This window comes from Schistocerca americana, chromosome 2, assembly GCF_021461395.2.
Source record: "Schistocerca americana isolate TAMUIC-IGC-003095 chromosome 2, iqSchAmer2.1, whole genome shotgun sequence".
Lineage (NCBI taxonomy): Eukaryota > Metazoa > Arthropoda > Insecta > Orthoptera > Acrididae > Schistocerca > Schistocerca americana.
The window spans coordinates 730368902-730513080 of record NC_060120.1 but is presented as its reverse complement, the minus strand read 5'-3'; the positions used below and the strand labels follow the sequence as shown (position 1 = coordinate 730513080).

General features: G+C 41.4%; 1 protein-coding gene across 1 annotated transcript; it reads right to left on the bottom strand.

Annotated features, from left to right (window-relative positions):
- Positions 1-49698: 49698 nt before the first annotated feature.
- LOC124596539 lies at positions 49699-123972 on the bottom strand. Its single transcript, XM_047135715.1, has 6 exons — positions 123862-123972; positions 108052-108144; positions 93066-93210; positions 72578-72711; positions 55312-55461; positions 49699-50002 (listed from the first exon to the last, which is right to left on the bottom strand). Exons 1-6 carry the CDS (start codon positions 123923-123925, stop codon positions 49857-49859), a joined length of 732 nt encoding a protein of 243 aa, XP_046991671.1. The 5' UTR covers positions 123926-123972; the 3' UTR covers positions 49699-49856.
- Between the last annotated feature and the right edge of the window lie 20207 nt (positions 123973-144179).

Here is a 144179-nt window from a genome sequence, read left to right as displayed (position 1 = left end):
TGCTGGTGACCTGGTACTCACTCCCCAACACTCCCTGCAACTACTGGCCCACACCTCTGCCGTGAGAACTACCTAGCAACAGAACCTTATTCTTTCTATTAGGCCTCCTAACTACAGGGGACTACTGAGAGCTGAAGCTACCCATTCTTAATCTACTGCATTTCTTTCCCCCTTTCTTGTCAATCGTTCTCTAATGAGCTTTTGAAAGTCTCTACAACCTTTGGTTCTTTCAGTTTATCCTAGTCCCATTTTCTAAAATTCCCACCTTTTTGCGGTTTCTTCAGTTTTAATCAACGTAACAAACAAATTGTGTTCAGAGTCTACATATTCACCTACTACTTTTCCTTCTCTTCCTTTTCCTACTATCGAATTCCAGTCCCCCATGACCATTAAATTTTCATCTCCCTTCACTATCTGCATAACTTATTTTATCGTATCATACATTCCTTCAATCTCTTCATCATCTGCGGAGCTAGTTGGCATATAAACTTATACTACAGTAGTAGGTGTGGGCTTCGTGTCTATCACGACTACAATAATGCATGCACTATACTGTTCATAGTAGCTTGTCCGCGTTCCTATCTTTGTATTTATTATTAAACCTACTCCAGCATTACCATTATTTGATTTTATATTTATAACCCTGTATTCACCTGTGCAGTAGTCCTGTTCCTCCTGCCACCGAACTTTACTAATTCCCACTATATCTAGTATTAAACTATTCATTTCGAATTTTTAAATTTTCTAACCTACCCGCTTAATTAAGGGATCTGACATTCCATGCTCCGATCTGTAGAACGCCAGTTTTCTTTCTTCTGATAACGACGTCCTCCTGAGTAGTCGCCGCCCGGAGATCCGATTGGCGGACTATTAATAATTAATTAATATTTTACCCAAGAGGACGCCATCATCATTTAACCATACAGTAGAGCTGCATGCCGTCGGGAAAAATTATGGCTGTAGTTTTCCCTAGCTTTCAGCCGTTCGCAGTACCAGCACAACAAGGCCGTTTTGGTTAATGTCACAAGGCCAGATCAGTCAATCATCCAGACTGCTGCCCTGGCAGCTATTGAAAATGCTGCTGCCCATCTTCAGGAACCACACGTTTGTCTCACCTCTCAACAGGTACCTCTCCAATGTAGTTGCACCTACGGTACGGCTATCTATATCGCTGATGCATGCAAGGATTCCCACCAGCGGCAAAGTCCATGGTTCATGGAAGGGAGGGGGGGGTTGTCGTCTAGGGTTTTATAGGATGAAATTTTCGCTCTGCAGCAGAATCTGTGTATGAAACTTCCTGGCAGGTTAAAATTATGTGTGGGAACAAGATCTGACTTCAGGAACTTAAGCTTTCACAGGCAAGTGCTCTACCAACTGAGCTACGAAAGCATGACCCACACCCGTTCTTCACAGTTTTAATTCCGTCAGTACCTCAACTCCCACCTTACTAGCTGCGCAGAAGCTGCCTGCAAGAAGGGATGTTGACAAGAGATGGCTTAGCCCCAGGTTGGGGGATGTTTCCAGAATGAAATTATCATTCCGCAGCGGAGTGTACACTGGTATGAAACTTCCTGGCAGATTAAAACTGCGTGCCAGCTCAGTCAGTAGAGCACTTGTCCACAAAATGCAAAGGTCTCGAGTTCGAGTCTTGGTCTGGCACACAGTTGTAATATGCAAGGAAGTTTCATATTAGCACACAATTCAATTTGCTGCAGAATGAAAATTACTTTTTCCAGGGTGTGGCTAAGTCATGTATCTGCAATATCCTTTGTTTCCAGGAGTGCTAGCACTGTAGGTAGGCAGGTGAGCTTCTGTGAAGTAAGGTAAGAAATGAAGTGGTAGCTGAATCATGAGTCATGCTTGGGGGAGCTTAGTCAGTAGAGCACTTGCCCACGACAGGCAAAGGTCGCAAGTTCGAGATTTGCTCCAACACACAATTTTAATCTGCAAGGAAGCAGGATTCTATACGTCACACAAGTGACCTACTTCCAGCAACACGAGGATAGGCCATCTTTGATCTCCACCCGATTTACACTTATAACAACAGCCATACTTCTATAATGACGTCATAGGAGTGGGGATAAACATGTACCACGACTGAGCTGTTTCTGAAGTTCTTCTGCCACTTTCTGAATCCTGCCATTTTATACAAGGGACAATGCAGCTGTGTCAGAGAAGGAGTAACGGGCATTCCTGGTAACAGTGCATGACGTCGTCGATGGCATAATTGGAAATCTGACTGTGTCAGAACTCTCACTGTTTTTCTACTGCGGTGTTGTTAGTGGTGTTGTCTACGCATATACTACCCTTGTGAAATTAACACATTTGTACCGCAAAGCTGCCCAGTGTGTCAGGTCCCTCAGGAGGATAACTAAACAGCAACAGCCCTTTTGAGAACTTGAACGTGGAGCACGATATGCAGGCCAGCTGATAGAGCCAACCTTCCCTGTGTTGCATCGTTTCTTTTGAATGTTTTCGTCCACACGGCAGGTCCTAAGAGTTCGAGCCATCCTGTCTTGTAGGATGAGATAACCACTAACATAAGAATGTCTTCAAATACAGGGTGTTACAAAAAGGTACGGCCAAACTTTCAGGAAACATTCCTCACACACAAAGAAAGAAAATATGTTACGTGGACATGTGTTCAGAAACGCTTACTTTCCATGTTAGAGCTCATTTTATTACTTCTCTTCAGATCACATTAATCATGGAATGGAAACACACAGCAACAGAACGTACCAGCGTGACTTCAAACACTTACAGTAAATGTTCAAAATGTCCTCCGTTAGCGAGGATACACACATCCACCCTCCCTCGCATGGAATCCCTGATGCGCTGATGCAGCCATGGAGAATGGCGTATTGTATCACAGCCTTCCACAATACGAGCACGAAGAGTCTCTACATTTGGTACCGGGGTTGCGTAGACAAGAGCTTTCAAATGCCCCCATAAATGAAAGTCAAGAGGGTTGCGGTCAGGAGAGCGTGGAGGCCATGGAATTGGTCCGCCTCTACCAATCCATCGGTCACCGAATCTGTTGTTAAGAAGCGTACGAACACTTCGACTGAAATGTGCAGGAGCTCCATTGTGCATGAACCACATGTGTCGTACTTGTAAAGGCACATGTTCTAGCAGCACAGGTAGAGTATCCCATATGAAATCATGATAACGTGCTCCATTGAACGTAGGTGGAAGAACATGGGGCCCAATCAAGACATCACCAACAATGCCTGCCCAAACATTCACAGAAAATCTGTGTTGATGACGTGATTTCACAATTTCGTGCGGATTCTCGTCAGCCCACACATGTTGATTGTGAAAATTTACAATTTGATCGCGTTGGAATGAAGCCTCATCCGTAAAGAGAACATTTGCACTGAAATGAGGATTGACGCATTGTTGGATGAACCGTTCGCAGAAGTGTAGCCGTGGAGGCCAATCAGCTGCTGATAGTGCCTGCACACGCTGTACATGGTACGGAAACAACTGGTTTTCCCGTAGCACTCTCCATACAGTGAAGTGGTCAAAGTTAACTTGTACAGCAGCAACTTCTCTGACGCTGGCATTAGGGTTATCGTCAATTGCACGAAGAATTGCCTCGTCCATTGCAGATGTCCTCGTCTTTCTAGGTCTTCCCCAGTCGCGAGTCATAGGCTGGAATGTTCCGTGCTCCCTAAGATTCCGATCAATTGCTTCGAACGTCTTCCTGTCGGGACACCTTCGGTCTACAAAGCTGTCTCGATACAAACGTACCGCGCCACGGATATTGCCCTGTGCTAATCCATACATCAAATGGGCATCTGCCAACTCCGCATTTGTAAACATTGCACTGACTGCAAAACCACGTTCGTGATAAACACTAACCTGTTGATGCTAGTAGTGTAGAGCAATGAATCGCATGTCAACACGAGCACCGAAGTCAACGTTACCTTCCTTCTATTGGGCCAACTGGCGGTGAATCGAGGAAGTACAGTACATACTGATGAAACTAAAATGAGCTCTAACATGGAAATTAGGCGTTTCCGGACACATGTCCACATAACATCTTTTCTTTATTTGTGTGTGAGGAATGTTTCCTGAAAGTCTGGCCGTACCTTTTTGTAACACCCTGTATACAGGGTGATCATAAATAAAGTTAAACTTTCAAACCGCAGTAGAAAAACCTACACTGGTGAGAATGACGTCAAATTGCAGTGGAATATTATTGGAGAAGGGGCAAAACGTATGGCAGAAGAAAAATAAATGGTTACAAAATGTAGCAATAGATGGCGCCGTAAGCATCATAATTTAATAGTGGTCGACTACAAATGCCAAATGCATCCTACAACAACACCTAAGTTGTATGTCTGACGTTAAACAAACTGTACTACTCAGTGTGCATGGATGTACAGCTGTGATACTGTTAGTTACGTAAGCCCATGCGCTACGGCAAGGTCATATCACATTGGATGGGAAAAATTGGTTTTTAATTGTCCTGAGGCCAAAAACGCATTAAAAGCATCAATAACATCGGTTTTTAATTGTCGTGAGGCCAAAAATCGCATAAAAAGCATCAATCAAAATAATATCGGATTATTAAATTCCGTGTGACCGGCGCAAAACACGTCAATATGCTGTCCACCGTTTTCTGCAACAAGTTGAAATCGGGAAACAGTATGTTCCACAAGTGGTCGAAGTGTTTCCGGAGTCACATTCAGAATGTGATGCAGAATGTGTGCCTTCAATGCAGCTAAGTTTGCAGTCGGAAGACTGAACATATCTTTCAGATAGCCCCACATAGAAGTCACATGGATAAGATCAAGTGATCGGGACGGCCGGACTGTAGCGAAATGGCGGCTCACAATTCTAGCATTTGCGAAATGGCACTTCAGCAGCTGCTTAGCTGGATTTTCAATGTGCGAATGTGCGCCATCTTGCATAAAAATGATCCATCCACACACCCACGCTGTTGGAGAGTTGTAATGACGTGGTTGCGCAAAAGACACTTATACCGCTTACGAGTGACGGTACAGGTAACATGACCGGAAGCACCTGTCTCTTCGAAAAAATATGGCCCTATGATAAATAATGCCGTAAGCCTGCACCACACGTGACCTTTTCAGAATGAAGTTGTACTGGTTGATTTGCGTGTTATTTTCCGTTGCCCATATTCGACAATTCTGTGTATTGACATATCCTGTGAGATGGAAGAGGGCTTCGTCTGCCCAGCAAAGGTCTCTCTTGCAGGCAGGTCAACAGGAAGCAACTCGCGCACATGGGTAATCTTGAATGGATAGCAAAGAAGGACGTTTGGTAGGATTTCACGCAGCGTGCTCACGCGTATGTCCAATGTTCGGACAATGCTCCGTGCGCTACACGTTTGCACACCACCAGTCGTCTCTTCCTGCGTTTCTGTGGCCCCCCCTTCCACTGACATCGACTCTGTCTGTTTCCTCCCTATACCAGGTTTCACACCAAAAGAACCCGTCTTTTCAAATTTCCAAATCATTTTCTCCAGACCCACGGCAGTCACCGGACCGACGTCCATTTTTAAACGCTTCAGAGCGACTTACGCATAGTCACCATTTTTTGTAATACAGCTTCACAAGCACAGCAGTATCCTGCGTTTTTAGTCATGGCGAACGTCGCAGAGGCGAAAGGAGGAAAAGCCGTGTACCCGGAGTGTTTATACCAACATGACAGGTGTTTTCATTTAAATATTCTGACACATACAGCGCCATCTATTGATCAAGTTTCACATTATTTTTTCTTCCAAACGTTTTCCACCTTCTCCGAAAATATTCCGATGTAATTTGGCGTCATTCTGACGTGGTTTTGTATCTACAGCGTTTTGAAAGTTCAGCTTTAATTATAATCACCCTGTATGTTACGAGGTTTTCTCGTAGCGCAATTTTTTCGACTCGCAGTAGTTGACCACTTTTCATTATAACGTATGTTTCATTCGCATACTCTCTCACTTTCATAGTGTTTCATTAAAATTGTGTTTTATAAATGTTTTACTTAGTGGTCAGTAAACTACGTTCTATAACTAAGTAGGATTGGCTCGCGTAGTGTTACGGAACTTGATGATTAAATAAAAAGAACAACGAAGCATAAAGATTCGATACAAATGCACTCTCAGTTCCGCAGGAAGGTCCCTACTTACTCGTAATGACATAGCACCCTTATATAGTCACTGCTTCGTCCGTATGCATTCCCGTTACCAATGTCCTCTTCTCCAGCCTTACGGAAACAGATAAAATATCTATCGTTGGTGAAGAGAATGATCGTCCATCGATTTTCAGTCCAGTACCCATGTTGACGTGCTGTCTGCAAACGCTAGGTCCCGTATGTGCGGTACGTAGAATATAAAATTGTGGAAAAAATTTCGGACCTGTATTTTGTGACATTATCCGTCTGAAACTAAGATATGGAAACAGATTAAAGATACATTTAATGTACCTCTTTTGCGGCACTTGATATCGAATATCATTCGAAGATTCATCAAATATTTTTCTAATTTGCTTTATTTCTCACTTCTAGAAAGGTTATTTTGTAAAGCAGCTAACTAATTTTTTTGGATTTTTGCTGTTGTCCTGTGCTCAGAAAGCATATACTTACTGTTACCTCATTTGGTTTCCTACCGTCTTCTGTCCTCGGAATTTCTCGAATTCAGTACTCGATTCGAAGGAAACTATTTTATTGTTAAATATCACAACAGTTTTAAGGGATAAACTTTGTGACTTAGCTAGCATCTCGTGAAATATTGTAATTTTCCCACAAATCACTAATTAAGTTTTTCTTACTAACCCCGAATGCACTAAAATTACACCTCTCGCTGATCTGTTTGGTACCCTGATTGTCCATTTCTCACTCTTCGTTTGGCTATGTAGAGTCTGACAAAAAGACGTTCTGTAATTTATACAGAACCTCGTTTTTGCTCCGCTGAAACGTTTGGCCCAAATCGAAGCCGAACGGCTCACATACTTCCATCTCAATGAAGCCTTACGTCCACTGTGTGTGATAACAGCACTCCTGAGAATCGGAAAAATGTCAATGAAACCAAGGGTGCTGGAATTTCAGACCATGTCCTGCACTTTCGTAAAACCAAGTACTGGTCACGAGCGTGTGGACTGCAGCGTCTCTTGTTTACGTATTGATGAGAGTGTTTCCTTGTGCTACGGCAGTAACAACACACATAACTGTAATATCAATTGCTTAATATATTATTGAATTATTGTTATCTCTTGGACTCTGCACTGATTTATGGAAAACAATGTACCACTAAGACAAGAGGCAGACATGAACCCGTTTATTTGCCTGGAATGAGTCCATTTAATAGGGCAGAAATGAAGTTTACATGTTACTTTTATGATCAAGTATGTCGTGTGATTGGACTTTCAATAGTATTGCATATACATCTATCATACGTAAATGAAAGTTGAAAGTAAAAGGTGAACTATTTAATTTTTTGCAGGGTCAATTTAAAGGACAACGAATTTCGTGGAGAAGTACATATTCCTTTTTTAGCGTTTGAGGGAGATTACAACGTGGACGCCACCGTCTTGAATCTCTCCTTGAAAGGAAACGGATCTCTAAAAGGAAATACAAGGAAGTATTGCACTCTTTGAGTATTGTTATTTTTTGAAAAACGTACTTATGCTATTACAGTTCTGCTGACTGGAAAGCAAATGTGCGAATTGGGAAATGGGCTCCACAGTGTAGATCTTTCTATTCAACATAAAGTGATGTACGCAGGGTCGATTGCATGAACAGGCCATTTGCTTGATAGCCTTCCAGAATAAGGAGCTATGTACCAGGAACCTGGAAAGTGTCTTCCGAGGCTACATCCTCACCAGTAGATGGCCGATTTTCGCATATGTGCATTTATTTCATATATTACATTTTAAATGGATATCATTTTTAAGTGGATATTCAGACGAATTTTTTTGTTATTTCAGTGACTGTAAAGAAGGGTGTCGTTTGCAGAAGGAAAGTAGGTGCTTAGTATACTTAATGTGGTCCATATTAACGTCCAACGGAGTGGTCGTCTTTTTAATGGAGGAGGCTTGCATCCCTTGTTTTGCATGGTACTATCACAGAACAGGCCTACATTGATGTTTTAAGCACCTTCTTGCTTACCACTGTTGAAGAGCAATTCGGGGATGGCGATTGCATCTTTCAAGACGATCGAGCACCTGTTCATAATGCACGGCCTGTGGCAAAGTGGTTTCACGACAATAACATCCCTGTAATTGACTGGCCTGCACGGAATCCTGAACTGAATCCTACAGGACAACTTTGGGATGTTTTGGAACGCCGACTTCGTGCCAGACCTCACCGACCGACGTCGGTACCTCTGCTCTGTGCAGCACTCGTGAAGAATGGGCTGCCACTCCCTAAGACTCCTTCCAGCACCTTATTGAACGTATGCCTGCGAGAGTGGAAACTGTCATCAAGGCTAAGGATGGGACATCATCATATAGAATCCCAGCACTACCGATGGAGGGCACCACGAACTTTCAAGTCATTTTCAGCCAAGTGTCCGGATACTTTTGATCACATAGTGTACGAAACTATCATCGTTACTGTTTCATGGTGCATATTATCTTTAGTTGCGAGTGCGATGCAGTGTGGCGCTAGCTGTTAAAGACTTTACTTCTCATCATTATAGATTGTCAAGTTTTCTGATGCTACGCCTACAGAAATGGCAAATAATTGATACTGGATTAACTGCGGGTAGATTCTCTTCTCGCTGGCAAGCCAGAAGCTGAGGATTAAGTACAAAAATTAAGCTATTTTTTTCTAATTTATTGGTTTTCAAAAAAGCTAGTATTTAATAACAAGTGTAGCACTTGGCAGTGAAACACGCAATATTTACGTGCTACACTTATGAACGCCTCCGTTTCAGTTATAGATACATTGTAAAAGCCGATACCAGATTAAATTTCATTATATACTAAAAAGATGAAAATCTCCATTTAAGATGTGTGTATTGAACTAAAAGTACTAAAGAAACACGCTTTGTGCAACATATTCAGAGCACTTTTGTCAGAAAGTAGAGCCGGGAAGTATCAGAACAATTTAGAACTTTGCACATTTCCACATTTCTTAAAATAAAATAAAATAAAAAAAGTCCACGGGAATGATAATTCCCAGAGATCTGACATGGTGGAAGAACTGTCTTGATACACTTTATTCGGAGGTCAGTACTAACATGTGACAGAAGTAAGTACAGAATGAGTTGAATAATTACCTGAGAGAGAGGTAACTGAATTAATTAGGCTGTTTATTATTTTTTCTAATTTTATGGTTGTGCAGAGCATCAGGGGCGGCATTGGCGATGGTGCAAATTTGCTTTCTGCAAATGATTCCACATACTCGTTCGAAAGGCATATTTGTAGAGTGGTCACGTTATTTTTGTAACGTACTACAGCATATTAATGTTGCTAGAACTATGTGTAATGCACTGCGTACGTACAAATTAGCTCTTTCTAATTGATGTACAACTTTCAGTAAAATTTCCTGTAGTAAGAGGAGGCGTATTTTCTTATGGTTTTATCTTTAAAAATATTTTGCAGTGCTATTAACAGATCCAGGGTTTTAGTTTTTAGAATCTATATAGCCGAATGAAGAAAATGAAAACTAGTTCCTCGCCATAGTGACAGACGAGGTCTCATACATGGAGAAAGGAGAAGTGCTTACGGTTTTCCATTTCAAGTTCCAGAGAAAAGAAGCAGTTAGTTGAAGACTACGTCTTTTCAAGGACTTTGTGACGTCAACATGCTACCAGCTGCCAAATCAGAAAAAACATTTGAGAGGTTGTTGTGATAGAGCCGTTGTTGCAGTGGATGGTTCAAATGGCTCTGAGCACTATAACAACGGCTCTGTTCACTATAACAGTGCATTCGTAATTAGTCTAAATATGTTCCCTAGATTCTTGCCTGGATAGTTTACTTCAAAACATTGTTGCATGTTAACAAATGGTTTGGATGGCTCTGAGCACAACGGGACTTAACATCTGAGGTGATCAGTCCCCTAGAACTTAGAATTACTTAACCTAACTAACCTAAGGACATGACACACATCCATCCCCGAGGCAGGATTCTAACCTGGGACCGTAGCGGTCGCGCGGTTCCAGACTGAAGCGCCTAGAAGCGCTCAGCCACACCTGCCGGCTGTTGCAGTGGAGTTCTGCCATCTAAGACAGGAGTTTACAACAGAGAATTTGAAAAAAAGTACTATATTGGTAGCAGAAATGGTTGCTGTTGACATTAGAAATTATTAAAAAAAATAAGGAGTTCCTATTTTGTATTGGTTCGTTTGTAACGCGTGTGGTTGATAGCAATGCCTGACATTTTCAGGAAAAGAGGAAGAGATCTAACGTAATTTTTTAAAATTAAAAAAATCTGTTTTTAATAATTTCCTAATTGCCTATGCCGCGTACATAGCGAAGTAGAAATCAAAATATGATGCCTGCCCTAGTTCCAGTTGTCAATGCGTCCAGCCAATATCTACGAACAAGCACAAAAATAGAAATTAGTGTTCAACAAAATAATCTTTCGGCTTAAAATGTGCGAAGGTAAACGGAAATAAAAAATTATTAACCTACCGTTCATGGTAAAAAAATCGACATAGAAGTTGCGGAACGAGCATCATATAAATATTATACGAACGTAAACTACATGCAACAATACAGTGTAACACCAACAAGAAAAATTTAAATATACTATGCTCATGTGAGACCCAAGTTTAACAAAAGTTGGGTGTATCTGTACTAACCATACCATGCAATGACCCGCACTTGTACGAGGGGCAATAATACAACACATTCTTTTTCCTCAACCAGTTTTGGTTGAAAAATGCAGAATTTGTTGTGGAGGTGGTGCAAACCTGTCCGATCTCCGCATTCCGGCCAGCCGCAAACAACTGTGACTCCTGCAGTGTTGGAACGTGCGGGCTCTGTCACTCGAGGTGATTGCAGGATCGCGTTCAGTCACCTCGCTGCATAATTGGACGTCTCTCTTGGTAGCTTTGACACACTTCTCCACCAGTGGGGATACTCAATCGTGTGTTCCGGCTGGGTTCGTCGCCTCCTAACAGAAGACCACAAAGAGCGATGAAGAACCATCTGTGCATAATTGCTTATGCACTACGAGGCTGGTAGGGACATCGCATCGAACCGTAAACGAAGCTGCAATCCCTGGAGTGGCGACACACGATTTCTTATCCGAAGGAAGAGTTCAAAGACGCAGCTTCACGTTATGGTGCCGGTCTCCTGCGACTCTAAAGGGGTTCTGTTTGCTAGCCTCCACCATAGTGCAAACATCAGCTAGGAGGTGTATTGTGCTGACCTCAAGAAACAGAGGAAACGACTAGTAGCGTGCACGTCGCCACAAAAATACAAACGAATCTCCCTCTCCCTGACCACATGATGGCTCATGCAATTCTGTGCACCCGAGAGGGGCTCACAAAAGTTCATTGGAGTGTCCTTCCTCGTCCACCTCACAGCCCAGATCTCGCACCTTTCGATTTACATGTCTGGCGCAATGAAGGGCGTCCGCAGCTCGTTGTCTGGTGGGTACCGCTGCTGCCTCTAGATCACGAGTTCCAGGTTCGATTCCCGATCGCGTTGGGGATTTTTCTCTGCCCAGGGACTGGGTGTTTGTGTTGTCCTCATCATTTCATCATCATCATCATCATCATCATCATTCGTGACAGTGGCTTAACTGGACTGTGAGAAAGAAACTGGACCGTGCAACAACTGGGATTTTGTATGGGCGCTGATGACCACGCAGTTGAGCGCCCCACAAATCAAACATCATTACTATCACCAATGAATGGTGCACTCCGCGGAAGCAGTGCATAGGTGATGCAGAGGTCGTTGACGTTGCAGTAACGCTAGCTCTGACGTCGACCAGTACAATGGTACCACGCGGGCTTATATGCCCTCCCAGTAAGGTGGTATAAGGCCGTCGAACTGAATGGAGATTATCTTGAAGCCAAGGAGTGGGGAATAATAAGGAGTATTGGAATCCTGAATAAAACTTAATTTCTCTCAGATAAAAATGTATTGCACTACTTATTGAACGCCCCTCGTATAATAGGCAAGTACAAAACCATCTGTGGGATCTAACAGCACAGTAGAAACGAGACTGGTTCTACACCTTAAAACCGGTGCCTCGTTTTTTATTTTACAGGTTACTATTCCTTGCTGCAAGGGCTGCGATTTTTATAAATATTTTTTGTCTAAACCAGCAAGGTAAAACAGAGGCCACTACTTCCACCACATCAAGTGGATTTAGTGCTCACGTACTCACACTGAGCCGTAAACACTTCCCAGTGTATCAATGGGTAACATGATTACTCCTGTTATAGGTGCCATGCGTGCAATGGTCGTGCCAGGCGCGCGATATTGAATCTTTATACTATCGTTAATAGTGCGAGACCTGCACGACCTTATAGCAACCGTTATAGTTCTGCATTATTCTGTTACACTAGGGGTGAGTTCACGTAATGAAAGAGAGAGAATGTAAGATTAACGGACTCATTTATTAAACAGTTGAGAATCGAACAATAATACAACCAAATGGTGGGGGGGGGGGGGGGGGGAGGGGGAAGAAAGATTCGAGTTCAGCAGCCTGCCCCAACGTACGTTCATAACAAGCCACGAGAGCAGGATGGAAGGAATTTTATTAACGATCGCCGTATTATCAAATAGAAGCCCATTAATAAAGGAAGGGGTTGCAGGCGTGCGACGACCACCACCAGGAATTAGCCAAAGAGGATGCTACTGCTACTGTGCGTGAATCGCTCGGTAGCCACCCGTACTAAAGCAATAAAACCCGCAAGACGCGAATCTATTCAGAATGACCTATCAGGTTCCCTCTGGGCCGCAGGGCGCTAATCTACAGGGCACGTCGGCGCTCATGCTTACCGAACTTCATCTCGTGGAAGCGGCACCCCCGGTCTCCGACACGGTCACACTAGAACTGAACTACTGCCCCTTTGTCCACCATTCATCCGCGGAGGGCGGTTGGCACCCGCCCGCGAAAAACGGGTGCGTACCTGAACTGGCCAATCATAGGGTCGGAATTTCACAGGGAGGCGACCTCGCGACGTTAAAATTGAGCAGAAATAGCGTCTACAAGGTTGATAAAGCAGGTTGTGGAACTGAGAAGAGGAGAAACTTTGGTCACTACTGAATATTCAAACGACACCACGTGCTACCCTGGCGATCGGAAAAGGGATGGGAAACGGGAAGCCATCATGGCCGCTAGGAAGACTGCTGCTCTCGCCCATAAATAAAGAAAATTTCTAGCGCCAAGCTCCTCTAACAGATCAGTGTGAGACAAGCTGTAAAAATCGTCAAATAAATCAGGCAACCAACAGAAATTATTAATATTACCTTCAGGTTATTACTTTACCGAGTACCAGAATGCTGGGATTAGAAATATGAAATACGAGCACTGAATGGTGAATGAAGTGCACGTCTTTCAACCTGTGGCAATAAACGAATCAAGCTAACACATAGCAAACAGTAAAACGACAAATCTAAAAGCTGTGACAATGATCAAAAGGAAGAACATCCCATAGATAACAAAATCATAGTTAAACATAAAACATAAAAAATTCTTCGTTACGCCACATAATTTGTCGATAGCGAAATGAAAAGTTTGTGCGTTCAGTAGCACTAACTTGACTAATACCCATTCACAGCCATAACATAATTGAACACTGCATGCACTCGCACAGGCCGAAGAAAATGTTGACGTAAGACCAAATAGGTGACGCGCAATGTATATAGAAACTCATAAAAAATAACAGGTAACACAGTAAAAATTCTGTGCAGAAAGAACAATGTAATAGTCAAAGTACTTGACAAAGAAATCTAGAGCGTGAAACGTTAAACAGCAATATGACCTATAACAAAAGATTTAAAAATCATTAGTCTCAGCTTATCGTACTACAGAGTCAAACCATAGTGCCAACATATCTTATTACAAAATCAAATTAGCAGTTATGGCGAGGAGACAGCTGATGCAGGTGGGAACGCCACCTCACGTGACGTGAAGGTAATCCGTCTTGCAGTCGCACGCGCAAGCGTAGCTGAATGGAGGGAAGAAACGGCAGAAGAAGCACAAAGTCATCGGGCCGAAATATTGAGGTCAATCATCATTATAGCTTACCAAAAAATTCCATTGAAGTTCGTCAAAAATACTAAAGAGAAATTCTGATTAAACTCTCTCCGCTCGGACGGGGGTCCATTTCATACAACTGTCGATCCCCTATTCTTCAAAATGGTTCAAATTGCTCTGAGCACTGTGGGACTTAACATCTATGGTCATCAGTCCCCTAGAACTTAGAACTACTTAAACCTAACTAACCTAAGGACAGCACACAACACCCAGCCATCACGAGGCACAGAAAATCCCTGACCCCGCCGGGAATCGAACCCGGGAACCCGGGCGTGGGAAGCGAGAACGCTACCGCACGACCACGAGATGCGGGCCCATATTCTTCGAGTAGCTTCCTTCCTTTAGCGGCATTATGCAACACTTTGAAGCTGTGCTCTGTATCTTCCACCCTGTGTCTCTCCATAGCGATGTGCGTACCAAGAGCTGCCATATTTCGCGAATAGGCATGTTCTGGAAAGCGCACCTAAAGGAGCGGTCCGCCTGGCCGATACAGTAGAGGTCACAATCATTACAGTTGATCTTGTAAACTTCTGACTTAATAAACCTGTTCGGTGTCGTAAGTGTGTAGTAAGCGAATTTATTGTTTGGAAACCAATTCTAACACTAGTATTATGAAACCACTGCTCGACTTCTTGTGAAACCTGACCATGATATGCCATAGCCGTAAATTTAGTTTTTGTTTCATGGCTGCTATTATTGTTAGCCGCGACCTTATTATTATTATTATTATTATTATATACAATTATCTGTTTTTTATTGTAACAGCAACTATGGATATTTTATATGTATTGGCCAATGCAATTTGTTTAAGGATACTAATTTCTTCATCAGTTTTATCCTGCTGTAATGTCAGACACAATAGTCGATGAATCATTTAACGGGAGAAAGCTCCTTTAACCCGTTGGTTACCATCAGTATTAAAAAAGACTGCAACATTACCTTTGTCTGCAGTGTAACTATAGCGTTTTCTGTTGCAAACTTTAAATTTATGACACCAGAGGTACTTTTTACAGACCGCGGATCTTAATTAATGTCAGAGCTTATGTAGAAATTGTTCTGACTCCTACATATTCAGAAGCTATGAACTAACGCACGCCATCCTAGAAATGGGAGATCTGAGCATGTGGATAGCCCAACAGGCATAATGTGAAGTCATTTTGAAAAGAGGCACTACATCAGTTTGGAAGACCTGCTGCATGCGTTCGAGTGTGGACCTGTCGCGGACTATATGTCCGGACCTATGTTTGGAGGCGGAGCCATCACATCTCACAACTGCGATAGGCTTCGCGGGTGGACCTAGCACGCGTTACGTCCGGAAACGTATTCTATGTTCGGAGTTCGGTCCACCAGCAGAGGGGACTGGGTCCTGGGAGCCGTTCAGTTGAGACGGCGATCTTAACATTTAATTCTAAGTATAATGATAAAAGATATATGTGACCGGTTTTCTAGAAGGATTCCATGTATGCATGGCCTGTTGTGGGAATGTTTCACGTTTCCCATTAACGGCAACATCCGTCCGAATGCAAAGGCTTGTTGGAGTGTAGGGATGTACCTGCGTTAACTTTGCCATACTCTAGACGACCGGATAGCAAACTAATACTTAGTATGTGTTGGATAGCTTTTGTGATCAAGTGGAAATTTGAGAATGAATATGGATGTGTGTGTGTGTTGGATCGTTATTCCCTCCCATGTAAATTGTTCGGTTGACTGCTTCTGCAGATTTCACGCCTTTATTTAGTTGAGAGAATATCGACTGTGGGGCATGCATCTAGCAGGTGAAAGAGACGCTCGCTTGTTCTCTAGACATGAGAATCACCTTAGTTGGCTTGTAAGTTATATGGATGATTTGGAATCCGTTACATAAGCGAGATCGGTATTCGTGGGTGGAAATATCATTTTTCATCTATATGTTTCTAGTTACTCAGTGGTCCAGAGCACACTCCACCTAGCTAAAGTTTCGGGTCTGCAGAGAAATAATTACCAGTCTATACCTTCGGAATTATGTTGCATGAGCGATCGGGAGGCTACTTTTGGGTGCTAGATATCGATAAGTACCGCGAAAATGATATAATATTATGGTAACCCATGCGAAAATACTTGTGTTCTTGTATTCAAGCTCCTGTCATCAGTGGAAGAGCAGTGTAATTGAGTATTTTCATATTTGACGATACGTATGACACTTTGCGAGGTTTAGTTGTCGTTGCAATTTGGCGATCAGTGTAATATACTTTATTGCCGCTGAAAGCCTCGTCTGTAGAAAGAAAGAAAAGGCAGACAGTGCTTCCCTAGGGCTGAGGAGCACCGTGACATATAGCCAATGTGAATGTAGGTATGCCATAATGTTTTCTTGCGCTCTACAGATACAAAAGATAACTGCACTGTTATGTGTACATTTTGCATTGTAAAGTTACTGCAGCTTATGTTGTGTAAAATGTGTATATATTGCATTGTAAAGTTATTGCGGTTGATGTTGTGGCATGACTAGAGAGGATGAGTGTGTGTCCTGTTGTGAGGTACGTATAGATTAAGCACATCGATAACTGCGAGAGACTTTTTGCGGGAAAGTACATCGATCGGTGTCAGACTGTAGCAGAAATAGTAATGTATAATTGTAGTTACACTGGTAAATATGTTCCTGGCTTCCAATATCATTGTGTGTCTTGTACGTAATTGATGATCTATAGACAACATTATGGGTTTAACTGTCAATGCACTTTTGTGATCTGTGCAAAATAATTTTACCACCGAACGTCTTATCTGCAGAGTAAGAAAAGGTGGATGGTGCTTCGATACCGGTGGCATCAGTAATTCGTCGCGTAAATTCGATAACAGCCAGTCATAATTCTCGATTCATTCACATCCTTTGTGCTGGGATACAGGAGCCTTTAGATAGAGGTAAGAACATATGTGTACGTTGAGAGCAGGAAGGGTAACACTTGATGGAGTGGGTACTACATTAGGAGCGCTGGGGAGAGTGCATTCGACGCTACTTTCGTAAACAGGTACTGTTAGGACAAGAATTTTTGTGCATACAAGCTGAGACATCAAGAAAGCGAGGAGTAACTATTTCTGGGACACTATACAATTTCCGCAAGTTCGACTGAGTTCTTGTTTTTTATATAGTCAGATAAGGTAAGGAATGAGGAGGTTCTACGCAGAATCGGAGAGGAAAGGAATATGTGGAAAACACTGATAAGGAGAAGGGACAGGATGATAGGACATCTGCTAAGACAAGAGGGAATGACTTCCATGGTACTAGAGGGAGCTGCAGAGGGCAAAAACTGTAGAGGAAGACAGAGATTGGAATATGTCAAGCTAATAATTGAGGACGTAGGTTGCAAGTGATACTCTGAGATGAAGAGGTTAGCACAGGAAAGGAATTCGTGGCGGGCCGCATCAAACCAGTCAGTAGACTGATGACAAAGAAAAAAAAAAAAGATATGGTCACATGACATGAGTATAAGATTGAGAACGTTTTAGATGGCGAGTCACACGCGGACTTTCTGCAGTGAGATGTCAGGCACGCTGGTCTGTTAAGCATGGTTAAACGGGTGTGTCATGTCATGCTAGGAGAAATGCGCCCTGTGCTACTCTGTCATCAACGGTAAAGACACATGCTGCCCAGAGGTGTCTCACATATCGGGACTGCGCCCATGAGTTCTGCGATATCAGTATAGCAGTGGCCGTATATCTGAAAATACATGCAACTTTCACATGTGTCTGGTGGTGCCTCGTGACTATGACAGCACGTGCATACCTGTCCGGTCACACCAGCACCTGTGTCTAGGTGACCATGTATTTTGGTAGGAATTTCTCTGGTGTCAAGTATGATAGGGGCGCCACCGCTTCATGTGTACAGGACCTTACCAGGATTCTGTGTGTCGTTTGACAGCTGATGGTGGCATCACTTGGTGGGGGTTGCTGCTAACCTCCTGTGAGGTCTAGTGGACAGGGGGTTGTGGACGGTGCATGTGCGTGTTGATTGCATTACTTTGTGGGCCAGTCTGTAGGCTGTGCTATGCGTTATTTGGACAGTTTACAAGTACTGAGCGTGTCTACACATCACTGTGCTTCATTATTTAGGGGGAGTCTGTATGTCTGTTCCGAATTTATTTCAGTAAATTAGGAGTTGTTGCATGTCTGCAGACGGTGTATTGTGACCCCAAGGGCATCAGGGCGAGTGTTTTGTGTCAGTGTGATAAATATATTACATCTCTAAATAAAATGTTCGAAAATAAATAGAGTGCACTGCTTTGTTACTCTCCCCAGCAGGTCAGTGCAGCCTGAGTCATTTTCCCGTCATTTTCCCCCTACAGACCACCATCTGGGATTAGGACACAGGAGGGATGACAGTACCCTCTGGTGGCAGTAATGTGTACTAGGTGAGTTGCAGTCTAGATCTCATGGTGGAGACATTGTTTGCAAACTAAAAACTTATGTCCATCATAGGCAGAGTCGTTTTCCCACTATTTCCCCCCATCATCTTGTATGATGTCATGCACTGTACACATTAGTACACGTTAGTGCACATTAGTGCATGTTAGTGCACGTTGGCCCGACAACATGTATTGGTAAGGGGACGGGGCAGTCGGCTGAGGATTGTGGTGGAGACTTTAACTATTTCAAGTCCAGGTGGGTGTGGCATTCGCAAAAATCCATTCCAAGTTCACAGTAGCGCTCTCTGGTGGTGTCAATGTGTAATAGGCCTCGTGGTGAGGATAATGTATACCGCCGTCTTGAATAACAGTAGTCACATCAACAGGTGACATCACGGATGACATTCTGGAGCCCTTGGTGAACACAATATACACCACCATTTTGGATTATGTCACAGATGAGAACACCCTCTGGTGCTGGTACCGTGTACTAAGTCAGTTGTAGTCTGGAGCTCTTGGTGATCATATTGTATGCTGCCGTATTGGATAACGGTACTTGCATCATCACCTAACATCACAGTAGTGCCTTCTGGTGCTGTTACTGTGTACTAAGTCAGTTGAGTACCGGCCTCATGGCGAAAACACTGGATAGTGGTGTTGTCTCTAATTTTTTAAATAAAGACTGGTGCATGATTTCGATAGTTGACTATTAACAAACATATTTGCAGAATGTTTTAGATGGATAATTGTTTGGGCACTTTCTGAGTTGTTTGGCTCTCTGGATGGAAATGTATTGTATTATGTATGTGTGGTTAGCATGTATGTAGGCTGTGCAATACGTTATTTTGACAGTTTAAAATTAGCAGGCATGTGTGTAGAGCATTATAGATGAGTTATTTAGGAGTAGTTTGCAGGTCTGTATGCTGTGTGGCATGGCAGAGCGTGTGTTTTGTATCACTGTGACAAATATACTCCATCCCTAAATAAATTGTTCCTCTCTCCACCAACCCAGTGCAGGCTGAGTCTTTTTCCCATCGGTCCCTAGGAAGAGGTGGTGGTCTGGTGACTTAGATTAGTGGAGGTGAGCTTTGTTGCCCACAATTTTCTTAAGTTGGTTGCAAAACGCCCAGTGACCTTTCTTTACCACCAGAATTCAAACTTGGTGCCAGTTTGTAGGAGCAAGTGGTGGTTGGATGACTTAGGTTAGTGGAGGTAGCCCAAGCGACCTATCTTCCCTCAATTTTCTTAGGTTGGTAGCGAAACCCCAGGTGACCTTTGTTTAACACCAAAATTCATACTTGGCGCCAGTTCATAGGAAGAAGCGGCAGTTGTGTGACTGAGGTTAGTGCAAGTGTCCTTTGTTTCGCGCCATATTCTTGGCTTAGTACAGATATTTGAATTGACTTTTGTTTACTGCTAAATTCAAACTTGGCCCCAGTTCATAGGAAGAAGTGGCGGTCGGGTGACTTAGGTTAGTGGTGGTAGGCCAATTGATCATCTTTCCGCAATTTTCTTAGGTTTGATGCATTATCCTGTTGGAATTTGAACTTCCCGCCGTTTTTCTGGGGAAGGGGGGCATGGCACTTTCCCACCAAAATTCAACTTCCCCCCAAAACCGCCATCTTGAATGACGTCATGGCCGCCATCATGGGTGACGTCATGCCCTGTTGCCAAGTTTACACGCCGCCATCTTGAATGACGTTATCGCCGCCATCTTGGATACATTTGGCAACAATGCCGAGAGAACCAGTACCTGCTTTGTTCCAACACTCTCTGTTTCCCACAATCCATGTTTGACTACCATACAATGCTGTACTCCAGACATAAATTCTCAGAAATATTTTCCTCAAATTAAACGTGATATTTGATATTAGTAGACTTTTCTTGGTCACAACTGCCCTTTTTGCCATTACTAGTCTGCTTTTGATGTCCTCCTTGCTCTGTCCATCGCTTGTTATTTGACTATCCAGGTAGCAGAATTCCTTAACTTCATCTACTTCGTGATCAACAATCCTGATATTAAGTTTCTCGCAGTTCTCGTTTTACTACTTCTCGTTTCCTTCGTCTTTCTTCAATTTACTCTCAATCTATACTCCGTTCTCATTAGACTGTTCATTCCATTCAGCAGATCATGTAGTTCTTCTTCACTTTCCCTCAGAATAGCAATGTCATCAGCAAATTGTATCATTGATATCCTTTCACCTGAACCTTTCCTCTATTTCCATTATTGCTTCCTCGATGTACAGATTGAACAGAGGGCGAAAGACTACATCCTTGTATTACTTCCTTGTTAATACGAACACTTCGTTCTTGGTCGTCCACCCTTATTATTCTCTCTTGGCTGTTTGACGTATTGTATATGAACCGTCTCTCCCTGTAGCTTAACCCTATTTTTCTCAGAATTTCGAACATATTGCACCAGTTTTCACTGTCGAACGCTTTTTCCAGGAAAGCATAACATAGTATACAGTTAATTATTGCTTACAAGATTTACTGTTAGGTGGTGTTACCTTACAGTATAATATCAGTGCGTTCGATCCCAATCCATTTATTCTTAATAATGGCTCTAGAGAGAGTAAGCTTTCACACAGCCAACAGCCATACATACGTCCGAATTCTGACATATGCCCGCACTATGTACTCTTGTTGCCAATGCATAAAACGAAAAATAATTTTGAATAATTTGCAACGGTGGTAGTTTGCGTACGTAACTGCGTTGGTCATCTAAGTTGATTTCGACTCGATACCGAACTATCAGATATGACACCTCTGTGTGCTGAATTTCGCACTCAGAGTACCGTCAAACCACCTAAAATTTAGTCATGTATTTTTTCTACTATACTGCAGAGGCACAATAAGTAAAATTTTATTATTCACTATCAGTCCCGGTCTCATTTTAATCGGTAGCAGCATAGCATAGAATGTGCTGTCACTCGAGTAGGTAAAAAAAAAAAAAAAAGAAAAAAATACCACGCATTTCTGAGTTTCTGATATTTATACAGCAGTCCTCTACTCCTTTACGAGGCGATTGTATACGTAGGCTGTTAATAGTTGAACATTTTAGAAACGGTCAATGGTGAACCATGTTCTTTTTCTGTTACAGCTGAGAACTGTGCAGAATTTGTACTCAAAGGGGACCCGGAGAAAAGAGATGGAGGGAGGTACTTCAATTTCAAACAACTGAAAATTAAGCTCATAGTGAAGCAGTTGAAAGCTTGTGTTAATGGGCTCATCAATGGTGAACTAGTAATTGGTAAGTTCAGGACGTGCTCATGTCTCTTAATTGACTGTGTGCTGGAAGCTCTAAATATAAACAATTTAGTGAGTCATGATAATATCATAATGACATAATGAAGTGTGGTATTAAAGGAGGTGCGGAAGACAGAATGGAATCTTAGAATAGCTTAGTGGTCTCTTTATCTACTTTGTGATAAATTCAAGCATCACCCTTATTGTCAATGGCATCAGCCATTTGACATCTGCTGCTGGATAAATGCCTCCTATTGGCTTTATTGTATTACGAATTTCAGCTATAAGCAGCCCTGATGCTCTTATTTACTTCCTAAAGCGCCTTCCACGAAGTTGCCATTTCGAGTCCATCAAAGAACTTTGTTGGCCCATTTTCATTGATTCACCTGACTAGAAGTTCCCGTCATCCCTATTCCAAAAATTGCTTCTTCCACTCTCGTCTTTTTCTATTCCCTTCCCTATCTCTGAATCCCAACGTGCATCTTACCATTGCTGTTTAAGTAACACTTTCTGTTTCAGCACTTATTTGATACTCACTGGCTGAAAACTTCCTATTTTAATGACACTACAAATATACCTTTGGAAAGTGTCGCTGCCATTTTTACTCTTATGTTTATTTCATATACTGTTAATCCATCCATTGTCTTCAGCTGTAGTAAATACGAAAATAATCAAATGGTTTTGTAGCTTCATTGATGATCTGTATTATGTTTCCGCGGTGCCTTTATTTTACATTAATATGATACGACTATAAGTGATTTTATCTCTCATACTTTAACTTTTTTTCCATTCTTAACATACACTAAAGGGTAGCATTAAGTTTAAGAGACTACTCAGCAAGAAGTAGGATATGAAAGTACAAAGGAATGAAGAGATACGCTTGATGTTCTCTGCGATAATGAATAGCTCAGTAGGCAGTACAACGGAAGAGGAATGGACATCTCTAGAAAAGGGCAGTCACAGAGGTTGGAAAGAAAAATATAGACCCAAAGAACGTAGTTGCAAAAAAATCATGGGTAACAGAAGACATACTTCAGTTAGTCGACGAGTTACAGAGAAGTTAAGGCGAAATGGGTGCATGAAAAACGCGAAGGAATCGAAAAAGCAATAATTATCAGAAGGACCCACTCAGCACACAGAAAACAAGCTTCGGTGAATTTAAAAGCAAGGGTGGTAACATTAAGAGCGCAATGGGAATTCCTGTCCGAGAGCGGAAAAATGGAAAGAGTACAATGAAGCCACCTGTGAAGAGGAAGAATTATCTGATGTTGCGATAGAAGAAGACACTGACGTCAACACAGAAGACATTGGGGATCCAGTATTAGAGTCAGAATTCAGAAGAGCTATGGTAGACTTGAGATCAAATAAGGCAGAAGGGATCGAAAATACTCCATCAAAATACCTAAAACCATTGGGCGACTGGCAACCAGACGATTATTCAAGTTGGTGTACAGAATATGAGACTGGCAACGTACGATCAGACTTTCGGAAAACCATCATCCACACAATACCGAAGATAACAAGTGCCGATAAGTGCGAGCACTGTCACACACTCAGCTTAATAGCTAATGCAGCCAAGCTGCTGACAAGAATAATACTCAGACCAATGGAAAAGAAAATTGAGGATCCGTTAGATGAGGGTCAGTTTCGCTTTAGGAAATATAAAGGCACCAGATAGGCGGATCTGATGTTGCTTTTGATAATGGTCGCAATAATGAAGAAAAATAAACACACACTCATCAGATTTGTCGGTATAGAAAAAGCGTTCGCAATGTAGATGCAAGAGGTTCGAAATGCTAAGACAAATATGAGTGACCCATAAGGAAAAAGGGGTTATATACAGTACATACTACAATCAAAGAAGAACAATGAGACTGGATGATTAGGAACGAAGTGCTCAGATTAATAAGAGTGTAAGGCGGCCTTCCGCCCGTACTGTACAATCTGCACGTCGAAGAAGCAATGGCGGAAGTAAAAGAAAGATTCAAGTGCGGGATTAAAATTCAAGGAGGAAGGATTTCAGTGGTAAGATTTGCTGATGACGATACTATCCTCAGTGAGAGTGAAGAAGAATAACAGCACCTGTTGAATGGAATAAACGTCTGATTGGTACAGAATATGACTTGAGATTAAATCGAAGAAAGACGAAAGTAATGAGAAGTAGCAGCAATGAGAACAGTGAGAAACTTCACATCGACAGCACTGTCTCGGCAGCAAAATAATCCGCGACGGACGGAGCAAGGAGGCCATAAAAATCTGACTAGCACTGGCGAGAAAGGCATTCCTGGTCAAGAGACGTGTACTAGTATCAAACATAGGCCTTAATTTGAAGAAGACATTTCTGAGAACGTACGTTTGATGCACAGCATTGTGTTGTAGTGAAACATGTACTATGGGAAAATCGGCAGGAAGAGAATCGAAGCATTTGAGACGTTATGCTAAAGAAGAACGTTGAAGATCAGGCGGACTATAAGGTAAGGAACGAGGAAGTTCTCTGCATAATCGGAGAGGAAATAAATACATAGAAAACACTGGCAAGAAGAAGGGACAGGATGAAAAGGGCTCTGATAAGATATCAGGTAATACCTTGCACAGCACCAGAGGGAGCAGTAGAGGCCAAAAACTCTAGAGGGAGATTGGAATACATTCTGCAAATAACTGAGATCACAGGGTGCTAGTGCTACACTGACATGAAAAGGTTGGCACGAGAGAGGAATTCGTGGCGGGCCGCATCAAACCATTCAGAAAACCAGCGTAAGTAATACGCAGTGTCCCTCCGGCACAGGCGCTGGCTTTCTGCTAGGGGTATTCATCTTTTTGCTGACCGCATGAAACGTTAAGGTAAACTCCATTGGTCGTTTCAGCTGCACATTGCTCAGCAAGCTGTGGCGTTCGCTGTGTTATTCAGTGGTTTGGTATTTAACTAATTTGTAAATTGAAAAGATAATCTTATTTAATTGCATTAAGTAATTACTAAATAAATTTTCTCCCGGCCAAAGATTTGATCAAGTTGCTTAAGAACTCCAAGTTAACGTCGTGTTAAAGTGTTGTCTGTAAGTTGTGTAAGTGTCACTAAATCACAGTTCATACAACAGATTCAATACAACTATTGATTAAGATGGAAGCAGTTATCTTCAGCAAAATGATCATTAAAACCACCGAATATCAGCCGCGCACAACACCGACGTGTTACCTGAAACAATATTCTTCGCAACTCGTGCGTAATTAAATTCGGCTCCATACATCAGCTAGAAAAGTTTGTTATAACGATCGTGCTATGAGCACTGTTTTTAAAGAACCAATCTGATTCGAATTATTTTCATTAAAATGAGTTCGGGACCACCGGTGCACATTTATTTTTACACATTTGTGTTACGTTCGGCATTTATGTCTGCAGAGTTGCGTAATTTGAATTTGCCGCTGAGATAATTATTAAGATGGCGGGAGACAATTGATAGAGACTTTCTATTGTTAGACCAAGTAAGTAAGTATTTGAAATGATTATTAAACATTATTTTCGTATTGTGCACTATTTAGACTTCATCAAGCAAACATTTGATTTTTTTCTAAGGAAAACACAGACAAAAACGCGATACAAATCGCTATCATCAATGGCTGCGCTCCTTGCAGCGGAAAGAAATAATTAACACAGACAATGCTTACTGAGAGAGGAATTAAAGTTACAAATAATTATTCACTCATGTTTATAATAATAATGAACTCTATTTTCAAGTAATAATTAACAAATAATTACAGTTTCTTAACAGACCTCAGTTTGATATGCATCCGCAACCTACAAAATCGAACCAACAAAAGGTAAAAACAAAGGAAGACAAACGCAGATCATAAAAGGAATTTACAATTATCATTGTCTTTGTATGATACACATCGATATGTCCAATTATATCATAGAATATTATATAAATAATTAATATTTATAAGTTTTCACTGTTTTTTCATACGTCGAATAGATAATGTTTATAACTGTTAGAGGCATAATTTCCGCTCGTCGCACTGTAGCCAAAAATTTATCACGTGGATGTTACAATGCCCCTTGGGCTGAGAAAAAAAAATTAGTTTATCTATTGTAAATTTTTTTATCACTCCACGTAGTCCACGTGGATTTGCTACTCTCAAGATGCAAATGTTTAGTTTCAATGTTGTTTTAGACATGACAAAATTATAGTTGAATCGAGTACTTTAAATGACTTCAGTGACTGTATTATCTCGGAAACATCTGCGGATACTTCCCTGATTAACTTACCCCCCCCTCCCCCCCCCCGCCCCATTTGGGTTCACTGGACTCGGAAAACCGGGAATAAAACCGTCCAAGGGGCTTCAAGAAAATACAGACACCTACTTTTAACAGACAGGCTTGACATGATTGTAATAAAATATGCTGGAAAATGCAAATTTATGACTCTTTTATAAGCATCTGAGATATTGTATGTTTTCTCATTGTGGTATATCATAAAATTTCCAAAGTCACTCATTTATCGAATGTCATAACAATTTGCTGCTGACGTCGTAAGACCGCCCTCGTGTCGAGCCGTTGGACCGCAGACAGGTAGGGGCTGCTGCTGGAGCGCCCCCGGCCGAGTCGGTGGGGCGTCGGCCGCCGTCGGCTGCATCGTGGTTTGGATCTGCTGCTGGCTAGAAGTCGCGCTGCAGCAGGCCTTGTTTCTCCTATCCCACGTCCCTCAGTTTAAGATGGGTACATGAAATGTCAAAATATAAGCATCAGTGACAAGATAATTACTATTCTCATCCTGTGGAAAAGTTTATTAGTGTCCATTTCACTTGCATTCACACGGATGGAATTAGACTGTTTTATGGAGTATGTTCTGCATTTTGACACTGTTCAACACAATGTAGTGATTCACATGTAAGTTTATCACAATATGCACATTTTGAACACTGCACCGTTAATCATACAAGTGTCCGTAGTGTGCTTTGTTCACTTAAGCGGAATGTAAATATTTTCGCGACGCGCAGTGTAGCCAACGTTGCATTATTGTTTTGCTGCGCGGCTGGCTGTACAGTCTGTCACATTAAATTTGGCACGCGGAGACGCTTCATATCAAACTACTAAAGGTCATCAGTTCAAATTAATTATTAATACAGTCAACAGTACTCAACGTTCATAGTGTTGCTGCTAACTTTGACACTCCAAGAGCGTTCACAAAGTTATGTGAGCACAGTTTTTATCATTGTTCATCATTATTCACTATGTGAATCACAGTTCTTCACGCGTCCACTAGTTCCTGCGAAACACGTTTCACTGTTCTGATTGCTGTCAGTAGTTTTCAACAGTACTTAACAGACAATCTATATGCAAATGACACTTTTCAAGTAATGAGGTCTGGTAGACTTGCACATAAGTTCATATTACCGTGACTGAATAACAAAATTTAAAATTTTACACTGTCACATAAACATGAGACAATATAAAACTTTCAGAATCTGCTACATTATCTTGACCATGAGCTCATTACTGAACTGTCCAGATAACAGTGCATTTCCATTTTTATTACAGATACATATATTTATATTTTTTATTTTTTTATTGTTTTTTGGGTTGTTATTTACCATGATTTTGGGACAGATGTCCATGTTCGGTTTATCTAACCGGAATGTTGCTCAAAAGAGAATTGTAAATGACTTTGCAATGAAACCGTGTACGTAAATCAGTACACATTCAGATTTCGCTTCGCTAGTGGTAAAAGCAGTTTATTTTATTGTTTATTTATTTTTTTTCAGTCACACAGCTCACACACCACCAACACTCGCTGCGTGTGTGGGACTACATGGCTTAATCTTATGAAAATATTTTTTTTATATCCATTCTTACACACGAAAAAATATATTATTTAAGCATTTTAATCATTTCTATGCTACGTATAGAAAGGTAAAATTCCTCACATTTAATGCAATAACACTCAAGTGTTTATCGAGTTATTGATCCCTTTTAGAGCAAAAATACATTTATCATGGGGATTCTCTACTTCTTGTTCAAATAATTCAAGAACATTACAGTGTAACACTTTGCATAAAAGCTTATAAACTAATACATACATAAGTTTATCACATTATTATTGCTAATATTTTACCATAAACATTATATTTACAGTTATGGGGTAGTGCACTTGTGATTGGTCCTTTGTATCACTTCGTTTTTCTTTGTCCAGGGGACCGAGTAAGATGTTCTGCAATAGGTCTTGTGCGGAAATACTTTCATATTATACTGGTAATCTTTTATGATTCCAGGGCGTTCAGTGAATCCTTCGAGGTATCCGGATAATAATTCTGTTAATTGTCTAGTTTCTGAAGCATTAATGCAAGTTGCCTCCTGTACTTTCTCTTCTATTGTTGTGACGATGTCACTCACGTTGCTGGGTGCATCGTTATTTCGATTTTTGTGACACATCTGTGGGTGCTTATGATCCAACACTAACAACTTCTGTTTGCTGACAGATAGATTCATTTTTCTCATCAGCGGAAGGTTCGCACCGAAATCCCGATTCAGCATTAATGTTATGGGTCGCTGTTGGGACTTAAGTGCACATGTCCCACGGGCGAGATCAATTACAGCTTCCCTTTCCCGAAGGAACTCAAGACCCAGAAGCACCGGTACTGATAAGTTATCCATTAGTAGGAACGTGCATAATAAGCGATCATTTCCCAGGGATACCTCCACCTATGTCTGGTATTTTATACTCTGTGCCTTTTTTCCCAATGCCCCTATAACCTTACAATTTGCAACCGGCAAAATCGGCAATCTTCTTATCTCCGATACCTTCTTGAAAAACTGCGTGTTCATAACTGATACATTCGCACCTGTGTCAAGCAGAATAGTAGTTGTTACACCATTTATAGCTCCGGTGACACTTGCTTGTATATTTTCCCTTTGTGGCTTATCAGAGACAGCAGGTTCCTGATATAGCTCATCTTCGATCCTGTTCCCATCCTGATACCGTATCATGTTTATTTTTTGTTCTGTCGACCTATTGCCTTCATTATTGGCCTCGGTCACCTGGCGAAGGCCTACAGGGACCGAAATTAGTTTGTTGGCTTCTGAGTGTTTTGTTTTGTTTCCGAAGGTACCTCCACTATTCTAACATTTTGTGAGTTTACAGTCGGAGGAGGCCTGCTTGGATCCCACCCCGGTGGATGTTGATTGCTTGGTATAGGTATAGCCTGTACATAATTTATTGGCTGACCTGAGTTGATAGAATTTTGCTGCGGCTGCCAATGACTTGGCCCTGGCTGTCGCCAATATTCACTGTCACCCCGCATATCTTTATGCTTGTCTTTATATGGACTGTCTGACCTGTTGTCATTTCGTCTCTTTCGGTTGCTATTGTTATTGTTTGGGTTTTCATTGTGGTACGGCCTCTGATTACCATTCGGTTGTTGGTGTTCTTCGGCCTTTTGATAATTACTGTTATTATTATTAGGATAACCAAAATTTTGGTTGTAGGGATTCCTCCTACTATTATTATTATTGTATTTTCCGTTACTATAAGCTTTACTTTTATTTTTCTTTGGACTACCTTCGCCCCTATTTCCATTATTTCCATTCCATGAATTTTTTCTATTAGGACTATTATTATTGCTGATGAAGTCAGAATTTTTTCTGGCGTCTTCTTGCACTAGATCCAGAGACTCAATTACAGACAGAAATTCTTTCAGATCGGTGTCTGTAACATTAAATAATTTTTCTCTAATATGTATGGGTAATCTAGCTTTTAACACTCGCAGTAAGTCTCTGGTGGTTACTGGCTCATCCCAGTACCGGGTCATGTTAATATATTTTTCAAAGTACTTTCTTAAGGAACCTGACTTCGGATTGTACATTTCCGCATTGTAAACAATTTTACGGAGTCGCTCTTGAGTAGACGCTAACCAGAATTGATCAAGGAACGCCTTCTCAAAGCCGTGTAGTCTTGCAAGTTTCTACTGCATTTAATGCCCAGAGCGACGCATCACCAGAAATATGTGAAACCACAAACTGTATTTTCTGTTCTTCCGACCATGATTTTGGAAGAACACTTTTGAAGTTTCGAATGAAAACTACTGGATGTATGTTTTTCTTGCTTTCTTCGTTAAATATTTGAAACTGTCTATGCTTAATCAGGCTCTCTTCATGCATCAAAGTAGTTAAGTGCATGCAATTGCTATCATTCGCAGGTGGTGTGGTTACTTTATTACAAGTACATTCAATTCCACTATTATTGTTCCTTGGTGTCACATATTGCTCTGGTAATATCGGTTGATTACCAAAATTTGGTCTTCCTTGTGGTGCATTAATATTCGCCGTCAGATTATCTGCGATCTTTTGCCTGTCAGTACCAGTGTTGTCATTACTGCATACAGTCAGATTTTCGAAGTTTTGATTTTCAGATCTTAGCACCCTGGCTACTTCTGTTCGGACTTGCTTTCGGATTTCCGAGGGAATGTCCTCCTACACTGTTTCCACAGCGGTGGCCAAGGCTTTGAATAGGTTCTCTAGTCTACCTTCTTCAGTTTGAAGACTATTGACCTGAACTGGAATGTTTGTTAACGGTTGAATAGTGGTTTTTACTGCGTCGATCTCCTGCTTAAAATGGGTAGTAATAGCATTACCACGATCGACCAACACTTGATTTATCCTACGGACAATTTCTTTATCTCTTTCCTGAAAAATACTGTTTATATTTTCCATAAATTTCTTTTCCTTTTCTTGGTCCCTGAGCTCCTGTTGCTGTTTATCTACAAGCTTTTCCTGTCTACGTTTTTCCTTTTCCTGCTGACGTCTTTCACGCTCCTGCTCTTTAAGCTCATGTTGTTTTTCACGCTCCTGCTCTTTAATAGTAAACTTTTCAAATAATGCTGTTAGCATATCCTGTATGGACATAGCTTGAGCGCTGCTAACTTCTGCCCCTTGCCCAGAAGAAATATTGTCATTAATTCCTAACTGATTGAATGCAGGAGTGTCAGTTTGTTTTGGCAACTCCTCGGTTTTATTATCCCTCGGGACATCAGTTACTAAATTATCATTCATAATTAAATTTTCTAATAATTCGACAGAAATATGGGTGGATTGTTCTACCTGAGAGTCTGATGTCATCTCTGCATCAGTATGCTCATTCGCTTTATTTTGTTTAACCATTCTATCACCAATATAGCACAACAAATATATAAATCACTGACAAACACCAATTGACACAAAATGATCTTATAACTAACACATATACACAAATAACACTCAAAACTATTATTCTAGCAGCCAGAATATTCAATTATTACTACTTATGGCTGCAGGTACTGATATTAATTTAAAATTGCACACGCAGCGAATGTTGTCAGTGTCCTGCTATGTAGTAACTGAACATGAATATCTGTTCCTTCCTGTGTGAGGGTGGTGCACTGCACTGCTTATATGAAGTTACTCGTGTGTCTGGCACCAGTGCAGATACAGATTCGTAATGGCTCAAATGGCTTTGAGCACTATGGGACTTAACATCTATGGTCATCAGTCCCCTCACAGATTCGTACAGCAGTTCGGTAGGAAGATGTCACTGCTCATGAAACAAATAAATAAGCAATGATTAATAGTTTGTTTTGGTACCCCGTACCTGTAATAGATCACAAATTCAATTATTAAAATGACTAAATGTGCATTGGTGGCCCCACGTTGGGCGCCAGTGTGGCGTTCGCTGTGTTATTCAATGGTTTGGTATTTAAATAATTTGTAAATGGAAATGATAATCTTATTTTATTACACTGAGTAATTACTAGATAATTTTTCTCCCGGCCAAAGATTTGATCAAGTTGCTAAAGAACTCCAAGTTAACGTCGTGTTAAAGTGTTGTCTGTAAGTTGTGTAAGTGTCACTAAATCACAGTTCATACAACAGATTCAATACAACTATTGATTAAGATGGAAGCAGTTATCTTCAGCAAAATGATCATTAAAACCACCGAATATCAGCCGCGCACAATACCGACGTGTTACCTGAAATATTCTTCGCAACTCGTGCGTAATTAATTTCGGCTCCATACATCAGCTAGAAAAGTTTGTTATAACGATCGTGCCATGAGCACTGTTTTTAAAGAACCAATCTGATTCGAATTATTTTCATTAAAATGAGTTCGGGACCACCGGTGCACATTTATTTTTACACATTTGTATTACGTTCGGCATTTATGTCTGCAGAGTTGCGTAATTTGAATTTGCCGCTGAGATAATTATTAAGATGGCGGGAGACAATTGATAGAGACTTTCTATTGTTAGACCAAATAAGTAAGTATTTGAAATGATTATTAAACATTATTTTCGTATTGTGCACTATTTAGACTTCATCAAGCAAACATTTGATTTTTTTCTAAGGAAAACACAGACAAAAACGCGATACAAATCGTTATCATCAATAGCTGCGCTCCTTGCAGCGGAAAGAAATAATTAACACAGATAATGCTTACTGAGAGAGGAATTAAAGTTACAAATAATTATTCACTCAAGTTTATAATAATAATGAACTCTATTTTCAAGTAATAATTAACAAATAATTACAGTTTCTTAACAGACCTCAGTTTGACATGCATCCGCAACCTACAAAAGCCAACCAATGAAAGGTAAAAACAAAGGAAGACAAACGCAGATCATAAAAGGAATTTACAATTATCATTGTCTTTGTATAATACACATCGATATGTCCAATTATATCATAGAATATTATATAAATAATTAATATTTATAAGTTTTCACTGTTTTTTTTATAAGTCGAATAGATAATGTTTATAACTGTTAGAGGCATAATTTCCTCTCGTCGCACTGTAGCCAAAAATTTATCACGTGGATGTTACAAAGCTAATCGCGCCTTCAGAAGTTTTGGCAGATCTTTATATGCATTGTTGCTATTATTTTGAGGTATACGACGTGCTTTGGTCCTGCTGCAGCAATAGATAATACAGTGAAAACCAAAAAAATTGCAGGATAGGATAAAGATGAAATAAACAAATTTTAATCTCATGTTCAGCGTTCAAGGTCATCGGAAGAAAATATGGATAGTAGGAGGGCAGTTGGTATTCTGGATGTGCAGTCATCGTCTAATGCTTCACATCCGCTGATGTCGGAAGGTGTTTATTACAGCTGAGGCAATTGTTGTTATTACTTTCAAGATCATCCCTGGCTGCATGGAGAGGGAAGACGAGGGGAGGGGGGGGGGGAGGGAAGGGGGAGGGGGGATGCAGGGCGACTTAATTGCATCATGCTGCTCTCAAGCAATAGTGATCAGCAGATTCCAACCACTACCTCAAAAAAACAGAAGAAATCAGTATTTATCCATAAATTAATAATAATAATAGTATATTCGTTTATCCGCACGTTTTATTATTTTTTGTCCGGCAGTGCAGACGGTCTTCCAGATTTATCGGATCTGCTGTCATTTGAATATTCTGTACCACCACCAGAGATGCAGATATCTCAGGAAAACCAGATGGCATATGTAAAGGGTGACTTCCCATTACTGTCAACATGTGCAGGACTTGTCTGATCTCTCACACCATACTTCGCTTATGAAGGTTATGTTATTTTGTATAACATACAATCTAAATGCATGTGGGTTGTAGCTTTGCTTGTAGGTTTATCCTCACATTGTGGTTTCTACACTCCTGGAAATGGAAAAAAGAACACATTGACACCGGTGTGTCAGACCCACCATACTTGCTCCGGACACTGCGAGAGGGCTGTACAAGCAATGATCACACGCACGGCACAGCGGACACACCAGGAACAGCGGTGTTGGCCGTCGAATGGCGCTAGCTGCGCAGCATTTGTGCACCGCCGCCGTCAGTGTCAGCCAGTTTGCCGTGGCATACGGAGCTCCATCGCAGTCTTTAACACTGGTAGCATGCCGCGACAGCGTGGACGTGAACCGTATGTGCAGTTGACGGACTTTGAGCGAGGGCGTATAGTGGGCATGCGGGAGGCCGGGTGGACGTACCGCCGAATTGCTCAACACGTGGGGCGTGAGGTCTCCACAGTACATCGATGTTGTCGCCAGTGGTCGGCGGAAGGTGCACGTGCCCGTCGACCTGGAACCGGACCGCAGCGACGCACGGATGCACGCCAAGACCGTAGGATCCTACGCAGTGCCGTAGGGGACCGCACCGCCACTTCCCAGCAAATTAGGGACACTGTTGCTCCTGGGGTATCGGCGAGGACCATTCGCAACCGTCTCCATGAAGCTGGGCTACGGTCCCGCACACCGTTAGGCCGTCTTTCGCTCACGCCCCAACATCGTGCAGCCCGCCTCCAGTGGTGTCGCGACAGGCGTGAATGGAGGGACGAATGGAGACGTGTCGTCTTCAGCGATGAGAGTCGCTTCTGCCTTGGTGCCAATGATGGTCGTATGCGTGTTTGGCGCCGTGCAGGTGAGCGCCACAATCAGGACTGCATACGACCGAGGCACACAGGGCCAACACCCGGCATCATGGTGTGGGGAGCGATCCCCTACACTGGCCGTACACCACTGGTGATCGTCGAGGGGACACTGAATAGTGCACGGTACATCCAAACCGTCATCGAACCCATCGTTCTACCATTCCTAGACCGGCAAGGGAACTTGCTGTTCCAACAGGACAATGCACGTCCGCATGTATCCCGTGCCACCCAACGTGCTCTAGAAGGTGTAAGTCAACTACCCTGGCCAGCAAGATCTCCGGATCTGTCCCCCATTGAGCATGTTTGGGACTGGATGAAGCGTCGTCTCACGCGGTCTGCATGTCCAGCACGAACGCTGGTCCAACTGAGGCGCCAGGTGGAAATGGCATGGCAAGCCGTTCCACAGGACTACATCCAGCATCTCTACGATCGTCTCCATGGGAGAATAGCAGCCTGCATTGCTGCGAAAGGTGGATATACACTGTACTAGTGCCGACATTGTGCATGCTCTGTTGCCTGTGTCTATGTGCCTGTGGTTCTGTCAGTGTGATCATGTGATGTATCTGACCCCAGGAATGTGTCAATAAAGTTTCCCCTTCCTGGGACAATGAATTCACGGTGTTCTTATTTCAATTTCCAGGAGTGTACATAGTAGTTAGTACTAAAAATCGACGGTATAGTGGCACAAAAAAATACTTAAACGCACTGAATGGAATGTATTATGTAAGAACTTCTCAGATGTATCTGTGTTGTTTCAGCTGTAAAATGGTTCCTGTGTTACTAGATTACTAGAGAGTGTGTTTTGGTGACTACCAAAGAAACAAAAAAAAAAAAAAATGGCTCTGAATACTATGGGACTTAACTGCTGAGGTCATCAGTCCCCTAGAACCTAAAGACACTACCAAAGAACAGTTAAAATACATAGCAGCTGGAATATTAAGGAGTGCACTGGATTTCAGAAAGAACCCTGAGAAACCTTGGTGTGCTAGGTCAGCCTCAGCGCTTCACTCTGGAACCGCGCGACCGAACGGTCTCAGGCTCGAATCCTACCTCGGGCATGGATGTGTGTGATATCCTTAGGTTAGTTAGGTTTAAGTAGTTCTAAGTTCTAGGGGACTGATGACCTCAGATGTTAAGTCCCATAGTGCTCAGAACCATTTGAACCATCAGCCTCAGAGTGCTGTGAATGAGCGTCTCAGGAGGCGTGAGTATGTGTATGAATTTTTGTAGGAAATGTATGGTGCAGGTACACTTATACAGAACTCAGACATCTGAACACCTCAGAGAGCTTTTTTGCAAAGAATACTGACAAAAGTTGCGCTTATGTACACAGTATGTATGGTGAATAATCGTTACCTACTGTAGCTATATATATTACAATGCTAGCCGAAATTACTAAAAAAAAAAAAAAAAAAGCTGACTGTATCTAATGCGCAGTCCATCAGTTAAAGAAATTGTTTCTGTACTCCACAGCACATGCCTGATTTGCTGTATGAGGAAATTTAGCGCATAATATGTGAGGTAAGATCATTTGACGGTTTTCTGTGTGTATAAATTAATTATGTCACAACATACTTTGTAGAATGTGATCATAGGTATTAATGGACATTATTGTGTGAGTTTGAGTTACTATTATTTTATGATGTTATAGCATATTCTACACAACAACTATTAATTCCTTCTTACAGTGTATCCCCATCTGAACTGAGCTCAAATGTATCAAAAACATACATCAAAGGATCAGAATTGTGCAAAGCGTATGCGTTACTGACTGCTGAAGATAAAAAAATAAATAAAAAAAACGTTTATAGACTGGCATATCAGTCACTTTGGTAAATTTCATTCAAACCTATTTATACCATCTAAATTAATGATGTCATGGCATATTCAGCATAATGGTAATAAATATTAATGTAAGAGCTGTTTACCAAGGAGTCGGTGCTCATGGCCCCATAACCGCTGCTATTGTCACTGTAGACTATTGTGTTGCGCCAAATTCAAATATACCCACCTACTGTGACCTCTCGAAGGGAATGCAGCTCTCACTGATTTGCAACGAAGCTGCCATGTGAGCATTATCACCAACGTATTAAGAATGTAGATGGAAAAATATATTTAACTAATAATTATGTTATTAACTTTTTTTTCTCTGGCTGTGAAGTGTGAAATTTGGGAGAATAGTAGTACTCGATCTACTGCTAGTGAGTACCCTAGCCAGTCTAGTCAATGATGTTGCTGGATACAGGAGGAGGGTAGCTGTCATTAATGGAGCACTAGGGAGTGCCCAAGCCACTCTGATCAATGACTGAAAGATGTGTGTAAGCCGGTCGCGGTGGCCGTGCGGTTCTAGGCGCTCCAGTCCGGAGCCGCGCTGCTGCTACGGTCGCAGGTTCGAATCCTGCCTCGGGCATGGGTGTGTGTGATGTCCTTAGGTTAGTTAGGTTTAAGTAGTTCTAAGTTCTACGGGACTAATGACCACAGCAGTTGAGTCCCATAGTGCTCAGAGCCCTTTTTGATGTGTGTAAGTTTAGCTGCCATTAAACTAGCAGGGAGTGCCCTGGCCCAGCTAACTGATCAGCCATTCGAGGTGTAAGCCCTCAATCAGCCAGAGTATCTACAAAGTACATTTCTTCCAAATGCCTACCCCATAACCACACATGGATGAATGACATTACATTATTTTTGTACACAAAGAGACTTGCATAATTATAGCTTAACCTCCAGCAACCTTGCCGCAATGTCACGCAGGATCTCACATGGAAGCCATGAGCACAAAGTGTGAACACGTTGCCTGCTGGTCTGCCTCAGAGAGGATTGTGGTGGCCTTGGCTGAGAGCCTACATGCGTCAGTGACATACAGTTTTGATCAGATGACACTCAGAAACTCTCTCTTTAGTTCTCACTGTTATGTGACAGTGTGAAAATAATTATTCTACATGAAAATCATATAAACTGACAACGTCAGGACTCTGTGCAGGTCAATCCATCACGAGAATGTTATTGTCGTGTAACCACTCCGCCACAGGCCGTGCATTATGAACAGGTGCTCGATCGACTTGAAAGATGCAATCCAACTTCTTTACTGTCTCTGACAGAGTTAAATATCATGGACAAACCTCATTTTTTTTATTTCTTCTCCCTGATCGTTAATCCCTACTGAACTTTAATCCCTATTCCAAATTTTTGTTTTGTTTCCTCTGCTGCTTGTTCAGTGTACACAGTGAATAAGATCGGTGATAGACTAGAATCTTGTCTCACTCCCTTCTCAACTACTGCATACCTTTCATGCCCCTCGGTTCTTATAGCTACCATCTGGTTTCTGTACAAGTTGTAAGTAGCCTTGAACTCCATGTATTTTACCTCAGCTACCTTCTGAATTTCAAAGAAAGTATTCCAGTCAGTATTGCCAAAAGCGTTCTCTAAGCCTATAAATGCTATAAACGTAGAGTCACCTTTCCTTAAACTAAGATAAGTCGTAGGCTCAGTATTGTCTCGGTATTCCTGTATTATCCGAAATCCAAACTGATCTTCCTCGAGGTCGGCTGCTACCAGTTTTACCATTTTCATGTAAAGAATTCGTATTTTGCAACCATCAATTATTAGACTGATAGTTCGGTAATTTTCATACCTATCGGCAACTGCTCAGTTATTTCGCCTGTCTAATACATCTTCCACACCAGATGGAGAGTTTCGTCGTGGCTGGCTCTGCCAAGGCTGTCAGTAGTTCTAACGAAATATCGTCCACTCCTGGGACCTCGTTTCGACTTAGATATTTCAGAGCTGTATGAGATTCTTCAGTATTCTATATCCCATCTCATCTTCATCAACGTCCACTTCTCGTTCTATAATTTACCTTCTAGTTTATCTCCTTTGTATACACTCTCTATATACACCTTCCACCTTTCCGCTTTCCCTTCTTTTGTTAGTATCGTTTTCCTTTTCGAGCTCTTTGTATTCAACGGCTGCTTCTCTTTTCCCCAAAGACTCCTTTAATTTTCCTGTAGGCGGTACCTACATTCCCCTTAGTGAAATATGCTTCTAAACCCCTAAATTTGGCCCCTAGACATTCCTGCTTAGCTATTTTGCACTTCCTGTCAATCTCCTTTTTTTTTTTTGGATGTTTGTATTGTCATTCACCTGCTTCATTTGGTGTATTTTTACATTTTCTCCTTTCATCCATTAAATTCAATATATCTTGTGTTATCCAAGGATTTTTACTAGATTTTGTCTTTTTACCTATTTGCTCCTCTTCCCCTTCACTATTTCCTTTCTTGAAGCTACTCATTTTTCTTCTAATGTATTTTTTGCCTCTGATCTAGTCAACCATTGTCTAATGCTTTCTCTAAAATTCTCAACAACCTGTGGTTCTTTCAACCTATCCAGGTCCTATCTCCTTAATTTCCTAACTTTTTACAGTTTGTCAAGTTTTAATCTACAGTTCAATCCAACAAATTGTGGTCAGAGTCCATATCTGCCCCCGGAAATATCTTACAATTTAAAACCCTGTTCCTAAATCTCTGTCTTACCATTATGTAGCTATCTGAAACTTTCTGGTATCTCCCAGTCTCTTTCACATATAAGGCCTTCTTTTATGATTCTTAAGCAAAGAGTTAGCGATGATTAAATTATGCTCTGTGAAAAATTCTTCCCTATGGCTTCCCCTCTCATTCCTTTCTCCGAGTCCATATTCTGAACAGTTTCTTTTATCTCATCATTTATTTATTCAATATCTTCGTCATCTGCGGAGCTAATTGGCATGTAAACTTGTGATACTGTTGAAGGCCTGGGCTTCATGTCTATCTTGGCTACAACAATGCGTTCACTGTGCTGTTTATAGCTGTTGTAGCTTATCTGCATTCCTATTTTATTATTCATTATTACAGTCACCTGACCAGAAGTTCTGCTCCTCCTGCAGCCGAACTTCACTAACTCACATTATATCTAACTTTAACTTATCCATTTCCCTTTTTAAATTTTCTAACGTGCCCACCTGATTAACGGATCTAACATTCCACACTCAGATCTATAGAACACCAGTTTTTTTTTCTCTTGATGATGAGATCTTCCTAAGTAGTCCCCGTCCAGAGATCCGAATGGGGGACTATTTTACCTCAGTATATTTTACTCAAGAGGATGCCATCATCATTTGATCATACAATAGAGCTGCATGCCATCGGGAAAAATTACGGCTGTGGTTTCCCCTTGATTTCAGCTGTTCGCAGCACCAACACAGCAAGGTCATTTTGGATGATGTTATATCCTTTTTTAGAAAGGGATCTCTTAGAGCTAAAATCATCACAGAAAAGAACATATTGGAACGAGTCCATATGTTCAATTACCTAAGCTGTGATATCTCTTATGCTTGCGTTATTGATCGTGGAAAGAAACTACAAGGCACTTACACATATGTACGATTAAGGGAACTCGCCTGGATAAAACCAGGAGATAGTACTAAAGTTTTATAATACTGTGTCTGTTCCTTTAATGTTCTATGGATCAGACATATGGACTAACAAAGAAACAATAACAGAGAACTGAGTCTTCAAAGGCGTTTAGCAGAATATAAATTAGAAGATCACAAGAACAGTGAGATGAGACAGGAGATCCATGTTGTAGGAATAGTATAAAAAATCCAAGAATACAGAAAACAATACAGAGACATCGGCATAACCATCTACTACACTGGAGCAAAGCCAGATCCCAAAGGAAACCCATGACTACAGACCCAATGGTAGAAGGAGAATAGGAACACTCTGATGAAGATGGCATGACCAGCTTTAAATTTCTTGATATCAGAACAGAGAAACATTTCTAACCCGAAAATGTACATGCTGCTGATGATGAAATTCTGAAATAATACACACCATTAATTGTATAAAAGCATTACATTCATGCCATTATATTGAGGAGTTTAAATCTTCACCATTGCCTTGAACTCATGATCTGAGGCTAAACCTACAAGCAAACGTTTACTGCCACATGCATTTACATTGTACATTATACTGAACAACTGTCTGGGAACAGATGCTGCATATCACATACACCAGTGCTGTGCTGTTGCTCCTGGTCCGCATATACCTGCTGCATTCCTATGGTTGTTGCTGTGGTGGTGGTACAGAATAGTCGAACAACAGTAGGCTCGACAAATCTGGAAGACCGTCTGTGGGTTGCAGTGTTTCAGCTGGGGCCCGTTGCACTGCTGCATAAAAAATTACAAAACTTAAACATAAACGAATATATTATTATTATTATTACTATGATTGTCTTTACTAATTGATGGATAAATACTTACTTCCAGTCTTCTTCTGCTTTATGGAGGTAGTACCTGGACACTGCTGCTGGCATGACCCTTTCACTACAGAGCACAGTCATCGAATGTGCCTATTGAATAAGAGTGACATAACGCAACTGGCTGACTTCATCCCCTCCCCCTCCTCTTCCTCTTCTCCACCTCCTTCGCACCTCCCCTGCTCTCCCCCTCCAACAGTGACCTTGAACATAACAAAGAAGAACAATGCCTCATCTATATATAATATGACACCTGCTGACATCAGTGAAAGTGATGTGTTGTGTGATGTCTGCATTTCCACAATGCACCCTGTCCGCTACTATGAAATTTAATCAAATCATCCCTCTTGCTTGGTTTAATGGGTCACCAACTCCTATTCCACACGAAAAGAGACACTGGTACTGATTTAATTGTTAACATGTTCCAAACTCCTAGTGACAAGTTAAAGCTCGATGTACACTCCAGTCACTGTCTGTGTTTCCCTTTCTTCCATATAATCACATAATTATTTTAAGAACTTTTCGGAGCCTTGCGCAATTTTCTAGGCATTGTTAATTACTGTATCACGTGCCATCTTTACTGACGACCTTTCATTTCAGCCCAAATGTCATTTTTGTCTCATTTCCTTCATACTCCTGTCGTTTAAAGCGTTTCGCTCAGAAAACTTTTTATTGTGTCTTCTCAAATTATCTCGAAGGCATTTTCAAATAGTTTCATTTAAATGAGCATGTTCTAGGTCGTTTCTATCACTGCTCGTTTAAAAACAATTGTCTTCTCTGTAATAACTGCTTTTCTGCATTTGACATTTTCTTTTCTTTTCTTTTCTTTATTTCAGTTACATATTTTGCTATATTTGTATTAAATACAGTAAGGCGATAAAAGTCATGGGACACCTCCTAATTTCGTGTCGAACCTTCTTTTGCCTGGCATAGTGCAGAAACTCGGCATGGCGATCGAAGTTCTCTGTTAAAATTTTGAACCATGCTGTCTCTATAGCGGTCCATAGCTGCGATGCAGGATTTGTTGCATGAGCTGACCTCTCCATTTTGTCCTATAAATGTTCGATAAGTGGCCAAATCATACGCCCAAAGTGACCTGAATGCTCTTCAAACCAGTCGCAAACAATTGTGGCCCAATGACATGATGTATTTTCATCCATAAAAATTCCATCGTTGTTTGGGAACTGGAAGTCCATGAATGGCTGCAAATGGTCTTCAAGTAGCCGAACATAACCATTTCAAGTCAATGATCGGTTCAGTTGAGCTAGAGGATCCAGTCCATTCCATGCAAACACATCCCACACCATTATGCAGCCATCACCAGGTTGCACAGTGCCTTGTTGACAAATTGGGTCCATGGTTTTGTAGTGTCTGCGCCATACTCGAACCTTACCAATAGCTCTTACCAGCCGAAATCGGGACTCATCTGACCAGACTACTGTTTTCCAGTCGTCTAGGTTCCAGCCGATATGGTTACGAACCCAGGAGAGGCGCTGCAGATGATGTGCTGTTAGCAAAGGAACTAGCTTCGGTCGTTTGCTGCCATAGCCATTAACGGCAAATGTCACGACACTGTCCTAACGCAAACGTTCTTCGCGCGCCCCGTACTGATTTCTGCGTCTATTTCCCACTGAGTTGCCTCTCTGTTAGCACTGACAGCTTTAGACAAACGCCGTTCCTCTAGTTCGTTAAGGGCGTTGGACTTGGTGAGAGGTAATGCCTGAAATTTGGTATTCTCAGCGTATAACACTCCTTTCTGCTACAGCTATACCATAACCTCGAAGCTGAAGGCAGGTTGTGAAATAAAAATATCTTATTAAAGCAATTATGGTATAACGCAACAGAACATTGTTACCCTCTGAGAGGAATTTTGCTAGGTTGGCCGTGTTGTACCTAACGGATGTGGCTTATCGGAAATGAAAGTCAGAATTACGTAAATATTTGAACAGTAAAAAACAGTACTTTTGCCTAGCTATACTGTTTAAAGAATAAGGAAAACGGTCGCCAGCCTAATTAGGCAAGAGAAAGATTAACGTTCTCGTTTAAGAAAGTAGGTATGAGTAACTTTAACGGACAAACATAACCTATACTTGGCCACACGTGAGTGCAATGAACTCTGACACATACATATGTTTACGGTAAGATTAAAGCTAACAGCTATAGCAGCACAAACTATTTGCAAAAATACACTCCTGGAAATTGAAATAAGATCACCGTGAATTCATTGTCCCAGGAAGGGGAAACTTTATTGACACATTCCTGGGGTCAGATACATCACATGATCACACTGACAGAACCACAGGCACATAGACACAGGCAACAGAGCATGTACAATGTCGGCACTAGTACAGTGTATATCCACCTTTCGCAGCAATGCAGGCAGCTATTCTCCCATGGAGACGATCGTAGAGATGCTGGATGTAGTCCTGTGGAACGGCTTGCCATGCCATTTCCACCTGGCGCCTCAGTTGGACCAGCGTTCGTGCTGGACGTGCAGACCGCGTGAGACGACGCTTCATCCAGTCCCAAACATGCTCAATGGGGGACAGATCCGGAGATCTTGCTGGCCAGGGTAGTTGACTTACACCTTCTAGAGCACGTTGGGTGGCACGGGATACATGCGGACGTGCATTGTCCTGTTGGAACAGCAAGTTCCCTTGCCGGTCTAGGAATGGTAGAACGATGGGTTCGATGACGGTTTGGATGTACCGTGCACTATTCAGTGTCCCCTCGACGATCACCAGTGGTGTACGGCCAGTGTAGGAGATCGCTCCCCACACCATGATGCCGGGTGTTGGCCCTGTGTGCCTCGGTCGTATGCAGTCCTGATTGTGGCGCTCACCTGCACGGCGCCAAACACGCATACGACCATCATTGGCACCAAGGCACTCTCATCGCTGAAGACGACACGTCTCCATTCGTCCCTCCATTCACGCCTGTCGTGACACCACTGGAGGCGGGCTGCACGATGTTGGGGCGTGAGCGGAAGACGGCCTAACGGTGTGCGGGACCGTAGCCCAGCATCATGGAGACGGTTGCGAATGGTCCTCGCCGATACCCCAGGAGCAATAGTGTCCCTAATTTGCTGGGAAGTGGCGGTGTGGTCCCCTACGGCACTGCGTAGGATCCTACGGTCTTGGCGTGCATCCGTGCGTCGCTGCGGTCCGGTCCCAGGTCGACGGGCACGTGCACCTTCCGCCGACCACTGGCGACAACATCGATGTACTGTGGAGACCTCACGCCCCACGTGTTGAGCAATTCGGCGGTACGTCCACCCGGCCTCCCGCATGCCCACTATACGCCCTCGCTCAAAGTCCGTCAACTGCACATACGGTTCACGTCCACGCTGTCGCGGCATGCTACCAGTGTTAAAGACTGCGATGGAGCTCCGTATGCCACGGCAAACTGGCTGACACTGACGGCGGCGGTGCACAAATGCTGCGCAGCTAGCGCCATTCGACGGCCAACACCGCGGTTCCTGGTGTGTCCGCTGTGCCGTGCGTGTGATCATTGCTTGTACAGCCCTCTCGCAGTGTCCAGAGCAAGTATGGTGGGTCTGACACACCGGTGTCAATGTGTTCTTTTTTCCATTTCCAGGAGTGTATAACAGATACCGAAACACGCTATTACTTTCAGGGCTTGTTCAAACTGAATGGTCTTTATAACAGTACTATTAACATTCACTGCAGAATCATTAATTGGACATAGGTTCAGTATTATTGTTCAAATATATTCCTAGCTGGCATGAAATTATTAATGTAGTTCACTGCAAAATTATGAACTGGTCACAGGTTAAGTATCTCTCAACTAAATACTATTCTGTTTAGAATGAAAGTTAAATGGAATTCACTAACAAGTTACTTCTCAATATCTTTTGAATAAAGAAATTATTGTTTTCATAAATAGTGGTAAAGGATAACCTGTGGATTTTATTACACTATTAATATGCACTTTCAATACCCAAAAGAAACAAGTGCTTAGCAAGCATAAGTGTATAACTTTCTCTAAATGCAGTTCACGAATTTTACTACAGTGAGACACAATGTTGACAAATTTACAAGAAACTGACTCACCTTTTAAAATTTGCTACAGGCAGCACTATGATCATTAACTAAGCAACACTTTATAAGCCTCAGTTTTAAGAGCTTTTAATCTTTAAAAGAAACTGCAAATTGTCTTTTTCACTAAATCCACAGTAAATCTGAACACTCCCTCTTACCAAAGATCACACAACATTATTTAATATTCTGGGGCTTTCATTTTTTACACAAACTAGGACACTCGGTAATCATACTTTAAATGGAGAGGAACCTGAAAGGTGTTGTGATAGGGAAAAAATCAAGGTAGGTACATAAATTCAGTTATAAGTTATCTTATATTTGAGCACACCAACACATCCAATAAGCTGATCCTTCACTGTACATCACTATAGTATTCCGTTACACTGATTGCGCAATGTGGTGGCAACTGCATGTTGGTAGGTGGATTTGCAGGCAGAATTGCTGGACTCTGTCCCTTCTTGGTGGCGATGATGGATACCAATCCCAGAATCGTTCCAGCTATTTATCCATACATCCGAGGCATTGGAAAGTGGCAGAAAAAGCCTCTTTCGGAACCAGCACAATATCCAACTTTTACATAGCAGTGCGCAGTTTAGTACCTCGTCCCCGACTGACTCTTGTTCCACCTTTTCTACCTAGGCCAACCACATTTTGCGCGCGCTACACAGTTCAGTTTCCGAGGGGAACCACACTACCTCTTATACATACAGAATAACTAAGAACCCTAAGTGAGGATCAGCAGTTTACATAACAGCAACCAAACGCATTAAATAAAACAGAACATTTGCACATATTAGTATTTCTACAATTATATATAGTAAGTTTTGTTCCCCCCAAATGGGACAAAGAATTTAAATGACAGATATACTACACTGCATAGAATCAAACCATGACATCAAAGTTTTACCAAAGAAAGGAGTATACAATTTTGTGTTATCTATTCAATCAAACAATATTTACAGAAGCTCAGCGATGTAACATTAAATAAAACAAAAGCAAAATAAATCCGTACAGCATATGAGCTATGCGCACTCTTGACATTGTGAATCTCGGAATACTGAATTTACTAACGATTTACGATATGGAATTTCCCATGTGTCTAACTCCAACTACCATTTCGCGTTCAAAATCTGTTAATTCCCATCGTTCGGCAATAATCATGTCGGAAACTGTTTCACATGAGTCACCTGATTACAAATGACGGCTCCACCAATGTACTGCACTTTTATACCTTGTGTACGCGCTACTACCGCAATCAGTATATGTGGATATCACTATCACATGACTTTTGTCAACTCTGTGTACTTGTGCATTTTGTTTGTTACTGTATGGTCTTCATTTTCTAAGATACTGAACTTGCTTCATTTAGGCGGCTATACCTACTTATTCTTAATGCACTCCATGTTTGTATTTATAGCTCCCTGCTTGATTTACTGATATCTTCCTGCTAGATAAGTTTATTTCTCTCTAGCTTTGTATACCTTTTTACACTGCATCCTTCAAGCTATGGTCGCTTGTTATCCTATAGATTTCTATATATTTAAGACTGGCACACAGTGTACGACCCTTTTTTTTATAAAATATATTGAGTTTGTTTTACTTACACTTCGTCCTCACCAAGCTCATTTTCTGTCCGCAGACTGTACCATTATTCAGTTATTGAACGTTCTGGGCTATACATTCGAATACTTTTAACTTTTGAGTATAATGTAATATGAGATTTATTTGTTCAGAGCTTCTTTGTCAATTACATTTCACATGGATGTTTTATTTATATAAAAGGTGAGGCAGCTAAGACAGGTTACCCCAAATACTTTCAGAATGAATAAATATATTGAGGTGCGGTTTTCTCTAATCTTACAGGCGACAATATGTCAAATTTCGTGTAGTTCGCAAGTCATTTTTATCGGTTATAGTAGGCTAACTACGACACCGACTTTCTTTATCTGTAATGGAACTATATGCATTTTTTGTGGCATTTGAAAGAAACCTCTAAGAGAACTTCAGCGACATGACATGTACGGGACTTGAGCAAATAGTATCAATACAAAAACGCTGCAAGCCACTCTCCCGTTTTTAGGAGAAGAGGTTCCTCAAACGTCTGCCCCGTTACACCAAATGTTAGCAAACCTGTAACTTGGGTGATATGGTTCGTGTATGTATTATCACGGATGTGATACCAAGTACTCAAAATGTTGGCCTTGTGCAGTGCTAAAAGCTATAAAGTGGCTCTGGAGAAACAATACTACACTCTGAACTTCATCTGGAGTTAACTGCAGGGACGATCCGTTTTACAAGGCATTTCGGGCCTTCAAGGATCGTCTTTGTTTGCTATTAGTCATCTTGTTTTAATTTTCGCCGTAATAAAAAGTATAGATGTGTTTTGTTTTGAGAGGCTACAGACCCATGTTCTCTCAAGACTGTCTGTCATTACAGGTGTGGAATGTGAGGGACATGCCTCATGTTGGTACCACACTTGTTGCCTTACGTCTAATCGAGTGTCTTCCAATAACTGCTGCATCAGCAGCTCCAGATATTGGAGTGTATTTAGATTCCCATCAATAAAGCAGGGACGAATTACGTGAATCCTGAAAAACACGCAACAAACGTTGATTGACAAAGAGCGTTGTTTTTATCCAATTCTCTGAGGCAGCGCGGATTTTCACTGACGATTAGTGCGTATTGTGTAGATTGGCTTGCCCATGATTTGTAACCGATGCTTGTTCCTTAAACAAAATTTACTTAAATATGTTTCATCAGTTTGCGCTTTTCGTAGATAGCATTCGCAAAACTGTAAACAGTTTTGGAAGTCATTGGCATGACTCAGTAAATGCAGCGAAATGTGAAGAGGATGAAAGTGATGGTATGTAGTGTTAGCAGAACTCTCGTTTGGTTGATCCTTCTCGTATTTCCGAGATGCCTCTTAGTGATATGGCCTAAATCATCGGGTGCAGGAGTATATCGAAAAATGATTTTCAAGCGAGGTGTGTTACCACTGTAGCGCAAATAATCCCAGTTGACAATTTTGGTGCTCACTTACACAGATGACCACACTGCAACGTGCCAGTATGTAACACATAAAATTTTGTTTAATAAAATATAGTTACATGAAATGTATTCTTCATACTCTCGAAAATGCAAGCACAATTGTATGTGAATGATGTATTATTTCCAGTGTTTCAAAAATACGACACAATGCGCTAACTAGTATGGTACTAGGTCCCCATTATCGTTGTGCTTTTATCGCGTGCCACTTCCGTTATGTTGATGAATCGCCTCTAATCCCTACCGCAAATCATTTTCCTGACGATGACATGCAGAAATTCTAAAACAAGATACAAAAAACACAGGAGAATCTGGAAAATCTAAGCAGTCACTTAACCTTTCTGAACATCTGAAAGCATGGCTATGAACCATCAAATACGAAACAACCTAGGAGACTCATTAGAGAGAACATATTCAAGAAAAATCTGCTGACGTTGCAGAATAAATATGTAATAAGCCTTTTGTAATGAGTAATACATAACTATGACGTTAGCCGCTGAAGAAATAACCAACTGAGGTACTGTAAAGAACCATAACTATAGCCACCATACTCTCCACCCACTCTGAGCCTCTCCCTTCCCCCAATAAGACACACACACACACAGCACAAACAACCGCATGCAGCCACCACACCACAGGCAAAAGACAACAGGTAAATGCACTGCATTAGTTAATAGTACAACACATATTGAACACACGCTTATAATAACGCAACCACGAAAAAGCGACTTGTACGAAGTGAAATGCGCGGGTCAATATCCAGAAAAGGACCGCGTGGTTTGTACAGGACAAACAAATACATTTCCGTTCTGGCACATATGTGAAGTTCGAAGTGCGCCAACGAGAAATTGTTAAAACCCAGACTAAATTTTGCATCAAAAAATTGTTTTTCATTTAAAAATAAGAGGTTGACACCAAAACAGTAGTATGGAAAAAGGTTCACTTCTGGTGTGCAGCCACCTGAATTTGACATCTGTTTCTAATTTTTCGACCGCATACCGAACAGCCATCATAAAAGGGAGCCGAAATATTGACGTTCCAGCTCTCGCTCCGTCCTTTTAAACTTGCAGACTGCACCAGTGTGCATGAGTCCACAGATACACAGGCATCCGAGATGTTCATTGGTGGCAAATAAATACGCATATTCATGAATTAGATTCGTTGTTGCGTGTTCGATACACACTAGGATGTCGATGTATTCTCTGTGAGATGCACTGTGGTGATTTCTTTGCAAGTTTATTACAGAATGTGCCGAATTCCTTGACCTTGAGATACTGAAGCCGCTATTCATATTAATTAAATTGGCAACATTTCATCCAGTGATGGTTTGGAAAGGTCAACATGATCGGAAAGAGTCATCGAGTCTCAAATCAGCATTCCAAAACTACGTACTTGCACTGTTAGAATATGACGGACGACCGTTGAAAGTCTCCAGAAACGCTGACCCATTGGAAAATCTGCCATGTTACTTACACTACAACATGGTTTCAATTCTCGTAGTGCAATCCGATGAATAGTTTTATTTACGAGTAGAAATAAAGGTTAAAGTTACTTGTTTGTCTGTAGTGCAATATGCAGAGGTTCTTCTTGGCGAAGCGCTTGTGGTATGTAGTTCAAGGTCCATGTAATTAATTATTGAGGACACATAATTAAAATAAAACTAAAAGCATTTAAAACCAACACGGGTTTTTAATTTGCAGCATGTTAACGGAGAAATTAAAAAACGGTATGGAAGCAGATTGCTTAATTGTACATAGGAGTTTCAGTATTATTGGCTCCGGCTATTGCGGCAGCAATCGAAACAAAAAGTACGAACACGTTTTTTACAATAGTAAGCGTTGGAAAATAATTCATTTTAATCAGGTTTCTTGCGATCTACCTACAGGTGTATAAACCACGTAGAAACAAATTAACTGTTTGCTCTTTTGAAGGAACTGAACGATCTCAAACGCATGAAATTAGAACCACACGTAAAGTTAACAGAAAGAAAAAAGAAAGGAATGGCTACTAATTTATATTTAAAAGACCCGTTTGGTGTGGGAACGGAAATATGTAAAAAAAGAAAAAACAATTTAGTTAACACATTTGCTCAGAAAGTTTTATTTCAGCGGTCATGCGGATGCCAGACGCAAGAAGCGATTTCAAGTTGTACAGTTTGCCGAAATAATGAACTGGACTACTAACTTTAGAGATATTTTAAATATCACAACCCAGAAAAAGAGTTCGTTAGTTCACTAAGGGAACAGTTCATCGACGTTGATTTGTTTGGCTACGCTGTTGATCACTTCTAGTGCAACTTCTGATAGCGTTTGTTCGATGGTTTCCTTGATGAACTTCCATAAGTCCAGCTGATGCCCAGTGGTGTCACGAACAGCGTCACCTAAAACGAAACAGTGATAAACTCGTTACATCGTCGTTATCTACATTAAAGATATTGGAATGTAAGAGTTTTCTTATGGCCTGTATTCTCAAGAAATCAGTAGGGTCAGATCAATCCCTCGTTCGTCTGATACTTGAAGTAAACCGTTCATTAACTACTATTGTCTCGAAACCATCCTGTGCAGATAAAAATTTTCAGCTAGTGGCCGAGAATGGGTGACTTACGTAAGAAGGGACTATCCACTACGTTCATAACTTCTAATATTCACAGATGTTCTCTCGTCGATACTCAACTAATATATTCATTTTAAAAACTTTAAATATGTAGTATCGGTGTTCCGGTAATTTCCAAGAATGATTGCATCTCGAAGCCGCGGGGTCCAAACGATACGTATCGAACGTGCGATCCTAAATCGATCACGCGACTCTGGTGGCGGGCGTTATGATAAATTATTTTTGATCGTCATTTTTGTCGGTTTTCCGTCGTTCCCTTAGTTGCTCTAAGTTACACACCTCCGCGAATTAATGGCGTAATTACAAGTATTTTTGTAACGCTGTTCTTTTGTCGCTGCTGTAATGACCACCGTAAACATACTCATAACGCCCGCCGCCAGAGTCGCGCGATCGATTTAGGATCGCACGTTCGACATGTATCGTTTGGACCCGGCGACTTGGAGAGGCAATAATTCTTGGGAAATTACCGGTGTTACAAAATAATATTTATTGAAGAGGTCGTAGTGAACCGACTTTCGGCTTTCTAGGCCATCGACAGATAACTTAATATCAAGCAGACAGTACACACAACTTCAGCGAGAGTTCATAGCTGTAAAAAGACTGTCACAAGTATGTGACATTTTACGACTACACATCGCGAGGAAGCTAAGATAGACTACATCAGATATATCCAAAACGAATAGATATAGGGAGATGCAGCTTTTGGCAAGGTATAGCGGATATATGGCGTATTTCTTGACGTTCGCAAGTCTTTTTCTATCTTTTATAGTCCCCGAATTACACCAACGACTTTGTTTCTTGCTGACGGAACTTGTGCTTTTCTCTGTGGCATTTGGAAAAGCTCTTAAGAGAACTTCAACAACATTATGCGACTTGATCATACAGTGTCAAGATAACAACGCCGCCGACCACTGTACCGCCGTCACGACAAGATGTTCCAGAAGCGTCTGCCCTGTTATACCAAACGTAAGCGAACGCCTAACTCAGGTGTAGTTTTTGTGTTTGTCTCTGCGGTTGAAGCTCATTCGGCTTTGTCCTGCTATTGTAGCACTGAAGTGACTTCCTCGCAAAGCTACTGAGCCATTGACAAAGTACAGGAGAGTCAAAAAACCGAATATTGTTCATGGCGAATGTCGCCAAACTAGTAGGGCAGTGGTGCGGTTGTATACTGAAGAGTATCCACGTCGTGCCAAGAACTCACGATCTGCCTGTGTAAACATTCTTTTCAAAAAGCAGTAGAAATGGAAGGGTGCAGAACAAAATATATCAACTAAAAAGAAGAGCAAATAATGAAAGGAATAAAACTAACATTTTAGCAGTAGTAACGCACAATACACATGTCACTAAGAGGCATCTCGGAAACAGGAGACGGATCAACCAAACGAGAGTTCTGCTTACACACCATCACTTCCATCCTCTTCACATTTCGCTGCATTTACTGAGTCATGCCAACGGCTTCCAAAACTGTTTACAGGTTTGCGAATGTTATCTACGAAATGCGCAAACTGATGCGGCATATTTACGTACATTTTTTTTAAGGAACAAGCATCGGGTACAAATCACGGGCAAGTCAGTCTTCACAATACGCACTAATCGACAGTGTAAATCCACGCTACCGCAGAGAATTGGATAAAAACAACGCTCTTTGTCTATCAACATTTGTTGCGTGTTTTTCAGGATTCACGTAATTCGTCCCTGCTTTATTGATGGGAATCTAAATACGCTCCAATATCTGGAGCTGCTGCTGCAGCAGTTATTGGAAGACATTCGATTAGACGTAAGGCAACAAGTGTGGTACCAACATGAGGCATGTCCCTCACATTCCACACCTGTAATGACAGACAGTCTTGAGAGAACATGGGTCTGTAGACTCTCAAAACGAAACACATCTATACTTTTTATTACGGCGAAAATTAAAACAAGATGACTAATAGCAAACAAAGACGATCCTTGAAGGCCCGAAATGCCTTGTAAAACGGATCGTCCCTGCAGTTAACTCCAGATGAAGTTCAGAGTGTAGTATTGTTTCTCCAGAGCCACTTTATAGCTTTTAGCACTGCACAAGGCCAACATTTTGAGTACTTGGTATCACATCCGTGATAATACATACACGAACCATATCACCCAAGTTACAGGTTTGCTAACATTTGGTGTAACGGGGCAGACGTTTGAAGAACCTCTTCTCCTAAAAACGGGAGAGTGGCTTGCAGCGTTTTTGTATTGATACTATTTGTTCAAGTCCCGTACATGTCATGTCGCTGAAGTTCTCTTAGAGGTTTCTTTCAAATGCCACAAAAAATGTTTATAGTTCCATTATAGAGAAACAAAGTCGGTGTCGTGATTCGCCTACTATAACCGATAAAAAATGACTTGCGAACTACACGAAATTTGGCATATTGTCCCCTGCAACATTAGCGAAAACCGGAGCTCAATATATTTATTCATTCTGAAAGTATTTGGGGTAACCTTAACGTTTCATGCGGTCAGCAAAAAGATGAATATCCCTAGCAGAAAGCCAGCGCCAGTGCCAGAGGGACACTGCGTATTTCTTACGCTGGTTTTCTGAATGGTTTGATGCGGCACGCCACGAATTCCTCTCTCTTGCCAACCTTTTCATGTCAGTGTAGCACTAGCAACCTGTGTTGGCAGTTATTTGCAGAATGCATACCAATCTCCGTCTTTCTCTAGAGTTTTTGCCCTCTACTACTCCCTCTGGTACCATGCAAGGTATTCCCTGATATCTTATCAGAGCCCTTTTTATCGTGTCCCTGCTTCTTGTCAGTGCTTTCTATGTATTTCTTTCCTCTCCGATTCTGCAGAGAACTTCCTCGTTCCTTACCTTATAGTCCGCCTGATCTTCAACGTTCTTCTCATATGCTTCGATTCTCTTCTTTCCGGTATTCCCATAGTCGATATTTCACTACTACACAATGCTGTGCTCCAAACGTACGTTCTCAGAAATTTCTTCCTCAAATTAAGACCTATGTTTGGTAGTAGTACACTTCTCTTGGTCATGAATGCCTTCCTCGCTAGTGCTACTCTGATTTTTATGCCCTCCATGCTCCGTCCGTCGTGTATTACTTTGCTGCCGATGTGAAGTTTCTCACTGTTCTCATTGCTGCTACTTCTCATTACTTTCGTCTATCTTCGATTTAATCTCAAGCCATATTCTGTACCAATCAGACGTTTATTCCATTCAACAGGTGCTGTTATTCTTCTTCACTCTCACTGAGGATAGTATCGTCATCAGCAAATCTTACCACTGAAATCCTTCATCCTTGAATTTTAATCCCGCACTTGATTCTTTCTCTTACTTCCGCCATTGCTTCTTCGATTTGTAGATTGTACAGTACGGGCGGAAGGCCGCCTTACACTCTTATTAATCTGAGCACTTCATTCCTGATCATCCAGTCTCATTGTTCTTCTTTGATTGTAGTATGTACTGTATATAACCCCTTTTTCCTTATGGATCAATCATATTTGTCTTAGCATTTCGAACCTCTTGCATCTACATTGCGAACGCTTTTTCTAGACCGACAAATCTTATGAGCGTGTGTTTATTTTTCTTCATTCTTGCGACCTTTATCAAAAGCAACATCAGATCCGCTTAACTGGTGCCTTTATATTTCCTAAAGCGAAACTGATCCTCGTCTAACGGATCCTCAATTTTCTTTTCCATTGGTCTGAGTATTATTCTTGTCGGCAGCTTGGCTGCATTAGCTATTAAGCTGAGAGTGTGACAGTGCTCGCACTTATCGGCGTTTGTTATCTTCGGTATTGTGTGGATGATAGTTTTCCGAAAGTCTGATCGTACGTTGCCAGTCTCATATATTCTGTACACCAACTTGAATAATCGTCTGGTTGCCACTCACCCAATGGTTTTAGGTATTTTGATGGAGTATTTTCGATCCCTTCTGCCTTATTTGATCTCAAGTCTACCATAGCTCTTCTGAATTCTGACTCTAATACTGGATCCCCAATGTCTTCTGTGTTGACGTCAGTGTCTTCTTCTATCGCAACATCAGATAATTCTTCCTCTTCACAGGTGGCTTCATTGTACTCTTTCCATTTTTCCGCTCTCGGGTAGGAATTCCCATTGCGCTCTTAATGTTACCACCCTAGCTTTTAAATTCACCGAAGCTTGTTTTCTGTGTGCTGAGTCGGTCCTTCTGATAATTATTTCTTTTTCGATTCCTTCGCGTTTTTCATGCACCCATTTCGCCTTAACTTCTCTGTAACTCGTCGACTAACTGAAGTACTTCTTCTGTTACCCATGATTTCTTCGCAACTACCTTCCTTGTGTCTATGTTTTTCTTTCCAACCTCTGTGACTGCCCTTTTTAGAGATGTCCATTCCTCTTCCGTTGTACTGCCTACTGAGCTATTCATTGTATCAGAGAACATCAAGCGTATCTCTTCATTCCTTAGTACTTTCATATCCCACTTCCTGCTGAGTAGTCTCTTAAACTTCATGCTACCCGTTAGTGTATTTTAAGAGTGGAAAAAAAAGTTAAACTATGAGAGGTAAAATCACTTATAGTCGTATCATATTAATGTAAAATAAAAGCACAGCGGAAACATAATACAGATCATCAATGATTTTCTTATTTACTGCAACTGAAGACAATGGATGGATTGACAGTAAAAGAAATAAACTAAGATGCAATTTTTGGGATAGAGATGAGAGGAACTTCTAGTCAGATGAATCAATGGTAAATGGGCCAAAGAAGTTCTTTGACGGACTCGAAATGGCAACTTCGTGGAAGGCGTTTTAGGAAGTAAATAAGAGCATCAGGGCTGCTTATAACTGAAATTCGTAACACAATGAAAGCCCAGAGGAGGCATTTATTCAGCAGCAGATGTCAAATGGCTGATGCTGTTGACAATTAGGGTGATGCTTGAATTTATCACAAAGTAGATAAAAAAACACTAAGCTATCCTAAGATTCCATTCTGTTTACGGCACCACCTTTAATACACACACTTCATTATGATATTACCATGACTCACTAAGTTGTTTATATTTAGAGCTTCCAGCACACGGGCAATTAAGAGACGTGAGCACGTCCTGAACTTACCAATTACTAGTTCACCATTGATGAGCCCATTAACACAAGCTTTCAACTGCTTCACTATGAGCTTAATCTTCAGTTGTTTGAAATTGAAGTACCTCCCTCCATCTCTTTTCTCCAGATCCCCTTTGAGTACAAATTCTGAACAGTTCTCAGCTGTAACAGAAAAAGAACATGGTTCACCATTGGTCGTTTCTAAAACGTTTCTAAAATGTTTAACTATTAACAGCCTACGTATACAATCGCCTCGTAAAGGATTGCTGTATAAATATCAGAAATTCGGGTTTTGACATCTTGGGCTGTCGGGTGTTCTGCCGGATATCAGCGTCGTACTTGCACGATATTTCGGTCACGTAGCTCGAGACCTTCATCAGGTGCGACCTGAGACTGCTCCTCGAGTGGACCTGGTCCAGTATTTATGCCTATGGACTTCCCCCTCCACCAACGGCTGCAGGCGCTTCCTCTGTGGTCCGCGCCCATTCCCTGTGACCTGCTGGAGCGTTGCTGCTCCGTTTTCCGTCCGCTGCGGTTCTAGGTGTTCCCTCTGCGGTCCGCGCCCACCAAACGCGCTCCTGGGGGATTCATCTACGGTCTGGGGTACCAGGCGTTCCCCCTGCGGTCCGCGCCCGCTCACCACGACCTGTTGGAGCGTTGCCGCTCCGTTTTTCATCTGCTGCGGCTCTGGATGTTCCCTCTGCGGTCCGCGCCCACCAGTCCCAATTCTGGGTGTTCCATCTTCGGTCTGGTGCTCCTGGCAGTCCGTCAGGGGCTCGTTTACCATCTCCATGTCTCTGGTTCTTCTGTTTGTGTAGTGTTGCATCTGGCCCCGTTGCTCCTTTAACAATTCCAGAGCCGGATCCCAGGCTCTGCTTAGCTGGTACCCTGTGTCACGATTCATAAGATCGTCAGCCATTTTAATCTCAATCGATTCTCTTATGACACTGTCCCAAAATCTGGGTGTTTGTGCTAGAATCTTGGTATCCTCATACTTCATGGCATGATCTAGCTCTAGACAGTGTTCAGCAATGGCTGACTTAGTCACCTGTCTTAATCTAGTGTGCCTCTGATGTTCTTTGCACCTGATCTCCACAGTTCTTGTCGTCTGGCCAATGTAGGACATGCCACATTGACAAGGTATATTGTAAATCCCTGGTTTTCGTAACCCCAGGTCGTCTTTGACACTCCCCAGCAGTCCCCCGATCTTGTTGGATGGACAGAAAACACACTTGATATTGTGTTTACGCAGGATCCTACTGATTCTGGCAGAAATAGAGCCAGCATAGGGCAGATATGCCACCTTCCTTGCTTCATCTTGGTCTTCTTCAGGAACCTGTGGTATAGTGGCTGGTCGGAGTGCCCTCTCAATTTGTCTGTCCATGTATCCATTCTTGGAGAAAACTGTTTTGAGACGTTCTATCTCTATGGGTAGATTCTCTTGGTCTGATAGGGCACGTGCTCTGTGGACCAAAGTCTTCAGAACCCCATTCTTCTGTGCAGGGTGGTGACAACTGCTGGCCTGCAGATATAAATCAGTGTGTGTAGGTTTTCGGTACACACTGTGGCCAATTGATCCATCTGCTTTCCTCTGGACTAGTACATCCAGAAATGACAGCTGGCCATTTTTCTCCAGTTCCATGGTGAACTTGATATTAGGGTGGCATGAGTTAAGATGTTCAAGAAACTCATTGAGCCTGTCCATCCCATGTGGCCAGATCACGAAGGTGTCATCCACATACCTAAAGAAGCATGTGGGTTTAAATGTGGCTGTCTCCAATGCCCTCTCCTCAAAACTCTCCATAAACATGTTGGCAACCACAGGGGACAGTGGGCTGCCCATAGCTACACCTTCAGTTTGCTCGTAATATTGGTTTCTGTACAGGAAATACGTGGATGTCAGTGTATGACTGAACAGGTCCAACAGAGCACCATCAAATTTCTCTGCAATCAGTTCTAGTGAGTCCTTCAGTGGGACCCTGGTGAACAGCGATACCACATCAAAACTAACCATGATGTCCGAATCTGTGATGTGCAGTTGCTTGAGGCGTTGCAGGAAATCTTCTGAGTTGCGGATGTGGTGAATACATTTCCCCACATATGGAGCCAGGAGACCTTTCAGGTACTTGGCTGTTGTGTACGTAGGTGCCCCAATATTACTGACAATAGGACGTAGGGGCACACCCTTCTTGTGTATTTTAGGCAGACCATACAGTCTGGGTGGCACTGGCGCTTTTTCCCGTAGTTGTCTGATGATCTTATCGGGCATCCCTGTTTCCTTCAAGAGAGCACTAGTCTTCTTGGCCACCTTGTCCGTGGGGTCACACTCCAGAATTCTGTATGCAGGGTCCTCCAGAAGTTGGCGTACTTTCTCATCATAATCCACTCGCTGCAAGATGACAGTGGAGTTCCCTTTGTCTGCTGGCAGTACCACAATGCTGTTGTCTTCCACCTAATGTGGCAGAGGAAGTCCGCCGAGAGACCTGCAGGGCCCTCACCAAGGCCAGGCCGCCGAAATCGAACATCACAACCGAGGAGAGGCTTGCACTCAAGAAACTACGGGAAGACAACAGCATTGTGGTACTGCCAGCAGACAAAGGGAACTCCACTGTCATCTTGCAGCGAGTGGATTATGATGAGAAAGTACGCCAACTTCTGGAGGACCCTGCATACAGAATTCTGGAGTGTGACCCCACGGACAAGGTGGCCAAGAAGACTAGTGCTCTCTTGAAGGAAACAGGGATGCCCGATAAGATCATCAGACAACTACGGGAAAAAGCGCCAGTGCCACCCAGACTGTATGGTCTGCCTAAAATACACAAGAAGGGTGTGCCCCTACGTCCTATTGTCAGTAATATTGGGGCACCTACGTACACAACAGCCAAGTACCTGAAAGGTCTCCTGGCTCCATATGTGGGGAAATGTATTCACCACATCCGCAACTCAGAAGATTTCCTGCAACGCCTCAAGCAACTGCACATCACAGATTCGGACATCATGGTTAGTTTTGATGTGGTATCGCTGTTCACCAGGGTCCCACTGAAGGACTCACTAGAACTGATTGCAGAGAAATTTGATGGTGCTCTGTTGGACCTGTTCAGTCATACACTGACATCCACGTATTTCCTGTACAGAAACCAATATTACGAGCAAACTGAAGGTGTAGCTATGGGCAGCCCACTGTCCCCTGTGGTTGCCAACATGTTTATGGAGAGTTTTGAGGAGAGGGCATTGGAGACAGCCACATTTAAACCCACATGCTTCTTTAGGTATGTGGATGACACCTTCGTGATCTGGCCACATGGGATGGACAGGCTCAATGAGTTTCTTGAACATCTTAACTCATGCCACCCTAATATCAAGTTCACCATGGAACTGGAGAAAAATGGCCAGCTGTCATTTCTGGATGTACTAGTCCAGAGGAAAGCAGATGGATCAATTGGCCACAGTGTGTACCGAAAACCTACACACACTGATTTATATCTGCAGGCCAGCAGTTGTCACCACCCTGCACAGAAGAATGGGGTTCTGAAGACTTTGGTCCACAGAGCACGTGCCCTATCAGACCAAGAGAATCTACCCATAGAGATAGAACGTCTCAAAACAGTTTTCTCCAAGAATGGATACATGGACAGACAAATTGAGAGGGCACTCCGACCAGCCACTATACCACAGGTTCCTGAAGAAGACCAAGATGAAGCAAGGAAGGTGGCATATCTGCCCTATGCTGGCTCTATTTCTGCCAGAATCAGTAGGATCCTGCGTAAACACAATATCAAGTGTGTTTTCTGTCCATCCAACAAGATCGGGGGACTGCTGTGGAGTGTCAAAGACGACCTGGGGTTACGAAAACCAGGGATTTACAATATACCTTGTCAATGTGGCATGTCCTACATTGGCCAGACGACAAGAACTGTGGAGATCAGGTGCAAAGAACATCAGAGGCACACTAGATTAAGACAGGTGACTAAGTCAGCCATTGCTGAACACTGTCTAGAGCTAGATCATGCCATGAAGTATGAGGATACCAAGATTCTAGCACAAACACCCAGATTTTGGGACAGTGTCATAAGAGAATCGATTGAGATTAAAATGGCTGACGATCTTATGAATCGTGACACAGGGTACCAGCTAAGCAGAGCCTGGGATCCGGCTCTGGAATTGTTAAAGGAGCAACGGGGCCAGATGCAACACTACACAAACAGAAGAACCAGAGACATGGAGATGGTAAACGAGCCCCTGACGGACTGCCAGGAGCACCAGACCGAAGATGGAACACCCAGAATTGGGACTGGTGGGCGCGGACCGCAGAGGGAACATCCAGAGCCGCAGCAGATGAAAAACGGAGCGGCAACGCTCCAACAGGTCGTGGTGAGCGGGCGCGGACCGCAGGGGGAACGCCTGGTACCCCAGACCGTAGATGAATCCCCCAGGAGCGCGTTTGGTGGGCGCGGACCGCAGAGGGAACACCTAGAACCGCAGCGGACGGAAAACGGAGCAGCAACGCTCCAGCAGGTCACAGGGAATGGGCGCGGACCACAGAGGAAGCGCCTGCAGCCGTTGGTGGAGGGGGAAGTCCATAGGCATAAATACTGGACCAGGTCCACTCGAGGAGCAGTCTCAGGTCGCACCTGATGAAGGTCTCGAGCTACGTGACCGAAATATCGTGCAAGTACGACGCTGATATCCGGCAGAACACCCGACAACCCAAGATGTCATTAGATCGCCGGGAAAGCCTGAAGAGTTACAATTCGGGTTTTGTTTTGTTTGTTTTTCTGACCTGCTCGATTAACAGCACATTCTATGCTGCTACCGATTAAAATTAGACAAGGACCGATATGAATAATAAAATTTTTCTTATTCTGGATCTACAGTATAGTAGCAAAAATACATGGCTAAATTTTAGGTGGTTTGACGGTACTCTGAGTGCGAAATTTAGCACACAGAGGTGTCATATCTGACAGTTCGGTATCGAGTCGAAATCAACTTAGATGACCAACGCAGATACGTACGCAAACTACCACCGTTGCAAATGTTTCAAAATCATTTTTCGTTTTATGCATTGGCAACAAGAGTACGTAGTGCGGGCATATGTCAGAATTCGGACGTATGTATGGCTGTTGGCTGTGTGAAAGCTTACTATCTCTAGAGCCATTATTAAGAATAAATGGATTGTAATCGCACGCACTGATATTATACTGTAAGGTACCACCACCTAACAGTAAAGCTTGTAAGCAATTAACTGCATACTCTGTTGTGTTTTCCATAATATCTTTTAATGACAAAGACGTTTAGTACCTAAATTATATAGTACGTAAGACTAGCAATTAAATGGTATTGTCAAAACGTGCAGTTAATGAGAGATTAATGGCTGTACGGAAATAGATATTACAACAGTTACACGGTTTACCACAGGACAAAGAACGCAATACTATCCCACCTTTTCGTTAGCCTATATTTGTGATTTTTCGACATGGAAAAAGCGTTCGACAATGAAAAATGGTGCAATATGTTCGAAATTCTGAGAAAATAGGGGTAAGCTACAGGGAGAGACGGCTCATATACAATATGTCAAACAGCCAAGAGAGAATAATAAGAGTGGACGACCAAGAACGAAGTGCTCATATTAACAAGGAAGTAATACAAGGATGTAGTCTTTCGCCCTCTGTTCAATCTGTACATCGAGGAAGCAATAATGGAAAAAAGGAAAGGTTCAGGTGAAAGAATATCAATGATATAATTTGCTGATAACATTGCTATTCTGAGTGAAAGTGAAGAAGAACTACATGATCTGCTGAATGGAATGAACAGTCTAATGAGAACAGAGCATAGATTGAGAGTAAATCGAAGAAATACGAAGGTAATGAAAAGTTGTAAAATGAGAAAAGCGAGAAACTTAATATCAGGATTGTTGATCACGAAGTAGATGAAGTTAAGGAATTCTGCTACCTAGGTAGTCAAATAACAAGCGATGGACAGAGCAAGGAGGACATCTAAAGCAGACTAGTAATGGCAAAAAGGGCATTTGTGGCCATGAAAAGTCTACTAATATCAAATATCAGGTTTAATTTGAGGAAAATATTTCTGAGAATGTATGTCTGGAGTACAGCATTGTATGGTAGTCAAACATGGACTGTGGGAAACACAGAGTGTTGGAACAAAGCAGGTACTGGTCCAATCAGCATTGTTGCCATATGTATCCAAGATGGCGGAGATGACGTCATTCTACGTGGCGGCTTGTAAACTTGGCAACAGGGCATGACGTCACCCATGATGGCGGCCATGACGTCATTCAAGATGGCGGATTTTGCCGAGAAGTTGAATTTTGGTGGGAATGTGCCATGCCCCCTTCCCAAGAAATACGGCGGGAAGTTCAAATTCCAACAGGTTAATGCATCAAACCTAAGAAAATTGAGGAAAGATGATCAATTGGCCTACCACCACTAACCTAAGTCACCCTACCACCACATCTTTCTAGGGACCGATGGGAAAAAGACTCAGCCTGCACTGAGTTGGTGAAGAAAGAAACAATTTATTTAGGGATGGAGTATATTTGTCACAGTGATACAAAACACATGCTCTGACATGCCACACAGCATACAGACCTGCAAACTACTCCTAAATAACTCATCTATAATGACACCACCAGAGAGCGCCACTGTGAACTTGGAATGGATTTTGCGAATGCCACGCCCACCTGGACTTGAAATAGTTAAAGTCTCCCCCATGATCCTCAGCTGACTCCCACGTTCCCTTACCAATCCATGATGTCGGGCCAATGTACACTAACATGCACTAACGTGTGCTAACGTGCACTAACGTGTACTAATGTGTACAGTGCATGACATCATGCAAGATGATGGGGGGAAATAGCAGGAAAACGACTCTGCCTATGATTGACATAAGTTTTTATTTTGCAAGCAATGTCTCCACCATGAGATCTAGACTACAACTGACCTAGTACACATTACTGCCACCAGAGGGTCCTGTCATCCCTCCTGTGTCCTAATCCCAGATGGTGGTCTGTAGGGGGAAAATGACGTGAAAATGACTCAGGCTGCACTGACCTGCTTGGGAGAGTAACAAAGGAGTGCACTCTATTTATTTTCGAACATTTTATTTAGAGATGGAGTATATTTATCACACTGACACAAAACACTCGCCCTGATGTCCTTGGGGGTCACAATAGACAGTCTGCAGACATGCAAACAACTCCTAATTTACTGAAATAAATTCGGAACAGACATACAGACTGCCCCTAAATAATGAAGCACAGTGATGTGTAGACACGCTCAGTACTTGTAAACTGTCCAAATAACGCATAGCACAGCCTACAGACTGGCCCACAAAGTAATGCAATCAACACGCACATGCACCGTCCACAACCCCCTGTCCACTAGACCACACAGGAGGTTAGCAGCAACCCCCACCAAGTGATGCCACCATCAGCTGTCAAACGACACACAGAATCCTGTTAAGGTCCTGTACACATGAAGCGGTGGCGCCCCTATCATACTTGACACCAGAGAAATTCCTACCAAAATACATGGTCACCTAGACACAGGTGCTGGTGTGACCGGACAGGTATGCACGTGCTGTCATAGTCACGAGGCACCACCAGACACATGTGAAAGTTGCATGTATTTTCAGATATACGGCCACTGCTATACTGATATCGCAGAACTCATGGGCGCAGCCCCGATATGTGAGACACCTCTGGGCAGCACGTGTCTTTACCGTTGATGACAGAGTAGCACAGGGCGCGTTTCTCCTAGCATGACTTGACACACCTGTTTAACCATGCTTAACAGCCCCGCAGAAAGTCCGCATGGTGACTCGCCATCTAAAAGGTTCTCAATCTTATATTCATGTCACGTGACTATATAAAAAACAAGAACTCAGTCGAACTTGTGGAAATTGTATACTGTCCCAGAAATAGTTACTCCTCGCTTTCTTGATGTTTCAGCTTGTATTCACGAAAATTCTTGTCCTAACAGAAACCTGTTTACGAAAATAGCGTCGAATGCACTCTCCCCAGCGCTCCTCATGAGGTACCCACTGCATAACGTGTTACCCTTCCTGCTCTCAACGTACACATATGTTCTCACCGCTACGTAAAGGCTCCTATATCCCAGCACAAAGGATGTGAATGAATCGAGCATTATGACTGGCTGTTATCGAATTTACCCGACGAATTGCTGATGCCACCGGTATCTTTCTGCAGATGAGACTTTCAGTGGTACAATTATTTTGCACAGTTCGCTAAAGGGCATTGACAGTTAAACACATGTTATCCATAGATCATCAATTACGTACAAGATACACAATGATATTGGAAGCCAGGAACATATTTATTAGTGTAACTACAATTATACATTACTATTTCTGCTACAGTCTGACACCGATCGATGTACTTTCCCGTAAAAAGTCTCTCGCAGTTATCGATGTGCTTAATCTATACGTACCTCACAACAGGACACACACTCATCCTCTCTAGTCATGCCACAACATCAACCACAATAACTTTACAATGCAATATATACACATTTTACACAACATAAGCTGCAGTAACTTTACAATGCAAAATATACACATAACAGTGCAGTTATCTTTTATATCTGTAGAGCACAAGAAAACATTATGGCATACCTACACTCACATTGGCTATATGTCACGGTGCTCCTCAGCCCTACGGAAGCACCGTCTGCCTTTTCTTTCTTTCTACAGACGAGGCTTTCAGCGGCAATCAACAATCTTACACTTATCGCCAAATTGCTACGACAACTAAACCTCGCAAAGTGCCATACGTATCGTCAAATATGAAAATACTCAATTACACTGCTCTTCCACTGATGACAGGAGCTTGAATACAAGAACACAAGTATTTTCGCATGGTTTGCCATAATATTATATCATTTTCGCGGTACTTATCGACATCTAGGACCCAAAAATAGCCTCCCGATCGCTCATGCAACATAATTCCGAAGGTATAGACTGGTAATTATTTCTCTGCAGACCCGAAACTTTAGCTAGGTGGAGTGTGCTCTAGACCACTGAGTAACTAGAGACATATGGATGAAAAATGATATTTCCACCCACGAATACCGATCTCGCTTATGTAACGGATTCCAAATCATCCATATAATTTACAAGCCAACTAAAGTGATTCTCATGTCTAGAGAACAAGCGAACGTCTCTTTCACCTGCTAGGTGCATGCCCCACAGTCGATATTCTCTCAACTAAATAAAGGCGTGAAATCTGCAGAAGCAGTCAACCGAACAATTTACATGGGAGGGAATAACGATCCAACACACACACACATCCATATTCATTCTCAAATTTCCACTTGATCACAAAAGCTATCCAACACATACTAAGTATTAGTTTGCTATTCGGTCGTCTAGAGTATGGCAAAGTTAACGCAGGTACATCCCTACACTCCAACAAGCCTTTGCATTCGGACGGATGTTGCCGTTAAGGGGAAACGTGAAACATTCCCACAACAGGCCATGCATACATGGAATCCTTCTAGAAAACCGGTCACATATATCTTTTATTATTATACTTAGAATTAAATGTTAAGATCGCCGTCTCAACTGAACGGCTCCCAGGACCCAGTCCCCTCTGCTGGTGGACCGAACTCCGAACATAGAATACGTTTCCGGACGTAACGCGTGCTAGGTCCACCCTCAAAGCCTATCGCAGTTGTGAGATGTGATGGCTCCGCCTCCAATCATAGGTCCGGACATATAGTCCGCGACAGGTCCACACTCGAACGCATGCAGCAGGTCTTCCAAACTGATGTAGTGCCTCTTTTCAAAATGACTTCACATTATGCCTGTTGTGCTATCCACATGCTCAGATCTCCCATTTCTAGGATGGCGTGCGTTAGTTCATAGCTTCTGAATATGTAGGAGTCAGAACAACTTCTACATAAGCTCTGACATTAATTAAGATCCGCGGTCTGTAAAAAGTACCTCTGGTGTCATAAATTTAAAGTTTGCAACAGAAAACGCTATAGTTACACTGCAGACATAGGTAATGTTGCAGTCTTTTTTAATACTGATGGTAAGCAACGGGTTAAAGGAGCTTTCTCCCGTTAAATGATTCATCGACTATTGTGTCTGACATTACAGCAGGATAAAACTGATGCAGAAATTAGTATCCTTAAACAAATTGCATTGGCCAATACATATAAAATATCCATAGTTGCTGTTACAATAAAAAACAGATAATTGTATATAATAATAATAATAATAATAATAATAATAAGGTCGCGGCTAACAATAATAGCAGCCATGAAACAAAAACTAAATTTACGGCTATGGCATATCATGGTCAGGTTTCACAAAAAGTCGAGCAGTGGTTTCATAAGACTGGTGTTAGAAATGCTTTCCGAACAATAAATTCGCTTACTACACACTTACGACACCGAACAGGCCCAAAATGTAGTAAGTTTAATAAGTCAGAAGTGTAAAAGATCAACTGTAATGATTGTGACCTCTACTGCATCGGCCAGGCGGGCCGCTCCTTTAGGTGCGCTTTCCAGAACATACCTATTCGCGAAATATGGTAGGTCTTGGTACGCACATCGCTATGGAGAGACACAGGGTGGAGGATGCAGAGCACAGCTTCAAAGTGTTGCATAATGCCCCTAAAGGAAGGAAGCTACTCGAAGAATAGGGGATCGAAAGTTGTATGAAATGGACCCCCGTCCGAGCGGAGAGAGTTTAATCAGAATTTCTCTTTAGTATTTTTGACGAACTTCAAAGGAATTTTTTGGTAAGCTATAATGTTGATAGACCTCAATATTTCGGCCCGATGACTGTGTGCTTCTTCTGCCGTTTCTGCCCTCCATTCAGCTACGCTTGCGCGTACGACTGCAAGACGGATTACCTTCACGTCACGTGAGGTGGCGTTCCCACCTGCATCAGCTGTCTCCTCGCCGTAACTACTAATTTGATTTTGTAATAAGATATGTTGGCACTGTGGTTTGACTCTGTAATACGATAATGATGTAATACTAATGATTTTTAAATCTTCCGTTATAGGTCATATTGCTGTTTAACGTTCCAAGCTCTGGATTTCTTTGTCGAGTACTTTGACTATTACATTGTTCTTTCTGCACAGAATTTTTACTATGTTACTTGTTATTTTTTAGCTGGCCGTAGTGGCCGCGCGGTTCTGGCGCCGCAGCCTGGAACCGCGAGACCGCTACGGTCGCCGGTTCGAATCCTTCCTCGGGCATAAATGTGTGTGATGTCCTTAGGTTAGTTAGGTTTAACTAGTTCTAAGTTCTAGGGGACTAATGACCTCAGCAGTTGAGTCCCATAGTGCTCAGAGCCATTTTGTTATTTTTTATGAGTTACTATATACATTGCGCGTCACCTATTTGGTCTTATGTCAACATTTTCTTCGGCCTGTGCGAGTGCATGCAGTGTTCAGTTAAGTTACGGCTGTGAATGGGTATTAGTCAAGTTAGTGCTACTGAACGCACAAACTTTTCGTTTCGCTATCGGCAAATTATGTGGCGTAACGAAGAATTTTTTAAGTTTTATGTTTAACTCTGATTTTGTTATTTATGGGATGTTCTTCCGTTTGAACGTTGTCACAGCTTTTAGATTCGTTGTTTTACTGTTTGCTATGTATTAGTTTGGTTCGTTTATTGCCACAGGTTGAAAGAAGTGCACTTCATTCACGATTCAGTGCTCGTATTTCATATTTCTAATCCCAGCATTCTGGTACTCGGTAAAGTAATAACCTGAAGGTAATATTAATAATTTCTGTGGGTTGCCTGATTTATTTGACAATTTTTACAGCTTGTCTCACACTGATCGGTGAGAGGAGCTTGGCGCTAGAAATTTTCTTTATTTATGGGCGAGAGCAGCAGTCTTCCTAGCAGCCATGGTGGCTTCCCGTTTCCCATCCCTTTTCCGATCGCCAGTGTAGCACGTGGTGTCGTTTGAACATTCAGTAGTGACCAAAGTTTCTCCTCTTCTCAGTTCCCCAACCTGCCTTATCAATCTTGTAGACGCTATTTCTGCTCAATTTTAACGTCGCGAGGTCGCCTCCCTGTGAAATTCCGACCCTATGATTGGCCAGTTCAGGTACGCACCCGTTTTTCGCGGGCGGGTGCCAACCGCCCTCCGCGGATGGGTGGTGGACAAATGGGCAGTAGTTCAGTTCTAGTGTGACCGTGTCGGAGACCGGAGGTGCCGCTTCCACGAGATGAAGTTCCGTAAGCATGAGCGCCGACGTGCCCTGTAGATTAGCGCCCTGCGGCCCAGAGGGAACCTGATAGGTCATTCTGAATAGATTCGCGTCTTGCGGGTTTTATTGCTTTAGTACGGGAGGCTACCGAGCGATTCACGCACAGTAGCAGTAGCATCCTCTTTGGCTAATTGCTGGTGGTGGTCGTCGCACGCCTGCAACACCTTCCTTTATTAATGGGCTTCTATTTGATAATACGGCGATCGTTACTAAAATTCCTTCCCTCCTGCTATCGTGGCTTGTTATGAACGTACGTTGGGGCAGGCTGCTGAACTCGAATCTTTCTCCCCCCCCCCCCCCCCTCCCTACGATTTGGTTGTATTATTGTTCGATTCTCAACTGTTTAATAAATGAGTCCGTTAATCTTACATTTTCTCTCTTTCATTACGTGAACTCACCCCTAGTGTAACAGAATAATGCAGAACTATAACGGTTGCTATAAGGTCGTGCAGATCTCGAGCCATTAACGATAGTATAAAGATTCAATATCACGCACCTGGCACGAGCATTGCACGCATGGCATTTATAACAAAAAAATGGTTCAAATGGCTCTGAGCACTATGGGACTTAACATCTGAGGTCATCAGTCCCCTAGAACTTAGAACTACTTAAACCTAACTAACCTAAGGACATCATACACATCGATGCCCGAGGCAGGATCGAACCTGCGGCCGTAGCGGTCGCGCGGTTCCAGACTGAAGCGCCTAGCACCGCTCGGCCACACCGGCCGACGCATCTATAACAGTAGTAATCATGTTTCCCATTGATAAACTGGGAAGTGTTAACGGCTCAGTGTGAGTACGTGAGCACTAAATTCACTTGATGTGGTGGAAGTAGTGGCCTCTGTTTTACCCTGCTGGTTTAGACAAAAAATATCAAAAAATATCACAGCCCTTACAGCAAGGCATAGTAACCTGTAAAATAAAAAAAACGAGCCACCGGTTTTAAGGTGTAGAACCAGTCTCGTTTCTACTGTGCTGTTAGATCCCACATTTGGTTTTGTACTTGCCTATTATACGAGGGGCGTTCAATAAGTAGTGCAATACATTTTTATCTGAGAGAAATTAAGTTTTATTCAGGATTCCAATACTCCTTATTATTACCCACTCTTTCGGCTTCAAGATAATCTCCGTTCAGTTCGACGGCCTTATATCACCTTACTGGGAGGGCATATAAGCCCGCGTGGTACCATTGTACTGGTCGACGTCAGAGCTAGCGTTACTTCAACGTCAGCGACCTCTGCAACACCCATGCACCGCTTCCGCGTAGTGCACCTTTCATTGGTGATGGTAATGATGTTTGATTTGTGGGGCGCTCAACTGCGTGGTCATCAGCGCCCGTACAAAATTCCAGTTGTTACACGGTCCAATTTTTTTTTCACAGTCCAGTTTAGCCACTGTCACGAATGATGATGATGATGATGATGAAATTATGAGGACAACACAAACACCCAGTCCCTGGGCAGAGAAAAATGCCCAACGCGGTCGGGAATCGAACTGGGACCCCGTGATCTAGAGGCAGCAACGCTACCCACCAGACCACGAGCTGGGGACGCCCTTCATTGGGCCAGACATGTAAATCGGAAGGTGCGAGGTCTGGGCTGTAAGGTGGACGAGGAAGGACACTCCAATGAACTTTTGTGAGCCCCTCTCGGGTGCACAGAATTGCATGAGCCATCATGTTGTCAGGGAGAAGAGATTCGTTTGTATTTTTGTGGCGACGTGCACGCTACTAGTCGTTTCCTCTGTTTCTTGAGGTCAGCACAATACACTTCCTAGCTGATGTTTGCACTGTGGTGGAGGCTAGCAAACAGAACCCCTTTAGAGTCGCAGGAGACCGGCACCATAACGTGAAGGTGCGTCTTTGAACTCTTCCTTCGGATAAGAAATGGTGTGTCGCCACTCCAGGGATTGCAGCTTCGTTTACGGTTCGAAGCGATGTCCCTACCAGCCTCGTAGTGCATAAGCAATTATGCACAGATGGTTCTTCATGGCTCTTTGTGGTCTTCTGTTAGGAGGCGACGAACCCAGCCGGAACACGCCACTGAGTATCCCAATTGGTGGAGAAGTGTGTCAAAGCTACCAAGAGAGACGTCCAATTATGCAGCGAGGTGACTGAACGCGATCCTGCAATCACCTCGAGTGACAGAGCCCGCACGTTCCAACACTGCAGGAGTCACAGCTGTTTGCGGCTGGCCGGAATGCGGAGATCGGACAGGTTTGCACCACCTCCACAACAAATTCTGCATTTTTCAACCAAAACTGGTTGAGGAAAAAGAATGTGTTGCATTATTGCCCTCGTACAAGTGCGGGTCATTGCATGGTATGGTTAGTACAGATACACCCAACTTTTGTTCAACTTGGGTCTCATATGAGCATAGTATATTTAAATTTTTCTTGTTGGTGTTACACTGTATTGTTGCATGTAGTTTACGTTCGTATAATATTTATATGATGCTCGTTCCGCAACTTCTATGTCGATTTTTTTACCATGAACGGTAGGTTATTATTTTTGTATTTCCGTTTACCTTCGCACATTTTAAGCCGAAAGATTATCTTGTTGAAAACAAATTTCTGTTTTTGTGCTTGTTCGTAGATATCGGCTGGACGCATTGACAACTCGAACTAGGGCAGGCATCATATTTTGATTTCTACTTCGCTATGTACGCGGCATAGGCAATTAAGAAATTATTAAAAACAGACTTTTTTTTAATTTTAAGAAATTACGTAAGATCTCTTCCTCTTTTCCTGAAAATGTCAGGCATTGTTATCAACCACACGTGTTAGAAACGAGCCAATACAAAATAGGAACTCCTTATTTTTTTAAATAATTTCTAATGTCAACAGCAACCATTTCTGCTATCAATATAGTACTTTTTTCCAATTCTCTGTTGTAAGCTCCTGTCTTAGATGGCAGAACTCCACTGCAACAGGATGCAGGTGTGGCCGAGCGCTTCTAGGCGCTTCAGTCTGGAATCGCGAGACCGCTACGGTCCCAGGTTCGACTCCTGCCTCGGGCATGGATGTGTGTCATGTCCTTAGGTTAGTTAGGTTAAGTAGTTCTAAGTTCTAGGGGACTGATCACCTCAGATGTTAAGTCCCGTAGTGCTCAGAGCCATCTGAACCATTTGTTAACATGCAACAATGTTGTGAAGTCAACTATCCAGGCAAGAATCTAGGGAACATATTTAGACTAATTACGAATGCATTGTTATAGTGAACAGAGCCATTGTTATAGTGCTCAGAGCCATTTGAACCATCCACTGCAACAACGGCTCTATCACAACAACCTCTCAAATGTTTTTCTGATTTGGCAGCTGGTAGCATGTTGACGTCACAAAGTCCTTGAAAAGACGTAGTCTTCAACTAACTGCTTCTTTTCTCTGGAACTTGAAATGGAAAACCGTAAGCACTTCTCCTTTCTCCATGTATGAGACCTCGTCTGTCACTATGGCGAGGAACTAGTTTTCATTTTCTTCATTCGGCTATATAGATTCTAAAAACTAAAACCCTGGATCTGTTAATAGCACTGCAAAATATTTTTAAAGATAAAACCATAAGAAAATACGCCTCCTCTTACTACAGGAAATTTTACTGAAAGTTGTACATCAATTAGAAAGAGCTAATTTGTACGTACGCAGTGCATTACACATAGTTCTAGCAACATTAATATGCTGTAGTACGTTACAAAAATAACGTGACCACTCTACAAATATGCCTTTCGAACGAGTATGTGGAATCATTTGCAGAAAGCAAATTTGCACCATCGCCAATGCCGCCCCTGATGCTCTGCACAACCATAAAATTAGAAAAAATAATAAACAGCCTAATTAATTCAGTTACCTCTCTCTCAGGTAATTATTCAACACATTCTGTACTTACTTCTGTCACATGTTAGTACTGACCTCCGAATAAAGTGTATCAAGACAGTTCTTCCACCATGTCAGATCTCTGGGAATTATCATTCCCGTGGACTTTTTTTATTTTATTTTATTTTAAGAAATGTGGAAATGTGCAAAGTTCTAAATTGTTCTGATACTTCCCGGCTCTACTTTCTGACAAAAGTGCTCTGAATATGTTGCACAAAGCGTGTTTCTTTAGTACTTTTAGTTCAATACACACATCTTAAATGGAGATTTTCATCTTTTTAGTATATAATGAAATTTAATCTGGTATCGGCTTTTACAATGTATCTATAACTGAAACGGAGGCGTTCATAAGTGTAGCACGTAAATATTGCGTGTTTCACTGCCAAGTGCTACACTTGTTATTAAATACTAGCTTTTTTGAAAACCAATAAATTAGAAAAAAATAGCTTAATTTTTGTACTTAATCCTCAGCTTCTGGCTTGCCAGCGAGAAGAGAATCTACCCGCAGTTAATCCAGTATCAATTATTTGCCATTTCTGTAGGCGTAGCATCAGAAAACTTGACAATCTATAATGATGAGAAGTAAAGTCTTTAACAGCTAGCGCCACACTGCATCGCACTCGCAACTAAAGATAATATGCACCATGAAACAGTAACGATGATAGTTTCGTACACTATGTGATCAAAAGTATCCGGACACTTGGCTGAAAATGACTTGAAAGTTCGTGGTGCCCTCCATCGGTAGTGCTGGGATTCTATATGATGATGTCCCATCCTTAGCCTTTAAAATCTAATATATGAAATAAATGCACATATCCGAAATTCGGCCATCTACTGGTGAGGTTGTGGCCTCAGAAAGGGAATGAAAACTGATAGTTGATTCCCTCCTTGCATTCATACTAGTTGTGTCCGAAGACACTTTCCAGGTTTCTGGTTCATAGCTCCTTATTCTGGAAGGCTATCAAGCAGATGGGCTGTTCATGGAATCGACCCTGCGTACATCACCTGCTGTTGAATAGAAAGATCTACACTGTGAAGCCCATTTCCTAATTCGCACATTTGCTTTCGAATCAGCAGAACTGTAATTGGATAAGTACGTTTTTCAAAAAATAACAATACTCAAAGAGCGCAATACTTACTTGTATTTCCTTTTACAGATCCGTTTCCTTTCAAGGAGAGATTCAAGACGGTGGCGTCCACGTTGTAATCTCCCTCAAACGCTAAAAAAGGAATATGTACTTCTCCACGAAATTCGTTGTCCTTTAAATTGACCCTGCAAAAAATTAAATAGTTCACCTTTTACTCTCAACTTTCATTTACGTATGATAGATGTATATGCAATACCGTGAAAAGTCCAATCACACGACGTACTTGATTATAAAAGTAACATGTAAACTTCATTTCTGCCCTATTAAATGGACGCATTCCAGGCAAATAAACGGAATCATGTTTGCCTCTTGTCTTAGTGGTACATTGATTTCCATAAATCAGTGCAGAGTACAAGAGATAACAATAATTCAATAATATATTAAGCAATTGATATTACATTTTTGTGTGTTGTTATCGCCGTAGCACCAGGAAACACTCCCATCAATACGTAAAAAAGGGACGCTGCAGTCCGCATGGTCGTGACCAGTACTTGGTTTTACGAAAGTGCGGGGCATGGTCTGAAATTCCAGCACCCCTGGTTTCATTGACATTTTTCCGATTCTCAGGAGTGCTGTTATCACACACAGTGGACATAAGACTTCATTGAGATGGAAGTATGTGAGCCGTTCGGCCACGATTTCGGCCAAACGTTTGAGCGGAGCAAAAACGAGATTCCGTATAAATCACAGAACAGATCAGCGAGAGGTGTAATTTTAGTGTATTCGGGGTTAGAAAGAAAAACTTAATTAATGATTTGAGGGAAAATTACAATATTTCACGAGATGATAGCTCAGTAAATGGAGTGTCACAAAGTTTATCCCTTCAGGATGTAGTCCTCTGCACATTGTAATTAAAACTGGTGTGATAGTTAACAATAAAATAGTTTCCTCCGAATCGAGTACTAAATTCGAGAAATTCCGAGGACAGAAGACGGTAGGAAACCAAATGAGGTAACAATAAGTACATGCTTTCTGAGCACAGGACAACAGCAACAATTCAAAAAAATTAGTTAGCTGTTCTATAACATAACTTTTCTAGAAGTGAGAAATAAAGTAAATTAGAAAAATATTTGATGTATCTTCGAATGATATTCGATATCAAGTGCTGCAAAAGAGGTACATTAAATGTATCTTTAACCTGTTTCCATGTCTTACTTTTAGACAGATAATGTCACAAAATACTGGACAGAAATTTTTTCCACAATTTTATATTCTACTTATATTCTACTTACCGTACCTTGGTGACAGCAGGTCAACATGTGTACTGGATTGAAAATCGATGGACGATCATTCTATTCACCAACGATAGATATTTTATCTGTTTCCGTAAGGCTGGAGAAGAGGACATTAGTAACAGGAATGCATACGGACGAAGCAGTGACTATATAAGGGTGCTATGTCATTACGAGTAAGTAGGGACCTTCCTGTGGAACTGAGAGTGCATTTGTATCGAATCTTTATGCTTCGTTGTTCTTTTTATTTAATCATCAAGTTCCGTAACACTACGCGAGCCAAAGCTACTTAGTTATAGGAGGTAGTTTACTGACCACTAAGTAAAACATTTATAAAACACAATTTTAATGAAACACGATGAAAGTGAGAGAGTATGCGAATGAAAAATACGTTATAATGAAAAGTGCTCAACTACTGCGAGTCGATAAAATTGCGCTACGAGAAAACCTCGTAACATACAGGGTGATTATAATTAAAGCTGAACTTTCAAAACGCTGTAGATACAAAACCACGTCAGAATGACGCCAAATTACATCGGAATATTTTCGGAGAAGGTGGAAAACGTTTGGAAGAAAAAATAGTGTGAAACTTGATCAATAGATGGCGCTGTATGTGTCAGAATATTTAAATGAAAACACCTGTCATGCACACGACGCATTGAAGTTGGTATAAACACTCCGGGTACACGGCTTTTCCTCCTTTCGCGTCTGCGACGTTCGTCATGACTCTAAACGCAGGATAGCGCTGTGCTCGTGAAGCTGTATTACAAAAAATGGTGGCTGTGCGTAAGTCGCTCTGAAGCGTTTGAAAAAAGTCGTTGGTCCGGTGACTGCCGTGGATCTGGAGAAAATGATTTGGAAATTCGAAAAGACGGGTTCTTTTGGTGTGCAACCTGGTATAGGGAGGAAAGAGACAGAGTCGATGTCAGTGGAAGGGGGGGCCACAGAAACGCAGGAAGAGAGGAGTGGTGGTGTGCAAACGTGTAGTGCACGGAGAATTGCCCGAACATTGGACATACGCTTGAGCACGCTGGGTGAAATCCTACCAAACGTCCTTCTTTGCTATCCATTCAAGATTACCCATGTGCGCGAGTTGCTTCCTGTTGACCTGCCTGCAAGAGAGACCTTTGCTGGGCAGTCGAAGCCCACTTCCATCTCACAGGATATGTCAGTACACAGAATTGTTGAATATGGGCAACGGAAAATAACACGCAAATCAACCAGCACAACTTCATTCTGAAAAGGTCACGTGTGGTGCAGGCTTACGGCATTATTTATTATAGGGCCATATTTTTTCGAAGAGACAGGTGCTTCCGGTCATGTTACCTGTACCGTCACTCGTAAGCGGTATAAGTGTCTTTTGCGCAACCACGTCATTACAACTCTCCAACAGCGTGGGTGTGTGTATGGATCATTTTTATGCAAGATGGCGCACATTCGCACATTGAAAATCCAGCTAAGCAGCTGCTGAAGTGCCATTTCGCAAATGCTAGAATTGTCAGCCGCCATTTCGCTACAGTCCGGCCGTCCCGATCACTTGATCTTAATCCATGTGACTTCTATGTGGGGCTATCTGAAAGATATGTTCAGTCTTCCGACTGCAGACTTAGCTGCATTGAAGGCACACATTCTGCATCACATTCTGAATGTGACTCCGGAAACACTTCGACCACTTGTGGAACATACTGTTTCCCGATTTCAACTTGTTGCAGAAAACGGTGGACAGCATATTGACATGTTTTGCGCCGGTCACACGGAAATTAATAATCCGATATTATTTTGATTGATGCTTTTTATGCGATTTTTGGCCTCACGACAATTAAAAACCGATGTTATTGATGCTTTTTATGCGTTTTTGGCCTCAGGACAATTAAAAACCAATTTTTCCCATCCAATGTGATATGACCTTGCCGTAGTGCATGGGCTTACGTAACTAACAGTATCACAGCTGTACATCCATGCACACTGAGTAGTACAGTTTGTTTAACGTCAGACATACAATTTAGGTGTTGTTGTAGGATGCATTTGGCATTTGTAGTCGACCACTATTAATATATGATGCTTACGGCGCCATCTATTGCTACATTTTGTAACCATTTATTTTTCTTCTGCCATACGTTTAGCCCCTTCTCCAATAATATTCCACTGCAATTTGACGTCATTCTCACCAGTGTAGGTTTTTCTACTGCGGTTTGAAAGTTTAACTTTATTTATGATCACCCTGTATACAGGGTGTTACAAAAAGGTACGGCCAGACTTTCAGGAAACATTCCTCACACACAAATAAAGAAAAGATGTTATGTGGACATGTGTCCGGTAACGCCTAATTTCCATGTTAGAGCTCATTTTAGTTTCATCAGTATGTACTGTACTTCCTCGATTCACCGCCAGTTGGCCCAATAGAAGGAAGGTAACGTTGACTTCGGTGCTCGTGTTGACATGCGATTCATTGCTCTACACTACTAGCATCAACAGGTTAGTGTTTATCACGAACGTGGTTTTGCAGTCAGTGCAATGTTTACAAATGCGGAATTGGCAGATGCCCATTTGATGTATGGATTAGCACGGGGCAATATCCGCGGCGCGGTACGTTTGTATCGAGACGGATTTGCAGAACGAAGGTGTCCCGACAGGAAGACGTTCGAAGCAATTGATCGGAATCTTAGGGAGCACGGAACATTCCAGCCTATGACTCGCGACTGGGGAAGACCTTGAACGACGAGGACATCTGCAATGGACGAGGCAATTCTTCGTGCAATTGACGATAACCCTAATGCCAGCGTCAGAGAAGTTGCTGCTGTACAAGTTAACTTTGACCACTTCACTGTATGGAGAGTGCTACGGGAGAACCAGTTGTTTCCGTACCATGTACAGCGTGTGCAGGCACTATCAGCAGCTGATTGGCCTCCACGGCTACACTTCTGCGAACGGTTCATCCAACAATGCGTCAATCCTCATTTCAGTGCAAATGTTCTCTTTACGGATGAGGCTTCATTCCAACGTGATCAAATTGTAAATTTTCACAATCAACATGTGTGGGCTGACGAGAATCCGCACGAAATTGTGAAATCACGTCATCAACACAGATTTTCTGTGAATGTTTGGGCAGGCATTGTTGGTGATGTCTTGATTGGGCCCCATGTTCTTCCACCTACGTTCAATGGAGCACGTTATCATGATTTCATACGGGATACTCTACCTGTGCTGCTAGAACATGTGCCTTTACAAGTACGACACATGTGGTTCATGTACGATGGAGCTCCTGCACATTTCAGTCGACGTGTTCGTACACTTCTTAACAACAGATTCGGTGACCGATGGATTGGTAGAGGCGGACCAATTCCATGGCCTCCACGCTCTCCTGACCGCAACCCTCTTGACTTTCATTTATGGGGGCATTTGAAAGCTCTTGTCTACGCAACCCCGGTACCAAATGTAGAGACTCTTCGTGTTCGTATTGTGGAAGGCTGTGATACAATACGCCATTCTCCATGGCTGCATCAGCGCATAAGGGATTCCATGCGAGGTAGGGTGGATGTATGTATCCTCGCTAACGGAGGACATTTTGAACATTTACTGTAAGTGTTTGAAGTCACGCTGGTACGTTCTGTTGCTGTGTGTTTCCATTCCATGATTAATGTGATCTGAAGAGAAGTAATAAAATGAGCTCTAACATGGAAAGTAAGCGTTTCCGAACACATGTCCACGTAACATATTTTCTTTCTTTGTGTGTGAGGAATGTTTCCTGAAAGTTTGGCCGTACCTTTTTGTAACACCCTGTATTTTAAGACATTCTTATGTTAGTGGTTATCTCATCCTACAAGACAGGATGGCTCGAACTCTTAGGACCTGCCGTGTGGACGAAAACATTCAAAAGAAACGATGCAACACAGGGAAGGCTGGCTCTATCAGCTGGCCTGCATATCGTGCTCCACGTTCAAGTTCTCAAAAGGGCTGTTGCTGTTTACAGTTATCCTCCTGAGGGACCTGACACACTGGGCAGCTTTGCGGTACAAATGTGTTCATTTCACAAGGATAGTATATGCGCAGACAACACCACTAACAACACCGCAGTAGAAAAACACTGAGAGTTCTGACACAGTCAGATTTCCAATTATGTCATCGACGACGTCATGCACTGTTACCAGGAATGCCCGTTACTCCTTCTCTCACACAGCTGCATTGTCCTTTGTATAAAATGGCAGGATTCAGAAAGAGGCAGAAGAACTTCAGAAACAGCTCAGTCGTGCTACATGTTTATCCCCACTCCTATGACGTCATTTTAGAAGTATGGCTATTGTTATAAGTGTAAATCGGGTGGAGATCAAAGATGGGCTATCCTCGTGTTGCTGGAAGTAGGTCACTTGTGTGACGTATAGAATCCTGCTTCCTTGCAGATTAAAATTGTGTGTTGGAGCAAACCTCGAACTTGCGATCTTTGCCTCTCGTGGGCAAGTGCTCTACTGACAGCCTGGAAAAAGTAATTTTCATTCTGCAGCAAATTGAATTGTGTGCTAATATGAAAGTTCCTTGCATATTACAACTGTGTGCCAGATCAAGACTCGAACTCGAGACCTTTGCATTTTGTGGACAAGTGCTCTACTGACTGAGCTTTCTCAAGCATGACGGGTGACCCATTCTTATAGCTTTACTTCCACCAGTATCACATGTTCTACCTCCCAAACATCACAGTTGTTCTCCTGCAAAGAGTCTCGGTCTCGTTCTGGCACGCAGTTTTAATCTGCCAGGAAGTTTCATACCAGTGTACACTCCGCTGCGGAATGATAATTTCATTCTGGAAACATCCCCCAACCTGGGACTAAGCCACCACTTGTCATCATCCCTTCTTGCAGGCAGCTTCTGCGCAGTTAGTAAGGTGGGAGATGAGGTACTGACGGAATTAAAACTGTGAAGAACGGGTGTGGTTCATGCTTTCGTAGATCAGTTGGTAGAGCACTTGCCTGTGAAAGCTTAAGTTCCTGAAGTCAGATCTTGTTCCCACACATAAGTGTGTAGGAAAGCTAATCCAATGCCAATACAGACTCTCTTTAACCTCGTTAAGGAACAAGATTGGCAGGATGTTTATAGTTCCAATAACATAGATGACAAATATAATGCTCTCCCTAACATATTTCATGTGCTCTTTGCGAGTTGGTTTCCATTAAAACTTTCTAAATAGGTTACTAGCAGTAAAAGGCAGCCTGGGTGGCTGGATAAGGATATCATGTAGAACAAAGTGGCAATTATATCAAAATGTTAGAAGTAGTCACAATCAAGCTACAGTAACCCATTACAAACAGTACTGCAAGGTGCTTAGAAATGTTATTAGGAAGGCAAACACTACGTGATACGCAAATAGAATAGCTAATTCACGATAAAAAAAAACCATATATTCAGTTGTGAAGGACGTATCTGGTCAACAGCACAAGGTCCGTGATATAAAGTCAGTTCACAGTAAAAATATTTCTGTTACTGGGGTTGGGTTGTTTTTGGGAGAGGAGACCAGACAGCGAGTTCATCGGTCTCATCGGATTAGGGAAGGATTGGGAAGGAAGTCGGCCGTGCCCTTTCAGAGGAACCATCCCGGAATTTGCCTGGATTGAATTTAGGGAAATCACGGAAAATCTAAATCAAGATGGCAGGACGCGGGATTGAACCGTCGTCCTCCCGAATGCCAGTCCAGTGTCTAACCACTGCGCCACCTCGCTCGGTTTCTCTTACTGATGAGTCAGATATATGTACAATATTTAATAATCACTTTCTGAGCATTGTTGGTGAAGCATACAACTATCTTGGAAAATCCCTTCCCGAGACTGGTGTCTGAAATACTCCTCTGTGATACCGACAAGGGGAGATTGAGTCAATAATTAAATCACTAAAGACTAAGGACCCTCATGGATATGATAGACTGCCTCGAAGGGTATTAAAGTACTGTGCTGTACATGTTAGCCCTGTACTTTGCTATATTTGTAATTTTTCCTTTAAGAATGTTCAGTTTCCTGAACGATTAAAGTACTCAGCAGTAAAGCCGCTTTATAAAAAGGGAGACAGGGATAATGTAGTCAATTATAGACGTATTTGTATGCCATCAGTGTTTGCTGCAGTTATTGAAAGGGCTATGTATGTAAGTATGATTGATCAATGTATACCACATACTTTACTATCAGATGTACAGTTCGGCTTTAGAAGCGTTTAATAACTGAAAGTGCTATATTCTTTTTTCTCTGTGGGGTTTTGAATGGATTAAATTAAAGGTTTCGAACGCTAGGTCCAGAAGTTGGACCATTACGGAAAATTTGCAAATTTGTGGTAAGGTCTTATGGCACCAAACTGCTGAGGTCATCGGTCCCCAAGCTTACACACTACTTAATCTAACTTTAACTAATTTATGCTAAGGACAACACACACACCCATGCCCGAGGCAGGACTTCAACCTCCGACGAGCGGAGCCGCGCGGACCGTGACAAGGTGCCCAAGACCGCTCGGCTACACAGCGCGGCCAACCATTACGGGATACGGGGAGTAGCTCACAATTGATTCACTTCTTACTTCAACAACAGACAGCAAACTGTCATTATTCACAGTGTTGAGAATGGTTGTAATGTGGGGTTTGAGGGGGGTATGGTCAAATAGAGGGTGCCCCAGGGATCAGGGTTCCTTATTTATGTAAATGATATGTCCTCTAATATTATAGGTAATTCTAAAATATTTCTGTTTGCTGATGATACTACCTCGGTAGTAAAGGATGTTGCGAGCAACACTGGCTCTGTTTCAAATAGTGCAGTTCATGACGTAAGTTCATGGCTTGTCAAAAATAAACTAAAGCTAAATCGCAGTAAGACTCAGTTTTTACATTTTCTAACATACAATTCAACAAAACCAACGTTTTAATTTCACAGAATGGGCATATGATCAGTGAAACTGAACAGTTCAAATTTCTGGTTGTTCAGGATCTCGTTCAGACACTTAATGCTGCCAGTTTTACTATTCGAACGGTATCTGAAATAAGTGATCGTTCGACACGAAAATTAACCTACTTTGCTTATTTCCATTCGCTTATGTCATATATTTTTTTTTTTTTTTGGGTAACTCTTCCCATTCTAAAAGGATATTTTTTGCTCAGAAACGGGCAGTTCGGGCAATAAGTGGTGTAAGTTAGCAAACCTCTTGTCTACCCCTGTTCACTAGTCTGGGTGTTTTGACATTGGCCTCTCAATATATATAATCTTTATTGTCGGTTTTTGTTAACAATATCGGCTTCTTTCCAGGAATTAGCAGCTTTCACTCAGTTAATACTCGGCAGAAATCCAATTTGCATTTGGATCACACTTCCGTAACACTTGTGCAGAAAGGTGTGCAGTATACTGCTGCATGTATTTTCAGTAAGCTACAACTAGAATTCAAAAATCTTAGCAGTAATCCACGCTCTTACAAATCGAAACTGAAGGGTTTCCTCATGGGTCACACTTTCTATTACTGTTGAGGAATTCCTTGAAAAATTAAGCTGATTTCTGTGTTACATTGTTGATTGCGTTTACTTAAACTTACGGTTTGACTTTTTTTGGGTTCATAAATATTTTATTTCATCTGCTATTACTTTTATGTTGTACTGTAATTTTATGTACTGTCACGCTCCATGACCTTGGGGATCTGCTCCTCAATTTGGTCCTGTGGAACCAGACGTGTAAATAAATAAAAATAAATACAGGACAATTAGAGAGACCTTTGTAGAAAAGAGATCCACATGTACGGATATCGAAGGCTCAGATGGAAAACCAGTTCTAAGCAAAGAAGGGAAGGAATTTATAAGGGGTCTTTACAACGGCGATGTACTTGAGGGCAATATTATCGAAATGGAAGAGGACATAGATGTAGATGTTGATGTAGATGTAGATGTAGATTTAGATGTAGATGAAATGGGTGATATCATACTGCGTTAAAACTTTGACAGTGCACTGAAAGACCTAAGTCGAAACGAGGTCCCAGGAGCAGAAAACATTCCTTTAGAACTACTGACAGCCTTGGGAGAGCCAGCCATGACAAAACTCTACCATCTGGTGAGCGAGATGTATAAGACACTCAGACTTCAAGAAGAATACAATAATTCCAATCCCAAATAAATCAGGTGTTGACAGGTGTGAAAATTGCCATCAGTTTCATAAGTCACGGCTGCAAAATACTAATACGAATTCATTACGGACGAATGGAAACACTAATAGAAGCCTACATCCCTCAGGGAAGATCAGGTTGTATTCCGTAGAAATGTTGGAACACACGAGGAAATACTGACCCTACGACTTATCTTAGAAGATGGATTAAGGAAAGGCAAACGTACGTTTCGAACATCAGTAGACTTAGAAAAAGCCTTTGACAATGTTGACTGGAATACTCTCTTTCAAATTCTGAAGGTTGCAGGGGTAAAATATAGGGAGCGAAAGGCTTTTTACAATTTGTACAGAAACCACATGGCAGTTATAAGAGTCGAGGGGCACGAAAGGGAAGCAGTGGTTAAGAAGGGAGTTAGAAAGGGTTGTAGCCTATGCCCGACGTTATTCCATCTGCATATTGAGCAAGCAGTAAAGGAAACAAAAAAAAAATTTGAAGTAGGAATTAAAAACCATGGAGAAAAAATAAAAACTTTGAGGTTTGTCGATGACATTGTAATTCTGTCAGAGACAGCAAACGACCTGGAAGAGCAGTTGAGCGGAATTGACAGTATGTTGCAAGGAGGATATAAGATGAACATCAACAAAATCGAAACGAGGATAATAGAATGTAGCCGAATTAAATCAAGTGATGCTGAGAGATTTAGATTAGAAAATGCGACCTTTAAAGAAGTTGATGGGTTTTGCTATTTGGATGCAACATAACAGATGATGGTCGAAGTAGGGAGGATATAAAATGTAGACGGCTACGACAAGGAAAGCGTTTCTGAAGAAGAGAAATTTGTTAACATCGACTATAGATTTAAGTGTCAGGGAGTCTTCTCTGAAAGTATTTGCATGAGGTGTAGCCCTTTATGGGAGTTAAACTTGGACAATAAACAGTTTAGACAAGTGGAGAATAGAAACTCTCGAAATGTGGTGCTACAGAAGAATGCTGATGATTAAATGGGTAGCTCACGTAACTAATGAGGAGATAATGAATGGAACTGAAGAGAAGAGGAATTTGTGGCACACCTTGACTAGAAGAAGGGATCGGTTGGTCAGACACATTCTCAAGCATCAAGGAATCATCATTATAGTACTGGAAGGAAGCGTGAAGGGTAAAAATAGTAGGGACAGACCAAGAGATGAATACAGCAAGCAGAAGGTTGTAGACTGCAGTAGTTACTCGGAGATGGAGAGACTTGCACAGGATAGAGTAGCATGGAGAGCTGCATCAAACCAGTCACTGGAGTGAAGACCACAACAACAGAATCCCAGATCCTAACAGGATTTTCCCTGATGTTATTCATCTGAGATAAGAATTGCAGACTGATGACCTCAGAAGTTAAGGCCCATAGTGCTCAGAGCCATTTGAGCCAACGAAGAATAATAGTCTCCCCTGCCTGCTAGACCAAAGACATTTTTCTCCAGTCAGTCTGAGTCTGTTGGCTGTTCCCAAAATACATAAAACATACTTTTACCCTACAAGTACTAAATATTCTGAACTTGTCTTATAACCTACACTCAGCGACATGAAAATCCACTTAATGTATTCACCACAAGCCACTATTCACTTAAACACGCAGGGAACTGTAGATCTTTTTATAGCAGTTACGGTTGTCAGATCACTTGTTCTAAGTGCGGAATTCAGGATGGCCACTAGACCCATTTTAACTTATCCTAAGTTAAAGTCAATGTTTATAAATTCCCCTCTGACATGACAGTTTAAAGAGTTGTCAACCTCGTTGTCATCAAACTTTTCCCAAGGCAGTGTTGTTGTTGTTTTGGTCTTCAGTCCTGAGACTGGTTTGATGCAGCTCTCTATGCTATTCTATCCAGTGCAAGCTTCTTCATCTCCCAGTAACTACTGCAAGCCACATCCTTCTGAATCGGCGTAGTGTATTCATCTCTTGGTCTCCCCCTACGATTTTAACCTTTCACGCTGCCCCTCCAATACTAAATTGGTGATCCCTTGATGCCTCAGAACATGTCCTACCAACCGGTCCCTTCTTCTAATCAAGTTGTGCCACAAATTTCTCTTCTCTCCAATTCTATTCAATACCTCCTCATCGGTTATGTGATCAACCCATCTAATCTTCAGCATTCTTCTGTAGCACCACTTTTCGGAAGCTTCTATTCTCTTCTTGTCTAAACTATTTATCGTCCACGTTTCACTTCCCTACATGGCTACATTCCATACAAATACTTTCAGAGACGACTTCCTGACACTTAAATCTATAGTCGACGCTAAAAAATTTCTCTTCCTCAGAAACGCTTTCCTTGCCATTGCCAGTCTACATTTTATATCCTCTCTACTTTGACCATCATCAGTTATTTTGCTCCAGAAATAGAAAAACCCCTTCACTATTTTAAGTGTCTCATTTCCTAATCTAAATCCCTCAGCATCACCCGACTTAATTCGACTACATTCCATTATCCTCCTTTTGCTTTTGTTGACGTTCCTCTTATATCCTTCTTTCAAGACACTATCCATTCCGTTCAACTGCTCTTTCAAGTCCTTTGCTGTCTCTCACAGAATTACAATGTCATCGGCGAACCTCAAAGTTTTTATTTCTTCTCTATGGATTTTAATACCTACTCCAAATTTTTTTTTTGTTTCCTTCACTGCTTGTCCAATATACAGATTAAATAACATCGGGGAGAGGCCACAACCCTGTCTCGCTCCCTTCCCAACAACTGCTTTCCTTTCGTTTCCCTCGACTCTTGTAACTGCCATCTGGTTTATGTACAAATTGCAAATATTCTTTCGCTCCCTGTATTTTACCCCTGCCACCTTCAGAATTTGAAAGAGAGTATGCCAGTCAACGTTGTCCAAAGCTTTCTCTAAGTCTACAAATGCTAGAAAAGTAGGTTTGCCTTTCCTTAATCTAGCTTCTAAGATAAGTCGTAGGGTCAGTATTGCCTCACGTGTTCCAATATTTCTACGGAATCCAAACTGATCTTCCCCGAGGTCGGCTTCTACCAGTTCTTCCATGCGTCTGTAAAGAATTCGCATTAGTATTTTGCAGCTGTGACTTATTAAACTGATAGTTCGGTAATTTTCACATCTGTCAAAAAATGGTTCAAATGGCAATGAGCACTATGGGACTTAACTACTGTGGCCATCAGTCCCCTAGAACTTAGAACTACTTAAACCTAACTAACCTAAGGACATCACACACATCCATGCCCGAGGCAGGATTCGAACCTGCGACCGTACCGGTCACTCGGTTCCAGACTGTAGCGCCTATAACCGCACGGCCACTCCGGCCGGCCTTCACATCTGTGACCACCTGCTTTCATTGGTATTGGAATTATTATATTCTTCTTGAAGTCTGAGGGTATTTCGCCTGTCTCATACATTTTGCTCACCAGATGGCAGAGTTTTGTCAGGACTGGCTCTCTAAAGGCTGTCAGTAGTTCTAATGGAATGTTGTCTACTCCTGGGGCCTTGTTTCGACTCAACTCTTTCAGTGTTCTGTCAAACTCTTCACGCAGTATCAAATCTCCCCTTTCATCTTCATCTACATCCTCTTCCATTTACATAATATTGCCCTCAAGTACATCGCCCTTGTATAGACCCTCTATATACTCCTTCCACCTTTCTGCTTTCCCTTCTTTGCTTAGAACTGTGTTTCCATCTGAGCTCTTTATATTCCCATCCCTGCTTAGCAATTTTGCACCTTCTGTCGATCTCATTTTGAGACATTTGCATTCCTTTTTGACTGCTTCATTTACTGCATTTTTATTATTTCTCCTTTCATCAATTAAGTTCAATATTTCTCCCGTTACCCAAGGATTTCTAGTAGCCCTCGTCTTTTTACCTACTATGTCCTCTGCCGCCTTCATTACTTCATCCTTCAAAGCTATCCATTCTTCTTCTACTGTATTTCTTTCCCCCATTCCTGTCCATTGTTCCCTTATGGTCTCCCTGAAACTCTGTACAACCTCTGGTTTTGTCAGTTTATCCAGGTCCCATCTCCTTAAATTGCCAATTTTTTGCAGTTTCTTCAGTTTTAATCTACAGTTCATAACCAATAGATTGTGGTCAGAGTCCACATCTGCCCCTGGAAATATCTTACAATTTAAAATCTGATTCCTAAATCTCTGTCTTACCATTATATAATCTGTCTGAAACCTATCAGTATCTCCAGGCTTCTTCCATGTATACAACCTTCTTTTATGATTCTTGAACCAAGTGTTAGCTATGATTAACTTGTGCTCTGTGCAAAATCCTACCAGGCGGCTTCCTCTTTCATTTCTTCCCCCCAATCCATATTCACCTACTAGCTTTCCTTCTCTCCCTTTTCCTACTACCGAATTCCAGTCACCCATGACTATTAAATTTTCGTCTCCGTTCACTATCTGAATAATTTCTTTTTCTCATCATACATTTCTTCAATTTTTTCGTCATCTGCGGAGCTAGTTGGCACATACTGTAGTAGGCATGGGTCAGTGTATGACATCCTCAAACAACTGCTGGGAATGTTTAAACAATCGTCCTACCTCTCAGACACTAAAGGTTAACAATTTCCCGCATTGCTCCAACAAAACTCTTTAAACAGCTCATCCTGATCTTGGAGATCAAAATGGTAGGAAAATTCAAAATTCAATTGTCCTAAGTTTAGAATGGTGAGGAATTCACTTACTATAACTTTAAAATAAGGGGAAGCTCTCTGGTTTTCAGAACTATACCAGTTGTCCATCACTTGTCACTAGGATAGGAGTGGGTAGATATGCACTTGCGTCTTTATTTAATCAACAAGGTTCCAATACCGCACTACACGTCGCCAACTTTACTGCACCCCCATCTAGCCAGCGCCGCAATATGCCCCATGCTGCTGAGAGATGGAGTCCGTTGGCCTAAACCTCAGGCAGTTTCACTGCGCATGCTGTATTTGCAACTGACCGCTACATGCTCCAGCGGGTTGTTTGGTCCTGTGTACCCAACCGCTTTCACCCTCGCAGTACATGCCTGAACAGCCCAGCGCCACGTCATCAATTGGGAATGAAGGTAAACACCTTCTGTTTGCTGCGAACAGAGCGTCCCAGCACAGTTGGCTACATGGTTTCGAAATTAATTCTAAATTCAAATTTTAAAACAAGAGAACAGCTGCGTCGTACAATCTGTGACCACCAACACTTCGTGAAAGCATCTACCAATCCCTGCAGTGAAGACTGTCCCATATCAGTGTTAATGAAATGGAACTCTTCAGGAAGCTGGTAACATTGAAATGCTCGAAAGATACATCTCTATAGTGCCTGTGAAATGTAGCTAGTAATCTTAGGCGTCGAGAATGTGACGCTATTAACATTCCAATGTAGGAAATCTATTTGTAGCATCTAACATAATTTCACCTAACATTGTTTCTTCTGTATAGAGTTCTACATAATTCGACGATAAACTTTAAGGGGGTGAAATTCCAATGTTGCAGCTCAAAAGAACCCACAGTGTTCAAGTGAATCACGTGTCACAGCTCTGTAACGATACACTGCCGCGCGGGATTAGCCGAGTGGTCTGAGGCGCTGCAGTCATGGACTGTGTGGCTGGTCTCAGCGGTGGTTCGAGTCCTCCCTCGGGCATGGGTGTGTGTGTTTGTCCTTAGGATAATTTAGGTTAAGTAGTGTCTAAGCTTAGGGACTAATGACCTTAGCAGTTAAGTCCCATAAGATTTCACACACATTTCAACACTTAACGATACACTATTTAGTCGAGGCATTTGTCCAAGTACACACTCCAAGCTGAGGAAAGCACATACAGTGTCTGTAGATGATCACAAGTTGTGCTGTTGCTACCTACGTGGTTGCCAGCACTCCTTAAGGTCGTATAGTAGCTACGACCCTGTGAAACTCTATTGCAGTTCTGTAACGAACTGTTAATGGTGTTAAAATGGATGTTCTCGGAAACTGTTAAACTGTAACGTTTATGGCACCAGTTTCTACATCTGATGATTTATAGAGCAGTCATCCGCTGGTCTGGTGTCATTATCAAGTAGACATGACAGCATTTAGAGGCGGACAACTCAGATCACAACAGGTCAATGCACCGAAATGAGAGTCCAATGGAGATCCTCTGCGAACTGAGATAAGGAAGGTGAACTGTGTGTAGCGCTGTGAAGCTGGTAGTAGAACACATAGCTGTAGGCCTATATACAGAGGTGATTTCATTGGAAATTTATGGTGGTGTCAGGAAAAAGCATACCAGGTTGGAACATTTTAAGATGACTAAGTGAGTCACGGAAATTTTGCCCTCTTTTACACATTATAAAATTTGACATGGATTGAACAAGCCCATGATAGGTTGAAAATGAATGAGACGTCTGTTGTTTTGAACCGTTAGACCTTTCTAAACCTGAATGAAATATATCCAGATGTAAAGGTTTCCTATTGAATACTATATATGCACACAAGCCGAGAATGCAGAACTCACAATGCGCATGAGTTGAAAATTTAACACCATCTAGCCGTACTATGGTCTATATTTTAGTAAAAACAGGTGGACATTACAAGAAAAGTCTGTTTGAGACGTACGTATAAGCACTATATAGATGCCTGATGTTTTACTTGCAGTATAGATGAAGTTACTTGACAGAAAACTTAACATAAAGTCATTAACATGGAATAATGCGATAATTTTACGTGCTTAGACTTACGTTAAACTCCAGTCATTCCTCCTATAAGCAGATGGTTCAAATGGCTCTAAGCACTATGGGACTTAACATGTGAGGTCATCAATCCCCTAGAGTTCGAACTACGTAAACCTAACTAACCTAAGGACATCACACACATCTATGCCCGATGCAGAATTCGAACCTGCGACCGTAGCAGCGGCGCGGTTCCGGACTGAAGTGCCTAGAACCGCTCGGCCACATCGGTCGGCCTCCTATAAGCAAGAAGAGATCTAATACTCAGAATAGCATCGTAATTTTTAAACGATTCCTCGCATAAATTATAAGCTTTTTAAACATAGGATATCCGGCACCGTAAGCTTCCATGTGGAGTATCGTCAAAATCTTAACAGCAGAACACACTATCATGACCACCTGCATCTTTGACAAGCAATAGATTTCCAAAACAAGTGTACTGTTGAAGGAATCTCACCAGCATTTCGTGAAATGATTTAGAAATCCTATGGAAACGTAATGTATATATCCGACATTTCTGCGACGCTTTCGAGTGGATGTACTGTGCTATCATCTATCTTTGATAGTAACCCACTTTCCGTCGTCCATCTTGTTTTCTGTGTTTCCAGGAAAAGTATAGAAGCCTACTGTCTACACAGCACATGTCTGCCGATGTCCAACAGGTCCGAGTAGTACTGTGCAGCTGATTTTACCGTGCATTTGGACAGGCGGCTCAACTAGCTGGTGTTTCATTATGGAGCTCTGACTTGTGATTCATTGATGGTTCTCTTCAGTTGCACCATTAGGGTTTCACCCCTACCACGAAATTGTGTAGACCTCTACACAAAAAAAACTTGTTAGATGAAACTACTTCGGGTGCTGGAAATGGATTCGCAACGAGTAAGAGGCCTCAGATGTCTCCCAAAATCGTTGCAGAGGCGCATTCCTACGTTATCACATTCCTGACGAACGAAAAGAGCTTCATACAAGAAAGATTGGTATGGGACAGTCTTCACTGCTGGGATTGGCGGACGCTTTCTCAAAGTGTTGGTGGATGCAGGATGTATGACATAGCTGTTGTCCTGTTCTAAAATTCGAGTTAAGGGTTAACTGCGAAACCATGTAACCAACTGTGTTGTGATGTATTTTTCATAGCAAAATGAAGGTGTCTACCGTCATTCCTAACCGATGATGTGACACTGTATAGTTCAGACATGTATTGTGAAGGTGAAAGAGGCTGGGTACACGGAGAAAGTGGCCTGCTGGAGCTTCTAGCAGTCAGTTGTGAGTACATCACATGCAGTCTAATTGCCTGAGGCTTATGGCAATGGACTCAATCTTTCGACAGTGTGGGGCATGTTAGGACACTGGCAAGGTGGCGGCGGCAGTTGAATTGGCATAGCCAGTTCCCTTAATCCTCTGGCATGACATGGCGACCATCGTGTGTAAATAAAGATGCAAATGCGTGTATGTCACAGTTCTATCCCACTCTATGCATGACAGTGGTAAGTATTTGTCATGTTGTACCAGTGAACAACAAAACTTTAAAGTTAGGGTATAGTTCTGACAATCAGAGGGCTTCACATCTTTTTAAACTTAAGAGTGTAAGTGAATTTCTCACCATTCAGACTTAGGACGATTTAAATTGAATTTCACTGCCTTTTTAAACTTGGGAAAAGTAATCTATAAATTTAGACTGTGGTAAATTGTTTACACTGTGAAGGAAAAGGGGTGGGGAAATTGTTAAGCTGTAATGTCAGAGGGGTAGGGTGATCGCTTATCCATTTGCAGCAGTTGGTTAAGGGCATCCTAAGCTGGCTAAGGGTGAGCCAAATCCAAATTCACGGTGACAATTGTTTAAACTGTGATATCAGAGTGGAATTTCTTAAACATGGTGTTTAACTAAGGATAGGCGGTAAGTGTGGTGTTGGGGGTGGGGAACAAGTGTCCATCTTCTGTTCTCTAAACAAGTCATCTGGCTACCATAACTGCAATAAATAGCTCTACAGATCCCTGTATGTCAGAGTGAATAACAGCTGGAGAAAAACATCTAACCGGTTTTTCATGTCACTGGAAGTACGTTAGCACGCAAGTTCAGACCTGTTACTACATGCAGGGTGAAGACATGGTAACGTATTCTGGAAACAGCCAACAGGCTCAGATAACATCTCTACCTAACAGGCAGGCTTCGACCTGCAGGGAAAACAGTAACCTTTGTCTAAGGTGGATGACACCAGGGAAAACATAGTGGGCCTCTTTGATTCTGTACTTTATATATGAGTGACATGACAATGCATCATCATGGATTTCCCATCAATGTATATGTTGCATAACAGCCCTACTCTCGTAGTGATGCCTTATGAGTGGGAGAAACACTGTAGCACAACTGGGCTGTATCTGGATTTCATGCCAAATTTTGAATTTCCCATCACTATTTTAATTTCTTGTCATTGTATACATTAGGAATCTGGCACATGTCAGAAAAGAGGGGCGAAGGGGAGGGGTAAATGTCGCAAAAGTGTATGATGTCATCACTGACGTCATCATAAATCTGACAATAATCCAGACTGTGTCAGAACTCTCACTGTTGTATTACACCATCTACTGCCTATTGCTACTCGCAGAAATCATCCTCCCTGAATGAGATTTTCACTCTGCAGCGGAAGGCAAAGGTCCCGAGTTCGAGTCTCGGTCGGGCACACAGTTTTAATCTGCCAGGAAGTTTCATCATCCTCCCTATTGACACTATCTGTGTTCTACCAAACCGATCTTCTCGCCTTGTAGCAATCGAAACGTTATGCTTGCTTAAGACGTAGTGAAGCAGAAAGCAAGGCCGTCTTTGAAGAAGATTGTGGTCACGTCTGTCTATTCGCCAGCAACAAAATTTCCTCTGTGAAATAAGTTGATGCGCAGGCATCTATAAATTTCACTGTTAGTGAGGAAAACGCAAAACCGAATAAACATTGCACACAGTAGAAGAACTATCAATGCGTATGCAAGCTTTAAAACCCCAAAGCAGCTATGCAAATGTCGATTTTCTGTGGTTTACTTAAAGGGATGAATGCGAACACCAGAATATTTCCTTTGGAAAGGATGCAGCCGATTTCCTAGCCCACTATTATTTGCTCTTTCTATAATGATCCAGTCATTGATGTGGCGTTAAACACCTGATGATTACTTCGGTAACCAACGAAAGAATGGAACACTGTTATCTCCATTTTCATCAGCGCGGAAATAGAGCGTTCCACAACAACGGAAACATATGACAGGCAGTAATCAAAATCACGAGTTTTAAACAATACTGTGCAACTGGACTTGTTGCCACTAAGCTGACTGTATGTTGAAGCATGTTCAGATTACTGAACTAGAAGGTGAAAGCAGTTTGCATTGTAACTACACTGCCAGCTTATCCACATCTGGCACATTTTTACAATTATTTTGTGAAATGCCTTATTATTTGCGATTTTTATTGATTATATATGGTTTTTGTTAATTCATTTCTTTATTGTTTTTCTATATGATTTTTACCAGCCCAAAAGTATAGTAATTACATCAAATAAATTGTATTAGAAACAGTGTATAATTTGAACCTATCTAAGCAGAGAATTTTTTAAATCTTTGGTACTATCGCACAAAATAAACTGGGGAATACTCTCTGAAGTTGAGGCATGCTGCAGATTGATGCGTGTACAGAAAACTCTGTACATAACAGAGTGTACTGATGAGTGCGCTTGCAAAAACATAGGTGTACTGTTTGCTTACAAGACAAGGAGAAATCATAGCGAAAACAAATTATAGCTGCAGTCTGCTCAAAATAACAAGTGTTAACCTCAGACGGATGTCTTGTAGTAATTTCAACTGCTATAATTATAATTTCACATAAGAAAGCATGCAAGAAAGAAGAATGTACAAGTGGTACATAATGTGTACCACATGAAGCAACATGTCAGAGCGCCAATAAACCGAGCCTAAATCTCACTATAATTGACCACCAAATGGGAGAACCAATATTCGTTTAAATTTATTTTTGATAATTAGTGTTTGTCCAAAGTTTGACAGAACAATGTTCACACACAGTATGATATAGATGGTACGCTGTATAATAAGATAGTTTGCCATCAGTTGAACTTGTTACGTGATACACTGCATTACCGAACTTTAGATGAACACTAAGCACGGAAGAAAAAGGAACTTAGAAATTGTATGTAATCTATACAATGTGAAGCAACATGTCAGAACACCAACGAACTGAGCGTGAGTGTAAATCTCTCTCTCATCGGCCACAAAATGCTAGAGCTAAGCCAATAAAATTTACTTTTGATAATAAACACTCTTCTAAAATTTAACAGTATAGTATATAACATAATATGTTCAACGTGTTTAATTGAATGCAAACTACCTTATTATCCATCATCAGTGCAGTCATATCCACCGTAAAATATGTTTCATGGGTGGTTCTTGTGCATATTCGACTTACTTCAAATTGGCGGTTCTGAACTTCCCAGCGCCATCAGCCTTGATGTTTTTTAGTAGTATTTTAATCCAATCGCCGAAAAGTGGATCGACTTTCACCTCAGCCAGTTTCAATGGGTCAATTGCTGGCACCCCCAGGTCAGGAATCCCTAAAACAAAAGTTCCAAGCATTTTACTCTAACTGAATAAAAGTACAGCTCCCTTGATAAACCGTTAACCGACTTGTGTCATAGTTTTTTGCATCAGCAAGTTCCACGTACAATTATTTATCTGTCGCTTCATTTCTTTTTGATTTATAATGGTTATCGACGAATACCTGGGAAATGAGGCTTAGTCCATACCATGACTGTGATACTAAGCTTTGATGCTTCTTTTCTCTGACGTGGTATCGCAGAGTAGTCATTACTACGATTTCATTCTGGTCTTGGTAGTAGAGTTCCACAAGTAGTAAATGTCTCTGCCACTTACATAGGCTAAACTTCTTATTCCAAGAGTGCACCATGATCTGACTGGTGAAATTGGAGGGGGAGTTTCATTGGTTTCGAAGAATAGGGTGGAGAGGAAATAACACAACACAGTTTATTGCAAAATAAAACTGATAAAATTCAGAACTATTGCAAGATTAAGTTAATTAACCATAAAATATACTAACGTAGTGCATGCAGTCAGCATTCAGATATGTCTGAGTACTTTCTGTGTTCTCATTTTTTTTTAGTTTCTGACGTTGGCTGGTAACATGAGAATAAACATTGCAATCAGAAAATCTGATGATGCCGGACGCTTTCAGAATCCTGAACAATCTGGTTTTTTGCAATTTCAAGGAGAATAGTAGTGAACAGTGAAATTATTTTGAAATGTCACAAGAAATGTCGCCAGACACACTTGCTATTAATTAATATACTTTACATCATCTGTCCTGAATGTGGTGCCGAGCAGGTACATCTGTAAGGCGGGGAAGAATGTGAGTATGGTTGGCTGATATAACAACCTTTTTTTGTTTGGAGAGAGAGCCAGCTGCCCTTCCCTGTCCTATTGATGGGTATCCCATTGACATCTGTGTAACATTTCCTGCTGTCGTCTCTACTCTCTACGTGCCGAGAATCTGTTTGCACATCTGTCTATCTAATACTACGTACTGTAAAACTGAAACGTCACTGCACAGTTTCCTTCCCAACAATTTGCATATGCATGGCTCAGGTTGTTTCTCGATCCTACAGGTACATTTGGCAGTGTGCAGTCTGCAGCAGTGCCACTGAGGCTCCCTGCGTCAGCCCAACAATGCAGAAGGTCAGTTGGCTCTACAGAGGGGTACCAACAGCATCATCTGTTAGCTCAGCAGCATGGTCACTGCCAGAGTGTCTGTCAGTCCAGCGGGATCATCGTGATGGATGGGGTTTTCTATTGCCAGGCTGGCCCTGAATATGCCAGTCAGCGTTACGGAGCAAATGTGGCAGCAACAATTTCATCCAATGCCGGAGGCTTTGGTATCAGTATCAGAAAAAATATGGGCTGGCGCTGGGCTCTGTTAGGGTACTGACTACAATCGTTTTGTGTCCAATGTTGTTGGCCCAAACAGTTTCTGTGAGGCACTATTTGAAGCAGAGTGAGTTTATTGATGGCCAACTAGTGAGATGGAAAGAGGAAGAAAGTGGAAAATAGTATCTGGTGGAACCTGGCTGCTTTTAGAGGGTTTAACGATAATCATGAGACATCAGCTACTTGGTGTGGATGGTGTCTTTTTCCAGGGTCGAGAAGAAGACGGTAGTCCACAGCTAGAGACAAGGAATTATGAAGAGTTTAGCTATTGCAGAAGTGTATTGTCGGGTGGCTGACAAGTGCCATCGGACTGAAGTTAATGTGCAGCAGGTGCCAAATGAAGTGAAGTCATCAAGTGTTTGTTGCGGTGTTTTCAAACATAGTGTGGTCTTTATAGTGAGTAAAGTTTACATTGTGCAGCATGGCCAAGATGCGTAAGAGGGTGTTTTTACTGCAATTTGGTTTTTAGTATTCACACAGACGGCATAACTCAGTCATTGTAAGTCTTTCTGTGTTATGTAGTTCTCCCTTGCTAATACATTAGTTAGCCCTGTGAGGTTGTATTGCCTTTAGTCCCAGTTGGGTAAATGGCTAAGATTGATGCTAGTACAGTGTATCTCTTGTTGTGACAGTTCTCAATTTTTAGTGTACATTGTTATTCTTTCTGTCCACTTGCAAAGCTACTCAGGCTGGCATTGTTCTTCTTGGTTAGACTGGGGTCCAATAAGATACTGTTTAAGGAGATTGCATCTGTATAAAATAACCTTTTTCATTTTCATTATTGTGTGCTATGCTGAATTTAAAGGTATAATATTGCTCATTATTTTATGTTACCCATCAAGGATTTTTATTGATATCGTTCAGTCTTTTATGTTATATGTGGTTGTCAATAAAGGTTATTTCAAAGAAGCCCACGCTAGCACAACCGCCAGTCCAAGTTCCATGCTGCCTAAATCCTGTGCTAAAACAGGTAGAAGAGAGCAGTTGTGTACTGTGCTGCTGCGGTGTGCATAGCTGTAGCATTAGCTTCTTGGGAAGTTCTGTCTTGCTTTCCTTCGTCATGTTGCGGCTATGGCTGCTACGGATGTGGCAGGTGCTGTGCAGCTAGGGAAAGAACTATGGTTTATGAGGTGTCTTTTCAAGGGCAGACCGAGTTGTTCCAAGAACTTTGGTGGGGCGGGGGGGGGGGGGGCAAATGGGATCTCAGCAAGGACACAACAGCATCCATTTATCTCTCGTTGGCATCGATCCTTTAGTCGATCAATACAGTATTTAAAAATCTTCTGTTATATACACATGTCATCAGTGTATCTGAGCCTCTAATTGTACATAACATAAATATCAACAGACCATGGTTCTTGTACACTGTTTACATGCTAACTAATGTAAAGTTGTAGAGTTTGACATGTGTTAAAGCACAGTTTTTTGAGGTACATCATTCGATAAATCTACAATAGTGCACACAAATGATTTATACAGCCAATGGCAACTATCTCTTTTAAAAAGTATTACATGGCCAAGAACCTCCAATCATGAGTAATCACCGAAGTATGTTATAAGTGAGCCATCTTCGCTTGCGCAGTTGCGTAGATTACAGACTAGTGCTACACGTTACATAAACTGAGTATCAATATGTATTGTATATTGGCAACAGGTTGCATAAGTGTAATATCAAAATCTTGAGCAGGTTTCGGTAACACTAAGGGTATTTCTTCAGAAGGAAGTCACCTTTAATGTTTTAAACATATTGCAGAATAAAAGTCGAAAGTACGTAAAACTTGACCACATTGAAAAAGATAATATGGAATAAAACGGATACTTACATAAATTACATGACGTTAAAATTGTAAACGTACATAATGAGCTAAGGAACTCAAATCAAATAACAGGAAATATGGAATAAAATCCTCCGTGGAAACATTAAAAATTGTTCCTTTTGTGTCTTACATAAATCCTGTTTTTTTATACCACATACCAGTTGCCTTGTTTAAAAAATCTAAATATGTATCAAACTGATGTAATACTGTTATGGTTCCGTATTTCATTCAGTTGAGCGTTTATCACGTTACAAGAGCCCTGAAAGTGCCACGCTCTACATCACACTTACCTGGCATCGTAATTAGCTGCCATACTTTTAAAAAGTTGTATGTGTTGTAACAATTTTTGATGTCTCCACGAAAGATTTTATTCTGTGTTTTCTGCTGTTGACTTGAGCTCCTTAACTCATCATGTATGTTTACAATTTCAGCGTCATGTAATTTATGTAAGTGCCTGCTTTATTCCATGTTCTCCTTTTCAGTGTGATCAGGTATTGAGTATTTTAAATGTTTATTTTGTAATATGTTTAAAAAAATATAGGCGCCTTCTTTCTGAAGCAGATACCTTCACTGGTATCAAAACCGCTCAAGTCTTTTATATTACAATTATGCGACGGGTTGACTGTATATTTCATATATTGGATTTTTTTATGGTTGCTGCTGTCAGCTATGTTTCACATTGTGATAAATTAGGTAACAGTTAAGTTGTTTTAGTTAAAGAGGGAGGGGATAGGAAAACATTAAAGTAATTGTTAAAAAGGGTAGCATGAGGAGACATTGGTTTTAGTGAATTATTGTCTGTCTTATCATCTCAGGATAAGAGGAGGTTAATTTAGTACAGCAGGTTGATGTTACAATTCTGGCAAAGTGACTGTGGGGACCTCAGTTGTTAGGTTTGTACCCTCTTCTCCCCTCTCCTCCCCACCATTTACCACAGGGTGCCATAGTATTATATCCCATTTGGGCAGTTGTCATGGGTTCTGTTTGTTGCGTTACGTGGACATAGTGTGGATATTTTGGCCCATAGCTGCCCTAAATGATAGAAGAGTGTAAGACACGAGGTTTTTACGTCAGATGTATGTTACCTATACTTATTTTTATTGGTGCCTCTTTAACAGGCTCAGGTTTACTTCTTTTCGAGTTTGTAATCTGTTTTTTTATATTGCAGTGTATCTCCAGGGTGATAAGTCACTCTTGGCAGGCGATGGTGGTGACCAGTTTTTCATGGAAGAGTATGCAGCACCATGGTACTGGAATTATGCGGCACTCTTCCAGCTGACCCAGCCAGACCCAACCCCCTCCCCCCCCCCCTTTCAGGTGAGGCTCTGTTCTCGATCCAGAGGGAACGTTTGGTGGCATACAGGCTGAAGCAGCACCACTCTGAGGCTTCCTGTGCCAGCACAGCAATGTACCACAGTATTTGGCAGTAGAGAGAAGTGCCATCACCATCAAATGGTTTGTTGACAATTCTGTGGCCTGTCGTTAGGGGCAAGGCATTGGTATGATGGCTGAGGTTCTCTGTTGACAAGCTGGCTCTGGATATGGATCGGCATCATGGAGCAGACGTGACGACAACCTGTTGAGCCATTGCCAGAGGCCACTGTGTCCAAGCTGAGGATCGATGCCTGACTGTGTTAGGGTGCTGGACGCAATTGTTTTTGGGTTCGTCGTTGCTGGCCCAAGTAATCGTCATGGGCTACTGTTCGAAGGAGGCCAAGTTCGTTGATGACGAGTAAGCAAAACGGAAAAAGGAAAAGGCCCGAACATGTTATTCCGTCCAGATGGACAGCGTGTGAGAGTCAACAACGAGAGTGCCCAAGTTGAACGTGGACATCGCCTAATAGGAGAGCGGATGCTGTCTTTTCCCAGTATCCAGAAGAAGACAGCAACCTACAGCCGTAGATGAGATACTGTGTAAGGTTTCTGTCAATCTTTACGTTTACATGTGAAGAATGTAGTTACTTCAGAAGTGATTAGATCACCAACAGTTGTGCTTTTATTGCCCACACCTATTGTAGAGCGGCTGACGGGCTTTGTCAACATGAAGTTAGTTTGCGCCAGGTAACAAACGTAGTTAAGCGTTACTGAACCAACAAGAGACTACAACACGGTTACACAGCATTACAATAGGCTTACGACGAGAGGCAGCAGCAAGGTTCCACATTTGAGAATGCAACACCTCTCCCGCCAACACTAGCAGGTCACTGACAACAGCACACTTCCCGGTCATTCGTTAACAACTACAAGTAAGTACTCATAAACTTTATAAACACAATCACGTGCAAGTTATTTTGTCTACTTACGTAAGGGAATGTTGGGGTGTTATAGTCTGCCTGAAAACTGAAAAGTGAGCAGCTCACTTTTCAGTTTACAGAGAGGCTATACCACCCCAGCATTTCGTGTCCCATTCACTTATGTAAGTAGACAAAATAACTTGCATGAGCTTTTGTTTATATAGTGGTGGGGGAAGTTGCCTTTCCCGAAAGAATGCTGCAGCCTGTACCGTCTCATGGAAAGCATTCTAAAAACCATAGTAAAATATTACGATAATCACAGGTGAATTGTGTCAATAAAGAACAAAACTATGCGTGTTTATGTATGTAAATGTGCTATCAATGATGGAATATTATTTTAGAACGATAAAAACACTCCAACTTTATTTGTTTTGAACATGAAAATACTAATAATAAATATATTCTGTGTAACAAATACTAAGAACAACAAAGAATAAAATGATCACTCTGGTGTCACCTCTCGAACCTACTATACACTGCCGTACGAAGGTGCCTCTGAACGCACTACCCAGTATACCCGACCTCAGTTGTTTATACAAACAGTAATTTACGCATTCAGTGATACTGTAGCAGTGAGATAATTGTCACTAGAGAACTCATTCAACAAAAGGTTGTCGAATCAGATGGTTAGATATGCAGCAGCAGACACAATTAATGGGTTTACTAAGCAATTGTACTGAAATCTTTTCCGAGAAGCCAGGAACTATAAAGGGTTATGTTTATAACTTTGAGGTGTATCTACATGAAACATATTGCTGCGCAACTTACTCTGTTCCTTGGACGAAAAAGGAAGTGGCAACTAGAAAAATCAGAAAGACGTTAGAGTGGAATATTATAGAGCCTTCCTAGTCTTCGTATGGCGACCCACTACTGGCTATAGCAAAGGCGGCTGGAAGCGTAAGGCTTGTGTTGGATGCGAGGTGTATTAACAGAATAATTGTACTGGTACGTACCAGGCCGAAAAATTTGGAGGAACAGGATTTCTAACTGGTATTAATATTTAGATTTCATCCGGAAAGTAGCCCGATTGAATGCGAGTTCAAAGAGTTTAACAGATTTATATGAACCTACAGTCCTAGACAACATATGTGATGGGTGGGCTATGTGGGTGAATATCAGCAAATATACAATAATTTGCTCCATTCTTCCACTGGGAGTACCCCAGTAGAGATTAAGTTAGCTGCTAAGAGACAGAATTTTTAATGAATCATCTCGAGATCGAGTGGGGCAGTTACAGGCTGGCACCACCTGACAGTATCACTGTCAAGGCCTGTATCCATATAAGGACTTGGAAACTACAGTTGGAACCGCGCTTCCGCTATGGTCGCAGGTTCGAATCCTGCCTCGGGCATAGATGTGTGTGATGTCCTTATGTTAGATAGGTTTCAGTAGTTCTAGGGGACTGATGACCTTAGAAGTTAAGTCCCATGGTGCTCAGAGCCATTTGAACCATTTTTGAACTTGAAAAAATTTATGGAGTAACTTGCAATAAGAAGTGTAAGACATCTCTAGGTTATATTTGTCTTCTTTGGATGTGTGTTGTTGTTCGTCATGTAAGTATTTCTAGTATGTAAGTAGTACAAAGTAGTAGATAGTAGATATAAGTAGTACAAAGTAGTAGATAGTAGATTTCTATCTTACCTAACAATTTCACTGCAATTGTTAATAGGATGCCCAGGCGGCAACTAACGCAGAAATCAGTCTAGGCAAATAACGTCTATTGCATTTAAGAATCGAAAATGGTTTTCAAGCACTTTGAATTATGTCTCTCGTATAATATTCGGAACAGGCGTAGAACACCACTAAATGCTAGTTACTTGAAATGGAAATTGCTGATGGTTAATTCATCTTTAAATTCAGGTTCGTTTCCTTATAAGTTTCGATGAGAACAGTAATCTTTTTTTTACATCATGTAAATCTAGAATATAAGAAAGTTAGGATAAGTTTCATTTTGCACACACAAATAAACAATGATTCATTATTTACTTAAATGTCCGTATGTGCCTTCACAAACATTACCAGATGCACCATGGATTATCAGAGTTTGAACTGCTTTAAGATGAATAAATGTCGTGTGACTAGGGCCTCCCGTCGGGTAGACCGTTCGCCAGGTGCAAGTCTTTCGATTTGACACCACTTCGGCAACTTGCGCATAGATGGGTATGAAATGATGATGATTAGGACAACACAACACCCAGTCCCTCAGCGGAGAAACTCTCCGACCCAGCCAGGAATCGAACCCGGGCCCTTAGGATTGACAGTCTGTTCCACTGACCACCCAGCTACCGGAGGCGGACTTTGCCTTGAGATAAAGTTTTTCTTACCGGGTATAATGGCAGTTTTGACGAGTTTCTTATGATATTCGCAATTGGTGCTCCGGTAACTTCCTTTTCTATGTAAACAGGAACATGTACTAGTGTCTTCTAAACATGTGATTGTATTCTTGAACATGAAAAATTATATACTGCCCACCACCTTGTAAATGTCAAACCAGAGCCTTGAATGGCAGACTCCAGATGATCAACTGATCATAAAATATGGAGTGGAGAGATACGTATTTAACCTTATGTGAGCACATTATGTATCCAGAAAATATTATTTACACGTCTGTATGATTATAATAAGCGACATGATGTGCAGATGACTAATATACGTACATCATGTATTCTCAAACGGTATGTAAAAAGAAGTCATAAGTGATGTGTGAAAAGCTGTATGTTCGATATATAAAGATAAACAGAGCTAATGTCAGTGACGTGTGAACAGACTCAAAAGTGACTGTGAAATTTCCGTGCGGCGCCCCCCGTCAGAGGTTCGAGTCCTCCCTCGGGCATGGGTGTGTGTGTGTTTGTGTGTGTGTGTGTGTGTGTGTGTGTGTGTGTGTGTATGTTGTTCTTTGCAAAGTTAGCTTAAGTAGTGTGTAAGACTAGGGACCGATGACCTTACCAGTTTGGTCCATTAGGAATTCACACACATTTCAACATTTGTGAAAGTTCCCGTCGAACGTGATGCATTAAAAAAGCAGTGCAGTGAATGTGTCGAGACTTACGGGACAGTCTGTTACAGTGACAGCGCAACACATTTCGTAATCTCTGGGTGACGGCGTCTGACATTTCTAAAAATAAATTATGAAAACTTTTGAGTGCAAAATAAACATTTATGCCGCCGATAAGACTGTTCAGATATTTTCAGCCGCCATTGTGTAGTCATAATGTGAATAATTTTCACAGACACAGTGAAAATTGTGAAACCAAGGTTCAGTGCGTACAGAACAGTAACTAATTTTAAATAGGAGAGCGAATTCCATGAACTTTATCCAACTGGTGCGGTATTTACACAAAGAATCTCCACAAATATCATAAAAACTTCACAAAAAGATGTGATAAACATTTTTGTGTGGCACTAACAGTTTACTAATCTGTTTGAGAGCTTTCCAGAGGACGCTGTGTCGTAGACTCTATTGCCACTTTGGCAATTTTCATGTTCGCGGTTCCGGATCAGCTGTTGCCAAGGTCAGCAGGGATCAATGATGAGCTTCTAGAAAAGACGGCCCGGATGATGTGTTCCTGATTTACACTCATCGCCAACGGCTGCCCACTCCGAGTTCGCTGTCCAGGTGGACTGCGGGTTCATCCACCGGCGGGGCAGAAGACTTCGTCCACATCAGCGACGGCGCATGTCGACGACTCAGTCCGACGTCGAGATTTTAAAACTTGTTATTAATATAAAAATCTTGTATATCACGAAGTTAGGACAACGAATTATATTGTGTAATAAGTTTAACATTACTGTCGCCTCAAAAACATAACAACGATCAAACTTTTAAAGTCAACTGTAGTGCGCAAGTGAGCACTGAACAGTTTGATAAATTCATTACTCGTTAACCAGACTTTTATTCTACGTTACTGTGCATAAAGTATATCCCTTTCTATTGTGCAAAGAACAATGTAAAACATTATATGACAATTTGTACAGAAACTAAATGGCAGTTAAACGAGTCGAGGGGCATGAAAGAGAAGCAGTGATTGGGCAGGGAGTGAGACAGGGTTCTAGCCTATCCCCCATGTTATTCAATCTGTATACTGAGCAAGCAGTAAAGGAAACAAAAGAAAAATTCGGACTAGGAATTAAAATCCATAGAGAAGAAATAAAAACTTTGAGGTTTGCCGGTGCCATTGTAATTCTGTCAGAGACAGCAACGGACCTGGAAGAGCAGTTGAACGGAATGGACGTTATCTAGCAAAGGGGGTATAAGAGGAACATTAAAAAAAGCCAAACGAGGATAATGGAATGTGGCCGAATTAAATCAGGAGACGCTGAGGGAATTACATTAAGAAGTAAGGCACTTAGAGTAGTAGATGAATTCTGCTATTTGGGGAGCAAAATAAGTGATGATGGTCGAAGTACAGGGGATATAAATTACAGACTGGCGATGACAAGGAAAGCGTTTCTGAAGTTGAGAAATTTGTTGACATCGAGTATAGACTTAAGTGTCAGGAAGTCTTTTCTGAAAGTATTTGTATGGAGTGTGGCCATGTATGGATGTGAAACATGAACGATAAATAGTTTAGACAAGAAGAGAATAGAAGCCTTCGAAATGTGTTGCTACAGAAGAATGCTGAAGATTAGATGGGTAGATCATGTAACTAATAAGGAGGTACTGAATTGAACTGGGGAGAAGAGCAACTTGTGGCACAACATGACTAAAAGAAGGGATCGGTTGGTAGGACATGTTCTGAGGCATCAAGGGATCACCAATTTAGTATTGGAGGGCAGTGTGGAGGGTAAAAATCGTAGAGGGATACCAAGATACTAAGCAGATTCAGAATGATGTAGGTTGCAGTAGTTACTTGGAGATGAAGAAGCTTGCACAGGATAGAGTAGCATGGAGAGCTCCATCAAACCAGTCTCTCGACTGAAGACTACAGCAACAACAACAGCAACATGACTCGTTAAGCAGACTATAATTATTCCTTACTGTGCACATGAACTACAACTGTGCCAGAGGGCAATGAACAAGTTAACCATTTTAATGAAACTTTCAAGAAAATGCAATTATACAGTCCTGCAGCTTTGTAAAATATTGTGTTCTCATATGTATGTTTGATTCTATGATGTTGCGAAAGTCAGGTATAGTAATTGGCAAAATAACTGTATTGGCCACAGTACAGTAAATGACAAGATTACTGTACGCATCAGAGTGTAGTAAATTACAGTATAACTGTATTGGTCACAGTATGGTAAGTGACGTAATGCAATGAAATGATATTCACATAATAATTCTGAGTGGCCTTAAGCCAAAATGTGACAACCTGCTATAAACTACAGTGAAATGTTACGATAACCACCAGTGAACCGTGTCAATAACGGACAAAACTATGCGGGATTATGTATGTAAATGTGCTATCAATAATGGAGTACTAGTTTTGAACGAGAAAAACTCACCAACTTTAAGTATTTTGAACATAAATATATTAATAATAAATATATTTTTGTGTAACAAATATTAAGCATGACAAAGACTATGAGCATATCATGACGTGGAATTTCTATATAATTGTATGAGGAAGACTTGGACGAATAAAATTATCACTTAATGATCACTTAGCTGTAATCACTCGAAGCTACTAGGCGCTTCTTTACGAGGTTGCTTCTGAACGCACTATATTGTTAATTCTACGTAAATTTTTTCAGAATACATGCATAAAAAGTCCTTTCACTCACGTTTCATACTTCTCCCTCCATGCAATACTAATTAAGTGGAAATAATTAAGTATCGCTGGAATTCAAGTTTTATCATTGACCGTCTGCCATTCTCTGCAATGGCAGCTATTTCGTGAAATATAATTAATCACCCACAACGTAACACGAAAAATAATTCAAACAGTTTTGCTGTTAGGATTGGAAAATATTTTTTCATAAAAATTTTCATTAGATATAGGCGACGAACACGAAGATAGTAAAAATAATACGAGGTTCGTGTTTGCTTATGAGTAAATCGTTGACTGGTAACAGTCTTGTTTTCACTTCCGTAAATAATATTCAAATCATAATTAACAGTATAAAAGATCAGTGTTTCACAAAGAATTTATGTAACATTGAGAATCAGCTACGTAGGTGATTATATTCTAGCGTCAGAGCACTTTGTGGAAAATAAACGCCCCTGTTCATATCTGCTCTCCAGTGATTCATAGGGCGAGCTGCGGTGTGGTCGTTATAACTTCGTGAAACACCTTATACTGGCTTTTTGTGACGTAGTGGGGTAGACAGATTGGGGAACTGCCTGCTCGCTCTTCGGTTTACAAACCTACAAAGGAGGGAAGTGCATGACCACACTCTGGGACCTACCTTCCGTCACACATCCACTCTCCATCCCCACACACAACCCCCCCCCCCCCCCCCTGTTCAGAGCGTCACAAACCGAGAACGTAATTTATCCGTCAATACCCCTCTATTGCTGTTTGTTCTTCTGTTCTTCATCCACTTCATTTAACAATAAGCGTCAATTTTATGCCAATAAAACACTGTTTTTAAGAATCTGTGATTTTTCCATCACTGGGAAACATTTTCACTAGACGTAGGGGATTTCGAGATTTTCAACATAAACGTAAACATAAGAAAGTGACCTTTAAACGGGCCACCATCCCCACGGTCACCCTACTGATCAATATTTTTATTATGTTGTTCATGACACTCCCCCTACCACTATATGAAATTTGCGATTGCACAAACTTTTTTTCCCCCCAAGTGGCCTCTTGTGGTCTTCTTTGACTGGGATACTTGTCATATTCGCTTAATACACAAACGTATACATATGACCATTAAGTTCCGTTACTTTTATTATTTAATTAGTTAAACAGTGGTTATTTTTAAATGTAGCCGCTGAAACGACACTATGTCAATTTACACTGACGGAAAAAAAACGCAAGACAAGAATGGTTGTGTGACATAAACGAAAGTTGCTAGGCCTGTTTATACATCTTAAAGACTATGTCTGTTCAAATTTCACACCACTTGCGTAAGAGTGGCGCTAGCAACGCCACTAAGAGGATGCAAATCAGGTTTGCTTTAAACACTCGTCGTGGGCGTAAGTCATCTTTGAGACTGGATGTGGTGAGTTGATGTTAGTTAAGAATGCCTTTAAGGCGACAAAGACGTCATTATCAACACCTCACTGAGTTTGAACAAGGTCGCGTAAAGGACAACGAGAAGCTGGTTTTTGTTTCTGCGATGTTGCAGAAAGGCTTGACAGGAACGTAGTCACTGTACATGATTGCTGGAAGCGGTGGTGACGAGGATGTACAGTCCCAAAAAGGCCGGGCTCCAGACGGTCACGTAGCACTATCCAGAGAGAAGACCTTCGTGTTCGGCCCATGGATCTGGCTCATCGTGCTGTATATGTAGCAGCAATATGAGCAGCAGTTAGCTCCACAGTGACACAGCGATCTGTTACAAATCGGTTACTTCAAAGACAGCTCCGATCCAGATGTAGAGGTTCAAATGGCTCTGAGCACTATGGGACTTAATATCTGAGGTCATCAGTCCCCTTGACTTAGACCTATTTAAACCTAACTAACTTAAGGACATCACACACATCCATGCCCGAGGCAGGATTCGAACCTGCGACCGTAGCGGTCGCGCAGTTCCAGAATGAAGCGCCTAGAACCGCTCGGCCACTCCGGCCGCCTCCGATCCAGATGTCCTGTTCCGTGCATTCCACCAACCCCAAACCACCACCATTTGAGACTTCCATAGTGTCAAGTGACACCTCATTGGAGGCCAAGGTGAAGGTCCATTGTCTTCGCTGATGAAATATGGTTCTGCCTCGGTGCTATTAATGGCCGTGTTGGTTAGAAAGACGCTAATTGATGGCCTGCAAGCAACCTGTCTGCGTGCTAGACACATTGGACCTACACCTGGAGCTATGGTCTGGCTTGCGACTTCGTATGACAACAGGAGCACTTTCATGTTTATCCCACGCACCCAGACTGCAAAAGTGTGCATCATTCTGATCATTCAACCCGTCGTGCTGCCATCAGTGAACATTATTCTAGAGGTTGTTTTCCAACAGGATAACGCTTGTCCACATGCAGCTGTTGTAACCCATCATGCTCTACAGTGTGTCGACATGTTGCCTTGGCCTTCTCTACCACGAGATCTTTCTCCAATCGAACACATATTGCACATCGTTGGACGATAACTCCAGCGTCATCCACAGACAAATGGTTCAAATGGCTCTGAGCACTATGGGACTTTACATCTATGGTCATCAGTCCCCTAGAACTACTTAAACCTAACTAACCTAAGGACATCACACACATCCATGCCCGAGGCAGGATTCGAACCTGCGACCGTGGCGGTCACGCGGTTCCAGACTGAAGCGCCTAGAACCGCACGGCCACACCGGCCGGCCATCCACACACAGTAGTAATCGCCCGCGTATTGATCGACCAAGTGCAAGAGGCATGGAACTCCATCACACTAACGTCCGGTACCTGTACAACAAAATGCACGCACGTCCGCATGCTTGCATTCAACAATATTGCGATTACACTGGCTGTTAACGTACCAGCATTTCACAGTTGAAGTAACTTATCTTGCACTTACATTAGCCTTGATCTCGCAATGTTAATTAGTTAAATATGTTGCCTAGAGAAATGTACTGCCGATATTTCATTACTCTATTCTTTTTTGTGTTGCGATTTTTTCCGTCAGTATGTTATTATTAAAGGTGTGGTACTACAACGACACCATCTGCAACGTTACAGGTTTGTGAGAGTTTCGATTAGTAAAACACAAGCATCATTGAATCCATGGTATGTCATTTACGTCGCAGACAGATTTATTTTTCCTTATCCAGATCACTGACACACTGTTTCTGGTAGTCATAATGTTCACACGGCGGTGACAACACAATCTCTTGGTCTTTAATGGACTTACCCTTTCGCCTATTATCCTCAAAAATCAAGGCTATTTGGGCTTCCGAGAGGAGTAGGTATGTGTCAGCATTGTGATTCACTCCCTTCCTTCTCTTATCATTATCAACAACAGAAACATGACACACGTTCATTACAGTTACTTACACTCAACAGGTCACGCTTAAGGAAAACTGTCATGCTTTAAGAGGTAACATTGAATGTGAAGAAAGACACCTTCCGTTTTGGTTACTGGACGTAACTCTCAGAATCTCTCAGCCGACATTGACACTCAACTCTTTATGTGTAACGCTTACAAGAAAGACAATGGCGTTAAGTGCAACTTTAGTCTATTGCTATGTGAGTTGTCACACCAATTGTAGAAGATATTGTTCTCTGTACATCGCAGTTTTTACATAGGCAGTTACCTTCAATGAGATGCTGCCGCATTTTCTCCACTGCGTTCGCAAAACATGTGTCGAGTTGTGGGTCGTCCTTCGGACACGAGACGCCATAGGATTCTGTAACAAAGATAGACATACTGATGTGCTGAATAGTATTACATCGTATTTTCGGTTACTTTTTATGACAAAAATTTTGAAAGTGTGCACTTCAGGGAAAGAACTTCCATCAAGTGCCTATGACGTCGCTGTACAATCTGCTAGGTATGTGTATTTTTTCCAGAGTTTGCTATCTGTATGACCTATGTACGGCATAACTAGCTATATACGGATGTTTTTCTTTTTTTCTGCTAGACGGCGCGGTGCGCTTTCCTGCGTTGAACGACTAACAGGAGTCTTACACCTTCTAAACGCGCTCTCAAACGTAAATTCATAGGCTCGCAAGTTAACATCGGTTTGAAAGTCTACAATGTTGTGGGACTCTATCGTATATGTCCCTACGACCTTATCGAAATTCGAAACGCAGTTCTAACAATATTATTAATAGTGTCACTCGTTACGCCCTTGCATCAGCGTAATACAATACATACGCCACAAGAATTGTGACTGGGTTAAAAGTACTACCGACGACCAAGTTATTCATAGGGAAAACCGGGATGACATCGACTACTTAGCAAGAAAACTGATAAAAGAACAATAAAATTTCTGAATGGACGTAAATATCAATAAAATACAGTATTACAAATGGCAACAAGAAGTAATGAAATTTTAAATGAATCGAATAACACAACTTTCATGTTATAAGCTGAATACAATTACAATTTAGGTTAAGGCGACAGACGGATAGCTGTTAAAAGATAACTAAACCACGTTTTGTATTACATCAACTATGGAAACGGCACGATAACCTCCTGATGAAACCGCTCATTGAAAGCAGTGAGGACATTTTTCAATACAGAAAAGTAGTTCGCATGAGAGCTGCAGAAACATTGGTAAACAGAATTAAAAAATGATTTCGTTCAAGAAAAGGCAAAAGAGGGAAAACAAAGCAAACAATAGACTTGAGGATTAAATGGATCAGCAATGGGAAGAACCGTACAAGCGTACTGGGAAGAAGCGAACTAATAACGCTCGCATTGGCTTTGTATATTGGTAGCCGAATTGTAATCACATTTATTTGAAGGAACCTATAGCTAAAACTTTCGCTATCGTTTTACACCAGAATTCATGTCCTGACTGTCAGTGGGATTACGTCATTATTGAGGGGAAAGAATGTCAGTGGTTAACGCTACGCCGTTGACAAGGTCTTTGAAAACAGGCCAAATGGCTTGACGATTGCGACACCTCGCTCTTTTATGCCATTTTGAACATTTTGAATAGACTACAGTTACTTGAGTCCTGTACTTTGAATGAGGCATAAGTAACCTCGGATAAGACTAAGAAACAGAATTTGAAATAGTTTCTGTTTATCTTTTTTGTGTTTGTTGCTTAATTTAGTGACGCTGATTTGGAACATATGAGGGTTGTCTGTAAAGTAAGGTCTCCAAAGAGCTCCACTCGGAACGGAGGGAGCTAGCTTAAATTTGACCACAGCGCATTGTTCCTTGCTTCCACACCACTACTCTCGCCCCCCCCCCCCCCCCCACCCGCCACCTTGGACGCTCACCATGGAAGGACGTTAACCATGGAAGGGAAAATCGACGCTCCCACCAGGTGTGAACTGCGTTTTGTGATTAAATTTCTTACCGGGAAGAGGGTGAGGAATTTCTGGATTCATTTGTAATGAGGGACGAGAGTTAGGTCCACCAGAGACTAAGGAACAATCAAAACAATGGCGACATTCCGATTCTCCAAATGTTAACAAGTTCAAGCTCTGCCGTCAGCGGTGAAGGTGAGGGCTTCGATATTCTGGGATAGGAAAGGCGTTCTGCTGGTTGACTACCTGGAAAGAGGTACAACGCGGCAAGGTACTGCGAGACATTAAGAAAGCTGCCCCAGGCTATATGAGTTCGTTTGCACCATGACAATGCCCGTCCTCATGACGCTAGCACCATGACAGATCACATAGCCAAATTCGGGAAGGAAATCATTGACCATCCTCCATACAGCCCTGATTTGGTTCCCCAACTTGAAACGATACTTGGGGGAAATGAAATTTTCAAGTGACGAAGAGCTAAAGGCAGCTGTCCATTCGTCCCTACACAAGTCGGCGGGAGAGTGGTACGAAGTGGGTATGAAAAATCTTCGATCGTGACGAGGACGTCATTGAAAAATGGCTAAAAGTCCAAGCGTTCAGAAACTGTAATTTTTTTTGCAATAAAACGACGTTTACTACGTGAAAAAGCATTGGAGACCTTAATTTATGTACAACCCTCATATAAATAGTTTTTCTTAAGTGTCAACATTCTGAACGTGATAATGATTTTTTCTGTTTTCTTAAAAGCTACTAAAACTGTATTTAATACAACTGGAGTCTTATGAAAGAAATTTAGCGTACAGTACCTGAGGAACTGGTGGGTATAAGTGCAAAAATATTGAGTCTTCTTATATAAACGATGACATTTAAAAATGTACACTAGAACAGATTTTCCTCATATGTTCTTCCGATCCCTCCAACTGTACTATATCCCATAGAGTCTCCCATCATAGCACAGCACCAACGACCCTGATACTTTCCTTGCATGAAGTAAATGTCTTGGTGCAAGCCTTCAACATGTTCTTCACTTACAGCTCCTACATTTTGCCTAGCGAAATTAATACGAGAAAATAAATAGTGCATAGTTACCAACATTCATCCAAGTGTGTGATAACGGTGCATCAAACTGTATATGAGTTACATGTAATTCTCACTTCTGTTGTTGTCCTAAACATGTTGCCCTGCCATTCTAAAAGCACCCAGTCATTTCGTTCATCAGGAGTCATCAGTCTATAAATTCTTCTAACATCACACGAATCTGATGTCCCACAAAAAATCAACCTTTTACTTTTGCTTCAGATAACTTGTGGAACATTTGTCTCAGAATCATACTATAGGTATCTAAACCTTTGTTGTGTTGTTTAGAAAGGCTGAATTTGATGTGGAGTGCTGGTAACAGAATCTTCTAGCTGGACGCAAGGGGCTTGTTGATTATGTTGTGTGCACCTGGCATGTGTTCTTTTCCTGCTTGCCATTCTTTCCTGATTTAATGCTGACCAAGAGGAAGCTGGAATATTTGGTATAGCCACTTTTAAACCTCAGACGATATCCCAAAATCTTAAAATCAAACATCCAATTTGCAACATCCATATTTTAGTTTTACCAAGAACACCGTCAGATTTTCGTAAGTCTCCTTAACGTGTGCACAGTGAGTTGGTTAGTTAATTAGTTAGTTACGTGTTCCATTGATCAACAGCACGGAAAAACCGTTATGATGTGGAATGTGTCAAATGCACAAGAAATGCGCACAGGAAACAAGGTTTTTTTTTTTAACATTATAGTGTTACACCTAAATATTCCTATTATCTATCCCATTCCCTTAAATGGCACAAAATGCATATCTTATGTCTCCAGATTTATTTACTCATATTCAAGAATTCGTCTATGGTATAGAAGTAGTTGTCAAGGAGGTATGATTTCAATTCGTTTTTTAAACTATTACTGCTGTCTGTCAGACATTTTATTTCCTCTGGTAATTTATCAAGAAGTGAGCTACTGGTAATAAAGAAAACTAATTCCCATTCGGACAAATGACACCTTTGAGACTTCTGCTTGAACTACCTTAGAAATAGAATCTACTGATCCACTACATGGGTAAACTTAATGTGTTCAAACTCTTAATACCACCAAAAACATCAAAGATCTCTGTACATTTCGTAGGAGCATGCAGAATCCTCATGCACTAACCTGTATTTTGTTATTTTACAGGACTTATCGATCAACACGTTGTGGACGGATCCCGAGCTGACTAATGTTTCGCTCGTCATCCTCTATGGATAGCGCTCCAGGTAACTGGTGTGCTGTCCATGGATGCCATCTGCTGTGATATACACTGCGAAAAAAATCGCAACACCAAAAAAGTGCCGGCCTGAGTGACTGTGCGGTTCTAAGCGCTACAGTCTCGAACCGCGAGACCGCTACGGTCGCAGGTTCGAATCCTGCCTCGGGCATGGATGTGTGTGATGTCCTTAGGTTAGTTAGGTTTAAGCAGTTCTAAGTTCTAGGGGACTGATGACCACAGCAGTTAAGTCCCACAGTGCTCAGAGCCATTTGAACCATTTTTGAACCAAAACAGTAATTGATGTAGAGTAATGATTTTTCGGAAATATATTTGTTCAGAAATTGAAGAAATGTATGATGAGATAAAAGAAATTATTCAGGTAGTAAAGGGAGACGAAAATTTAATAGTCATGGGTGACTGGAATTCGACAGTAGGAATAGGGAAAGAAGGAAACATAGTAGGTGAATATGGATTGGGGCTAAGAAATGAAAGAGGAAGCCGTCTGTTAGAATTTTGCACAGAGCATAACTTAGTCATAGCTAACACATGGTTCAAGAATCATAAAAGAAGGTTGTATACATGGAAGAATCCTGGAGATACTAAAAGGTATCAGATAGATTATATAATGGTAAGACAGAGATTTAGGAACCAGTTTTTAAATTGTAGGACATTTCCAGGGGCAGATGGGGACTCTGACCACAATTTATTGGTTATGACCTGTAGATTAAAACTGAAGAAATTGCAAAAAGGTGGGAATTTAAGGAGATGGGACCTGGATAAACTGACTAAACCAGAGGTCGTACAGAGTTTCAGGGAGACCATAAGGCAACAATTGACAAGAATGGGGGAAAGAAATACAGTAGAAGAAGAATGGGTAGCTCTGAGGGATGAAGTAGTGAAGGCAGCAGAGGATCAAGTAGGTAAAAAGATGAGGGTTAATAGAAATCCTTGGGTAATAGAAGAAATATTGAATTTAATTGATGAAAGGAGAAATAATAAAAATGCAGTAAATGAAGCAGGCATAAAGGAATACAAACGACTCGAAAATGAGATTGACAGGAAGTGCAAAATGGCTAAGCAGGCATGGCTAGAGGACAAATGTAAGGATGTAGAGGCTTATCTCACTAGGAGTAAGACAGATACAGCCTACAGGAAAATTAAAGAGACCTTTGGAGAAAAGAGAGCCACTTGTAGGAATATCTAGAGCTCAGATGGAAACCCAGTTCTAAGCAAAGAAGGGAAAGCAGAAAGGTGGAATGAGTATATAGAGGGTCTATACAAGGGCGATGTACTTGAGGACAATATTATGGAAATGGAAGAGGATGTAGATGAAGATGAAATGGGAGGTACGACACTGCGTGAAGAGTCTGACAGAGCACTGAAAGACCTGAGTCGAAACAAGGCCCCAGGAGTAGACAACATTTCATTAGAACTACTGACAGCCTTGGGAGAGCCGGTCCTGACAAAACTCTACCATCTGGTGAGCAAGATATATCAGACAGGCGAAATACCCTCAGCCTTCAAGAAGAATATAATAATTCCAATCCCAAAGAAAGCAGGTGTTGACAGGTGTGAAAATTACCGAACTATCAGTTTAATAAGTCACAGCTGCAAAATACTAACACGAATTATTTACAGACGAATGGAAAAACTGGTAGAACCGACCTTGGGGAAGATCAGTTTGGATTCTGTAGAAATGTTGGAACACGTGAGGCAATAATGACCTTACGACTTATCTTAGAAGAAAGATTAAGGAAAGGGAAACCTACGTTTCTAGCATTTGTAGACATAGCGAAAGCTTTTGACAATGTTGACTGGAATACTCTCTTTCAAATTCTAAAGGTGGCAGGGGTAAAATACAGGGAGCGAAAGGCTATTTACAATTTGTACAGAAACCAGATGGCAGTTATAAGAGTTGAGGAGCATGAAAGGGAAGCAGTGGTTGGGAAGGGAGTGAGACAGAGTTGTAGCCTCTCCCTGATGTTATTCAATTTGTGTATTGAGCAAGAAGTAAAGCAAACAAAAAAAAAATTCGGAGTAGGTATTAAAATCCAGGGAGAAGAAATAAAAACTTTGAGGTTCGTCGACGATATTGTAATTCTGTCAGAGACAGCAAAGGACTTGGAAGAGCAGTTGAACGAAATGGACAGTATCTTGAAAGGAGGATAAAAGATGAACATCAACAAAAGCAAAACGAGGATAATGCAATGTAGTCGAATTAAGTCGGGTGATGCTGAGGGAATTAGATTAGAAAATTAGACAGTTAAAGTAGTAAAGGAGTTTTGCTACTTGGGGAGCAAAATAACTGATGATGGTCGAAGTAGAGAGGATATAAAATGTATACTGGCAATGGCAAGGAAAGCGTTCCTGAAGAAGAGAAATTTGTTAACATCGAGTATAGATTTAAGTGTCAGGAAGTCGTTTCTGAAAGTATTTGTATGGAGCGTAGCCATGTATGGAAGTGAAACATGGACAATAAATAGTTTAGACAAGAAGAGAATAGAAGCTTTCGAAATGTGGTGCTACAGACGAATGTTGAAGATTAAGTGGGTAGATCATGTAACAAATGAGGAGGTATTGAATAGGATTGGGGAGAGGATAAGTTTGTGGCACAACTTGACTAGAAGAAGGGATCGGTTGGTAGGACATGTTCTGAGGCATCAAGGCATCACCAACTTAGTATTGGAGGGCAGCGTGGATGGTAAAAATCGTAGAGGGAGACCAAGAGATGAATACACTAAGCAGATTCAGAAGGATGTAGGTTGCAGTAGGTACTGGGAGATGAAGGAGCTTGCACAGGATAGATTAGCATGGAGAGCTGCATCAAACCAGTCTCAGGTCTGAAGACCACAACAAACAAAGAACATTTGTTCAGGTAATAACTTTAAGTGACTGACAGTGCAAGGTATCACGTTAATGAAGCACGTTAAAAGCCACTGCAAACGTGAAATGCTGGTACATTAATTATCGGCGTAACCACCAGACTGTTGACTATGAGCATTCAAACATGCATGCTTTGTGTTGTACAGGTGCCGGATGTCAGTTTTTGGGATGGCTTTTCTGGCCTGTTGCACTTCGTCGATCAACACAGGGACGGTTAATGCTGCATGTGTGACGCTGGAATTGTCGTCTGATGACTTTCCCTACGTGCTCGACTGGAGACAGATCTGGTGATCGAGCAGGCCCAGGCAACATGTCGACACTCTGTAGAGCACGTTGCGTTACAACATCGGTACGTAGGCGAGCGTTATCCTGTAGGAAAACAGCTCCTGGAATGCTGTTCATGAGTGACAGCACGACAGGTCGAATCACCAGAGTGACGTACAAATTTGCAGTCATGGTGTCTGGGATAACCACGAGGGTGGTTCTGCTGTTATACTAAAACGCACCCCAGACCATAACTCCAGGTGCAGGATCAGTAGGTCTAGCACACAGACAGGTTGGTTGCAGGCCCTCATCTGGGCTCCTTTTAACCAACAGACGGCCATCACTGGCACAGAGGCAGAAACAGATTTCATCAGAAAACGCAACAGACTTCCATCTTGCCCTCCAATGAGCTCTCACCTGACACCAAATGGTGTTGATTTGGGGTCAGTGGAACACACGCTACTAGGAGTCTGGTTCAGAGCTGTCCTCGAAGTAACCGATGCAGTTCATAGTGTCACTGCGGTGCCAACTGCTGCTCCAATTGCTACTGCAGATACATTATGATGCGCCAGAGTCGTACAGCACAATGGTCTTCCTCCCTCTTGGTAATGTGTTCGGAGTCTGGTCTTCTTGCAACTGTACGTTCTCGTGACCTCTGTTGCCAGCAATCACGTACAGTGGCTACATTCCTGGCGAGACTTTCTGCATTATCTCACAAGAAATTTCGAGCTTCTGGTAGCCTTGTTACATGAACCCTTTCAACTCTTCAGGTGTTGATAACGGCGCCTTTGTCACCTTAAAGACATTTTTGGCTAACATCAGCTCACCACGTCCAATATCAAAGGAAACTAACTCTCACGATCAGTATTTAATGAAAACCTGATTTTTATCCTCATAGTGGGGTTTCGAGTGCTACTCTTATACAACTGGCACGAAATTGGAACAGACATCGACTTTGAGACGTAGAAACACGCCTACCAACTTTCGTTTACGTCATACAACTCCTTTTTGGTGCTGAGATTTTTTTCCTTTGCTGTGTTTTAACTACTCCGTCTTTGTATGTGTTTACATCAATAATCAGTGTATCAACTTTGCCTTCAAAATGGTTGAAAGACACTAAGCACTATGGGACTTAACATCTAAGTCCCCTAGAATTAGAACTACTTAAACCTAATTAACCTAAGGGGATTACACACACACCCATGCCCAAAGCAGGATTCGAACCTGCGATCGTAGCAGCCGCATGGTTCCGGACTGAAGCACCTAGAACCGCTCGACCACAGCGTCCAGCTAACTTGGCCTTCATATACAATTCTGCTTGTTTATTATTTTAATTGTACACTCTCATTCGAGGGGGAGGGGGGGCTCATCACTGAAGAGAATTTTACTCTGCTTAATGAGGTTCCAGGCCCCATGATCAACGAAGACGTGTCTAGAGAAGCCCCAGACACCGATGGGATACCAACATAATTGTCACCCACCATACTACCCGTCTACCAGGAGTGATAGACTGTGTGCCTCTCCTGGGCTTACATTTCAGCAAGATAAAATGCCCGACCCACACACGGCGAGAGTTTCTTCTACTTGTCTTCGTGCTTGTCAAACCTTACCTTGACCACAAGGTCACCGGATCTCTCTCAATATTTGGTGCATTATGGGCAGGGCCCATCAACCAGCTCTGTGTTTTGACGATCTACCGCACGAATTGGACAGCATTTCTACATCTACATCTACGTGATTACTCTGCTATTCACAATAAAGTGCCTGGCAGAGGGTTCAAGTAACCACCTTCAAGCTGTCTCTCTACCGTTCCACTCTCGAACGGCACGCGGGAAAAACGAGCACTTAAATTTTTCTCTGCAAGCCCTGATTTCTCTTATTTTATCGTGATGGTCATCTCTCTCTATGTAAGTGGGTGGCAACATAATGTTCTCGCAATCGGAGGAGAAAAGTGGTGATGGATATTTCATGAGGAGAAAAACACCTTTGTTTTAATGATTGCCACTCCTACTCACGTATCATGGGTGTGACACTATCTCTCCTATTTCGCAATAATACAAAACGAGCTGCCCTTCTTTGTACTTTTTCGATGTCATCCGTCAGTCCCACCTGGTGAGCATCCCACACCGCACAGCAATAATCCAGAATAGGGCAGGCAAGCGTGGTGTAAGCAGTCTCTTTAATAGACCTGTTACACCTTTTAAGTGTTCTGCCAATGAATCGCAGTCTTTGGTTTGCTCAACCCACAATGTTATCTATGTGATCGTTCCAATTTAAGTTATTTGTAATCGTAATCCCTAAGTATTTGTTTGAATTTACAGCCTTCAGATTTGTGTTACTTATCGCGTAATCGAAATTTAGCTCATTTCTTTTAGTACTCATGTGAATAACTTCACAGTTTTCTTTATTCATGATCAATTGCCACATTTCGCACCATACAGATATCTTATCTAAATCATTTTGCAAGTCGTTTTGATCATCTGATGACTTTACAAGACAGTAAATGACAGCATCATCTGCAAACAGTCTAAGACGGCTACTAAGATTGTTTCCTACGTCGTTAACATAGATCAGGAACAATAGAGGGTCTATAACACTTCCTTTTGGAATACAGGATATTACTTCTGTTTCACTCGGTGACTTTCCGTCTATTACTACGAACTGTGACCTTTCTGACAGGAAATCACGAATCCAGTGGCACAACTGAGGCGATACTCCGTAGACACGCAGTTTGGTTAGAAGACGCTTGTGAGGAACGGTGTCGAAAACCTTCTGGAAATCTAAAAATATGGAATCAATTTGATATCCCCTGTCGATAGCACTTCATGAGTATAAAGAGCTAGTTATGTTTCACAAGAACGATATTTTCTGAATCCGTGCTGACTATATGTCAATAAATCGTTTTCCTCTAGGTACTTCATAATGTTCGAATACAGTATATGTTCCAAAAACCTCCTGCAAATCGACGTTAGTGATATAGGCCTGTAATTCAGCGGATTACTCCTACTTCCATTTTTGGGTATTTGTGTATCAAGAGCAATTTTCCAGCATTTAGGTACGTATCTTTCTGTGAGCGAGTGGTTGTATATAATTTCTAAATATGGAGCTATTTTATCAGCATGCTCTGAGAGGAACCTGAGTGGTTGGCTCGATACCCCTTAGCAGGACATCCAACAACTCTACCAATCAACGACAAGCCGAGTACGTGCTGGCATAAGGGCCATAGATGGACCAAAGCGTCATTAACTTGCTCAATTTGTGAAGCTCTTTCGCTTGAATAAATCATCCAGTTTTTCTGAAATTGTAATCATTCGCTTACCTCTACATCTACCGATTTCCTCTCATTCGGATAATTCCTTCGTGGTGCGTCTCTTTTATTACTGTTATTTTTTTCTTAGAGTGTATTTTGATATTTCAAATAGTTTCTAGTTTTCTGTAGTTTCTCTTGCTTTTAGAGATCGCCAAATTCAGAAAATGGAAGGAAATGAACGGATCTGATATACTTCCGGAGGTGTTTGTCGGTGATTTTTCCTAATGGGAATAATGATTCTCTGATTTTTTTTTACCTTGTGGTTCTGACGACAGTTCCAATGACAGACACATCATTAGATCTGTAAAAAAGGGTAAAATGGCAGTGCTTTAAACTGATTTCGTTAATGACGATGAAGATCGTTTCGCTCTTGTGATCGTTATCTTTTTGTAATAAGGTTAACCCTTTCGAGACGGCGCTCGTGTCTCACTCCGGTACTGGTTATGCACCGGTGAGACTCGGGCGCTGCGCGAGTATGTTAAGTTACATTGCATCAGAAGGGAAGCAAGAAGTTCAGTCTTTGTTTAGGTTAGTTGAAAGTCATTAACTAGGTCATCTAACTTTGGTTGATTAAAGAGCAGTAGTACCAAACTGCTACCATCAGTAAAATTGAAATCACTGTCATCAACTGAATTCGTCTCTACGCCCTTTTCAGTACTATTATGTGTCTGCGGTGACGGAATTCACAGCTCTGCATTATATGGTACTTGAGCAATAGACGACGGTACGCTAGGATATGGAATACTTTTTTTGCCCTTGGTACTTTCGTAATGGGTAACCATACAAAAATAGCGGTTCTCTTGGTGATTTTTAAGTTCTTGCCATATTCGGGTAATTTCAAGTGGCATACATTCTCTTGTTACTCGCAGCCAACGCTCTAAAACAGACCGGCAGTTGCAAAAGTCACATAGACAGCCCATGTTACATGTTGATATTGAACAGTCGTACCAAAATACGTATGTTAAGCCTCACAGAACATCGTACCGGAGACAGTTTTATGTTTCGCTTGGTTAGATCTAATGTGGCTCCAGTTCAGCACACTGTTTTAACGTGCCAGGAAGTTTCACATCAGTACACTCTTCGCTGCAGAGTGAAAATATCATTCTGGAAATATCCTCTAGGCTGTAATAAAAGAAAAACTGAGTGAAGCATTCAACGGTGAACCAAAGGAGTGCCACGTGTCGTGCGGCCAGATCAAAAGATGAGAGCAAGGATGAAGAAAATGAAGAAAACAAAGTCGGTAGAGGAGTATCCCGCGATCGTCAAAGGCCGCGAAATACACTCCTGGAAATGGAAAAAAGAACACATTGACACCGGTGTGTCAGACCCACCATACTTGCTCCGGACACTGCGAGAGGGCTGTACAAGCAATGATCACACGCACGGCACAGTGGACACACCAGGAACCGCGGTGATGGCCGTCGAATGGCGCTAGCTGCGCAGCATTCGTGCACCGCCGCCGTCAGTGTCAGCCAGTTTGCCGTGGCATACGGAGCTCCATCGCAGTCTTTAACACTGGTAGCATGCCGCGACAGCGTGGACTTGAACCGTATGTGCAGTTGACGGACTTTGAGCGAGGGCGTATAGTGGGCATGCGGGAGGCCGGGTGGACGTACCGCCGAATTGCTCAACACGTGGGGCGTGAGGTCTCCACAGTACATCGATGTTGTCGCCAGTGGTCGGCGGAAGGTGCACGTGCCCGTCGACCTGGGACCGGACCGCAGCGACGCATGGATGCACGCCAAGACCGTAGGATCCTACGCAGTGCCGTAGGGGACCGCACCGCCACTTCCCAGCAAATTAGGGACACTGTTGCTCCTGGGGTATCGGCGAGGACCATTCGCAACCGTCTCCATGAAGCTGGGCTACGGTCCCGCACACCGTTAGGCCGTCTTCCGCTCACGCCCCAACATCGTGCAGCCCGCCTCCAGTGGTGTCGCGACAGGCGTGAATGGAGGGACGAATGGAGACGTGTCGTCTTCAGCGATGAGAGTCGCTTCTGCCTTGGTGCCAATGATGGTCGTATGCGTGTTTGGCGCCGTGCAGGTGAGCGCCACAATCAGGACTGCATACGACCAAGGCACACAGGGCCAACACCCGGCATCATTGTGTGGGGAGCGATTTCCTACACTGGCCGTACACCACTGGTGATCGTCGAGGGGACACTGAATAGTGCACGGTACATCCAAACCGTCATCGAACCCATCGTTCTACCATTCCTAGACCGGCAAGGGAACTTGCTGTTCCAACAGGACAATGCACGTCTGCATGTATCCCGTGCCACCCAACGTGCTCTAGAAGGTGTAAGTCAACTACCCTGGCCAGCAAGATCTCCGGATCTGTCCCCCATCGAGCATGTTTGGGACTGGATGAAGCGTCGTCTCACGCGGTCTGCACGTCCAGCACGAACGCTGGTCCAACTGAGGCGCCAGGTGGAAATGGCATGGCAAGCCGTTCCACAGGACTACATCCAGCATCTCTGCGATCGTCTCCATGGGAGAATAGCAGCCTGCATTGCTGCGAAAGGTGGATATACACTGTACTAGTGCCGACATTGTGCATGCTCTGTTGCCTGTGTCTATGTGCCTGTGGTTCTGTCAGTGTGATCATGTGATGTATCTGACCCCAGGAATGTGTCAATAAAGTTTCCCTTTCCTGGGACAATGAATTCACGGTGTTCTTATTTTAATTTCCAGGAGTGTAGGTTGCTAGAAATAGTGGTAAACTCACATTTCTTTAAAACTATTAAGATATCAGAAAGTATCGACATTAGAAGTAAACAAGTTACTCTCAAAATACACGCACGTATCACTGAACTGAGCATCTCCCCAAGTTTTTAAATCACATTCCAGATGTACAACATTGCCCGCCAGGTTAGCTGAGCGCGCTAACGCGCTTCTTCCTGGACTCGGGTAGGCGCGCCGGCCCCGGATCGAATCCGTCCGGCGGTTTAACGACGAGGACCAGTGTGCCAGCCAGCCTGGATGTGGTTTTTAGGCAGTTTTCCACATCCCCCTAGTGGGGTACGGGGTGGCGGCAGGAAGGGCATCCACCCACCCCTTCAACTAACACTGCCACATCCGATTAACCATGCCGACCCTGCGTATCGGCGGGAAAAACGGCACAAGCAAAATAAAGAAAAGAAAGACAGTTGCACAACATGGACACCGCCTGTGACATGGTAAACGTTAACAAGTGAGTGCAGATGAATGGAGTCGCCGACACAAACTGCCCGCAAAGACGCCGCAGCAACCGACATTGGAAATTTGTTCCCTGGATTGCCTGTACACAGTTTTTGTGCAGCCGTCTTCTCAAACCTGGAGCTACTTACAGTTATTTAACTATATGAAAAAAACGTAAATTAGTTACAAACTACGGCGTGCACACACTTTATTCCACAAGTAAAAGTCACTACAGATATTAGAATTTAGGTTATGACATGTCCGGTATGCCTGCTGTCATTGGTGATGGTGTAGCGCAGACGAATAGCGAAATTCCGCAAGACCCCCTGAAGTGTCAGAACATCGATACTGTCGAACACCTCCCGAATGGCTGTTTTCAGCCGAACAATGGTCGTGGACTTATTTTCGTACACCTTGTCTTTAAGATAGCCCCACCAAAATCATTCGCATGCGTTCAGATCCGGAGAATATGGTGGCCAATCGAGGCCCATGGCAGTGGCCTCTGAGTTCTCCAGAGCCAGAATGCGGTCCCCATAGTGCTCCTCCAAATCATGAAACACTCCCCTGCTTCGATGGGGTCCGAGATTACATGAACCACATCTTGTCAAAATCAGGGTCAGTTTTAATCTTCCAAAACCTTCACATTCCCTCTAGTATTCACCGTGCCATCAACGAATTTCGCACCGATTATTCCGTAACTGGACACTGCACACCACTCAGTCCCACAAATGCGCGAATTTTGCGTATTAACGAATGCATCCAAATGGAAGTTGGCTTCGTCGCTAAACCAAACCATACAGCGCATCCTGCTTCCCATCACGCCGCACGGCTAACCGTGTAGTTTGAACGTTCTATCGCAAACTGTTCAGAAGTTATGACGATTTTATTTCACAATCAAGCAGCACTTCTCAACCAACTAAAAAGGCTTGACCTCTTTCTATTCCTATTTTTTTTTTTTTTTTTTTTTGCAGATTTCTAATTGATAAGGTAATCGTCTTCATGTGTCGACTACTCAGCCAAGAGGAGGATTACAGTTTGCAACAGCACAACGATTACGTTTACAGGGCCAGATATATAGTGAGAAAGGAAAAGCTATCAGCTGGGTCTCTCTGCAAGCTTCCACGACATTTTTAGTTTTATTCTGAGCCCAAAATTGGAACTGGTTTGGAACAATTAAAGATAAGGAAAAGATTCATAAAGCAGTCAGATTTGGAGCTGCCTGTTAATATGCCTCCTTTACCGAACACTACTGATGGATCATCCATACGCCACGATCTTTGTGAGATTGCTAATTGTGACTACTATATGATAGCAGAGACCTATAATTTTAGTGTAATTTAGTACTAATTTGACATTGGAAACGTAATAACATTCAAATAACATAAACTCCGCTGTTTGGTGACAACCTAAAAACTCCTACCAAATGAGGATTCAAATCTAGACATTTTCTCTGGCTGGAAACGCTCTTACTACTTTAATTATTGAAACACCTGCCACTGGGCAAGACCAGCTTCAACATGCCAGTACGTATTCTCTAAAGGTGCCAAATCCTGTGAAACTCTCCATTTGCCTAGGAGTGTTACGTGTGCAGAAGAGGTGCGACCACAATGAAGTCTGTTGCCAAGTTTTGAGACCTAATGTGACAGCACATTTTGTAAGAGCATCAAGTATGAAAGGCAAAGGTCTTTGTTTGAAAAATCGTTCCCGAACGCCTTAGTAATCTGCCAAGACGTTTCATTTCATCGTACACTTTACTGATGAGTGAAGGATTCATTCTGGTCCAGAAACACTGTTTGCCACGAGCTAAACGAACCGTGACAAGTAAGGGCGCCCGTGCGACCGTTTGTAAGCGGGGAGGTACGGAGTACTTTTAATATTTTGGAAGATGAATCACGACTTGAAAGTAACCATACAAAACGTCCAGTTCCGACACCGTTAAAAACACAGTAATACCGACTTTTAAACCATTTTCTTGAAAGAAAAATATGTGACTGAACTATACTTCCCCCCCCCCCCCCTAAGTTCTAGCGGTGTTTCCCAGCCTCCCCCCCCCCTCCCTGCCACGGGAACGGGCGCTCTTGGTAATAATTGTCCTTCTGTTACCGAGATGCTACTCGAATACAATTCAGGCTCTTAACAACTAGTGCGTAATCAGCGATGCTGGATGTATTGGCGCAACTTCGATCGCTCCTCCGGCTGACGAGAAAAGCTTTGCACTCACCCAGTGATGCGGCGTCAGCGGTGAATGCGACTGCGAACACGAACAGCAGTTGCAGGGCAGACATGGTGGCGGAGGTGGTTGACGTCGCCTCTCTGCCGGCTTATATACTTGTGGATCCCTTCCTGTAGGGACGTCTCCACCCACTCTGGGCGCTATCAACTGCGGCGGCCAGCGCCCCACCACTGCAGTTAATAGCCGACACGTGACACAGCCAGCACTTGAACAGATGTGCTGACTTCGGAACACGTCCTCGTTCGACATTTTTCATGTTTCACGCTGGTATCCATCACATGGAAACTACTCTGCGACCAGATGAGGTACGATTTGCAGTGCGTTCCATATAATTTGATTAGACAGGCCGCCTCCAACCAGGAGTTAGGATGATAATATCAACATAATTCGAGTAATCTGTCATCAAACACTGTTATAAATACGTAACAGAATGAATTGTGTAACAGTGCTATTTTATAATTACTTTAAGCTTATCTTCAGATGTTTCTACACAAACAATTTTGCACAATAGTGTTGCAGCAACATTCCTATAGTAAAAACTGTTTGTCCACTGGTATGTGAAGTAGGTCTATTTTTAAATAATCAGTAAAATAGAATATTCTGATTAAAAGTAGTTTTGCTATTAACAGTAACCAATGTTTCACTTATTAGTCCAAATACGTAGGTCAACGTTTCGCCGACATTTTTGTCGACAACCCTTTCTCTAAACGTGCATTTCTTTGAGACACGTTTACACAGTTGTAAACGTAATAAGTACCAACAGCGCATACAAAAACCCGATATATTAGTTTTGAGGCACGTTTTTCTGTACGAACACAACCCAAACAACCGTCTTTGCTGAAAGCGTCATCGTATGCATCCTTAAGCACGAACAATATATGAGAAAAATTATTGAAAAGGACACATGTATCGTTTATTCAATCGATATGAATGCTTATTAAGAACAACAGCACCAAGCGTCGTTTAATGTCCGCCACTACTGCTCCCACGGCTCTCTCAATCATCTGATTACTTGAGCAATACTTTGAGTTAATGACCACGATTGTTAAAAATGACGGTTTACGCAAAGAAGTGCTAGACAGTGGCACAAGATCAGTCATCGTTAAATCGGACGGTAACGAAAATTCTGCCTTAACAAAGTCAAAAACTGGTCGATATTGTGCTTTAAGTCCCAGAAATTCAGTATGTATTCTTTGCGATATTGTAGTGAACGAAGTCTCAGTGCTTCATGTCTATGGCGAAAGCTTTGTCTCAGGTAAGTGCTTGTAGTTCTCTGTTACGCTTTACCGATTATTGTTTAGACCTGATAGAAAATTCTTCTGAAAAAGTTTTTTCAAACTTCCCTATATGATCAGTTAAGATGTGCTCAGTCAAATCACAATCAGCCTCATTATCTGCAATCATTCACGTGATCACGAAAATATTTAAAACGAGTTATTTTTTAGCTAGAGAGACAATATTTATAGGTTGCTCGTGCCTTTATTGTTAAGAGTCTGTATAGTATAACGCAGTGTTATTAACTTGTGTGCCGCTGCGTCTTAGTGCGCCATAAATGACTTGGTGGGGCGTCGAGCATTTGTTTCGTAATTAGTGGCAAAGAAGACAGTTGTGGGAAATTTCATTTCCAACATCAACCTGCGTGACCTCGAAGGACTTCCACTTGAAATGGCGGCCAGCCTGCGTAAGCAGTCATAATTTCGAATCCAAAACATCGCCCGTTACACTTAGCACCAGCAGTAACTATTATGTTCTGCCAGTTTCTTTTTATTTTGTGCCTTCCTTATGAAGTGGATGAAGGCGGTAAACTATGAAAACGCTTTGGTAAGAAGCGAGAACTTGCTGAGGACAACGAGGAATGGTAATGAAGATATCAAAAGCAAGTGTAGAAAATAGATAAATAATTAGATTTTCGTTTCAGGTGCGCAGTTGTGAACGCTGAAGAGCGTTCACAGTGTGTATTGTGTCCGATAACACTTTCTGTTGAATGTACGCTACCTAGAAAATTTAAACATCATTTACAAAGTATTCGGAAAAATTTCGTGGTCGAAAAACAGTACATTTTTCTAGAAAACTGAATCGTATGGAAGGACAAAAACCATCATTTTCTAAACAGGCTAGAATTGAGAATAAAGCACTTCTAGCGCCCTACAATGCAGTTTACCAAGTGTCAAAATGTAGGAAAACTTATACTACCGCAGAAGAACTAATTTTCCCATGTGCTTTGACGTGGTGGCCATTATGCTTGGATAGTCCATAGCAAAAGGCCTTTGCTCATTCCTTTCTCTGACACTACCAATTACTTATCGAATTCGTGATTTAGGAGGTGATCTTCGTGAAGAAATTATAGAAAAAGTTAGAGGGAGGTATTTTGGTTTGCAATTTGATGAACCCTTTGATAGCAATAGAGATGTTCATTTAATTTGCTGCGTGCGATTTACTTATGAAAAAAGTTACGAAATGGTGGAAGATCTTCTTTCAATAAACGTAGGTACGACAGGGATCTCTTCGAAATAATGGAAAATTTCGTTGTAGAATATCAAATTAACTGGGCTCACTGTGTTGGTGTGTATACTGACTGTGCGCGATCCATCTCGGGGCGTAACAGAGATCTACAAGCACTTACCTGAGACAAAGCTCCTGATATTATGGGGACCCATTGCTTTGTACGTAGAGAAGTACATGCTGCGCAACATTCGAGTGCTGATCCGAATCAGGTACTGCAAACTGTCACAAATGTGGTGAACTTTATCAAATCTCGTCACCTGACAGTTACATTTTTTAGACAAACATCACACTATATGGGAGCTAAACATACATCTCTCTTATTTTGTAGCAACACTAGTTTGCCTTCCAAGAAACATGTATTGTGGCGCATTTTTCAACTTCGGTGGGAAATCTCTTCTTACCTGCAACAAAAAAATCATATCAGCGCCAAATGCTTTCTAGATACTGACTTTCTATTAAACATTAAAAATTTGAACTCACTGAATAAGTTTCTGCAAGGAAGTGAAACTGATTTCATTCAGAATATTGGAGAACTTACAGCTTTCAGAGTGAAACTACTTCTTCGGAAGAGAAAAATTAACGACAGAGGAGAAATTGACTACTTCCCACCGTTGCAGCATTTTATAAACGACGAATAGATAGGCCTCACTGCAGATATTTTTTCTATAATTGTAGGACATTTATCTGAATTTCATGTTCATTTTGATAAATATGCCCCCAGAACTGTGTTATATTTCAGTGGGTTCAAAATCATTTCTGTAATGATTCTCCTTCAGAGTTCAATATCGCGGAAGAAGAAGTGTTGATAGAAGTTTCAACAGATTATTCATTATAAGTGAAGTTTTGATAAGTAACATTGCAAACATTTTGGTATTCAGTAAGGAAAGAGTTTCCAAGCTTGAACAAGAAACCACTGAAGGTATTAATTTCTTTCGCAGTCTTCTGTCTTAGCGAGAGTGGGTTTTCGGCGGTGGCTGTCATTAAAGCCAAATACAGATCAAGACTTTGTGTTGAGAAGGAAATGAGGGTAGCTGCTTCACGTTCGGTGCCAAGATTTGGCGAATTGTGTAACAAGAAGCAAGATCAAGGGTCACATTGAGGTGAGTAGTACTTTATTTACAACTCTTTCTTATTAATTATTTCAATTTTTACAAGATATCCTGCAGGGAAACCGCGGAAACAATATAGTTGGCCAGGGGAGCCACGAACTCAGAAAAGTTGAAAGCTATAGGTCTAGTGCAATGTCCTTCAGACATACATGCATGCCAGAAGAAACAGACACTGCCGATGATTTACAGCTGTATAAAATCAACAAAATGCATTCGCAAATTGCAAATATAATTATACAACAGCTGTTCAAATGATTAGTGACACATGAAAATTTTAATTTTTTGGATTTTTGTGTGCAAGAGCAAAGTGTCTGCAAATTTATCTCTCAGTGCATACCTGTCCTGATGATGTAGGGTTTACAGATTCAGTATTATTTATATCCTGATCTTTATGAGATTTAACCACTTATCTGGCTATAAGACCTTTTTGACTATTTTTGGCTCTTTAACAATGCCAGCCTGTAACTCGTCAAAATTCACTAACTAGTTTCCAACTTTGTACATCGTAACACAATAGAAACACTGAAATACGTTATACAGAATTCCATTTGTGAACTTCTGAACATATAAACACTGAGATTAAAACTGAGCATCTTGTTAGACCGCCGAACACAACAGATCTTGTTGAAGACAAAGGGTAAAATTAAAAATTGCGAAAAACCGCTTTTTTCATATCATTGCCGCCCCAAAAATGTACAAGAAACACTCGGGAGGGTACTGATCACCAGTTTTAGAAGACCTGACTTACCTTACACAACGTCTGAAATTACCTCTTAGTGTCGCTAATGGAACTGATGCATGAAACAATACACAGGGTAATTATAATTAAAGTTCCAGTTTCCAAACGCTGTAAAAGAAGAATTGCAGCTCAGAATGACGTTAAATTTGAAAGGAATGTTAGCGAATAAGTGAAAACAAAAAATCTAGCGAAAATGCTTCCACTAGATGGCGCTGTAAGTGTCATAACATAAATGGGTTCGGCTACAAATGACAGATGAATCGCAAAACGACAGGTATAGTGTGATTTGCACATTAAACCAATGCAAGCAATGGCGTTACTGGCATGGCATCGCAGGTATTGTTCGCCAGTTTGTCCACTCAACGCTCCTGCCGTGTAGTTGCAGGGGCATCTCTGTGTATTCTGTTTAAATGTTTTTTTGTGAGTCTGGTCCTGCCGCTGCACCATTGTGGTCTCCTCTGCGGGATTATCTGATCCGACGTTGGCTTCAGTCTAGCACAGATACGTTTCCTGGTTTTTAAAATTTTGTAAAAGGAAAATTTTAAGATCATCTGAAGATGCCCCATATAGGTGGATAGCGTTGTTAATAAAAGAATAAACTGCTACCAAGACTGTTTTTAATTCAAATGTTATACATGCAGCTGCAGTACCAGACAGTCTAATGAAGCGGAGGATATTTCGCGAGATGTATAACATTACAGTACAAAAAAATGGTGTGAGCGTTTTCAATCAGACAACGAAATAATATCGCCTGTATTGTGAACCGCGCATCAGTTAAACATTGTAACCCAAAAGTATTGCTCTTATTTAAAAATGTGTCAGATGTTTTTAATATGTGTTTTTTCTTTGGGCTCATCGCTGCCAACATTCTCCTACAATTATATAACGTTTCTCTGTGCGAGTAAACCTCCATTCACTCTTTTCGGCAAAAAAATCCTATGTTATTTTGCTATAATAGTAGCAACAATGATAATGATAATGGAAATGGTAATGGTAATGGTAATATTTCATCTTTATTCTATCTCAAAACTGCACTGTCAATTCAGTTTTCTTTTTACACTCACTTAGGAAGTCAATACTTAAAAAGATCATTAAGAAACATGATACAACATTCAGGTAAGACAAGAAATTGATCAAAATTACTTGGATATTTAATATTTCATTCGTAAAAAGTTGCATTTATTTTACTCCTCTCTGCACTAGATTACCAACTGCTGAAAATCTGTAAATTAATTTCAGTCTTAACAAGATTCCATAACAATCTAATGTGTTATTATGCAATAGATTTTACAGTAATTCATATCCTGTACTCCACTTTTCTTGTGCATTTCAGATAATACGTATGGTGTCCTCATTGTTTGTTTATTAATTAGGAGCTTTGTTTTAAATGTCAAATTAGCAAATATAAGAAAGAGAAAACTGGTAACTGACAAAAATAGAATTCCTGAATGATGTCAGAAAATGCCATCTCCATGCTGGCCAATGAGAAGACTAGTTCAGGGAAAATTCTCTTTAGACCATCACGCTCCCCACCTACTATAAGACTGAGGAAAATTGGTATGAGATAAGATAACATAACGTGAAAGAGTAAAAGCAGACAATAAATAGAGTATGTATGTACTGGTAATGATGAAAGTAGCGAAAAAGAGGTGGAGATAGCAATTTACCGTCACAGTTGGATATTCAAGGACTCCAGTCAGTTGATTGCTGTAGGTGTTGCATTTGCAAGTCTTTCCGGGAACCCATGAATTTCTTTGTTCGAGTGTTCCACAGTAGCATTGGACTTCATGGGTCGTACCCCTCTTGTGTAGCGTTGCTTTGGTCGTGGTGTGGCCAATTGTGATTTTGTTGAGAGAGCTCCATGTTTTTTTTTCTTTTTTGGTTAGTTCTCGGAGGCTGAATAATCGGATATACTTTATTCTCATGACTATGGATGTCCACTGGTTAGTGATTTCGTGGGACAATACTGGCAAGTACGGGCAGCCATGTCGTGAATTTAAGAGTTCATTTCACGATCTCAACTGCATCGTTTAGATGGATATATTTTGTTGACATGGCTACTTCTACTCCAAACAGGAAAACAGTATTCGTCGACAGTATACGCAGATTCCTCTTTTTGTTGGCTACCAGCTTCGGTCAATGAGATCACTATCTGAATAAAGTTTCTCGTAATGAGAAATGAGAAGAAGCGATCTGTATGCACTTCAAAGAATTTTGTTTTATAGCCAGGATCACATTCAAACCTGTTTTCCATTGACCGGTTTCGACAGGTGAGACTGCCATCTTCAGATCTTCGGAAAGTTTTTGGTTGTTTGCCAGGTTCCACTGTGCATTCATTACTCATGCCACGTTAACATTTCAGTGCAGAGAGTATTGCACATCCACACAGATTCGCCAAAAATAAAATTACCAACAGATTTCTCGTAAGTAAACATATACACAGCTAAAATGTATCTCGTGGAACTTGCATGTGTGTATATCTATCACCCCTCTGATGCTTGTCAATTGTTGAAACACACATATATATAGTAAAAGTGCAAATTTATGCCAATGTGTACATTTTACATAACGAGCGCAGCATATTGCGGAACCTTCTCACTCGAAATATACCGTATAGTGCAAATACGTATAGTAATTTTATTTTTGATGAATTTGTGTGAAATGCCCAACATACTCTCCACTAAAGTAATAACATGGCATTAATGATGAACACACAATGTAATACGATGCACGACTAAAGATTTTATAAACTCCTGAAGATGAAAGGTAAGACCGTCATCTTCAGGAGATAAAAAAACTGGTAATAAAAAACAGTTTTTGACCTGATCTTCGCTATAAAAGAATTTACGTAAAACTTACTATCTGTTCTACATAATGTTTCCATTTACAATCGAAATTGAGCTGCATTTACGAGAGCAGAGTCGTCAATGGGAAGTAACACGTTCCACTAAAAACAATTTTTTGATAACGTAGCTTAACTTCCCCCCTTAGGTTCAAAAATGGTTCAAATGGCACTAAGCACTATGGGACTTAACATCTGAGGTCATCAGTCCCTTAGACTTAGAACTACTTAAACCTAATTAACCTAAGAACATCACACACATCCATGCCCGAGGCAGGATTCGAACCTGCGACCGTAGCAGCAGCGCAATTCCGGGCTGAAGCGCCTAGATCCGCTCGGCTACCGATGGCCGGCCCCGCCTTAGGAAAGAGTGTTCCTATTCATGTATTCATGGACTGTTCTAGGTAATTTCTTAAATAAATTATTCCCTCCACCTTCAAGGAACCATAAATGTTGAATGATAAATAGCTGCAGTAAGAGGGAATAGACCCGCATGCCACCTGACAGGGTCTACCAGCTTTACACCACGTTGGACAACTCTCAGGACGCGTCAATGTTATTATTATAACTATTGGTCAAAATTAAAGACGCCAAGTATTATATAAATGACTTGTAGTAACTTCCTTTCATTGATTTCACAAGGTCTGTTCAACAGCAATGCTGCCTGGTATAGCTTAGCACGCTGCTACAATAACGCTTCTAGCAGCTCAAGAATTGGTTAGAATAAATTACTATGAGGACGTGTAAAAAGGAAAGGGAAGGAAAGAAACAATCTTGATCGTGATCTCCTAGTAATAATAACTCTGAAATGGATGAAGTCTAATTTGCCACAATGTGTACACACGTTGAAAAATCTGGACTGCATACTGTTGATTCATCTATCTTTGGTTGTTTATTAACCTAACTTTTCCTATCACATCATTATAATTGTTCTGTGCACGTGACTAAGTCACACACTGCATTGTCTGCCCGCTACTCGTCGCAGCTTCGTCAGTTTGACGATGTATGACACACATTTCATAAGAAGCGAGAGCGGTAGTGGCCGCAACATAAAAATAATGGTGACATTGTTAGACGACCAGAAGAAACTGCGAAAGCTTTTACTATTATTTCGCTTCCCATCTTTTGTAGAATTTAGTATTTTATGATCTAAATATAGTACACGACGCTACGTCGTTTATCACATACCTACACAAAGGACTATAATCGCTTCAGATGCATTTAGCGTAATACGACCGTTACGAGGAAATTTTTCCGGCCGTAACGTGCGTTACGTCAATAAGTAATCAAGACACACAAAAGATACTTCCAGAATTATGCAGCCGTAAAACAGAAAATAAATGGGCTATACTTAACTCCACGGTAAAATGACACTAAACAGCAGCCAAAATCCCATCCATAATATTCCACATAAACCGAAGAGAGTGAGAATGAGGCGAATGTTGCGCCTGGAAACTGCAAAAATAAGTACAGCAACAGAGGGAACACATAATTTCGTAATTAAAAAAAAAAACACCTCAAGGTAAATATTCTAGCAAGGTATGCCCTTCATCATGTAGCAGTAGGGGCACAGTTTTTGAAAGCAGTTTTGGACACTTCAGTAAGAAAATAGAAAAACTGGACCATGTCCATATTCTGACTTCTACGTTTATTGCAAGTTGTACAAATGATGCAGATGAAAACGCCATTTTATTACGTTTATCCCAATATCATAACATTATGAAAGTACAGTTGTAATGATATTTTTCTTTGAATAGTTCCTGTAGAAGCAATAACCATTGACTTCTATTGGATAGCAGCTGGGATTCTGAGGAAACCCATAATACCTCCACGTTATACAATTTTATTGCAGTAAGTTTTGTAGCACATACCTTAAACTGACATCACACGCAAATATTCACGACTCCACAGAATTTATTTCGTTAGGATCACTCATCGTCATCTTCAGCTAAGTACCTCTATTCTTCATTCATTTTATGTTCTAACGTTACTTCGTGTAGGTGACATGGTGCCCAATAGATTAAAATTGGCACTTCAGTAATACTGTCACAAACACATTTTGTTCGCCGATAAACGCTGATTTGTAGCTGTTTCACGTTACCAGTTTCATTGTTCCATCGGTTAACACACCCATTCTCTTCTCATTTGAGACCTGTTTCCTCCACAATGAATTTCAGATGTTTCATAATCACTGTGACTTTTCGTTAGACTGTACACTGCAACATTATTGTTTCAATCTCAACTGATAGTATGCATAAAGCCTAACTTGCTAAAATGTAATATAAAAATTCGTAGCTCATTGCTTTCACTGACTTTTACTGTCTACAGAATAACTGTAGGCTGAAACTATTACCACAGTCCACTGCACACCACGGTCGATGGACGTATCCCGTTATATTACTGAACAAGAAGTTCTCATTTCTTAGAAGTACACAAGTCCGTCAAAGATAGTAGAGAAATATGCACATCAGTATATGTTTCGTTTTGTTCCCCAGATAACCTGTAGTCTCGGCTATATCAAGGAATGTGTAACCACGTAAGGGACAAAAAAAAAGTGCTAGTATGATTCACACTCTGAGGTTTCTGCACAAACTTTCTCGTGTATATAGATAGTTCAACTATAGGTTTTTATAAGTTTGCGAGTATCAAACTATATGACATTAACAGCTGTATCTTTTGATTTCAGTGAATTAGAAGCTGAAATTTCTAACACCACCAACGGATCCTAGACCTTAGTATTCGACATGAATTTCAAATGGATACCTCTATCCGTTCCCGATAAACAGGGGTCTTAACAGGCGGCCGTGCCTTTTTATTGCATTGACTTAGAGGCTCAATTTTTTTATACCGCAAAGTAATCGTAATTCTTAGTATCGACACAAATATCAACTTGATACCTCCACCCGTTCCTGAGAAGAAGGGGTTTAAACAGACAGTCTGCAGACAAATGTGCAACAAAAGAGAATAAACTTTTTTGGGTGATATAGTTACAAATCAACAACTGTCGGATTTTTTCCTTACGTGCACTGTGAAACCTTGCTTCATGAAATTTTTAATGCTATGCCAATGGCCTTGCCACAGTGGTAACACACGTTCCCGTCAGATCACCAAATTTAAGTACTTTCGGGCTTGACTAGCTCCTGGTTGGGTGATCGTCCAAATATGCCGAGCACTGTTGGCAAGTGGGGTGCGTTCAACCCTTGAGAGGCCAATTGAGGAGCTACTTGAATGTATCTGCTGAGGATAAAACGATGGTGGGTTAATACCTTCCGAATCCTGTTCAGAGTTTCAGGGTCACTGGGAAATATCCATTTGGTTTGCATGAGTGAGCTGTGAGTATCGAGATCGTAACATTAATGGCCATGTTCTTTGATTGCATTGAACTGAAAGCTTAAATTTTTATGTCGTCAGGGAACCAGAAATCTTAGTATTTGACATAAATTTCAACCTTATACCTTTAACCATTCTTGAGAAAAAGGGGCGATCTCATTGACTTGTAAGCTTACATTTTTTTGCGCCGTAAAGGCGCTGTAGACCTCAACATTTGATGTAAATTTCAACTTGATACCTCTACCCGCTCCCAGGGAAAGGAGTTCGTAAGATGAGGACGTACTAACAGGTGGAGAACAATTGGTATAAAATTCTTTTTTGTGTGATATAATTATAAGATAACATTTTTTGGATTTTTTCCTTCACTTGTGCTATGTATCTTTGCTTCTTGTCAAATTTTGTCATTCTAGGTCGCTACAAAGAATGAGATGTCAAAAAAACAGTTTGAGAAAGTTTCCCATTAGAACAATTAGAATCAGTTATCAAACAAATAAATGCAGTTTTCCAAAAATAACACTCAACTATAGTTTGGACTGAAAATGATTTTACAATTCCTGCATGTTCCTTGAACATAAAGGATTATAAAATGAGTTCATAATACCTGGAGATATAGAAGTAGCTCAAACATCAGAACATATTTTAATTTATATTAAAAGGAAATAAATATGTATTTAAAATAAATAGAAGCCTTCTGAAAGGTTGACACTATCTGGAACAGGGATGTCTGTAGGAAACCTTGAGCTATTAAACTATCAGAAATATTGTTTCCATAAACATCACAACCACAAATAAAACAAACAGATTCATCTCAAATGTTAAATTATGACCTTCAGTACTTCAACATGTTGTCATCATAAACAGGGATGGAAAACATGTATGGTACTGAAAGTCCTCACCAGAAGAAGGGAATATCTTTTGAAAAGGATGATAAGTAAATTGGGCAGAAGAAAGAAAATCTGAAAGTGAGCAGCTACTACTATAATAATTAATGTAGTTTACTGTAGCTCTTCAGTGTAATAGGGACATAAATGAAACAATTAATGTTCAATAAGTAATGAAGGAGGATGAAATCATATGTACAAACCTAATGAATATAAAATGCATCACCAAATTACATCTATATTTGATAAAAGCAGCCTATCAAATTACTCATCTTGAACAAAATTGCGATCAATTTCTTGAATCTCAATTAATCACAAGTTAGTCATGTTATAAACAACAATAAATTTTACAGACTGTTTCTGAATATACAGAGTGATTATAATTAAACTTTCAAACCGAAGTAGAAACAGCACCACTGGTCAGAATAACGTCATATTGCAGCGGAATATTATCGGAGAAGGAAGGAACGTATTGCAGAATAAAAATAAATAATTACAAAATGTAGCAATAGATGGCGCTGTAAGAATCATAATTTAATAGTTGTAGACTACAAATGACATATGAATCATACAACAATGCCTAAAGTGTACGTTTGATGTTAAACCAACTGTACTACTCAGTGTGCATGGCTGGGTACAGGTGTGATACTGTTAGTTACGTAAGCCCATCCACCACAGCAAGGTCATATCACATCATATGGGAAAAATCGGTTCTTAATTGTCCTGAGGCCAAAACCCGTATGAAAAGAACCAATCATATCGGTTTTTAATCGTCCTGAGGCCAAAACCGTATAACGAGCATCATTGAAAATCAAATCGCATTAATTTCCGTGTGACTGGCTCAAAACATGCTCAGTATGCTATCCACCCTTTTCTGCAAGAAGTTGAAATCGAGAAACAACTGTTCAAAGTGTTTCTGTGGTCAGGTTCAGAATGTGTTGCGCAAAGCGTGCCTTCAGTGCAGCTAAGTTTGCAATCGGAACACTGAACACAACATCTTTCAGATAGCCCTACAGCCAGAAGTCATAAAGATTAAGAGCAGGTGATCGGGACGGCAAGGCTGTAGGATAATGGCGGCTGATAATTCTAGCATTTACGAAACGGCGCTTCATCAGCTGCTTAACTGGATGTGAATTGTGCAGAGATGCGCCATTTTACATAAAAATGTTCCCGTCCACTCATCCACGCTGCTGGAGAGCTGGAATGACGTGGTTGCGCAAAAGACACTAATAGTGCTTACCAGTGATGGTACAGGTAACAGGACCAGAAGCATCTGTCCCTTCGAAAAAATATGGCCCTATGATAAATGATGCCACAAACCCGTACCACACAGTGACCGTTTCAGGGTGAAGTGATATTGGCTGATTTGCATGTGGATTTTCCGTTGCCCATATTCCACAATTCTGAGTATTGACATATCCTGTCAGATGGAAGTGGACTTCGTCTGTCCACAAAATCTTCCATGGCCAATCATTCTCCACTTCGATGCGAGCAAGAAATTCTAAAGCAAATCTCTCTCTTGTTGGCAGGTCAATAGGAAGCAACTCGTGCACATGGGTAATCTTGAATGGACTGCAAAGAAGGACGTTTCGTAGGATTTCACGGAGCGTGCTTACGCGAATGTCCAATGTTCGGGCAATTCTCCGTGAACCACACGTTTGCACACCACCACTCGTCTCTTCCTGCATTGCTGTGGCCCTTGCTTCCACTAACATCGAATCAGTCCGTTTCCTCCCTCTACCAGGTTGCACACCAAAAGAACCCGTCTTTTCGAATTTCCAAACCATTTTATCCAGACCCACGGCACTCACCAGACCAACGTCTTTTTTCAAACCCTTCAGTGTCCAGAACTTCTGCAGAGCAACGTATGCACAGTCATCATTCTTGTAATACAGCTTTACAAGAGGAGCGCGATCCTGCATTGAGACAGTCATGGCGAACGTCGCAGACGCGAAAGGAGGAAAAGCCGTGTACCCGGCGTGTTTATACCAACTTCAATTGGTCGTGCGCATGACAGGTGTTTTCATTTACTTATTCTGACACATACAGCGCCATCAATTTTCACACTATTTTTTTCTTCTGCCATACGTCTTCCCCATTCTCCGATAATATTCCGTTGCAATTTGACGTCATTTCTGCTGCTTTTTGAAAGTTTAACTTTAATTATAATCACCCTGTATCTTTACGGAATGCCAAACATTTCAGTAAATCAATGGTTAAAAAATTAAAAATTCAATAAAAAAGTGGGTTTATGATCTTTAACTACTTGAGTTCGAAAAGGAATTTACATAATCCAACTCCAAAGAAGAAACAAAAAGAATGTAACTTCTCAATACGAAGGAATTCATCGTCATTATCATCAACATTATCCTTCCTCTTCACGCAGAGGTTGACAAACTATGTCACCAATTTGATCTTATTCTCAACTACATAAAAGGACAATAGAAATGAACTTTGATCTTATTTATAATGTTTATGAGGTCATGGTTATTAAAGTTAGTGTTAAAATGCGGACACAGTCCACTTTGACAATAAAAAAGAACTAAAACACATGTGGTTCGAAGAAGAAAGTCCTCATCATCAAAATTATTCCATAAGAATCTTATATAAAAGGTAAGACCAACTACAAATAACAATATTAAAAATTCGTGGTCAGTTCCGTTTTAGCCATGTCTTCTATAATGCTCTTGAACATCATTCGTCCAGTCGATAAAATAAACTATAATAAATTGGTGTATGCAGTCTGTGAGTGTATGTAGTGCACAGCAACAGGTATATACGAGTATAATCTGTACACTTACGGGGCAGACACACCCAGAATACAATAATGTAAGTAGCAAGAGTGGTAGGTCCTTCGAGTTGACATACAAGGAATACAGAGACACTTTTCAGCTTAATGATTTCTCACATTCTCATAACATGTCTTTAACTTGTCAATACATGTTTTTAAAGTAATAAAACTTCTTAATGTGCATCATACACTTCTTAGGGTCAAAGTGACCACAATCTGTATGTATGTACGCATGTTATTAATTCAGTACGGTTGAACGGAATACTGAGCAATCAGTTACTCGAAGTGTGATTTTGTGGAACAGTATCACTCTGTGAAGCTTCCATCTGTTGTTTAACTCATCTCACCAATTTTCTAACAGTTTATTATGTATAAATAGCACTTGGTTTCTGTGTTGTTCTGTTTGCAAGTTAGGACCGAAATTTATAATATCCCTCTCTGCGCTGTTTTTTTTTAATATATTACAAAAATTCCAAATTCTCCCACGTCTTCTTGTGGTCATAAACCCACCGGAAGCTGGAACAATACATCTGGTACTATTGAATTCCTGCAATAATAGTGCCCACCTAGTGAGCCTACTGTCTAGTAAGTTACCGTTTGCGAGTACTGTTAATGATTTATGATTACTATGGACGATGATTTCGTATCCTGCTAATACTACTGATAATGTCTCCTTTATCATTGTACCACAAATTCTTTCAGTATGCTGAGCATAAAGCTTCCATATGCTATAGGTTTGTATTCAACTATAACACCCAATCTTGTTTCTAGGTACAGCTGGACCCAAAGGCATTTGTTGTGAAATGAAACAGTTGGCTGAGATCAGGATGCACCAGTAATGGTGCTCACACTACACTACCCCTGACAGCTAAGAGCTAAGAACTTGGCTGTGCATCCTTGTGTCCATCGCTACATTGAATATTGTTTCAATAACTTTGTCATATGTAATGCATTTTTGACTGATATGTTCAAAAATTGTCTGTAAAATCCTGTTATCCCTAAATAAGCTTGCAGTTTTTTTTTTTTTTTTGTTTGAAGGTTGTGGATATTTACTAATCCCATCTGACTTACGTGGGTCTGGTCTTATTTCGTCCCTGTTTGTCACATGTCCTAAATATAAACTCAACCCTGCTTAAACGGAGATTTAGATAGTTTCAGGCCAATTTCCTGCAAATATAATCGAGATATTCCTTTATCCGTTGTGCATATGTGATCCTCTCAGGTTTGTGGTATAATTATGATGTCATCTCCTTGTACCAAGACCTTGTTTTTAACATCAACTTCAATTGCCTCATCAAGAGCTCTTATTAAAACCAACACTGATATGTTCGATCCAAATGGTAGAACCTTGAATTGCCAAGATCCACCCTCAAACAGAAATGCTGTTATTCACATGGAGTCTCATGTAGTTTAATTTGCCAACATCCATATGGCAAATCCATACTACCAGTGTACTTCACCCCTGCATATCTTGTCAACAAAATGTCTGTTATGGGTGGTCTGTCTCTTTCTGGTGCTATTATCCTATTTATTGTTCTTGCATCAAGCATTAGCCAGACTGGTTTCTTAACAACAACCTGTGGGTTACTATAACAACTATGTTATATTGTCTCACATAATGGAGTATGAAATTTTATCTTTAGTGTGCATTTGAAATCTTTACTCATTCCTAGTTTCAACGAAAATATCTCCTTCTGACTGGTAAACAACTGAATAATGTCGCTTCCTCCTCTTCATTATGTCCTAATGATTTATTAATATTAGCTACTATATGTTGCACTGATATTGTTTCCATCTATGTAGGGCAAGTATGTGCCATGGAATCGAACGGTAATGATACTAGTTGCTGACTGTCACCATACGGATAAGTTGCAGATCCATACGAATGTTTCAAATAATTTTAGCGTCTAATAGCCAGTCTCTTTCCAGAATGGTAGGGATGTTTAAATCAGATACAAGGAACACTAAGTAGCTAAACTTATATGTGCTAGTAGAAAAATAAATTAATATTTCTGCCAATACTGAGTCACTGTTTTTTGCTGTAACTCCCATCAACTTCAGTACGGTGTCCGTCAGCTTCAAGAATATGTACATCAGATAATACCTCATTCAAAAGTTCTGGTCCCCAACATAGATTTCACTGCCCAAATCTATAATTATATCTACTGGTACGTCACCTATTGTGCCACGCAGCTTTTGTCGGATGTAATTTTCAGTTATACATTGATTCTCATCTGTCAAAACATCCATCATTATATCACCTTCGTCATACCTAATCATATGGCTCGACTGCAACAGCTTCAGAAGATCGAGCCTTTCTTTCCAAGCTTATCAGTTTTCCCTCTGCACGTTGTTACGAATTCTCGAGTGTCCTGATCTCTGTCAGGAGTGCTTCGATTACCATCACTCCACCTACATGTCGATGTATTACTTTGTTGGTTATTATATTCGTTTCTCTGCTCTCTTTGTCCCGTAAACTGGCAGTTTGTTTGGACTCGTCTAATGTCCCTAATTGTTTTTATGTTATTATTGTTCCAACATACAGACTAGCTTTCTGTTGTATCCAGCCGTTACAAATATTCTAAAAGGTTGCTCATTATGGCGTTACAACGTTTGTAAATGAATAATTTCATTAATTAAGAACTATCTCGTTTCTGTATCCCTATTTGTCAATCTTTACACATTCGTTTAAATCTCTAGTAACACGATTTCTACCGTTTGGGAGCCTTTATCATGTCTGGTGTTGTCTTAACGGAATGTGTAAGTTGTAACTGACCCCTTACCTTGTCTAAAATTTCCAACGCATGTCTATTCCTTCAAAGTTTTTGAACCGTAGTTCGAGTCTCGCTTCCAATCTATCCATTCTCCCCACTGATCTGCGTCGTAAGATTGTTGATATTTAATTCCATCTGATGTTCCTGGTATCCTTATTGTTTACCCTTAAATCTAATTGCGTAAAATTAATATTCATCTGATCTGTCATTGTTTCTGCAACCTGAAGACAACGCGATGCAATCTGTGCAAATCGTGATTCCATCTGTAAAATCTTTTCGTTGACCGGTTGCGCGAATGTGTGTTACAGCGCTTCGGCTGTTCAGTGATCTCCTACGAGAGCCATGGTTGTTAAACTCACTTCCTAACTCTTTAGTATATCGATACAATGTTATTACTGTACTATCGTATTAAACAGGTATGGCCTTAACTTCAAAAGAACTTTAGGGGTCGGAGGATATGTCTCAGTTACTGATTGCTAGTTATGCACCGAATTCGCCCACTGCAACGTTTTTATCATCATACAGACAAATAACCATATGTCTTTTTGATCCACCTGGTATTTGTAGCTGGAAAGGTAGATATCGATGTGCAGTCTTAAATGACGTGCTGCGCCGCTGTGAGGTATCGACGCGGAAGGCTGGAACGGGTGCCCGCTACCGCGTGGTCCTGATGCTGCGTGCTGATGCAGAGATCTGATGTACACGTATTCAGCGACTTCGTGTAGCTTTAAACTGGCGCTCTGGAAACGTACTGAACTATTGTTTCATTCATATTCAGGAATCCGTAGATCCAAACCGGCTATAATGTGTCACATTGTCGACGAATAAACTCGTTAATGTTTATATGCGTGGCAACGAGTCGGAGATTCTTGCCATACGGTTAAATTGTTCTTGAATCATGAAAATTGATATTCTGCAGTATAAAAGAATAAAACATATCCAGTTACAACTTTAATGTGATTCTTACTGTTTCTTGTGTCGTAATTGTACTCACTGTATCACCTTATCGATGTCCGTTTTTATCACTGCAGTTGTAACGGAACTTTGCCGATTAGTACCACATATTTATCCCCAGGTTGTTTTTTGTGTTTTCAGTATTCTTGTCGGAGGATAGCGTTTGACTGGTTATTTCGTCTTCTTTACTTCTGTGAAACGACATACATGTGTTTGTATTTTTTATGAGCGTTAGTCTCCGTCAATGTTCACAGGTTCACAATCCACGGTCGCCACATCTCCTTCTTGATGCGATCTTCTTACTCGTTTCGGAGGGATCCCGCCTTCCACCAGACTTTTCCTATACAGTGATTACTATTACGTAGCAATAGGCGCTTGAAGATTCACAAACATCATTTACTAACCCAATTACATATCAATTTCATTTCTCATTGACAATAATTTCTTACAAGTAATAAAACGAACAAACTCTCACGATGGTTCTGCTCAAATTCTGTTCTGTGTTATACAAAGATCTCCCTAGTTACCAAGCCTCACGATCACAGAACTTCATCATTGATGGAGCTTCATGGCACTCTGCACTGCTCTGCAGACACTGAGCTCATGCCTCGTCCGACGTCACGAGCAGCCGTATGGAGTCCCCGGCATATCTCCAACTTAAATCACCACACCACTCCAAACAGAACCTGAGTTCCTCTTGCCTATGACTAGTAGTACTTAAACCTAGTCTTTCGCAATTCAGCTCTTAGCGTTGTATGTATTTCTATAAACAGAAACACACACGATGTCACACTCTCAATTCAGCAGTAAGGGTACATATAACTAACTGCCATTGACCACCACGTGCATTTGCACCCTTACAACTCACAGGAACCTACATAACATATCAACATAAAATACTAAACGTTATGGGGATTATGCTCCAGAACATGAAAAAGGAACTTTAGGCCCTCATATTAAACGAACGGTAGCACTCAAACAACCGATATCCGTACGTCAGATGTTACTAGCCGTAGAGGGTGAGGAACCTGAGAAAGAGCTTGTGAGAGTTGTTGTTGCAGGGGACATTTTTGGGAGAAAATTTCGTATCCATTTAGATTCAGGAAGGGATATATTATTAATATTCATGACACTATTAAGGATAAGTTCTCATGTCCAATTCTGGGGGTATCACGAGAATATATAAAAGTACCGCTGGAAATAAAGGAAAATCTGTAAAAGAGGAAATAACATTGTCTTACGCTGTTGTAAAGCACTCTTTCTTGGAAACTATGCTGCTAGTACAGAACTTAATTTTATATGTCATAGTGGGTCTAGACTGATTGTTAACATGTAAACATCTTTGTATTCCAGTGAGATAATGGCTGTGTGGGACGCAAAAGCAACAAAATAAGAGTGCCATTCAAGAACCAAATAATGAAATTTGCAGAACAACAGCCAGTAAGAAAGACTATTTATTTGATTGGATCGAGATATACAATCATAACAGAGGAGAACAAACCTCCTGCAGAGAATTATTGCGTGACATAAATAGACTGTAGATTGGGACAAGCTGGCGACTGTAATGAGGGAATAGAGAGTGGACTGGAAAACCAGAAGACTTGTAAACTCATTATATATTAATCAAAAAGCCTCAATTAAACTGATAGGAGAAAGTACAAACTGGATCGGACTAGGAAAAGGAGTAAGACAGGGATACTGTCTATCACCTACTCTTTTCAACCTTTACTTCGAAAATGTGATTGACCAATGCTCATTAGATGATAAAGGAGTAGAAATTGCAGGAAGAAGAGCAGGTTGTTTGATGTTTGCTGATGACATGGTCCTTCTCGCCACAGGGGAAAAAGAATTACAGGACTTAGTGGACACCATTGAAGCTAACGGAAAAAATTATGGAATGAAAATTAACACAAAGAAAACAAAAGTATTGGCACTAGGAGGAAATCAAGAAATAAAAATTACGCTGAATGGAGAAATATTGGAACAGGTGCAAAATTGTAAGTATCTTGGAAGCAGGAGAGACACCGACTGGAAGTGCAACACAGAAATTAAAACAAGGATAGCAATGTAAAAGAGGCGTTTTATAAGAAAAGGAGAATTTTCTGCAGTAGTCTGGAAAGAGAACTCAGGAAAAGACTCATAAAATGTCTTGCATGGAGGGTTCTTCTGTATGGCGATGAAACACGGACTTTGGGGAAAAAGACAGAGAAAGGCTGGAGGCTCTTGAAGATGTGGACATGGCGGAGGATGGAAAGAATAAGTTGGATGGACAGAGTAAAAAATGAAGAGGTACTTAGAAGAGTGCGAGAGAAAAGACAGTTACTAGATGTAATAAAAAGAAGAAAAAGAAATTGGACTGGGCATATATTAAGAAAGAATGA

Excerpts from the sequence above, each read along its gene's own strand:
- LOC124596539 (XM_047135715.1), bottom strand. The coding sequence starts at position 123,925 with ATGTCTGCCCTGCAACTGCTGTTCGTGTTCGCAGTCGCATTCACCGCT. Across the intron at positions 93,211-108,051 it reads GCGGCAGCATCTCATTGAAG|GGATTCCTGACCTGGGGGTG; the intron begins GTAACTGCCTAT and ends CTTTTGTTTTAG. Across the intron at positions 50,003-55,311 it reads CAATGGTGAACTAGTAATTG|GTGACGCTGTTCGTGACACC; the intron begins GTAAGTTCAGGA and ends GTTTCGTTTTAG.